Genomic DNA, 144,179 nt, shown 5'->3' on the forward strand with positions numbered 1-144,179 from the left:
AATTAATACTAATATGCGACTAGAGAGTTGCATAAAGTTATTAAATATTTTTACCTAAACGGTAAATGTGTCAAAAGGTTGGATAAAGGGTTGCATGCAACTCTTAAATATTTAAGAGATAAAACTGTAGATCAGCTAATAAAACATACAAATGGGAAAAGCACTTGCAAGAGCCATGAAATTTTTAAATCCCATAGAATGGCAGTTTCTTCTAGTTTTGATCTAGTTGTACAGACTCCTGGTATTTGGGCTGTGAGTAACAACTTCAATGAATATATTGTAAAACAAACACCCTTATTAAAAAAATGTTGCAGTGTAATTTGTCAATTTTGTGATATATGTATTCACCAATATAGTTGTACAGGGTGGTCAAATAAGAATGCGAGGTACTGTATCTGGGAAACTATTCATCGTAGAAGCTTGCGATAAAAAAATTTATTACTAAAATGGCCAAGAGAATGACCTGGAAAATATTTTCAAGTTTCTGAAATGGCCGCTTGGGGGCGCAACTGCAATCTTGAATCTAGAAAACTGATGTTTCTGTAAATTTTGCTGAATTAACCTAACAAAAAAATAGCTGATTATTAAAGTAGAGACTAATCCGAACCTTTTTTATTTGAATAGTTTTGCTGTATCTCTAAAAATAAAGTGGTGGGGGGTGTTCAAAAGTTGGCTGAAAACACAACCTGTATACTAAAAACGCCTTAGCCGATTTTATCAAACTTGGGCTAGTTGAAAAGAGCTATTATTAAGCTACGAATATTATTATATTTCATATTTTTTTAGTTTTACATCTCGCCGCTAGAGAGCTTTTTTCGGCATTCTGACACAAATGACAAATTTTCTCAAAAAACTTAAATGCGTTGATATGATTTTTTTTATAGAAAAATAGCTAAATGATGTCTAAATAATCTTGCGAAAACCGCAACTCGATATCTTGTTCCTAACCTAAAATATAGGCCAAAGAATATTGTATACCCTTAAATTTTAATTTTTTTATACTAATTATTTTGGAATTTTTTAAAATTCACTACTTTTGAAAACAAAATTTACCATTTTTGAAAATATTACCTAATATCACTAAAAGGTAAGTATTAATAATACTTATATCAAAAATCAGACCTATTTTATGTTATATATTCACTATGGATATAATACGAAAAAAATAATTATTAGAAAGCAGGCCATGGAATGCAACAAAACAAATGTCTACTCAAATTATAAACATTCCTCAAATTGTCAATAGTAAGTTGTCAAAAGTTTTACGTTACTTGAGCATTTTTTGTTTTTGCAAAATGCGTTTTACGAACGATGAAGCTGTTGATATGCTTGCGGTTTATTTTGAACGTCTTCAAAATGCTGCAGTAGCAAAAAGAGTTTATGCTGCTCGATATCCAAATCGAAGTCCTTGCGATATTAGATTTTTTCCCCGATTAGTGGCGAACCTTCGAGCCAATGGTAGTTTTTGGCCTAGGTTTCAACGTGGAATGTGGACAATATTAACAGCGTACTGGGATATATTGAAGGAAATCCTCATGTTAGCACAAGAGCATTATCCCTTGAATTAGGCATATCAAGAACAACGATTCAAAATATTTTGAAGGACAATAGGTAAATTCTAATAGCCATCGCCATATATGGATTTATTTAAGTTCAGCTTTTTTTTTAATATATTTATAGAATGCACCCATATCATGTTAATTTACATCAGGCATTGGAAGAAGCAAACTTTGACCGTAGGTTGGACTATTTCCATTGGATATTAGGCATGATACGCGAGGACAGAGATTTTTTATTTAAAATTCTTTGGACCGATGAAGCTACATTTAATTGTGACGGTAGAGTCAACCTACATAACATGCATTATTGGTCTGCAGAAAATCCGTATTGGTTGCGTGAAGTTCAGCACCAAGGGCGCTGGAGTTTAAATGTGTGGTGTGGTATACTTGGAGGCAACATTATTGGACCATATTTTTTTGAGCAATCTCTAAATGGCAATGTTTTTTTCGACTTTTTGGTAAATCAATTACTGTTGTTGCTGGAAGATGTGCCACTGGAAGTCCGGCAAAATTTGTTTTTGCAGTTGGATGGTTATCCAGCACATTTTGCTAGGAATGTGCGAGAGCATATTAATAACATTTTTCAACAGCGGTGGATTGGAAGAGGAAGCCTGTTTCCATAGCCTCCGCGATCCCCAGACTTAACCTGTCTTGATTTCTATTTATGGGGGCGGTTAAAGGACATTGTATTTCAGACTCAGCCTACGACTAGAGAAGATATGAAAAACCGCATTCGTAATGCAATACATACCATACCAAGAGCCGAAATTGAAGCTGCAGTTCTATCTACCCATGAGAAGCTTCAGCAATGCATAGAGCGTGATGGTCAGCATTTCGAGCCTTTACGGGGGCATTAAAACCCTTTCTTTTTAAAATCGGTCCTTTATAGGGCCACAACTTACATTATAAAAGAAACTCGAAATAAATTATTTTGTAGTTTTTATAAATATTAAGGGATTTCCATATAAAATTTTCTTTGGCCTAAATTTTAGGTTAGGATGAAGATATTAAGATGCGGTTTTCGCAAGCATATTTAGGCGTCATTAAGCTATTTTTTTGTATAAAAAAATGTATACCATTGCATTTAAGTTTTTTGAGAAAATTAGCCATTTGTGTCAGAAAGCCGAAAAAAGCCCTCTAGCGGCGAGATGTAAAACTAAAAAAACATGAAATATAATAATATTCGTAGCTTAATAATAGCTCTTTTCAACTAGCCCAAGTTTGATAAAATCGGCTAAGGCGTTTTTAGTATACAGGGTGTGTTTTAAGCCAACTTTTGAACACCTCCCACCACTTTATTTTTAGAGATACAGCAAAACTATTCAAATAAAAAAGGTTCGGATTAGTCTCTACTTTAATAATCAGCTATTTTTTTGTTAGGTTAATTCAGCAAAATTTACAGAAACATCAGTTTTCTAGATTCAAGATTGCAGTTGCGCCCCCTAGCGGCCATTTTAGAAACTTGAAAATATTTTCCAGGTCATTCTCTTGGCCATTTTAGTAATAAATTTTTTTATCGCAAGCTTCTACGATGAATAGTTTCCCAGATACAGTACCTCGCATTCTTATTTGGCCACCCTGTACATGTCCAAATTATTTTATCAATACTGTGATTTGTAAACATATTCATTTTGTAGTTTTAAAAACCCCTGTTAATAATAATGTAAATACTAATTCATTACATTCCTATTCATTACTGGATGAGGGTGTAGATGTGATAAATGAGGTGGAGGAAGTTAGTGCAATGGACCAGTGTTTAAGCTCTCTTAAAGCAACTAATGGTGAAACAATTGATAGATGTAATTAAAAAGATAGAGTTTTAAAAGAAATATCGCATTTACAAACATTAGTTCACAGTTATCATTTTGATTCTGACCATGATAATATTTTTCAACAAGTTATCAGTAACATACAGACTGCTAAAAATTTACTTCAATTGCCCACTTTAAAACAAAGTACTTTTTGTTATGGTTAGTGATAACTCGTTATATATTTTTTAATTTTGATATTTTTTAAGAATAGGCAAGTTGTGACTGTTTTTGTTATTTATTTTTCAGCGATTACTGGTGCAATTACTATGTTCTATGTGTTATACAAATTATATGATATTATAGATATTGGTCAAATAAAAATTAAAGTACAAACTACGAATTTATATGTTTTATTTGAATTTTTTAGTACATTGTATGTACGAGCTTCATTTGAAATTCGTAAATTACAAAATTAGAATTAAAATTATTATTTTGAATTTACGCACGAACTTTTAGCGCATGCCCTGATCCCAATTTTCGTTGACAGTCCGTTGGAATACATCTCGGAATATAACGCCTCGTAAACAAAACATCAACCAAAACATAAAATTAACGCAATGACAATGAATGAAAACAGCTGACGAATATCGATCGATACCCGGACCGCCGATACGATACGATTTAAAAATAAAGTAAAATCCGCATGCGCGCAGCCTTTTATTCGATGTGGGTGGACTGCATGTAGACGCTTGTAACTTTATTGTTTTGTTTTGATGTTAATGAGGTTATGGTATGTTGTAGCGTTATACGCGTTTAATTTATCATCAGCTAATCTCGCAAATTATTATATATTTTTTCTTTGCTGTAAAAAAAAAATAGTTTATTTATTTGCCGTGATATCATGTCAAAGAGAAGTGCGATATGGTTACATTTTTCAATATCCAGATATTAAGATGGATTTTGGTTCCCAGAATTCTTCAATACATATCGAACAGCATGGTAATTTTGGTTTGGAGGATGGAGATTTAAATGCAAAGGGCGGTTCTAGCGGGATTGAAGTAAATAGTCAGGCATTAGCTACCGTTGCAACAACAAGTCAGGACAAAAATCAGATTAATGTTGAGGTAAGTGGCAGCAGCACTTCTACATCTACTAGCCTTGTATCTGCCACCAATACTACAGCCACCAGTAAAATGATCTCTGTGCCTACAAACAAAATTACTTCTAGTTTAAAATTAAAACTAGATAAGGAGATTTTAAAACTAGGCTTGAAATGGTTTGGGTGCTTTGCACATACATTAAATTTAATAGTTCAAGATGCGTTAATACTTTAGCAACCTTTAATACAGAAGGTAAAAGACATAGTTTCTTACTTTCGGCGAAGCACGTTGGCAAATTCGAAATTAGAAAATTTTCAACGCCAATTTGGAATAGATCATTCGAAAAAACTTGCACAAGAGGTAGCTTACAAGGTGGAATTCAACATTCCATATGATGGAAAGATTTAGCGAACTGGAAAATCCAATAAAGTCTACATTGGGGTTATTAAATGAGCGACTTCCTCAGTTATCTCCGGATGAATGGTTAGTTGTTAAAGAACTGTGTGATGTACTAAAACATTTTGATGAGGCTACACGATCTGTCAGTGGTGAAAATTATATATCGGCTTCATTAGTAATAGTTTTACAACGTGGACTTCTCAATGTCTGCGAAAAATTAAAACTTCCGGGACTTACAGTCGAAACAATTACGGTTGTCGAATGTTTGGCAGATGGTTTGAGACAACGCGTAGGAAAAATTGAATACAGTAATACCATGGCTTTGTGTACTCTGTTAGATTCAATGTAACAAGGCCACTCTGTATAATGTAACCACAGACCACTGTATATAAATATGAGAGAAACCCGAGAATGGAATGCTGAGTCATCTACGGGGAACAGGCAGAAATGCTTTTGCGGATTAAGGTTTTTTTTCTTTTCTTGAGAGTGACGAGGATTGTAAAGTGGCATTCAAAAAATATATCTGGTGCATAGAAACTGGTGTCTGATTAGAATCCGTTTTCGACCATTGTTTTATAGTTCAGATGTGCGGTGTCATCCAAGACATTTTTGCGTTTATGTTTATTTAAAGTTTAATCGATTTACGAGTAGTTTATTACGGTTGTTGTGTGTAGTTTATTTTGTTGTTTATAACTATTACGGTTGTTGTTTTTATGGTTATTCGTGTATAGTATTTTAAAGTATTTAAGTTAGTAGTTAATAAGTTATTTCGTCTAAATAATTTGTGTTGTGTTAATTTTTTATTTTTTTTTGAAAAAGACTAAAATATGGGTTTCATAGGCGTAGACGTGCTTCTAGTAGTTCAAGCTCTGCTAGCAGTGACTCGTCGCGATCGCGTTCTCGCGTAAGGAAAAATAGAAAAACTACTAACGAAAGCGTCACTCTCGTGGGCGTAGTGAGGCTCATACGCCTCCTATTAGTGAGGATTGTCGCAGTAATGTGTCAAGGGCAAGGTCAAGGAGACAGTTACGTAAGTCACCTCAAAATCGTTCTAGTCCTCCACGAAGTGTTTTGGCTGTTTCAGACGATTTAAACGATTCAATAAACACCGAAACTGTCAGTACTTCTAATCCTAGGTTGTCTGAGAAACAGACACATGAAGATAGGATTAAAGCTCTGATAAACACAATTAAAACGATGCAAAGCCAGTATAAGACCCAAGAAGTACGTAGATTCGTCATTAATAATGACTGCGTTTCTGAATTCTTTCCGGAAAATGAAAACCTATCTGCTAATAAATGGTTGGAGAAAATTGACCAACTCAGGAATATGACTATTTATAACAGGCAGTCTCGCTTAGCAGGTATGGCTAAAACATGGTTTCATAGCCTACCTATAGTTGATTATACATGGTCGGAGTGGAAACACCTTGTAGCCAGAACTTTTCCAGACCATGTTGATTTTGCAAAAGCAATACGGAAAATGTTGGAACGAACAAAACTACCTAATGAGTCAATGACCTGCTACTATTTTAAGAAAATGGAGCTTATCAGGGTTTGTCAGCTGACTGGAAAAAATGCAGTATCCTGCATTATTGATGGGATACTCAATCCTTCTATCCAGAATGCTGCAAGGGCTGGTCGTTACGCGACACCTGAAGCATTGTTTGAGGAGTACTTAACAATGTTGCGTGAAGAAAGCAGCAGCACCTCAAACGACTTTTCCAACCGAGACAAAGTTAAGGTGGAGTTACGAAATTCACGAATGGAAAGGCGTTTTAAACCATATGTGCGCTTGGAGAAAAATCCTGTTGGAAAATGTTAAGTGCTTTAATTGTAAGGCCAAGGGGCACTACCAGTCAAAATGCCCTAAGCCAAAAGTTGAATGTTCAAAGTGCCATTTGTTGGGACATGATGCACAACACTGTCGAGTAAAACCAAGCAGCTTCTTGAATAAGGGTAAGTCAGAACCTATTTTAACCCTTTGTTCCAATGATAATTTAAATAGTTGCTATTTTATTGATTGCATTATAAATAATGTGCCATTACGGGGTTATGTTGACTCGGGTTGTTCAGCCGTTACAATTCGTGACTCAAATGCCAATGATCTGGGTTTGTTACGCAAACCTACTCTAGCACGTTTACGTGGTTACGCGGGAGGATCGGTAACTGTTTATTTTAAAACTGAAGTTAAGTTAACAGTAGATCTTGCAACTTCTACTGTAGAGGCACTTATAGTACCCGTTCAAGTTCGATTCATTCCCGTTATAGTAGGGCAACCATTTTTAAATAACCCCAATATTACTGTTGTGTTAAGAGGCAACCAAATTAGACTTTATAATTAGGATGCACATAATTCTCTTGACCAAATTAATAATCTTTTATCTCGTAAAATACAGTTATATGCAAAAGAAACTCCGGTTATCCCACCTAATTTTATGGGTCATATTTTGGTGGAAAATAATAAATGTAATGATGACATTTTTATTGATTATCAGCAACGTAATTGGTGCAATAATATGCATATTTTATTGCCATGTGTTATTACTCTAACTGATAGCTGTTTTATTCCAATTTTAAATTCGTCCAATACTCCTTTACGTTACGAGAAAGGAAGAGTTATTGTAAGAGGTTTTACATGTTATGAAAATTATTCCCAAAGATCCGGAAGTTAAAGAATGTCTTAAATCTTAAAACTTGATCCTATAACTGTAAAGCAAATAAAAAATCAAATTGATTCATGTTTAAATGAAAATCAGTGTTCAAAACTAGTTAAGCTTCTCAATAAGTACCGCACCTGTTTTGCAAATTCTTTACGAGAACTTGGTAAAACAGATGTAGTGAAAATGTTAATAACCTTGACAGTTAATGAGCCGGTTACGTATCGTCCTTATCGTTTGCCTTACGCAAAACGCGAAATAGTTAGAGAAACTGTAAAAGAGCTAACTGATAATAATATTGTTCGAGAGTCGGAGTCCGCATATGCTAGTCCTATTCTACTTGTCAAGAAAAAGTCTGGAGAAGAACGCCTGTGCGTTGACTGTAGGGCTATAAATCGTAAATGCTTGAAAATGAATCAACCGTTGCCAAGAACTGATGACCTGTTGGACAATTTGGAAACCAATCAATTTTATAGTACTCTGGATGTGGCTTCAGGTTATCACCAGATTCCTCTAGACGATGATGCCATACCCAAAACAGCATTCGTTACGCCTGATGGCCATTATGAATACCTCAGAATGCCATTTGGGTTAGTAAATGCTCCTGCTGTCTTCCAAAGGACAATTAATAAAATATTAGGTCCCCTTCGATTTGACAAGGCTATGGCATATATTGACGATATTTTGATACCATCTGTGTCAATCTGTGTTTTCTGAATACCATGTATTTTTTTTGTCAGTGACAACGATAAATTTTTGACGGAACAACCGGACTGACAGGAAAAAAAATCTGTTTCTTGCACGTTTGTATGAGAAAAAGTAGACGATGAACCGGCTAACATTCCGCGAGCTTGCTGATGTGCATCTAGTTTATGGAGCTACAGGCAGCAATGCATTAGCAGCTCAGCGCTTGTACGCTCAGCGACTTCCACAGCGTGACCAGGTACACCGCAGCGTGTTTGTAAATGTCGACCGCACACTACGGGAAACGGGATCATTTCAAGTAAGTCTTGTTCTTTAAAAGTATTTTTTTATTGCCAAAGTATAAATTTATTGTAAGTCGTTTATATGGGACTGTTAACTAGGTACAGCAGGAGCGAGGACGACTGCGTCTAGCACGTGATGGAATTGAAGATGCTGTAATGGCACGTATTGCCGACAATCCCCAAAAGAGCATTCGTCAGGTCGCCTCCGAAGTGGGTTGCAGCCACGGGACGGTATGAAATACCTATAATAATCACATTAATAGAATAAATCACGACAACAATTTACACCCATTTAAATTGAAGAAAGTTCAACATCTCTTTCCTGACGATCCCCCTCGGCGCCTTCACTACTGCCAGTGGTTAAACTAACGCATTCGGGAAAATCCTGAATTCCTGCGGTATGTTTCCAAGGTATGTTCAATGCCAACAACAACCACTTCTGGTCGGAAGAGAACCCGCATGCCATGCATGTCCGAGGATATCAAAAGAAGTTTTTTGTTAATGTTTGGGCTGGCATTGTCGGCGACCACTTGCTTGGTCCATACGTCCATACGTTGAATGCAGAAAATTATTTGATATTTCTCCAAGGCCAGTTACAGGAATATTTTGAAGATTTGCCCCTACAGATTATTACAATATGTGGTGGCAGCACGATGGTTGTCCTGCGCACTGGCCAAGGCCGATCCGGGACTATTTAGATGTTATTAATCGTTGGATAGGACGTGTAGGTCCCGTAGCGTGGCCACCGAGGTCTCCTGATCTTACGCCCCCAGATTTCTTTCTGTGGGGCACCATGGAACAAATGGTGTATCAAACACCACTGGTTTCGGAGGAAGAATTAATTGCGCGAATCGTAATGGCCGCAGAGTTCATTCGAGAGCAGCAGGGTGTTTTCGCTCAAATGCGAACTTCATGGCACCAACGTATTGATAATTGCATCCAGGAGAACGGGCAGCACTTCGAGCATCTGTTGTAGTGCCCCTGTCCATCACTTTGTTTTTGTTTTATTTTCTTCGTTTTATTTTAATCCTGTTAATTGAAGACTACTTTTACTTTAATAATTTTAGTTTTATCTCCGGTATTTTTTGTGGAAAGCTTTATTGCAATTATTACATCTTTTTGTTTTTAAACTAAAGCATTTAATTTGTGGCTCGTGTACGATAGGTTGCCAGGATTGCCTTATTGCTTTCCCATCTGGCGCAAAAATTTCAATTTTAAAACAACCGCCCAATTCACAATATTTGATCCGACTAGTGCGGTTTGTGCGGATATAAATCGTGATTACTTTCTTAACCGCCAAATAGGCGATTTCAAAGTCAACCTGACATTTGACAAGCTATACATGGTATTCAGAAAAAGTTAAAAAAAACTTTTCGTGTATGTTGGGTTGCCTACCCACCTGCCGCAAAGGGTCCAATTTTAAAACAGCCCCATCTCCGAATGGTGGCTTTTCCGGACATGGGTTCCTATGCTCAAAATAATTGCCTATGGCGTCCCTACCTACCCTACAATTTTTGCCAAAGCTACCGTGGTCACCCTGTATAAAATAATGTTTTATAATTTGTACAACCAAAGAAATTAGTTTTAATTAACTAATTTTGTTTCGATACACCTTTTAGAGCGGGTGACTTTCATTTTAAACGACTTTAAATCCCACTTTTCAAGACACCCGTATTGCGGGTGACTTGATGTTAGAGAGTTATTAGGACGAGATGTTATTAGGGCCATGTGATACTGAGAAAAAAATTGATATTTTTGTGTTTTTATTTTGGCTTGGCCGTAGATATGCTTCTAGAAAGAAAGCCTTTACAAGCTAAAGAAGTATGAAAAATGGCGGCATTTTATATGAAATGCCGGTGATGGCTTACATATAAAAGGTTGAAAAAAAACCGGAGATGGTTGACAGTCCGGTAGTCTCAAGGAGATGTTAGTAAAATTTTTTAACAGCTACCAGAGATAATCCAGTCTCCTAGATGAGCATGCGAGTCACTATCACTACTGCCTACCATGGATTTAGAGCAACTGGGATATGGCCACCAGATCCCAATGTTTTCACGGAAGCGAACTTTTTAGCAGCAAATACAACCAACATCAACCAATTATCTGACGGTCCAATAAATTTACAACCGCAGAGTGTCAACTCTGAATGGCTCTAAGTCTCTCCCTAAACAATTACTATCATATTTAGTTGGAAATGAGAGCGACGATTCTGGTGAACTTATTCCACTGGCACAAATGGCTAAACGTAAATCATCAACAATTCAAAATATGATTTAAGATTCTAATAAAGGTGATTTAGAGGCATCAGCGGGTAGTGTTAATGATCTTCCTTTTACTGGCCGCCATTATCGATCCCCAGCCATGTTCTTTTAAGTCTATCTGGTCAACAATAACAAAACCGTTTATTTACAAATAATGAGAACGACGATTCTGATGAAGAGGTCTCACGGGTCCAAATTACTACCCATGATTCAACAGGGTTCTTAAATAAAAGTAGGTTATTGGTGTCACCCGAAATAATTTTGTCCATACTAAAAGCAAAACAAATTAATAGAATAAGGATACTAATAATTATATACAGAAAACAACAATTATTACTTCTTCTCAATACAAAAACACCTTCTCTTTAATCCAAACAAAGAGCTCGAAGCCGTTTAAGTTAAAAATGAAGCTAAATGAAAAATCGCTTTTGGTGATCCGGTTGATATATCATCTGATAAGCAGAAAGATGAGCTGTGATTATACTGCCAATATTCTTATTCTAAATCCACAGAAGGCAGAATTTAGTGCTTAATTTGTAAGTTGGAATACTGTTCGTGCTCTGGTATAGATGATACTGGTAGTGGGGTTGTTTTTGTGTGTTAACTTAGCGTAATGTGTATTATAATTGAGATTACGGTTGGTCCATTTTGTCTACTACCCCGTTTTCCTCTAAAATTCTAATTCAAAATCATGTTAAATCACTTTTTAACATTATTAAAATTTCTAAAGAATCCTCCTGCGCTCTACGAAAACTAATTGACAGTGTTGCCAAGCATCTTAGAGCTCTTAAGACTTTAAATGAGCCTACTGAATCGTGGGATACCTTAGTTATTCACTTAGTTACAACAAAATTAGACGACACTACTCTTCGAAAATGGGAGCAATTAACATCTACATTTAAAACGCCCACTTTAGAAAATTTATCTTCTTTTAGGAAAGAGCGGACCTCTTAGAATCTTTGGAACAAAGTAAAGGAAATGTTGGCAACACTGTGCAACATATTTACAAACGTGACAAAAGGGTAAAAACCTTTGTTGCTAATAATAATAGCAACACCTTTCAAAAAACTATACGGTGTTCTTTTTGTAACAACAGTCACTTAATTTCTACATGCCCTGAATTTTTACGGTTAAATATAAATGATAAAATCGAACAATTAAAAAAGAAACACATTTGCTTGAATTGTTTAAGATCGGGTCATTTGTATCGACAATGTTTTTCTAGTCCCTGTAAAAAATGCAAACACAAGCATCACACCCTTTTACATTTTGATGATAACGATAACGACGTTTCGCAAATTGTTCGGGAGCCTCAAAAAGAAAGCATTAATTTGGCGTCGTGTCATAAAATCATGAGTCACCTTTACTTTTAGTACACCAAGTACTTTTGTCGACAGTATTAATAACTGTATTAGATTTCAATAACAAACCGCGTTCCGCTCGAACTTTGTTGGATGCCGGTTCACAAAGCAGTTTTATTACAGACCATTTTGTTTCTAAACTGAATCTTAATGCATTTTCTGCCGACATAAGGGTGAGTGGTATTAATGAAACACACTTAGAATGTAGGAGTAAATGTTTTGCTTCAATAAAATCTAAGGTCAATCAGTTTAGCCTTCAGGTGTCATGCTTAATAGTCCCTCAAATAACTGGTACTTTACAAAACTTCACCATTAATAAGGAATTACTTAAAATACCTGAAAATATAGAATTAGCAGATCCTCACTTTGACATACCGGGGGAAATCGACCTGCTTATTGGTGCAGACTAGTTTTGGGACATTCTTTGTGTGGGGCAAATTAAGCTAGGTAAAAAAGGGCCTTATTTACAGAAAACAAAATTTGGTTGAGTCATTTCAGGGGTTGTACAGGACGACTCAAGCAACACTGTTCATTGTAATCTTGTTAAACACATTGACATCGTTAAACAACTTTGTCGGTTCTGGGAAATTGAAGATTTTTCCGGGGAAAAACCGATGTCTTCAGAAGAAAAAGCTTGCGAAGAGCACTTTTTACAAACTTTTACGCGCGACTCTAATAATCATTTTTTAGTTACTATTCCAATGCTCAATAGTCCAGACAGCTTGGGCGATTCTTTTAGCAGCGCTCAAAAACGTTTTTTGTCTTTAGAGCGCAAATTCGAACGCAATAATGATTTTAAGCTTCGGTATACTAAGTTTATCGACGAATACCAAGCGCTAGGACACATGTCCAAGGTTGAGCCAAAAAAGGATATAAATTGGAATTTATTTATACTACATGCCGCATCATGGCATCATAAAGGAGGATAGTTTGACCACGAAGCTCCGCGTAACGACATTTCGGGTATTCTCCAAAAATCGGGTTTTCATCTACGGAAATGGATATCGAACAAAATAGAGATTCTGAGCCACATCGAAACCTCCGATAAAAACGATGTTATCGATTTAGGCGCGAACGAAGACACGAAAACGTTGGGATTGCTTTGGAATGGCAAAATTGACTGCCTTTCTTACAAAATCGGTACAAACTTTATTGCTCAAATTATAAAACGTACGGTCCTATCCGATATATCGCAGATTTTCGATCCTTTGGGCTTGCTTAGTGGTACTGTCATATTAGCCAGAATTATCTTACGCGATATGTGGCTTTAGTTGGCCAAGTTAGGTTGGGACAGCTTTTTACCACAAACTTTGCACACGAGGTGGCTCCAATTTCGCAACCAATTAACTTACTTAAATGACCTCAAGATTACGAGACAAATAACTTGTGAATGTCCAGTCCAGACTGAGCTTCACGGATTTTCCGATGCATCCAAGCATGCGTGCGGCGCATGCGTTTACATGAAGTCATTGGATAGTAATGGTAACACGTTTATACGACTTGTTTCAGCGAAATCGAAGGTTGCGCCTTTAAAAACTCAAATCATTCCGCGTTTGGAACTTACAGCGGCATTATTACTTGCTCGTTTAATGGACAAGGTTCAACTTTCATTAAAAATGCCCATCGACAGGGTTGTTTACTGGTGTGATTCCACTATTGTTTTGGGATGGTTAAACATGTCTCCATTCAGCTCATTTTTGTTGGTTATCGAGTAATGAACATTCAAGAAATTACCAGTGTTTCTGAGTGGCGCCATGTACCAGCTCTTGATAATCCAGCAGATTACATATCGCATGGAGTAAAACCAAATGACCTTATTTCACTGGAAAACTTTTGGTCGGGTCCAGAGTGGTTAAAACTGACGAATCCGCGTGGCCAAAGCTTCAGACACCGGACCATCATTTACCCGAATTGCGAAAGATCGTTGTTGAAACTCATGCTGCTAAAACCACAGCTCCATGCATAGACATGAATAATTTTTCTAGATTAAATAAATTACAGCGTGTGGTGGCATATTGCATTCGGTTTGGGGACAACTGTTTAAAGTCTCCACCCTCGAGAATTCTCACTCCTTTAACCTATAATGAAATCAAGCGCGCATATCTGTGTCTTGTCAAAATCGCTCAATATAATACCTTTCAAATTGAAATGCAGTCAAATTGAAAACCTTAACAAGAGTAGCAAGCTATCCAAGCTTAATTCATTTATAGACAGCGAGGGAATTCTTAGAGTGGATGGCAGGCTTGCGAATTCAAACTTACTCTTAGCTAGTGTTCGCAATCGGTTTTGGCCTATAGGAGGTCGTAATTTAGCCCGTAAAGTTTTTCATGATTGCGTTCGCTGCTTTAGGGCTAATCCACAAATCGTTAGTCCAGTAATGGGAAACTTGCCTGTTGAGCGGATAACGCCAGCTCCGCCATTTTTCACAACGGGAATTGACTACGCCGGGCCATTCCTAATTCGAGATAGACAGGGTCGCGGTTTTAAAGAAACTAAAGCATACATTTGCTTATTTGTGTGCTTCACCACTAAAGCGATTCACCTCGAGTTAGTGTCGGTTCTGACAACAGAAACTTTTGTAGCATCTTTAAGACGATTTGTGTCGCGCCATGGAAGGCCTGCACAGGTGTTTTCCGATAATTGGAGTAATTTCGTGGGAGCCAATCATGAGCTATATGAATTAGGGACATTTTTACAAGGTGACGTTAATGACTTGACTGAGTCTTTTGAAAACGAAGGTATCGCCTGGTCTTTCATTCCTCCCCACTCACCGCATTTCGGCGGTTTGTGGGAGGCTGGCGTCAATGCCACTAAGTTTCATTTAAAACGCATTGCAAGTAATGCGTCTTTGACCTTTGAAAGGTTTTATACTTTATTGGTTCAGATCGAAGCTGTTTTGAATTCACGTCCCTTGTCTCCCCTCTCAAGTGAACCTTCCGACTTTACACCCTTGACACCCTCCCACTTTTTGATTGGTCGTCCAATTATGTCAGTTGCTGATCCAGAGGTTACGGAGATCCTTGACAATAGGCTGTCACAATTCCAGCACATCCAGAAACTTCAGCAACACTTTTGGTCCAGTGAATACATTTTGGAGCTACAACAAAGGTTGAAGTGGCGCAGCAACCACACAATTTTGAAGGTGAACGACCTTGTGGTGATCAAGGATGATGATGCATGGAGTCTTCCTTCATGCAAATGGTCACTTGGTAGGATCGAAAGCTTGCATCCTGGGACTGACGGTGTACCGAGAGTAGCCACTATAAGGACGAAGAAGGCAATTATGAAGCGCTCATTTGCGAAGATTTGTCCGCTTCCGACAAACTAAGGTTGTTGTGATGTGTGTTGAAAGTGTATACTTTCACTTTCAAGGTGGGCGCTATGTTCAGTTTGTTTCCTTTAAAAACTCGAAAGCTACATCGAAATTTGCTACTGTGAAGGTGCGGTGCGCGGGGTGAAAGTGCGCCGAAATCTGTTCACGCGATCCGGCCGGACTAGGGATTCTACGAATCGACGTGTGTATTTATAGATTTAAGAATTAGATTTATTTCTAACAGTATGTGAGAGAACTTAAAAGCGCAAGGGTGTTTGTCTGTTGGTCGCTCTGCCAATTTTACGATTTTCGGTTATTTAATTATAAATTTATTTCTTTCTTCTCTTGCTAAGTTTACGACATCAATGTAATACTCTTATTTTGATTTTTGTTCATTATTAAACGTAAGGTTTAATGATTTTACTTGGTGTTTAAATTAAACGTAAGAATTGCCGAATCAGGCCTATTATACAGTCCACAAACAACAAATCGGCCATGCATTGACAATTAATTCTTTCTTCTTGTCCGGGAACCAAAAAATCGGTTAAGATTTTACATTAAATTTAAGTATCCAATCGACTATAAAGGCGCTTTTGCTCGTCTTTGTATTTATTTCCAGACAGATCTGGTTCTCTGAAAAATTGTTTCCAGACTAACACACTGGTCGGCACTTGCTTTGTAAGGCTTATTTAATTCGGAAAAAACTTTTGTATATCCTTAAAATGGCAACCAACTTCAAATTTTTTTATATGTACAAGAATTTATTTGACCCATGAAGGAAAATTATGTGGTTACCATATTTTTGAGTTTTCCTTGGGAAGTAATTTTTTAAATAGGAATTGATCAGGTCAGTCGTGAAGTTAAATTCTTTATCGTGAATATTATATTCTACCACATATCTTGACGTAAGAATTAATTTATGTGGGCTCATTTTCTTAAGTCACTTAAAATACACTCAAATCTAGATGCGTCTCAATATTTGGGAGAAGCAGTTATATGAATTGAATATATCGTATTGGACCTTAGGTTTAGTAGTGAGCATACTGAGTAAAAAAGTTATGAACTCACTTTATGAACTTTATATAGAATAATCTTGCAAATGAAATCTTAAATTTCTATATTTAACTCTCGTTAAGGAGGTTCTCTTTAAGTATAAAACATTTTCTTTCTTTTAATATCACAAATTGTCGATTACATCAAAATATATATGTATAAAATCCCATTATGCTCAGATTCAATTAGAACATCAAATTATGATTAACACGTCCTACAAAGTGTCATTTCACAGATGCCCTACTCAATTCAGGCCCTACACTTAAAAGGCTGGTGTTCTTGGTTATTTTATAACATCTGCAAAAGTACAGACTTATTTAAATATACTACTGAATAATGTAAGCTTTTTGATTATTGGCATTCAATTTCAAGCGTTTTAAATGTAGTTTTTGACATCGACAATGACCAAAAAAACACATCTTACAAAGTGTTTCTGAACAGATGCCTTACTCAATTCAGACTCTGCCACGTTGGAAGCTGGTGTTTTGGCATTGTATAAACATAATATTATCTCTTAAACAGCAGAACCTTATTGATAAAATCAGGCTCACTATATCCAATTTTTTTTTTTAATTACACAAGCATAACGTTAATTATTTTTTAACGTTTCTATAGTAAAAATATATTTTTTTCGAAATGACTAGGTAATGTGGAGTCTTTGATTTGCTTATTATATTCAATTTGATAGAAGAAGACCTTAGTAATACTAAGTTTGTGGGTATCGGAGTAGAAAACTATTAGCCATACCATTTATATGCATATCTTCCCATGGATTTTCTTCTCACTTCCATTTCCTCAATCCAGTAGCCAACAATCATAGATACAAATATATTAGCTGATCCACATTATTTGGTAGGGTAATAAACCTATATGCTAAGGGTTGGGTTGGGAAATTAAAACACAAAATACAGGAGTAACGAACCTTTTATTGGTTTATCCTATCAATAACTAATAAGCGGTAAAGTGTTGAAAATTCCGATGATACCTGCATCTGCGGGTCATAATATACAGACATGGGGGACAAAAATGGCCTCTCATTAGCGTGCGGATTTTTTTTCTATTTTTTAGAAAGTAATAGAAAAAATCGATAAAAAAAAATTCATGTCATTTTAAATTCTAAATATCGCATAAAAATAAACATTTAAATTCATAAAAAAAATCCGAAAGTTAATTTGGCTATTTATTAAAGTGAAAACAATTGACGATTCTGTTTTCAATTCAGGCTTTTAAACAAAAAAAAATATTATAAATAAAAATGCACCCTGTTGTAATAAAAATAACCCATCTGATTTTTTCTTACGAATTGAACGATATATCATAGAGCACATTATTTTTGTTACTTAAAATAAAAAATGCGCTTTTTTGTATTTTAACATGTTAATGTTACGTTAGAATAATTTTATATATAACAATCTCAATATTCTCTTTTACTCATAAAATGACGAAACTTAAAAATCTATAGTACTATTCCCTTGTTCAGAGTGTGCATAGATGGCATTGGGTACTGGCTATTTAACAATGCTTTTAGGCAGCAATCTAAGCATGGCGTTTAAGGTTAGAAGAGGAGGAAGAGAATGAAACAAGAATGAGAAAGCCAAGTAACAGAAATATATGGGTTCACAGTGCATGGAAGACAAGATCTCTACAAGGGGAGTTTCGAACGCTATTCCCTCTTCTCATCGATGATGAAACAAAATTTTACGAGTATTTCAGGATGACACAGTTTACATTCCATCAACTACTAAACAAACTTGAAGCAGAATTGAAAAAAAATGATACTTTTTGGAGACCATCAATTTCTCCCACACAACGCCTGGCTGTATTTTTAAGGTAAGTAAAATTAATTTAAGGGTATGTATTTGTTTTTCATATTGCTAGTTAATTAAAAGACGGGCATATTTAATAAACAAATTATATTATTATAGCAAAAAACTTTTAAAAAAGGCTCGTTAGTAGTGGTGACATATTTTTCCGCATTTTGCCTAAAATTCAAAGTATGTAGGACTAGACAATGATTGTACAGGTGAAGGTTCTGGCGTTGGAACAGTTAGCGACGAAGATGCTGGCGAAATCGGAGGAATATACTGATTCTGAGGGTAACTATTATTTGTGAGTTGCTTTAATTCAAACTCTTGTACAATTGAAAAAATGCTTCTATATTGTAATGTGGCCATTGTTAAGATAACTATGTATTTTGTTTTTTTGATAGGAATTGATTTATTATAATCACCTGAATTGTATGACCGTATTATAATGTAATTTTGTAGATATTTTATACTTTTGGTTAATGATATTATTTGTAATTCTATAAGTAACTAAATTCAGCTTTTCTCTCTTTAATTTGACAGAGTGCAGGTTGCTCATGCCTCGCAACGTAGTTGAATATTTACAATTTCAACTCTGCAAAAGACAGTCATTTGATTGTCTGGAAGCGCCACGCTTAGGTGGAAGGATTCCGGGCAATCCTTCATTTTTTTAAAAATTAAATTCGTTTTTACTTATTTAAACCGTCATTTTTTGAGTTCTGGTGAATCTACATGTGGGTTCCTTTCTTGAAGAGACCACATTTGACTTTCTTTTTGATCTGAACAGCCGAACGATCAAGTTGGCTTAAGCCATATTTTATGTCGGCCCATAATGTTTGAGCTTCTTTTTAAATAAGAACGGGTCAACCACAAGCGAGGTGAGTACCACAGATATTACATTGAATTTATTCCTTTCGTTGTTTTTCTTAATTTGAGTAACTTTTCTAAAATTTCATATGTGTAATATCACACATTATATTGTTCTGAAGCATGAGGAAATTTACATTTTGTTTCAGCTCATCGACTGCTTTATTTAATCTGCTTTTTGTCTTGATATCAGCTAATTTTTCTAACTATTGAAATACACTGAACTCACTTTGCACACTGAGGCTGACCTCGAGTTATCTAGACGGAGTACAAAAGGGGCAAATCGAGGGGTACCAAGTAAGTTTCAGAACTATTGAGAAAAGAAGCATCAGGTACCAATAAACTGTGTTAGCTGTTTATCGACCAAACTTTATTTATTCCCCACACACAGGGGTATGTTGGTAGGTTAGTGGTTTCACCTTCGTATCGTGTGTGGCGCCAGTTGAACCACCTTTTTAGACCAAACCCTACCAACACAACCTTGGCACATGGGGACAAACCGTAAACCCCCCAAGCCAAACATAGATGTCATCATTGTAACAGAACACTGGATATGTGATGAAGAAATCCACTCACTACAAATTAATGGGTACAGTGCAATAGTTTTTTTTGCACCAAAGGGGTATAACTGTGAAGGGGCTATATGTGTTAATTACAACTTAAAAGCAATTGTAAAAATTCTTAAATTTCATTTAAATATAGAAAAATTTATTGTTGAGTATATTTAACTGATTTTAATATTTATCTTTTGGGGAATTTATAGGTCATTATCAGGATAATTTGTCACATTTTTGTCAAACATGAAATTTTTACTAGACATCCTTAAAGAACACAAAAAAAGGCAGGCTCTTTGGTCATTTTAAAAAATATTTTATAAGTGTACTAGCCAAAGATATTTAAATTTTTTTATAGGGTAAGTAGTCGTACTATAGTGTAAGTAGTAGTAGTAGTTATAGGGTAAGTGGCCAGTCTTTCATTTCGGAGCGTTCAAACGCGGATATGCTCTCAAGTGATAGTCAGTCGATGTTCTCTGTAGGTCCGATGTGTATTACTGCAGTTTTTACACTAAAATATTTACCTGAGTGTTTGCACGTCGTGGAAGATTTTCTTATACGATTTTAAAATTGTGGTTCTGACCAAACGTAATTAAAAAATGCCGATTCTTAGTAAAATGTTGTTATGCCAGTGTCCATATTTTGATCTATAAACATTGCAAATGTATATTTTTAATTGTATTATGAATTACGTAGTGGTCCATTTAACCCTTAATATTGGGACAGATGGAAACTATTTTAAGTGAAAATGGGCTTTTCATCAACCAGATAATATTTTCAATGTTGAAGAGACACAACTGCAACTGAATATTAAGCCAGGGCAAAGAGTTCTCCGCGGGCATGCCATCAGGCTTTGTAGTTCGTATGTCTCCAAAGCCTGCATACGTTAACACCGATATTTTTTTCCACTGATTAAAAGAATATTTTATACCTTGAGTAGGAAAAGTTCTTCTAATCCTTGATGGCCATACATCTCAGTGCAACCTTTGCGAACTGCTTAAATTTGCTGACGAAAAATGGATTAATAATGCTGTGTCTTCCAGCGCACACCACTCACGACCTTCAGCGCCTTGATAGAGCAGTACTCAAATCGCTGAAGCACATTATTATTCAGCGTATAATAATTTCATGAAAACTAATCCATCAAGAAAAATGGAAAGACTTCAGTTTGATGATTTTAAAAACCTTCAAACACAGCAATCTATAAATACCATCAAAATTTGGTGAGAATATTTTCCTTAATTTATAGAATGAGGTTAAAACATTTACTTTTTTGGTTTCAGAGGGGACAACTACAGGTCCTGGCCAACCCCATCCAGGATGTTCCCATTGGGAACCGAAATCAAAAGTTTTACTTCAGTTGTTCCTTTTGTAATAATAGAAAAAAAAAAGAATTGCCAACCCAAGCGAACAAAAATTCTAATGAGCCTGGTAAAATGCTAGATTTTGTAAGTCCAGTCCTAACCAAGTCTCAAATTGTTAAAAAACGAAACTGGACAATTGCTAAAAGGAAAATGCAAAGCAAAAGTGTCGATAAAAAGAAACAGAAACAGTCCATTAGATGCATCCCAAAGAAAAATAAAAGCACCAACAAAAAACAAATTAAAGAAAAAAAAATAACGAGTAGCATGAGACTGAGGGAAATTTGTTGCTAAAAGATAATAATGACACTCGAGAAGAATGGTAAGAGAACGAAGACTGGCGGATTTGACACAATACATTGCATGCACTCACTGCCTCCATGAATCCTGTTTAAAATACGAAAATATGTGTGACAGATGTGGCAAGGGAGGTCCTTGTTAGTTTAAGATGCCATATTTTTTTGTTACATTAATAATACTTTAGTTTTTATAGGATTACTTAGAACTGTTTATACTTTCGTATGTAGTTCACCTACCCCAAGTATGCGGTTTATCTAACCCGCACATTAAGGGAGAATTGGACCATTTTAGGGATTTACAATTGATCTTTTAAGTAAAAAACCAGTTGATATTTTAGAGTTTTTCAATGAAGATAACATTTATTTAAACTACAATTTTTCAGTGATAAAGATTTTTCTCAAATAAACTTGATTTCTTGACTTTTTAGAGATTTCCATCTTTGTAACGTAATTACGTCTACACTTTACCTATTTTTAAATCTGGAGACCGTGAAAATATTGAGAAAAACAGAAGTGTTTGCCTGCAATCTGCCATTCTGGATAGTCTTATTTATGACCAATTGTATTTTTATAGTAAGGAGCAATTGATCACTGATCAGCATGGCTTTAGGACCGGTATGTCTACTCTGTTGAGTGTCTTGGAGAGGAGGGTTCAAGTTGATGCCATATACACCGACTTCTCCAAGGCATTCGACAAGATCGATCATATTATACAATTTGTTTACAATACTGAAATGAAATATTTTAATTGATGTGAGTTTATTTAATATTGTACATGACACAATTCAATCTGATAGAGATAAGGATTCAGTTATTGATCTAGTGTTAACAAACCATCAGAATATGTTTTAATCAAGAGTATTAGAAAGTCCCAGAAATTACTATCTACTAAATAAATGAAATTTTGCACAACAATGTATATTCAGAAGAGCCATCTTGCCAGCTGAATCTTGCAAAGTGGAGGAAGATATATTGATTATACCAATTTAGACAATCTACTGGAACAGCGCAATTTTAATTATGATCATGCTAATATAAATTAAAAGTATAATGAATTTATTAGTATCATAATAAATGTATTAGATGTTATAGCTCTATTGAGAACAGTTGCATGAAAAGAAAAAGTACTATGAAGATAAAATATATGGAAATAGGAAAAATCTGAAAGAAAAGTGGAAAACTCTACAGGAATTTATACGAAAAAATAAGCAAGTGATGAATTTATAGAAAGTGGACATTAACGGCCAATTTATTGATATGGAAAATAACAAATTGAATCACTATCTTATAGACAGTATAAATAAAATTATATTAGATGTAGACAGAACAAATACTGCAAAGGACTTAATATACGAGGATTATAATGTAATTTGGACCGTAAATTTTCTCATTTAAATTTTATTAATTATACAGAACTTTAAAAGATTTTGTTCAACATAGCAAATAAAATAGTCCTGATGAAATTAATATCAACCTACTTAAAAATACTTTTGAGGATATTTAACAGAAAACAAACAGAGAAAAAAAAACAGAAAACAAACCTAAAAAAAATAAAAGTTGGAATCTCAAAAATTATCCAAAAAATTAGAACAAATAGCTATTAATATGATATAAAAGCCCAATTATAAAAGTTTAACAAGATAATCACATATTCAACAAAATTAAATTAAATTAACTGCAATATACCTACTAACTATAACCAAAGTTTACTGAATAAAATACAAGTTGCTTCACTCGGCGAAAAACCTTTTATCTTTCGATCTCAAAGGCAGGCCGCCGAGCTCCTCGCCGACGGGGAACTAGCAAAAAATGTAAAGGGGAATTCTGGTAAAAGATACCTATTATTTTACGAGTTTCGTCTAATTCGAACTGTAGGGGAAGACGGAGCACGATTTTAAAATAACTTTATTATCTGGAATAAAATTATTATGTAATGTAACTACTTGGGAAAAATAAGTAAATTGATAATACTATAAATTATTTGTTTTTATAACCACCAAACTAAATAAATTTTACATTATCAAAGTTTACCTAATTCAAGAACTAAATGGTTAATTTTTTTTTGTTAATAATTAGGTACTTAGGTATCTTATTAAAGGTTGTTTTGGTACGACTGGTTTCATTAGGATTTATTTTTAAATCAAAGTCAAAAGTTTGTGTGAAAAAATGCATATATTACTGTTACTAAGCTTAACAACTAAAGATAGACATAACTATTAAGTAATGACATGTTTGAATTTTAAATGACTGATTACTACACTTTTTGACGTTTTTGTTATTTTTTCAGACTAATAATAGCATTACCAAAGACATTATAAGTAATAAACGTAATGTTTCATTCATAACCAGCCCAATAATGTGGAATTTTATTGTTTTAAAATTAGTAGTGAGAGAGAAAATGATGGAGAAAGGATTGTGTAGTGTACAAATAATTTTCTATCTCTATACGTGTGTTTTCGTCGCTCTTGTGCAATTTTAAATAGAGGCGAAAAATGTCATTACATAATTAATTAACCGTAATATTTTTCATGTGACGACGCTGGTGGTAAAAATACAAAAGTCTTTTGCTGTTTAAACGTAAACAAATAAACTTACCGATGAAATTTGGATTTTAATGCTCTACTCTCTTTACTACACAAGAATGCACCATGATCGTTTATTTTGGCATTAATTTTCTCCAAAAATGTACGAAAATAACAAAAAACTGATAAAACACACTCTAAACACAAAATACACCCTTAGACTCAATAATTTAAAGCGTTTTTGTTTTAATTCCTTGGCAACATCGCTCGAGATTCATTCATTCATAATTTTTGACAGAACTCGAAAAATAGTAAAACGTGCATAAGACTGTAGCGCAACGTTGCCGAAGTGACTAAATTTATTAATGCTCCAAGATATTTTTGTTTGGACTGCTGCTTTTATTAATATTTTTGCTTTTAAATTAAGTCGATTTTTCTCTGAATTTTATTAATTTTCGATTAGTTTTTTTTTCATTATAAGCTCAGTAATGTTTCCGACTCAAATAACCTTTAAAAGGTATTACATTTTTTAATACTTAAAAAGCGGATAAATAGCTCTGGCAAAAGTGCAATATTCTAAAAGAAGGACAAAAGATTGAGAGGAAAATATATTTTGCCATTTTAAAATGTAAACAATGCAGTCTCTTAAGCTGGATTTATACAGACAAATAAAGTAAAATAAGAAATAAAATAAAAATAAAATAAGAGTTAAATGTACAAAAGTTCCATAACACATTTACATAGCAAAATAATATAATAAAATAAGAAGTTGACCAAAATCCAACTTTCATATTTTATTTTATGTGAAACCGAAACTGCGCACGTTATTTTGGTCACAACACACCCTCTCAAGACAGAGAGGTATTATAACCTGGCATATAATTGGTTACCCTTATTTCTTATTTGTTATTTTATTTGCCTGTTTTTGTTGAAGAGTGGACTTTGACGGCAAACGACAAACGAATGACATTTTTTTATAGGCTTTTGGTCCAACAAGGTATAAACTCATAGCAAATTGTTTATATTCATTTGTGTACCTGCTTCCCCGAGGAGACTTGTTCAGAAGAGATAGCTGACTCTTAAGGAATGCACAAGAATCTGCTGGGTAGTTGTCATCTAGGAATTTTTGAACATCGTCCAAAGTAACTCCTACTTCCAGGGATCTTTTCGCGTGAGAGCCTTCCTTTTCCAGAGTTTTAATTTCTTTTCTTAATTGAATTTTTCTTGGAGTTATTGCCGAAATCTTCATTGACGTTTGACAGAACTTATCTTGAAAGTAAAATTTATTTTAGATATACGATACCTGTTTTAATACAACATTAAAATTTAACTCAAAACAAAATCAAAATAATTTTAAAAAATTTAAGGTAATGTTTTTTGGAATTTATTGAACTTGACTTATATCCGAACCAACCTCTTTATATTTTAATTTCACGACAAAAATATTAAAAAACTTTTCTTTCAACCGTTTAACGATCAGTTATACACCATCGCGTCTTTAATGAACTATAAAAATTAACTTACAGAAGAAATCGTGAACCATCATTCATATTAAACAAAACCTTAACGGTACTTTCAGTGTCGATCTTATCTTAGCAACAGCATAAATTAAGTGATTCAAGTGGGAGAGAAAAAAGCTACTTATAAGAAAATAATTAATTATATCTATCCTTGATTTAATGTGTATATACAAAGGATTAAGGTTAAGTTAAGAACTTTACCCAAACTGAAAAAATCTAACAAAAAATATAGATTTTTTTACTCAGGAGCTAAAAAACTATTATAGGGGTAGCGTCGTATTCATTATTAAATTACTAGGTTTTTCTTAATTTTTATTGTACTTTAAGTAAAACATTTGAGTATAGTGCAAGTGTATTTGTTTTGCATATTATAAAAAAGTTCAAAGTGCCGATTCTTTCACTTACCTGTATTATTGCATACATCCGTCTGGACAGAAACATTAACCTGCATCGGAGTGTCAGTTTTCACGGAAGCGTCACTGAATTCCTTCCTTAATGTGTGACTTGCAATGATGTTAGAATTATCTGTGCCTGGAAAAATAGTACGTAAATTTGTAAATAATTCTGATTTCCCTATATACCTAAAAATTGCAAATATTAGAAGGTACCTTCTATAATACCTATTGCCATTATAAGTGCACAAATTAGAAGAAAACATAAAACATACTTGTCGATGCTCTGGTCAGGAACAATGTAGGAATTGCGTCGGGTCTAAGACGTCGATTTGAAGGGGACATAAAACTGCTCTCCGCAAAATGCAAGCTACAGATATTAACTCTTTTATAACATTGTTCCGGAGAAAGATCGGCATATCTATGTTCGCCAGTAAATCCAAAAATACCTTTCCAGAGTTGGCACCTATAATCCATTTTTTATATTAATTTAAAAAAAGAAACAGGAACTAGATCATAAAGTAACTAGGAATGCAATCATGAATTTAATAAACAAATAATTCCAATCTACTTACCTATTTTCATTTTTCGGACATCTAAAAAACATTAGACCACTTCCACGCTGTTGTAAAACAACTGTCTACCGAACAATAAGTCGACATTTTAATATAATAGATTATAATAATTTGCCATTCCACTGAGTCCACCCGGTACAACTAGTAATAAAACGCTCGCACATCAAAACGATTTCAACTCTACTCACTGTGTAACCCAACAGATTCGATTGTAGGAGCGTCGCCCGGCAAATGAAGTGAGGGGCGGTGAATAGGTAATTCGGCGCGTGGAGCCGAGTGAAGCAACTTGTATTTTATTCAGTAAACTTTGCTATAACTTAATTTCACATGGGTCTTAATCCCGAGAGTAATAATCCACCAAGATATCGACAATGACATGAACCGGAGAGAAATTTATATCACACATGTGACATATCCGATTAAATGTAGCGCATATTGTATATAGCGGCGCTTCCAACAGGATGTTAGTATAAGTCCTTGGCAGAAAGAGTGTTTTATATCAGAAAAAAGTACATCACTATCAATGAATCCATTCAGTAACCCATGCAGAAATTTTATAAAGATCATTGTTCTGAGATGTAATCGATGTAGATTGAAGCGTTCTAATAGTTGCTGATGATCAAGCCCCCTGATGATGATCTGACCATGATTCTGATAGAGCCGGTTCCATAAAATGCAGCCAAACTCCAATTTTGATCACACAAAGCAACAGAAAAGCAGTCTTAATGTAGATTCCAAAGTAAAACTCTGAGAACTTCTAGTTATGAACCCAAGCCTTCTCAACATAGCTGACTTGACTATGTTGTTGAAGTGTGGAACGAATGTAAATTCAGAAAAAACCAAGATCAGTAATTTGCTCTAATCTACTCAAAATAGTAACATTAATAAAGTAATTAAATTTTAAGGGTGTTTTTGATCTAGAGTAACTAAGGTAACAGGAAAAAAAAACCCCGGAAAAAAACCCCCAGGAAAAAATCCCCCGGAAAAAAAAACAAGTTGGGTCTATTTTTAGTTATATGTTTATGTTTATACCATTATAAGTTTCGAATTGAATTGTTGATGTTAGTGTGATAAATTTTGTGAAGTCGATATGGAATTTTTTAAAACATCCAGCGGTAATCCAAAATTATGTTGGGACGGTTATATTTACACGGTACATAAAACCTGTGCTAACAACGTACGATGGAGGTGCAGCAAATATAACTCATTCAAAGTAAGTAATTTTTTATATTTTAAAGGTGTTGGTGCACTTGAAGGCTCACAGAATCTCTAAACTTTTGAAGTGGGAAATGATTTATTGCCCTTAATAAAATTCAAAGAATCAATATATTTCAGCTATAATACAATCAAAAATATGAATAAAATGTTAATATTATAACTTGATATAAAAAAGGTGATCGGTAATCGGGGTTGGCACTAGGTTGGGTTGGTATGGTTAAGTCCTAAGACAGCTGATATAAAAAAGGAGGTATATAAGTACCTATATAAGGTTGACATTAGGTTGGGTTGGGTTGTTTATTTCTGTATGTTTTAAATATGTTGTGAATAAATTGTTAAAATGTCAACTTTTATTTTTTTATATATATTTTTAGAGGGTATAGCCGCGTTACCATCAGAAACCAGAGGTCGAGTAACCAAAGAAGATCACTTGAAAAGAACTCTAAGGAACATCAAGCCTGGTCACAATCCTAAGGAGCCGTCTACTTTAACGAATCTCATCATAGAAGGTAAATATTATTTATTTCTAACTTAACCACCTTGTATGAGTTGTTATGCCATTTGAAGAAAAATCTTTCTGGTTATATTCTGAGCATTTATTCAAAAACATTTCTAAAAAATTTTTGTTTAAATCGTATGAGTAAATATTAGACTTTTTAAATTGATTGTTTTCAATGTTTCAGACAATTGGAAAACCACAGGGGATCCAGGAAACAAAAGGTTTCTTTTGTGTGACAATGGTACCTCTGCCGAGGAAAGAGTGATAATATTCTGCTATGAGGACAGTCTTAAGAATTTAGCAGCAGCCAAAACATGGTATCTGGATGGGAATTTTTCACTGGTGCCACTTTTATTTAAACAGCTCTATGTAATAAGGGTTTCAGTGGCGCCAGGAAACATTATCGTTACAGCGGTTTACTGTTTATTGGAAAAGAAGACCCAGCAGACATATGAAATCCTGCTGCAATCATTAATTGATGAATGTGCTTTCCGCAATTTGTTTCTTGATCCAGCAGTCTTATATATGGACTTTGAGAAAGCAGCTATGCAAGCAGCGACTAGAATCTTTGACGATCACATTCGCATAAGGGGCTGTTTTTACCATCTATGCCAGAGCCCATTCCGAAAAGTGCAAGAATTAGGTCTGCAGAAAACATACATGGACAACGAGAGCCTTAGCAGTTTCTGCGGGAAATTGGATGGTCTGGCTTTTTCTTCCCGAAGAAGACGTAAAGGCGGAAATGGAATTATTAAAATCAAGTCCAGAGGCGCATGAGTTTCCAGATATACTTAGATATTTCAACGCTACCTATGTCTCTGGAATATTTCGAAATATTGGAAATTATCCAAATTCTGTGCAAATCAGAAATATTGCACCTTTATTTCCTATTAACCTGTGGAATGTTCATGAGACCACATTGGCAGATGAAGATCGAACAAATAATCAAACAGAGGGCTGGAATAATCGATTCTCTAATCTTGTTGGTCAAAAACATCCCTCTATTTGGTTATTGATAAAAAAAATGAGAATGGAGCTAGCGGTCGACTCAGCGAAACTGCTGAAAGTTGGACTCGAACCCGAGGTAAAAAAGAAACGAGCATCCTACCAAATACTGCAGGATAGGTTAAAATTATTATGTCAGCAGTATAATGACGGGGAAAGGGTATAAGAAAGAGATATAGATAATTTTTTAAATGCCATTTCTCATAACATAAGGTTTAAACCAATGATAACATGAGTCTGTATTGGTATGTAAATATAAAACTATTATTTGTGCTATGATTTTTTCTTTCATGTTTCCATTTATTTCGGAAAGTTCTTTGTTCCTGGGTTTTTTTTTTCCTAGATTCAGTAACTAACCACACTACATTTAGCCGCATTGAAGCCTAACCTGTTAACAGCGCACCATACCTCCAATGTATTTAGGCAGTTCTGAAGAAAAACACAATCCTCCAAACCATACACATTTAAATATAGCTCCAAATCATCGGCAAAAGCTATTTGTAGAATAAGTACTAAGATTTAACTTACTTACCCACACAAAAAATCTATAAATCAAATCTATAAATTGCGACGAACCGATAAATCAATACCTGAAGAAACCGAGCCAAAAAGAAAAAAGGGGCTACCTGAAATTCTGAGTCTCTCCGACTGGTAGCAGGGCCCACCTGATCTGAATGGGGCTCCTTTGTTGGCAGCTATACGTTTGGGCCAAAAGAGGCAGCAGCAGATCGACCAGTTAGGATGCTTCCAGAATGTCTAGCAGGTAGTGGAAGGCAATCGGTATTAGGTGTAGCCGATTGGGAGGAATGCAGGTTCCGGAGGTGATGATCCAAGCGACTTGATGTGGTAACACGTGGAATAGCAAGTGAGGTGGAAGCAGTAACAATAAAAATGCAGCAAAAGCAGAAGCAGAGAATAAGCAGAAGGTACAGGAAGGCCTAAAAATGGGGACCACACATGAGGTTCGACATGGCTGTCAATTTTATGACATTTTTTGTGTGGGTAAGTAAGTTAAATCTTATAAAATTGCTCTCTGAAAAGTTGGATGCATTAATGTTCTTTTGAGTTAAACCGAAAAGCATGCAAATAAAAAATTAATTAAATGAAAAAAATAGGAAAATGACTTAGGCATGTAATGTGCTAACTTACCGAAGATGGAATGTGGCCTTTTCTGGGTTTTATTTAACACAACAAAAACAAGGAGCCCTATAAACTCTTAGGCCTACTTAGAAAATCAGCAATTAAGCTATCCTAGCACATACTAGTAACTACAAAAAAAATTAGGCTAAGATAGGGTCTACCTTTTCACATCCGTATTAAGCGAAACTATCTGTCATACTCTAGAACCAGATAAAGAATGAATCTATTAAAAATAGGATTGTCAGTTTCCCCCAGATTTTAAGGAATGCATTTATCTGTCAAGTACCTAGGTGTTGACATGCTGGGTTTAATTACTGCTTCAGTAGCATCGGAGAACGGTCGTACCGCAGCTTGTGCGTTCTTATATCATAAATACGTGTATAATCACGATATCAGAAGGTCAGGAAAATTTTAATTTTTGGTCGGTATGTTACGTGAAGTGCGCTCTAAATCGTGATGTAAAAACAAATTGACTTACTGTAAATTAAAGTGACAAATTGGTGTGATTTCATTTCCATAAAAGAACTTGGAATGCAATCATATAAATAAAGATTTTGTGTACAAATACCATTGGGTGATTCTCTGAGACTAGAATGTTTCTTGCTTCCATGAAATGAATTGGTGTCATGGGGTCATTCTCTGAGAAGTATTTACAATCACACAAAATGTATGGTATGGAGCCAAAAAGTAAATTTAAATGCTGTGCTAATAAAACATTTAATAATTATTTATGCATTGAATGTTTGGGAGTTTTTCACCCAAGCTGTCTGGAAAGGGATTTTCGGTCACATGAAAAAATAGGACAAACAAAAATTTTTTGTTCTGATGTGTGCAAATCAACTGCTTCCTCACCTAATTCTGTAAAATCCGTTGAGCATGATAATGCACTTAAATTGGTTGCCGAGCTTCAATCCACGCTCAATGAAAAGAACAGCTTTATTGAACAGTTAGAATTATCTAAAAATGATGAAATTAGTTTTCTACAGGATAGGGTGACTGATTTGCATAATGAACTAGAATCTAGGGATAATGCTCTTCAAAAAGAACGCAAACTAACTCAGGACTTTGAGGAGGATATACTGGAAGCAGAGCGCAAAATGGTTGAGAAATTAAATAACAAAAGAGAAGAGGTTATTAAGTTGCGATCTGAGATTGATAAGTTAATGCTGAATGAAGAGCTTTTGAAAATTTCTATTTCTGATCAGAAGGAAAAAAAATATCTTTACTCCAGAAAGATCTAGAAGAAGCTAATTCGATATGCAAAAAAATGATTACTTCAATTAGACTTCTTGAAGCTGAAAATCAATCATACTCTTGTGAAATAGCTTCTCTCAAAAATGACATGGAGGTATTTAAAGCCTCTAACTCACGCGAGGAAGTTATCGAGGATTCTTCGGATATCGAATTTGACACTCATTGTACACTTAGTACAGAACTTGACAATCCTTCTAGTACCAAGAATTTAACAGTACCTGATGTTAAAGAGTTTTTTGTGACAAGTAATCCTGATGTCAATGTATGCAGAAAGCAGGTCCTGGTGTTTGGTGATCAGACTGCAAGAGGTGTAGCCTCTGGGATGACACATTCTTTGGACTCTAAGATCTATTCTATTCACGGTGAAGTTCACTCCAACTATACTTTATCCCAGATGGCAAACCGTATATTTGAATTAACCACTGACTATGTTAGTACGGATAATATTATTGTTTGCTTAGATTTAGGATCAACTTATTTTGACTGTCACTCCTTTTATGGTTTACTTTGTTTGGGTAAATTCACTAATTTAACTTTAAGCTTAACTTACGATGATACAAATAAGTTTAATTATTTTCATGTGGTATCTATTTGTAAGAGATTTCTTAAGTCCCAAAGGGCTTCAGTAAGAATTTTCAGCAATAACTCTCAAAATAATAAATTTAGAATTAGTAAGAGTGCTCTTTGTGTTCGTCTGGTTTTGTTTGTTACTGTTAGTTATGCGTTAAAAAGAAATTTTGTACTCTCCCCCGTTCCATTATCTAATATTAATTTTGATAAGCATTCCAGTGGCTCTAACTCTGATAGTTCTCCTCTTACTCTTAACTCTACTTCAGCTGATACCTTGGTTAATTCTTCTTTTTTAGGGTAGGCAACTTTGACGCATGCATTTCTATTATGCTTTTGAATATTCAATCACTGCGCGGTAAATCTGATGATTTGTATATAATTTTAGACAGTTTAAATTGTCCAAACATTGCCTTACTTACTGAGCACTGGTTGAGAAAATGAGGAACCAATTTCCCTTCCTGGCTACTCTGTAGCTTCCAAATTCTGTAGGGCTGGCCTTGGATATGGTGGCACTGTGGCTCTTGTGCATCAATGTTTTTGCGACGGCTTTGTTGGTTTTGGTGATTTTGATGATCTTAGTGTCGAAAAGGAGTTTGAATTCTCAATTGTTTATTCTGGTAAAGCCAATTATTATATTGTGTGTATGTATCGTTCCCCAAATAGTAGTATAAGTACTTTTTTTAGATAGGCTTGAACAATTCCTTTTAAAATTTTCTCCTAAAAATACTATAATTCTTGCTGGCGATCTTAATATAGATTTTGAAGATGGGGAGAATAGGGCTACATTGGATTTAATTAATTTGCTTTCCTCTTTTAATATTTCTATGCATGTTAACAGCTCTACGCGTGTAACAGGTACCACATCAACAACCATTGACTATGTTGCCTCCAATATACAGGAGAATGTAATTTGTAATGTATTTGATCCAGCTTTGTCTGATCATAATGCCATCCTGACTCAGGTGCCATTCAGAAAAAGATAAAAATCCAGAGGTTTGGGTAGAATTTACAGCAGAAGGAACTTCCGGTCTTTTGATGCAGGATGTCGGTCTTTTAATTGGGACTCAATATTTTGTGAGCAGGATGCTCTTGCTTCATTTCACGCATCTCTTTCAAAGTAAGTTGATAGATACTTTCCCGTTCACCCATTAAAAAAATCGATTTAGGGACCGGAAAAGATGGTTAACTCCTGGTATTCGCATTTCCGGTCGTAATCTTAGATTTTTTGGTATTTTAAAAAAGTTCTACCCGATAAATAATTTTGTATTGTCGCTATTCTCGAGATATCGAAAAGTTTACCGGAAAGTTGTGTGTGAAGCGAAAAGACTCTATTATTCCAAACGTTTGAAATATTCCTCCAATGAGCAACGCGAAGCGTGGTCAATTGTTAATGAGGTTGTGTCCAAGAGTAATGGCTCTCAAGAGGTGCGGATTGATTCTGACATATTAAATAAGTACTTTTGTTCGGTTGCTGATATCCTCACAAAGGGTCTCTCTTCCACTTATGACCCTCTCAAATTTTTACCTACCACTAGTGGAAACTCATTTTACCTCAGCCCCACTACTCCCAGGGAGATTTTTTGCACTATAGGATCGATGAAAAAGAAAAGGGCATCTAGTAACGATGGTATTTCAGTGAATTTATTGGGAAAACTTCCTTTGAGTGCTATTCAGGCTCTTTCTGATGCTATTAATATTTCATTTCAGTTGGGCACATTTCCTCTTTGCCTAAAATTAGCAAAAATTTTGCCTCTTTATAAGGGTGGTGATCGTTCTAGTCCACCCAACTATAGGCCGATTTCAATTTTGTCTACTTTATCTAAGTTAATTGAAAGACTTATGAAGGATCGTCTTTTAAAGTTTCTTCTGGGGGAAGGGGTTCTTCGAGATGAACAATTTGGTTTTCTATCAGGGAAAAGCACCTCTGACGCTATGTTTGATTTCTTGTCCAAACTTCTCCAGGGTGTTAATGGAAGAGAGGCGACTGCGGCGGTGTTCTGTGACTTGTCCAAAGCTTTTGATTGTGTGAGTCATAGGATACTGCTTCAGAAGCTTTCTGCTTATGGAGTTAGGGGTGTTGCACTGAAGTGGTTTGAGTGCTATTTGTCTGGTCGCGAGCAGTCTGTGTACCTTAATGGTAACTTTTCTGGTAGGGAGTCTGTGGATTGTGGTGTTCCACAGGGGTCAGTTCTTGGTCCCCTTCTATTTCTTGTATACATTAATGATCTTATTACTCTTAGCATATGTGGACATTTTACATTGTTTGCTGACGACACAACGGTTTTATGGTCGAATAAAGATCCCAAGCAGCTTGTCAGAGATGTTGCAGCCGATCTCCTGAAATTAAAGCAATGGTGTGATTCCAATCAACTTTGCTTAAATATGTCAAAGTCCCACATTATTGGTTTCAATTTTCAAGCTGAGAGTCTTGATTTTGGTGAGAACGCATTGGACATGGTAGACAATTCTGCATTTCTTGGTTTAGTCATTGATAAAGATTTAAAGTTTTCTGACCATATAATAAAGTTAAATAAAAAACTTGCTTCTGGCTGCTTCTCTGTTAGGGCAACCGTTCATGAACTGGGGAGAGATGTTGCTCGTGATGTGTACTTTGCTTTGTTCGAGTCGCATTTAAGGTATGCTCTTCCATTTTGGGGTGCATGTTCAAATTATCTGTTTCAGTCTGTTTTTGTGCTGCAAAAGAGGGCTGTCAGAAGTTTATTTAGGGCCCATTCTAAAATGCATTGTGGTAATCTTTTCAAAGAGAGCCGTATTTTGACCCTACCATCATTATTTATTTTGGAAACTGCATGTTTAATATTCAAAAATAAGAACAGTTTTCCAATCCGACATCACAGTTATCCTACCAGACAGATTAATAATATTCCCCCTCCTATTCCTCATTTTACATCTATCAAAGATTCATTTATATATCGCGGTTTAATGATTTATAATCACATTAGCGTGGAATTAAGAAGTGTTCAGTCTTTGCGCCAGTTTCGTTGTAAACTGAAGTCATATTTGCTTCTAAAAGCCTTTTATTCGATTGAAGACTTTTTTAAGGCTGAGGATGTTGTGTAGTAGATGCTAAGCTTTTAATCTGTTAATTTTAATTTTGAACATACCTTTATGTGTCCCTTTATCTCTGCTACCTTTGTCTACATGCATGTATTTTATTTTATAAAGATTTTGTTTGTAACATTTTCTCTTGCATTTTTTTTTTTTAGGCATTTTATATGTTGTATAAATTTTTTATATATTTGTTTTGTAAAATCTGATTTGATTGTATTTATTTTCTGAAGCTTTTTCAATAAAATTCGTGTACATGTACCAAATTTTCGACAATAAAGTACTTGAAAAAAAAAAAAAAAAAAAAACTTTATAATCTTGGTCACTCGAAACAGCCCTTGGTGACAGAAGACCAGTACCACTCTGCATTGTCATTTGAAATACCCATAAAAGAAGATAGTAAGTAATAAGCCTTCTATATCTAGACAGTTTCTATACGACTTTTCCAAAGGTATTTTTTCTTTACTTTTTAATCTAGTCAAGGAGTATGATTGGTCTAGCATGCAGAAAAAGAATGTAAATGAAAGTCTGGAGTTATTTTATAATATAATGTATGACTGTTTGGACAAAAATGTTCCTAAACAGCTTAAAAAAAGTGCTATTTCCAAACTTCGATTTCCTGTGTGGTACTCCATGGATTTGGTGCGCAAAATTAGAAATAAAAATAAATTACACAAATTATTTACAACAAATCATCTTAATTCTCATGTAAAAGGTCAGTATTGTGATTTGAGAAAAAGTATTAAGACACAAATAAATCGAGAATATTATGAATACAAAAAAACTCTAGAAAATAACATAAATATCGATCCTAGTTCCTTTTGGCAATATTTGCGCACCAAAACAAGACAGGGAGGTATGCCGGGAAGGATGAGTCTGGATGGCCAAATATGTAGTAGTCCTGATGACATCGCGACTGCCTTTGCCAATATTTTAATTCAGTCTTTAAATCACGAGGGAATGACAGTAAAAGGGTTTCATACTTGGGGGGGCAGATGTTTGAATTTTTGGAGATAACGGAAAAAGACGTACTGAATAGTATTAAAAAACTAAAGCCAAAAGTCTACAGGGGTTGATAATATCCCCGCATATATTTTTAAAGGGTTGGCGGAGTTCCTGGTAAAACCTCTGGCATATATTTTTAATTTATCTATAAAAACCAGCGAGTTTCCTAATGCTTTGAAGTATTCTGTACTAACCCCTATATACAAGAGTGGTGACAGAGGAGATATCAGGAACTATCGGCCTATTAGCTTGATTAATGTCATTGCAAAAGTCTTTGAGAAAATATTGTTCCACAGATAAGTCCACAGTAACCAATCTTACAGTACTTTCAGAACATATAGCTGAAGCCATATTAAATAAGAACCAATTAGATGTTATTTATATAGCTTATGAATAATTTTTTTATGATTTCCGAAACGGTAACTACAATGAGCTTAATATCTTTCTATCCTCAATTAATTGGAACGAGTGTTTATCTCATAGTGATCTTAACTTATCAATCAACGTTTTTTATGAATATCTCTCTATGGGGATTGCATATTTTATTCCTTTAAAGAAATATAGAACTTCCTCATTTCCTAAGTGGTTCTCCCCTGAACTTAGAAAGTTAACTAGGAACAAAAGGAGTGCTCATTCATTATATATGAGAGATAATACAGACGAAAACTATATAAAATTTTCTCGCCTTAGGTCTGAATGCAAACGTATGTCTGATTTGTGCTTCCGACAATATATTGAAGGGATAGATTCCGGCTTACAGAATGACCCTAAATCATTTTGGAAATATATCAATGTTAGGAGGTCCAATTATACCCTTCCCAATACCCTCTTTTATGGTGACAAGCAAGCGTCCAGTGGTTTGGATATTGCAAACATGTTTAAAGAATTTTTCCAAACTGTTTATTCTCCTGGTATTGATAATAATCAGCTGCAAAATGGTCCCGCTAATGGTTTAAATTTAAACATTACTAAGATCTTAACATATGATATATTTGAAGGTATTAGTTCACTCCCTAACAAGATTACTGCAGGCCCAGATGGGATTCCGAATTTTCTCTTGAGGAAATGTGTATGTACTCTTGCCATTCCTTTATCTTTGTTATTTAATGCTTCCTTACAAACATCCACATATCCAATTGCCTGGAGGGAAAGTTTTATTGTGCCATTGTTTAAAGCTGGCCGTCGGGATGTCATAGATAATTATAGAAGTATTTGCATTCAATCTTCAATACCTAAACTTTTTGATAGCCTTATAGCTAATCAACTTTCTTGGTTATGCAAAGGCTTAATATCTGATTCACAGCATGGGTTTTGCAAGAATAAGTCTACTGCCACTAACTTGATCCAATCTGATCTTATGAGTAAATTAGAGGATCATAAACAAATTGATTCTATATACACCGATTTTAGTAAGGCGTTTGATCGTATTGATCATCAAATTCTTCTGTCAAAACTGATCCCCGTAGGGTTTCATGTTGATTTTGTGAGTTGAATTAAAAATTCTTTAACTGGCCGTATTCAAAGGGTCAGGGTAGGTGGACATCTTTCTGATCCTATCAGCGTAACATCAGGTCTCCCTCAGGGAGGGCATACATCACCGTTATTATTTAATTTATTTATTAATGATATAGTGAACTGTTTCCTGTATAGTCAGTGTTTGATGTTTGCAGACGAATAAAATTTTGGAGGTTGGTTGGTAGTATTGTGGATCAAGAATTACTACAAGCAGATATGGATCGCTTAAATAATTGGTGTGAACAAAACAATCTTCATTTAAATGTTAAAAAATGTTGTGTTATTAATTTCACTCGCAGGATCAACCGGTTTCAATCCAATTACTTCATTAATAATGAGCCACTGAATTATGTTGCATCTATTAGGGATTTGGGAGTTATTTTTGATGAGAAACTCACATTTATTGGTCATATTAATTCAATTTCTGTAAAAGCATCAAAATTGCTAGGGTTTGTTATGAGAAACTGTTCATATTTCTCAGTCTCTTCAACAAGAAGGGTTTATTGCTCCCTAGTAAGAACTATATTGGAGTACTGCTCTGTAGTTTGGTCTCCATACCACCAGATTCATATAGATGCTTTAGAAAGAGTTCAACATAAATTCCTGAGATATTGTGCTCATAGAACTTTAACTGTTATCGAGAACCATGACTATTCTTATATTGAATGTCAATTATCTATTCCGACACTGTCGCAACGCCGTAATATTTGTGGTGCTAGTTTTATATATAAGATCGTTAATAGGCTTATTGATTGCCCTGATTTTGTTGGGTCGCATACGATTTAATGTTCCTCATCACGGGTTGCGCCATAATATAACCTTTAACATTCCATTCCACAGAATATCCTATGGAATTAATAATCCTATGGATAGGTATATGAATTTGTTAAACAATTCGAATATTGCTGTGTTTAACATAAGTTCCTTAATGCATCTAAAGAGGTCACTTACTTTATAATTGTGCATAAAATTTTGTATTTACATTCTTGCATATAAATTATTAAGGTTGTTTCTAGTATATGTAGTATAGGTGTTTTTTACTTTAGTAATAATTTTTTAAGTAGGCTTAGATTATGACAGTTGTTTATGTAAATATTATTGCTTTGTAAAATTTACAGTTAATGGGGTTTTCCCGTATTATAAATAAATAAATAAATATTGTGGCTCTATTTTGCAACTTTTGAAGTCAACTGATGTGGGACAACTGATTTTGTTTTAATAAAAAATAATACACTAGGTCAGGCAGGATAAGTACATTGTAAATAGTTTTTTTTGTACATAACAGTAAGTAAGGTGAACATCTAGTTAAATAATAAACCTTATATGAAATCTTAATGACTTCAAGTGCATGACCTTTAAAATTTATGTCCCAATCTATCCATATGCTTATATATTTGATTTTTGTTACACATTCTGTCGAATGTTTTTTAAAATATTTAACTCTGCTTGTAAGTGTCTGTAAAAACATTTCTTTGCTATTATCATATATTTGGTTTTATTTATTTATTTATTTATGCCAAAAAGTACAAACTTACGAAAGTCAAAATACAGAAAAAAAAGTATTACAATTAAAATTGCAATAATAAAATAAAACCCATCCAGTAACTATATAATAAGATAAGATAATTTATTTATTTATTAATGAATCTCTTTACAAACACTGAGCAGACAGTAATTACATGTAAAGGCAGCAACAAAAATTAAATTAAAACCTTAAAATACTACAAAATACAACAAAAAACAAAATTAAAATAAATAAAAATATAACATGGTTTGTAATTAAAAAAATATATAGGATACCACTCTATCTATAAATCTATATTATACCTATATTTATTTTTAAGGGTCAGCCTTAGATCTGCAGAAGACATATTAAATAAATCCACATGAACTTGATTAAGGAACTGGTTTGTAATTGCCATCACATTATTCATTGGAGACACACTATCAGAAATAACACAAAATAAATTGTGCGAATTCCAAATCCTTAAATTGACTTTTGGTACCTTAAATGGACTTGAATTTGGTACATTTATTTTGATGAAGTTTATAAGATCACAGTTACAATATTTAATGTTATTTATAATAAAGAACAAATATACACCGCTTGTTGTTCTCTCCTTTCCAAAAGAGATTCCATCATAAAAGTCTTAAGCATACTCATATATGAGATCATATAAGGATATTTTTTGTGCTTTCTAACATAGGGATACCTGGCCAATCTTTTTTGAACTTTTTCAATTTGATCAATATGAGTTATTGTCATAGGCATCCAGATATGTGACGCATATTCCAGGTGCGGTCTCACCAAGGCATTATATAATCTTATTATAGTTGGTATTTCAAAATTCTGGCTGTTTCTAATTATAAAACCCAAAGATTTAAGAGCCTTTTGTATAATGTACATGAAATGATTATTAAACTTATAATTCAAATTAAACACGACACCTAAGTCTCTGGTTTCAATGGAACGGTTTAATTTAATGCCGCTAATATGATAGTTATATTCTACTGGATTGATTTTTCTTGTATATGATACTACAGAACATTTATTAACATTCAATAATATTCCATAGGTTTTGAACCAGTTACTAATACTTTCAATATCCAACTGGAGGCTGCCGCAGTCTTCACGTGATGTAACAGTCTTAAAGAATTTGAAATAATCTGCGAACAATTAGCCAGCCGAGCAGGAGAGGCAGTCGGGTAATGAGTTAATAAAGCTTATAAAAAATAAAGGCCCTAGATTGCTACTCTGGGGCACTCCCGAGGTGGGAACAAAGTTCTCAGACACACATCCTCCCACTCTCACCAGCTGTACCCTGTCTGACAGATAAGATCGCAAAAAAACAATAGGCATCATCAGATATGCCTAATTTAATAAATTCATTCAGCAGCAGATCATGTTTAACCTTATCGAATACCTTCTCACAGTCTGTTTATTTATTTATTTATTTATTTATAATACGGGAAAACCCCATTAACTGTAAATTTTACAAAGCAATAATATTTACATAAACAACTGTCATAATCTAAGCCTAAGGAACTTATGTTAAACACATCAATATTCGAATTGTTTAACAAATTTATATACCTATCCATAGGATTATTATTCCATAGGATGTTTTGTGGAATGGAATGTTAAAGGTTACATTATGGCGCAACCCGTGATGAGGAACATTAAATCGTATGCGACCCAACAAATCAGGACAATCAATAAGCCTATTAACGATCTTATATATAAAACTAGCACCAGAAATATTACGGCGTTGCGACAGTGTCGGAATAGATAATTGACATTCAATATAAGAATAGTCATGATTCTCTATAACAGTTAAAGTTCTATGAGCACAATATCTCAGGAATTTATGTTGAACTCTTTTTCTAAAGCATCCATATGAATCTGGTGGTATGGAGACCAAACTACAGAGCAGTACTCCAATATAGTTCTTACTAGGGAGCAATAAACCCTTCTTGATGAAGAGACTGAGAAATATGAACAGTTTCTCATAACAAACCCTAGCAATTTTGATGCTTTTACAGAAATTGAATTAATATGATCAATAAATGTGAGTTTCTCATCAAAAATAACTCCCAAATCCCTAATAGATGCAACATAATTCAGTGGCTCATTATTAATGAAGTAATTGGATTGAAACCGGTTGATCCTGCAAGCGAAACTAATAACACAACATTTCTTAACATTTAAATGAAGATTGTTTTGTTCACACCAATTATTTAAGAGATCCATATCTGCTTGTAGTAATTCTTGATCCACAATACTACCAACCAACCTCCAAAATTTTAAGTCGTCTGCAAACATCAAACACTGACTATACAGGAAACAGTTAACTATATCATTAATAAATAAATTAAATAATAAGGGTGATGTATGCCCTCCCTGAGGGAAACTTGATGTTACGCTGATAGGATCAGAAAGATGTCCACCTACCCTGACCCTTTGAATACGGCCAGTTAAAGAATTTTAATCCAACTCACAAAATCAACATGAAACCCTACGGAGATCAGTTTTGACAGAAGAATTTGATGATCATACGATCAAACGCCTTACTAAAATATATATAATCAATTTGTTTATGATTCTCTAATTTACTCATAAGATCAGATTGGTAACAGATCAAGTTAGTGGCAGTACTTATTCTTGCAAAACCCATGCTGTGAATCAGATATTAAGCCTTTGCATAACCAAGAAAGTTGATTAGCTATAAGGCTATCAAAAAGTTTAGGTATTGAAGATTGAATGCAAATACTTCTATAATTATGATGAATTAAATACTTCTATGACAACCCGACGGCCAGCTTTAAACAATGGCACAATAAAACTTTCCCTCCAGGCAATTGGAAATGTGGATGTTTGTAAGGAAGCATTAAATAACAAAGATAAAGGAATGGCAAGAGTACATACACATTTCCTCCAGAGAAAATTCGGAATCCCATCTGGGCCTGCAGTAATCTTGTTAGGGAGTGAGCTAATACCTTCAAATATATCATATGTTAAGATCTTAGTAATGTTTAAATTTAAACCATTAGCGGGACCATTTTGCAGCTGATTATTATCATTACCAGGAGAATAAACAGTTTGGAAAAATTCTTTAAACATGTTTGCAATATCCAGATCACTGGACGCTTGCTTGTCACCATAAAAGAGGGTATTGGGAAGGGTATAATTGGACCTCTTATCATTGATATATTTCCAAAATGATTTAGGGTCATTCTGTAAGCCGGAATCTATCCCTTCAATATATTGTCGGAAGCACAAATCAGACATACATTTGCATTCAGACCTAAGGCGAGAAAATTTTATATAGTTTTCGTCTGTATTATCTCTCATATATAATGAATGAGCACTCCTTTTGTTCCTAGTTCAGGGGAGAACCACTTAGGAAATGAGGAAGTTCTAGATTTCTTTAAAGGAATAAAATACACAAACCCCATTGAGAGATATTCATAAAAAACTCTGATTGATAAGTTAAGATCACTATGAGATAAACACTCGTTCCAATTAATTGAGGATAGAAAGATATTAAGCTCATTGTAGTTACCGTTTAGGAAATCATAAAAAAATTCTTCATAAGCTAGATTTGAAAAAATTGAGTTATTTGCTGTTGAAATATCCAAATGACACTCATATCCAATATGATGAAAATTAGCTTGAAAAAGAGGGTCAGAAGCTTTAAGAACATTTAAATCCTTAACATTAGAAAAAACCAAATCTAAAAATACATTTCTATCATTAGGAATCAAGTTACATTGATAAAATTTTAAATAACCAAATCTTTGTGCAATATCTAAAGCTGGGTCACCTCTTGGGCATTGAACCAGGAGACCATGCTCGTCATTCCCCATGCAGACCTTGGTAGGTTGTAATCTCCAAACAGATATACATTTAGGTTGGCATATTGAGTAGTAACACACTCCATGGTTTGACAATGCCAGATATAAGTATCCCGAGGTGATTGTGGAGGTATATAAACACCACCAATAATGAACTTAGTCCCATTACACTGGCATAGAATCAGAATTTGCTCAATACAGTCATCTTGAATAAAAATATACTGTGATTGCATACTATCACTGACAAATATCAGAATACCACCTCCACTCAACTTACTGCTAGTTCGATAGCTTCTGTCACATCTGAAGACCCTGAAACCCTTGCACGAACATTTCAGCATCTACAATACTGTCATTCAAATTGCTCTCCACCAATATAATTATATCATAAGAACAGGACATAATACTACTGAGTAACGGTTGAATCTTTGTACCAAGACCTCCAACATTTTGGTAAAACACAGTTAATGGGGTTGAAGCAAGTTTTTTTGTTTGGACTCTACAACCACTGGAACACCTCTACGATACTGAATAATCAGGTTTTCCTCACCAGCAGATTTTCTATCTAATAAAGACTTCTTAGATTCCTTATATGCATCTTGTTCCATCTTAGTCTGGTCATTAGACAGTTTGTATGACATCCCACGAAGCTTGCCCTTACATTTAAGGGCTGTCTTAACAGTAGTAGCACTGCATAGCAGTTTAACCAGTCTAGTGCAATTAGAAACTGTACCTACCCTAAGTACACAACTTATGGTTGCAACTTCTTGCTGCAGACCTAGCTTCTGGAATACCTCTTGAACCAGATTTTTGTCATGTAATATATGTCATGTATATTCTGCAACACAACAGCTCGAATTTCAGAAGAAGACAAACCAGAGCATTTTTCTACTAGCTGGATTCTAGTTCTACAGCTGTTGCATGAAATAAATAGTTTTTCATCATCACCCAAAGCCAAAGAGCAGGCTGCACACTTTTTATTTCCAGACATCTCTTTCAAGTTCCTTTCCCAGCAGTTGGAAATTCGATATTACTTTCAATTTGACTGGACTATAGTCTGCTGCCTCCTGATTTCGCGTCTGATCGCCGAGGTCCATGCCACAAATTCCAATGTATTGTTACTTTTTATCTATTGTTGTATATACAATAGAGACTATTGTTCAAAGTAAATCACTGTTTATTCAATAATTAAAGGTTCTACAAGGGGTCCTGAGGAACTAATAGGTTGCTAACATCACTCATATATACTATAACAAAAATAGATTTTATTGGTTAATTTAAACTTGGCAAAAAGTGGCATTAAATGTGGACACAAAAAGATGCTGTTAATACTTTCACGAAAATTTTTTACGTTTACAATACTAGGTAAACCATAATAACAGACATGTTACAGGCTTTAGAGTGGTTACCAGTCAAAGAGCATCTTCTACTCAATACGCTGAAATTTGTCCATAAGATTAAAATTGGTCCTGCTTCACAGTATCTGTTGAGAAAAGTCACATTCTCTGCCGAAATAGATGATATAACATGTTATCACATTATTTAAAAAATTAATTAATATTAAACAAAAATAAAGGTTACCAGGTTGATAAGTAACTAACCCCAGTGGTGACAAATGTATGCTTAAGCCCAGAAGGAGGATAATGTGGGTAAAGAGCGCCACTGGCTCAACACGGAATGAGCCAGAGTTCCCTGAGTGATTCTCACTCACCAACAATAACACAATTTAATAATAATAAAAAAAGAGGGTTAACGTTAGTTCACTCAGGTTGGTAAAGTCAAACACACTTATTGTTACATTTAATTTTAAAAAAAAATTCTACTACTTAAACTAATTCTAGTTACCACACTTGGCTGCAGGGTCTTACAGCAGCTTGTAGGTGGATGTTGCATAAAATATGAAGGAAAACATTGGCAAAAAAAGAAGAAGGAGAAAAAGTAAACAGATGCTATGAAAAAAAAAACTGTGAGAGTTTCTATCACAGTACATTACAAAAAAAATTAAAATCAATAAGGAAAAAAATACAATCAATCACCCCTTATTGATAGTTTCAATACTTATAATCTTATTTTAGATAATTTACATTAAAATGATTGGTGCACCCCAGTATGAAATATGAAAAGAGGTGCTTGAGTAAATTAAAACCCAACAATTTTGCAAAAAAAAATTTGCTTAGTAGAAAGGGAAAAATTTTTGGATTACCCATATTCTGCCCTAAAAAAACAAAAAAACTTCTTACTAAATGACGTTATTTTCTAAACAGCAGTGTCTTTAGTGGAACATTCTCAAGGGTCTGAAAAAAAAGGCTGATAATAGGAAACTTACCTCTGGCATAGTTGCCTAATAAATCCCGCAAGGCGGTTATCCACAGGGCTATAAAGGTACACAAGAAGCAACAAAATAAGAGACCTGTGGAAATGTGGTGAGCCCCCATAATCTGGTTAGGAAAATGACCAGTCCAGGTACTTAATTACCGGCAACTAGAAGAAAGAAATTAGAAAAGTCCTACCACCCAGTCGAAGAAATGTCAAACACTGTCAAAGATGCGTCATGTCAAAATAAAGCCGCATTCACAATGACTTAGACTAAGAAATATAAACCAATGAAATAATAAAGTTAAATGAGCCAATACTTAATATCTATTATCAAGAATTAAAATAATTAACAACCAAAATAATTAAATCAAAAATCAAACGAGAAACTAACGAATAACTAATAACTTTTATATACAGGGTGTCCCAAATTCGTGGGTGACCATTGGCATCTCGGAAACCGTAAGAGTTACGGGGTCGGTTAAATGAAGGTCAATTTGAACATATTTTGTGAATATTTTTAATTATTAATTAGTTATTACATTTTTGTGATAATTTTAAATATTTTTTTGTAAGATTAGATATTTACTTTTTATGTTTGTAAACGATTATTTAATACCTATATCAGAGAAATTTCGCGTTCTTTTTGTCTTAAAAATATAAAGTCTTAGTAATAATAAAGTTTAACCTGCTAATCTCATTTTGTCATGGCCTATCTAAATTAAAAAAAAAAACAAAATATTAGGTTAGAAAAGCATACATTTTCATTGAATTGGTTTAAAAAAAAACTATATCATATACAGAGTATTATATAACTTCAGTTTATATAAAATCAATTTATTTGGAAATCCCATTGATATATCTTTCTTTCTTGCCCTTAAGGAGTTCTTATGGGAAGTTCTAGAAGGAGTAATCGTACATGCAAGTGCGATACCTCATTTTAAAGGCAAATAAAAATACTTTTTAAAAATGAGAAAATCCAAAATGGCGCCCATAAGAAAAAATAAGGTGATGATGATCGAAAAAAAAATGAAACATCTGATTCATTTTTTTCGCGTCATGTTGTAAGACATAAAAAGTGGCAATGAAAAACTGTTTTTAGTTTGCCGATGTCTCTTTAAATAAAGTCGGTAGAAAGTAAAAACAATTTTTTAATTGTAAATTTAGCATAATAAACCACTTAGGTATTTCTAAAAAAAAATTATGTTGGTTTGTCTAATTTGTGCCTTTTGAAGTTTTTGTTTGTATATTATACATGTTTGTGGTAATTGTATAGTGTTTATTATTTATTCAATTTTATAAAATGTAATATGGTATTTATTAAGGAACCTCATTGTATAACTTGTATTAGCTTTTTTTGACTAAATAAATGATATATACAGCAGTGGGCAAAAAAATAAAAAGTATTAGAATAATCGCTAAAATAGTTCTATTTTTTGTACAATATGTATAATAAGATTAATAAGTAATAAAGTCCAGTTCAGAGATCTATTAGAATCTTTGATGTGTCGCAGATACCGCAGTAACTAGTCCGTGCGCCTATATCATATTTATTGTCGCATGATCTACACGTTTAAATGGCAAAATTTTATATTGTTTATCTATGAAATCATTTTAAATATACGTAAAACCCCATGTTTTATACTATTTTTTATTTTTTTTTCGAAAATGTCAATTTTTAGAAAGAAAATAATATCACAAGAAAATAATATCCAAAAATTGACCGCGGACTAAAATCCAAGCATCTTATAAAATATTTTAAACACTTCCAGTACTCACAGACTTGTCACCTCTTTTTAGCCAGTCTATTAAACAAAGATAAAACATCTGCGTTCTGGTGATTCCTACTTTAGGCTGTGCAAGTCATTGTGTATCTCTTTCTATCCCATTGATTTTGACAATTACGGGGCCGTACCCAAATAAATTTTTGGGCTGTTTTTGTATTACTTTTGACGTGTTTTTAAAGAGATCTTTAAGGATGGGTCTATCGCCTTTAAAACAGTTGTTGGATTAGGTCTATCTCCTTTAATAGTTGGGAGGGGACTCATGTGAGGTTATTATTATTTGATAGGTTTTGCCGGTTATGCTGTTTACAGGTTTATGAAAGTAAGGAATTTAGAATTTGGCCTGTATTCTTCTAAATTTTTTTCAGTTTTTACTGTGAGGAAGTGTGATTTTCATTTGTATATGTGGATTTGTTTTGGTATTATACCTAAGGACCTTAAAATGTTTCGATCCTGGGAAAATAGTCAGGAAAATTTGGCAAATGAAGAGGAAAGTGTTTGTGCGGGCTTATGGAGGTCGTGGGTGTACAAAAAAGACAATAACATTTGTGATGAAAATAATAAGAGTGATCTGGACAGTGATTTAGACTTACATAGTTCTGATAGTTCATTTTCTAGTGTTGAGGAAGCAAAAAGAAGCAAGGGAAGTAGAAGCTACACAGGAAAATCAAGCAGTTTTAAAACGTAATTGTTTAAGTACAGACGCCAAACAAAAGTATCTAAATATCTATAACAATCTAAGGAATGATTCTCAGTCCACAAATGATTGTAGTGCTTTGCAAAAAACAGCATTTTTAACAGGGGTTGCAGGGCCTTTTTTCCCGCTAGGCCCATTAGGCCTAGGCCTAGAGCCCGTAATTTGGAAGGGCCCGAAAACCGCTGTGATAATAAGGAAATTTCCATTATTTTATTTCCTACCTGTACCCTGTACTATAAAATAATATTTTAATTAAAAAAAAAAAATTTGATAAAAAAATGTTTGGGTATAAAAAAGTGATATTTCATCGGCATTAATATAGAAGAATAGAATAAAGACTATTTCTTCGTACTCTAAACATAAACAAATGGCCCAAATGTGCCCAGACCAAACAAGGATTTTTTTGCATGTTAGGCGGCTTAAGCTAAGAACACATTATTAACACGTGTCGTGTTAACACGCATTAATGAGTTACTTATTATATTGGGTATTACGTCACTTATAGCAAAAATCAATTCAGAAATTTTTATCTCACACGCTCAACAATTGAAAAGAAGAAGAAAATAGACTTATTCACGTATTTAAAATAAATATGAACTTAAATCTGTAACGATACCGTTAATTTACTTGAGGTATAATAGATTTTTTTATATACCTAGGAGCTGAGGTTCAATCTAATCTCTGAGCTCGTTTCTTCTTTTCAATATCCTACCTAACTTTGTTACGAATATTATAATTAAAAAACGAAAAAAAAAAAAAAAAAAACAACAAGAAGACCTACTTTTTTTAAAAATACCTAATTTGAACCAACGTTTCGGTAGTTATATCTACTACCGTTATCAAGGTAATTAAAGTAAAATTAAATTAAATTAAAAATAAAATATACTTATCTTCCAAATTTTCAGTAATCCAGTCTCATCAAAATTTCTTCCTAATTCGAAAATACTTTATATACTTGTTTATATGATTTGACGGTTTATTAATAGTTTGACAAACTATTTTGAAGGATATAAGTTTATATGATCGTGCACACATTATTTGTAATAATCAATATTTAACAACTGAAAAATATTTTAATAAAAATATCTTAATTCAAAATAATTATCCCAAAGAATTTTTAGACAATTGCTTTAAAGAGTTTGATAATCCACGTATAAAATTGAATCAACCACTTTTTACGACAAATCTTATTTTACCATTTATTCCAGGTTTTTCTGATAAGATAAAAAGAATTGCTAAAAAATTTAATATAAGAACTATTTTTAAATCACAAAACACATTACGATACTTATTAACAAAAACTAAACCTTTCAATGAAAATGAATTTAATAAAAATGTAATCTATAAAATTCCTTGTATTTGTGGTAAATTATACATAGGTGAAACCTGTAGACCATTACCAAAAAGAATTAATGAACATAAATCTTACATAAAAAACAATGATTTTTTAAAAATCAAAAATTACACAACATGCATTCGACAATAACCACAGAATAGACTGGAATGCTTCCTCAATTTTAGCAAAGGAACCAATTTCAAAATTACGTAAGCTAAAGGAAAGTGCATTTATAATGTTAAATGAAGATAAATGCTTAGCTACATGTTCGGTTGATTTTCATAATACATGGATTCCTTTGCTAAAGAGAGAAGTAGATCAGGGTATTCTCAAAATTAATTAATGATTTAAAATATTTGATATTCATGTATTTTCTATGATTAATTTACATTAAGATCACACCCCTTTAATTTTTAAAAAAGTAACCTTTGAAAATTTTGTTATCTTTCAAAATAGTTTGTCAAACTATTAATAAACCGTCAAATCATATAAAAAAGTATATAAAGTATTTTCGAATTAGGAAGAAATTTTGATGAGACTGGATTACTGAAAATTTGAAAGATAAGTATATTTTATTTTTAATTTAATTTAATTTTACTTTAATTACCTTGATAACGGTAGTAAATATAACTACCGAAACGTTGGTTCAAATTACGTATTTTTTAAAAAAGTAGGTCTTCTTGTTGTTTTTTATCGTTTTTTAATTATAATATTCGTAACAAAGTTAGGTAGGATATTGAAAAGAAGAAACGAGCTCAGAGATTAATAGATTGAACCTCAGCTCCTAGGTATATAAAAAAAATCTATTATACCTCAAGTAAATTATTGTATTTAAAACTTATTGAACTTAAATTAAATTAAGTATATCGAACGGTATCGTTACAGATTTAAGTTCATATTTCTTTTAAATACGTGAATAAGTCTATTTTCTTCTTCTTTTCAATTGTTGAGCGTGTGAGATAAAAATTTCTGAATTGATTTTTGCTATAAGTGACGTAATACCCAATATAATAAGTAACTCATTATGAATTCGTCACAACAATACAGATTTTACTTAACACGCATTAACACGTGTTACAGAAATATCTATTACATTATTTTAAACAGACCAGTACATCTTATTGTGATGTATCGTTAGAGCCCGACAACACGCTTAAACACACCATGACGCGTGTTTTCGATATCTAAAGTGGTTAGATTTTCATCAGAGTGTTATATAGTTATCACTACTCACCAGGCCCCGGTCGCCGCGACTTTATTTAATTGTGGTATTAAATATGGACGAAGAATTTATTGAAGAAGTACGGAAGTACGAATTTCTGTACAACGTTCAAAATAAGGATTACCGAGACCAAACAAAACGACAAGAGGCTTGGGAGGAAATTGGTGGGAAAATAAACAAAAACTGTAAGTATTCATTGATATATATTTTTTACTTTATTAATATATTATGCTCCAATTTCTAATAAATTTGTATAACTTTTTTATTTAAATAGGTGTATTAACGAAGAGAGGGGAAAATGAAGTTTTTTTTAAAGTGGGCTCTTTTAAGGCCCACATTTTTAATATTATTAATTAAGTCATTTACTTTTAAGTTTGAAAAACCAATAAAATTAAAATAATTTATAATATTATTAGGTAGTTAACTAGCCAAATCAAGTACTTTTTCTCTGCCATTGACACATTGCATTCCCTGTATTAGAAATAAAAAAGTTGACTGCTTAATCAAAAAATTGGACTGCTCCCAGGCCTGTTTCCCTGCCAATGGAAATGAGCAGTTTTTGACTGACGATTGGGCGGGGTCTGCTCGCTCACCCGCGTCACAGACCGGAACTGGGGATCCGTGCCCCTGCTCCGTAAACTTTTCTCGTGTAGTTTTACTCTCCTATTATTTATTTATAGTTCTTGTCCATAGCCGAGTCATTATCATGTTATTTATCAATTTATTTTATTTTAATTTTTTTACGTTTTATTTTTTTAATTTTTTTTTTTTTTTTGAGGTGTTGAAGGATCCCTAGCCCTCGAAAACCTAATAGCGTCGAGATCGAACTAGAAATACAAAAAGAGTCTCGCCTCAAGTTTAGAGGAAAGAAGGCGAGGGTGAAGGAAGGAAAGTGAGTATGAAGGTAAGTACCTGAGCCGCCCTTTGCAGACAGTGATCCAATCTCGCCGTAGAAGCATTCGAGATTGGATAACTGGGAAACAACTCGTTTATTACTTCCGACACTCTATCATCTGTCAATTTTATTGGTTCTGTACCGCCTTTTATGTTTTTTCTGACAATGTGATAGGCTTGTCTCCACAGGTCGTTCTCCAGTTCATTGCAGAGTTCTTTCCACATTTTTACTTTTTCCTTTCTAATTTCGTCCTTGAGCGCTTTTCTTGCGTTTATGTAATCTTCATGGGCAGCACTTTGCTGTTCGACTGTTGCCAAGTCAAATTTTGTTTGTATGAGACCTTTGTTTTGCCCTGCGACTTCTTTGGCAACTCTTTCTTAGTGTCTCTATTTTTTCACTCCACTAGTATGGGGTTCCTTGTCTGTTCACGAGAATTTCAAAAGCTATATGTAGATGTAGTGATAAGGGCTCGTGATCCAAAACCCTCCACTCTCTAATTTTTTTAGCTATTCCTTGCGTAGATAGAGTTAAGTCTATGTGAGATCTCGTGTTTCTCCTTACAAATGGGGGGGTTCCGTCATTATGAACTGCTAGTCCAAGTCTTGCCCCGGCCTTCAAGACATATTGTCCTTTTCTATCTGTTTCCGGCGAACCTCATTCTTCTGCTTTCGTATTGAAATCGCCAGCTATTACTGCCTCTCCTCCTGTAGTCTCTACCATATCTAGCAGTGTATCAATGTAAGTTTTATACTGTTGCAGCAAAATATTTGGAGATGCCTAAAATCCATAGATTTTCTAGCTGAAGTCCCAGCACTCCATTCTCTTTTATAACCCTCTTAACATTAATGTTTTTGTTTAAGAGTTTAAGGGCCACCTTGCCCTGTCTGTAATCCAGGGTGACTTTTTTGTTAAATTTATATTTGGCTCACTCACTACTAAAATATCTGTAGATTCTTCTGCTGCAACTTTCGCTGCCATATTGTGGGCACCAGCGGAGCGGTCGGCGTTTATTTGGAGAATCTTTGACATATTTGATTGAATTTAGTAAATAAGTAAAATATATAAAATCGATTAAGAACTAGTACTTGAAGGAATATATCACAGTCTTTTTACAGTCGAAGTTCATATCAAAGTTTTATCACAGATACTAGGTATCTCTTTATCACAGTCGTATTTTCTCTTCTTCTTGGCTTGCGAAATGGCTCTCTTCAAAGCAGTACATCGGCCTGTTCCCATTTTGTGTCCCTTATTGCACATGAGGCAGTTTGCCTGCTCAACACAATCTTTAGAGAGGTGACCGTCCTTACCACAATTTATGCATAGACTACGTCTATTAGGTCCCGTACACACTCTGGTGACATGGTCGCATGCCCAACATCTGAAACATCTTTTTATCTCGATCTTTTCGCCGTTGCTTCTTTATTAATTACTAAGGTAGCAGCCAGTGTATTTCAGGCATTAGAGCGAAGTGAACTGAGTCTAAGTTTTTCTGTTGGCTTTATTTGTTTTATAATAGCCTCTCTAATATCTTCTTCCGTCGTTGTTATATCCAGACCTGTGATGTGTAGTACTTGTTTTGCTGGTTCCTACACCCTAGTTAGGATAGCTACTTTTATGTTTTCCATAGTTTCTTCTATTTTTTGCTTAAGGAATTTCACTGCTTGATCGTTTTTATCCGTAACCAAGAGAACAGTCACTTTTTGCTTCTTGCATTTTCTGAATTATATTTTTACTGTGCCTCTTAATTTGGCTTTCAGTTCATTTGCAATCTTTTCAAAGGGGTTGTTGTTGCCCTTCTCGAGGATTACGGCGGTTGTGTCTCTCTGCCATCTCCTTCTGTGATTTTCTTTTATTCTTTCTTCTTTCTGCAGGTCTTTCTCATTGTTTGTATAGATGGTTACGTATGTATTTTGGTCATAAAAAATGGCTTCAACCATTTTTGTAAGCCTGTGAATTCATTCCTTTCCTTCTATTTTATGGATTGCCACTTTATCATCATCTATAGTCTTCTCTCGCAGTTCTATTGAACGATCCCAAAGTTCCTTTTTACTAGTTCCCTGGTTTATTATAATCATCTTTTGATTTGTGATTTCTTGTTTGGTTTTTGTGGTCTTTACTGTTGTGCGGTTGTACACCTCAAAATTGGCTTCCGTGTCGATGATTTCTCGATATCGCTCTTTAAACACCGCCTGGATGCTCGTACACATTTCTAATTCGTTTGGACATACTAAAACGACTTTAACCGTTGCCTCTTTTGTTTTGAGGGGGTTACCTACTTTTATTTCCGTGTTCAGATAAACATTGCCTTTCCAGTCTTTTTGAGGTTCCGTGTTCCATACATTGTAAGATGTTAGTTTTTCTATGTCAAGTAAATCTCTTTCACCCTGCTGAGTTCACACTGAAGTTTGTGTAACTTCATCTCCCTTCTCACTTTTTTTTGTTAGGAAACTATCAAAGTTCTTGTAGAGTTCCCTTTCCACTTTACTGGCCGCTTGATTGATAGGCTGTGCTAGCCCTTTTACTTGTTTGTAGACATTTTGATTTGCTCGTCCGAACTCTACTAATAACGTTTTTCAGAGAATCGACTACACGTCGAAATTATGCTCCAAACCTATCACGCATGTGTGAGACGAGATGGTCCGAAAAATACAAATCAATCAGAAAGTTTTCTCAAAATTTCCTAGAGCTTAAGAAATCTCTAGAAACGTTATCCGTAGAGGAAATATATGTCATCAGAAAATCTGCATATCAGTTGCATTCAGCCGTTACAAAACCAGTGATTATTATTGCTTTACAAACAATAGCCAAATATTCAGCAGTTTTAACATCAGTAGTTAGCGCACTGCAAGCTAAATCGATCGACATGATCTCGGTGGGAGAACACATCAAAGATATTCTCAGAAATGACCACGAGTTTCCTGATAGAGTAATGAGTAATGAAATGCTTCAAAAAGCGTGAGCTGTCAATGGATATGAACATAGAAATGTCGGTTCCACGTGTTGCTCACAAGCAAACACATAGAAGCAATCCGCCATCAGACAATGATAACAAATATTGGCGGCGTGAGTGCTTAATCAATAATATTGTTGATTATTTTAAGTGGGTTACAAACCTTAATAAAAAAAACAATGCTAAGAATCTCATTTATTTTATTTAAATTTAATGAAAATCGATAATAGTTTTAAGCATGTTTCAAGGCAGAACATGATCTTTCAGTAGTACACTTTGAAATAGAAAGTTGAAACAAACAATTTAATGCAATGCAAAAAATACTTTTTTTTACACTTAATTTGCCTTAAATTTTACCACCCTAGGCCATAGACTATATCTTCTTTATGGTAAGTCCGCCACTGTTTACAGATCTAACAATATTTTTTAAACTTACCATTTTCAATAAAAGTTTCTATAATGTGAGATGGACAAGTTCCATGCATTTTTATGCTCCCTCCAGTTTTTGTAATATTTTTTAAAATACTTTCCAGTAAAACCTACAATAAACAAATCTTCTTAATACAAATACAAATAGGTTTTTAAAACTATCATTGTAATAATTTTGTCCATGATGTCAATTTTCTAATAATTAATAATATTAATAATTATACCACTTATATAATGATAATTAATATAATTTGGACGATTTAGTTCGCCATATATATTTTTAAATCTTACCTTTCGAGTCACTTCTGTTGCAATTATAATATCAAATCTTAGAATTTGTCAGAGTTGTTTTACAAAATACATATGCACAGGGGCAAGGAAGGTATTTTGTTTCCAAACATATTCATCTATTCTCTGTTGTCAAGTTTTCACGCATTTTCAAAAGAGGAAATTTTGAGCTTTAATTAACCTAACATATGAAAACCACAACACTGTCAAAGTCCCAATTTAATATTTGCACCAAATACGCTATTTACTAATAAGTACGAATCGTACTTAATGATTACGTAAGCAGCTCCAGACGCGAAGGAAGTCTCACCAACACCACCGAAATAAAGATCTTTATTTCGGTGGTGTTGGTCTCACACATAATTTTCTCCACACATAATTCCTCCACATATAATAATATTAATTTAGCTTATTGATGTTAGATTTTGGATTAAAAATAAAAAGTAGACATAGGTGTATGTTATTATAAGCTCAAAAATAAGGTCTTCAAAGCAAAAAAAGTTATTAACATTCTTATCCCTAAAACCGCTTCAAAAAAATTTGAAATGGCAACACGGCATTTGTGAAGCTCTGTTTTTTCTTTAGTGTGTGCCTGAAAAAGACGTATTTGAGTGTTTTTGTGGACCATTACGATAGTAAAAACTTGTGCTGTTTGTCCCACACCATGGGAAAAAGGCGATTTAAGCCGATGTTCTCACAAGTTCACTCATATAATATATAGTTTACTCATATACTATGTCATAACATCAAATCAGGAGCAACCGTGGCCATAAACGTACAATAATAAAAACTTATTAAGAAATCTATAATAATTATAAATATTTAATTTCCATAAAAATACGTTTAATTGGATAAGTAACCTTTACTCTAATGAAGTACCTTAAAAAAACCCATAAAGAGTTTATAAAAGGTAATATTGTTTATAATTTAAAGCATAATTTATCAATAACAAATATTTGTCATGTAAATATCTTTTGACGACGTCATTGGTAAAGATTAGTTGTGTCCATGGAATCAACAATGCGTTCGATCGGCGTTGCGATGTTGTTGCCATTTTCTCTAATATACGTTATCTACATTCATTTAACTTTGAATGTTGCCTACTTTATAGAGTATCTTATATTTTATGGAAAAAAATTATTCATATTTTATTAAAGGGGAATAGTACTGTTTTGCGCCTGTCGAAATAAGTGACAAATTTTTTTGATATTATGAAGTGTATATTTTGCCATTTCTACAGGGTGGCCAAATAAGCGAGGTAAGCGGCTGTATTTCAGGACCTATACATCTGGCAACTATGGAATTTTTTTTATTATTATAAAAGGGGCCATGAGAAAATTTTGGAAATTATCTTTAAGTTCCGTATTTCACTGCAAGAGGGCGCAACTAAAAATTAAATAAAAGAAACGTTTTTTTCTCCGAAAACTTAAATATTAACTTATACTTTTGATATTATTTTTAGTAAGCCTAGATAATTTGCTATAATTTTGGTTTATAAATTATTGACTTACGAACGATAGTAGGGGTGGGGGAAGCTATTGAAAGTGGAATCATTAAAATCGGTGTAAATTCTAAACCACTTATTCGATTTCAGCAATTCAAAATTTATTTGCAAGATAAATGTAGCTGCTTTAAAAGTCTGATCTCATCATTACCCTATAGTTCCTAATAAAACCGCCAGAGGGCACAATTTGTAATAATTCCAGTTTTTTTCATTTTGCTCCAAAAATTCCAATTGAATTGTATATTTTTGACATCATATTTAAAAAGTAGATACCATTTGCAAAAATACTGTGAAAACCGCACGATGATATCTTTGCTTGTTTTAAAGTTATAGCGAATTAAAGTCTTTTACGCACCGAATCCAAGCTTATGTACCGCCATCTAGCGCTCGGCCTTAGAATGTCTAGTTAACGTATAGTAGGCGGCAAAAACAAAAGAAACTTTTAAAAAGGATTGTATGGAAACGTCAAATATTTATTAGACGGCCAGCTTAATTCTGTTTTCAATTTTCTTTGCTCGATTTTTTGTAAAATGCCTTTGACAAATAATGAAGCTGTGGATTTGATTGCAATTTTCTTTGAGAGCTTTCAAAATGCAGCAATAGCTGAAAGACAGTATACCCTTCGGTATCTAGATCGCCGCCATTATGGCAGAAGAATTTTTCCACGCTTGGTACAGCGACTACGCGATACTGGGAGTTTTAGTCGGCCCAAATTTAGAAGGCGTCCCTCTACTGGAAGAACTGAAGAAAACATTATTAATGTGTTGGCCTACGTAGAGCTTAATAGGCATATTGGAACTCGTGAGTTATCTTTAGATTTGGGAATAGCTCGAACTAGTGTTCAAAATTTACTTAAAGACCACAGGTAATACATCTTTTTATTATAATTTTCTTCTCGAATATAGGCATTTCTTTTTATTTTAAGGCTACACCCTTTCCATATAATCCTACACCAAGCTCTAAACGAACATGATTTTGAGCGCCGAATTGATTTTTGCCAATGTATACTAGCAATGATTCGCGAAAACAGGGATTTTTTGTCACAGATTCTGTGGACCGGTGAAGCCACTTTTGGTAGCGATGGAAAAGTCAACAGGCATAATATGCATTATTGGTCGGTTGAAAATCCTCGTTGGATGCAAGAAGTCCAGCACCAAGGCCGCTGGAGTGTAAACGTGTGGTGTGGCATTATCGGAATGAAAATTATTGGTCCTTATTTTTTTGATGGCACATTAACCGGTAATGTTTTTTTGCATTTTTTAACAAATTCCTTGCCTATTTTAATGGAAGATTTGACATTGGAAGTAAGACGGACCATGTATTCCCAATTGGACGGGTGCCCAGCACATTTTTCCCGTCTGGTGCGGCATCATATAAATAATTACTTTCAAGGGCGCTGGATCGGAAGGGGGACTCTATATCCTTGGCCGGCCAGGTCACCCGATTTAACATGCCTAGACTTTTACTTATGGGGTCGTTTAAAAGATATTGTGTACCAAACTCCACCTACAACAAGACAGGATATGGAAAACAGAATCCGTGGTGCAATAAATGAAATATCAGCTGCTGAAATCGAAACAGCAGTTTTATCCACCCAAAAAAGATTGGAAGCTTGTTTGGAATGTAATCGAAAGCAGTTTGAACACCTATCGAGGCATTAAATACCAAATATGTTTGGGTTTAAAATCGGTTCTTTTCAGGACCATAATTTAAATATAAAAAGAAATTTGTTAATAAAATTATTCGCCTTAAGAAAGTCACATAAAAATTCTGTGATACATAGGTATTATTAATTTATAATTTATCAATCAATTATTACTTTAATAATTTATTAATTATGACAACATCATAGTATCCTAGTTGTGGTAATACTAATTAGAGATTTTTAGGCGGGACACTAGATGGCGGTACGTAAATTTAGGCTCGGTGTTCTCAATTACAAATTGCGCCCTCTGGCGCTTTTATTAGAAGCTATAGAGTAGTGATGATATCAGACTTTTAAAGCAGCTACATTTATCTAGCAAATACATTTTGAATTGCTAAAATGAAATGAGTAGTTTAGAATTTACAGCGATCTTAATGATTCCACTTTCAATAGCTTCCCCCACCCCTACTTTCGTTCGTACGTCAACAATTTATAAATCAAAATGATAGCAAATTATCTAGGCTTACTAAAAATAATATCAAAAGTGTAAGTTAATATTTAAGTTTTCGGAGAAAAAGAGGTTTCTCTTCTTTAATTTTTAGTTGCGCCCTTTTGCGGTAAAATACGGAACTTAAAGATAATTTCCAGAATTTTCTCATGGCCACTTTTATAATAATAAAAAAAATTCCATTGTTGCCAGATGTACACTGTGTCCCATTTTGGATGAGACTGCAGGGTATCTCTGTCATTTTTTAAGATAGAGCTTTGCGGTTTTCGCGACCCTGTATCACTTTTTTGTAAAACTTTTAAAGCCATAAACAGAAATATTCTAACTACTTTTGTTCCTGAAATACAGGGTGAAAACGAAAATGTTCACTTTTGGAGATGTTATTATTTCTCAGGCCCTGTATAAGATAGAATAAAAATGAAAACTGCTTATAATAGATATTTTTACATAAAAGTCAGTGGCGTATTTAATTTTTTTTCTAATGCACTGTTTTTAAGATTGGGCACAAACTTGGTATTTTTTAAATAGAACACCCTGTATATTTTAACGTTAAATTTTTGCATTTTTTTTTCTGAATACATTGATGTATCACAACCTATTCTTTAGTAAATTTTAGCTTCAAAAATCAGAAAAATCCATATTTATTTTTGTTTTTAATAGTAGGCCATGAATTCTTACACACATGCATTTAATTATTACTTTTTTAAAACGCCATGTGATTTAAACCTGTTTATTTAACTATATTTTAAACATTAACTTAAAATATTAATATAAACATAAAAATGTTAAAAACAAAAAAAATATATCGGACCAGGTTTAACATTAAAAACTAATTAGTAATTACAAGAATCAAATTAGAAAATTAATTACAAAAACCAAAAAAAAAACAACAAACATAAATTTAATCAAACTGTTCAAACTGCTGTCCATTTTGTCTTATACAAAAACCACATACAGTCTGTATTCGTCTTAAGGCATTTAAAATTATAAAGGGTTGCCTTTGTAAGTTTATGAATGCTTTTTCAGTTGTCGCTCGGAGTTCATTTATATTATTATGCCGATTTGCATAAATTTTATTTTTTAAGTACGACCATACAAAAAAGTCCAAAACACTTAAGTCCGGTGACCTCCGGGGCCATCTGATTGGCCCGAGTGTGCCAATCCAACGTCTATCAAAATGGGCACTTAAATATTCTCTAACTACCCTTGAATTATGAGCGGGCGCTCCATCTTGCTGGAAATATATTTGATGTCGCTGGGCTAAAGGTATGTCCTCCAGCAACTCTGGCAAATTATTTTGCAATATATTTAGATATCGTTGGGTAGTTAAGCTACCCTCAAAAATCGTATATACAATTTTAGTGCCCAATACAAAACAGGAAACACTAAAACCAAATCGGCCTTGTTGCTGTCGTTCAAAAGTAATATGTTGGTTTTCTTGATACCAATGTCTGGTATTTTGCCTATTAAATATGCCACTACTGCTTATATGGGATTCGTCAGACATATTACCTTTTTTACAAAATCCGGATCTTCATTAGTTTTGGTTAAAAACCAATTAGAAAATTCCAGTCGTTTAAACGGATCGTCAGGATGCAATTCTTGAATAATATTTATCTTATACGGTTTAAATTTATGCTTTTTTAAAATTTTTTGCACTTTTGTTTTGGAAACTCCTATCTCTTCCTCTATCTTTCTACAGGAAATTTGGGGTCTTGCTTCCACACACGCTAAAACATTAATTTCGCCAGCTTCATTTCTATCAACATGGGGTTGCCTAGGTTTTGAATAGCAGTCATAATTTAAAAGATTAGATTTTAACCGGAATACCGTAGCCCGAGATGGCTGACGTCTTTCTGGAAACCTAATAAGATCTTTTTTATTTTTTGAATTTTGTAACAAAATAAAATAAGCTAGAGCTTTACCTATTTAAATATAATTGCTGCGCCGCTTTGACATTTTCGTTAGAAAGGTTTAAACATTTTATAATATCATACTTTTCAAAATTTTGGAATTCCATATTTTCGCCATCAGCCATCAATATTGATATGTATTAAGTCTGTTTGTGACTTAGTTTCCATGAATGCAATAAACAAAACATTTTTTTATGCATGTGTCAAAGAATTCATGGCCTACTATTAAAAAAATAAACATAAATATGGATTTTTCTAATTCTTTGAGCTAAAATTTATCAAAGATTAGGTTGTGATACATCAATGTATTCAGAAAAAAAAATGCAAACATTTGACGTTAAAATATACAGGGTGTTCCATTTAAAAAATACCAAGTTTGTGCCCAATCTTAAAAACAGTGCATTGGGAAAAAAAATTAAATACGCCACTGACTTTTATGTAAAAATATCTATTATAAGCAGTTTTCATTTTTATTCTATCTTATACAGGGCCTGAGAAATAATAACATCTCCAAAAGTGAACATTTTCGTTTTCGCCCTGTATTTCAGGAACAAAAGTAGTTAGAATATTTCTGTTTGTGGCTTTAAAAGTTTTACAAAAAAGTGATACAGGGTCGCGAAAACCGCAAAGCTCTATCATAAAAAATGACAGAGATACCCTGCAGTCTCATCCAAAATGGGACACAGTGTACAGGTCCTGAGATACAGCCGCTTACCTCGCTTATTTGGCCACCCTGTACACAAGCATTTGACATAATTGTATTAGAGATGTTGCAACCAAACAAAGTGCCCATAGCTCCACGGTAATGCTTATTCTAGCCTTTCAATATTCTAAGTGATTTTGGTAGTTATCGATAATTTCTGATACGCGCCGTTATTTTGCATAACCACCGACGGTTTTAGTATTTACGCATAATTCCCAATATGTGTAGCTACTAGGCATATTAGCGGATTTTGGATATTAGCGGTAACATATATATACAAAAGTATACGATACTTCGAGGGAATGAATCCCAAATGAATATCGACCGGTAGCGTCGATATCTTTAACATCTGGATAAAGCATTAGTTTGTTTTCTTTTCGTTTGACACTTTCGCTATTGACAGACAACATTGGAAGCAAACAGTCAGTAACAACAGTGTTAAATGTGATAAGGCGGCAACATCTTGAATACTAACCATTACTTCTATTGTTTTTCTTTTACGTTGTAGGCAATGGTCAGAAAATAAGTGTGAAATTCTAAAAGGACCCTTTTACAATTCCAGCATATCGTGTGGAAGCACGATGGCTGCACCCATGGAAGACGGCAAGATAGAAAGTGGCGTGCATAGGGCTGGGAGATAAGATTTTAACTCTCTTCCTGAATAAGGAGGCAGCAATGGCAAAGGGGGTCCATGCAAGAAGGACTCATGTATTTGATTTAAAACAGCGTAAGTTAAACTATTTCTGATTTAATGTTTGACACTTGCTGAATAAATGGGGTAAGGGAGCAGTCACTTACCCATCTAAGAAATGTATATCCCTGTTTCTCTTAATTAGAAATTTAATTTTATAGTTTATAACACTTTTGAGAGTATACATATTTGCTTTTTTCTTGCCCTATTCTAAGTCATATTTATTATATCAAATAAACAACTTCTAGCATTTATTACAAAAAAGAGGCATTTATTTCCAACAGATTTGTTACCCAATTACAGGAAAGAATATAAGGAAAAAAAATATTAAAAAAAAAAAGAAAAATTTACCAAAATGAGTATAAAAATGAAAAATTAAAATTCAAAATGCTTAACATTCTATGCACTTAAATAGACTATCTATATACATACTAGAAAGACTCTGCATCACCTATTTACTTAATACCTTCTATAATGTACATTAAACTGTCAACAAAAATATCGAACCGTTCATGTAAATTATTATTAATATAATTCTGACACATTATATTAATAGGAGATTTAAACAAAATATTAGTCCTAGCGGGATTTACATTAAATAATCTAAAATGCCTAGAGTTTATTCTTGGTACCCGAAAATTTAATCCAGCCAAAAGGGTGGGACAGTCAATCTTGTTATGAATAAGGTTATATAAGAATTTTATGGAAAGAATTTCTCTTCTTTTTGCTAAGGATATAATATTAAATTTATTTACGTATAATTGATTATCCAAACCTCTGGCTGGAAAGACACCTTCCTCTCTAAACCAGAGATACTTCATAAACTTGCACTGAATGCGCTCAATATCATCTATCAGGTAGCTATAAATTGGGTACCAAATTAGAGATCCGTATTCTATTTTTGAGCGTATGTAGGTGAAAAAAAGTAATTTTAAAGTATTAATATTTTTAAAGTGCCGACAGTTTCGATAAATACAGGCTCAATTCAGTAGTGAGTGTATTCTCCAAAATAGTGAAAAAATATTTAAAAAAAGAATGCTAATATTTATTAATACTCATCAATTGATTGATAATTTTCAATATGGTTTTGTAAAAAACATTAGCACACTTGGTGCCACTGTGGATTTCATAGATTATGTTTAATGAGCTTTGGATAAAAAACGAGTGGTTGTGGCAGTGTTCATTGATCTGAAGAAGGCTTTTGATGTGGTTAGCATCAATATTTTGTTGGAAAAGTTGCTTAAGGGATTTGGGGGTGTTTAATAGTCTTCTTATGAGCGTTTTTGAAAGAGTATTTCCTATAATAACTTTAGGATTTTCTTTTTAGAAAGAAAAATTACATTCGCTTTTTCTCACAAGATTTACTTCCAGTTTTTCAACAAGTTTTAAGTAACCATTTTAATGAATTGACATTAATTGAATTTTACCAAGTAATAAATAATGTTAAACCTGAAGAAACAAATAGAATAATTCAATTTTCTCATGAAGGAAAAACTATTCATTGCAGAATTCAAGAAACTTTCACTCTAATAAAATTAAGCTATTATTGGAAATCAATGAAAAATTTTATTATAAAATATATTGATAATTGTGAAATCTGTCGAAAGTCTAAATATAATAGAAGACATTTGAAACCATTTGAAGTTATTCATATAGATACACTTATAATAGGAAATAATAATAATAATATTTTGCTTTATTTCATACTATGAAGTAACATTATACATGAAAACTTATATAAAATTAAATGACCACCAAAAAAGGCTTATTTAGAAATACAAACATCTCCCTGACATAAATAAATATAAGTTTACACGCTTAAGTAATCACCTTTTAGTTTCAAGTGAAAGCTGAAGAGTGAAAGCCTGTGTATAGGGTAGTTAATATTACATGTGCAAGTATTAAACCCGTGATCAACAGAAGTAGGAAACTTATCTCTATTCTTAAATAAAAACATCTCTGTTTCAAATATAAACAAGTTACACAGTTAGTATTCCCTTAGATGTAAAAATACCTTTACAAGATTCTAACTACTGCATCTTAAACATTATTCTAATTACCTTTTTTTGAATGACAAATATATTTTTTATCTTAGAAAATAATGCCATACCTAGCTGCAGACTCAAAGTTTTCAAAATACAAGGCTCTTCTAATCCATTCATTTAGGTATTTTGGCACTGTACAGAATCAAAAATAAGCTTTATTTAGTTTAACTTGTAAATGTTCAATGTGATCTGAAAAGTCTAAAAATTCATCAATATGTACACACACTTTAACCTCGTAATTGTTGAGGTGTATTTCTTTTGGGGTCGCTTCCTTGTTTTATTTTGCTTTAAAAATCAAAACGGTCGTTTTTTGTTCATTCAGTATAAACTTGTTTTTACTAAACCAATCTTTGCTTTTTTGAAACAGTAGATCTTCATTCTAGCATAGCTTAGATATGTTAGCTTATGTTCGGAAACACCACTAATAAATTTGTCATCATCTGCAAATATTCTTAGGGTATTACATACTGTTTGAATATTGTCAATAATTTCAAAAGGCAAGTCATTTATGAACACCATTAATTAAATAATCTGAATTTATGACCTTTTGCTATTTACCATTACTTGTTGGACTCTATTGTTGAGATAAAAAGTGAACCATTTTAAGGAATTATTTCTCACCCCATATTACTGTAATTTCTTTATTAATAAATTTCTATCTAAATCATATGCCTCAGAAAGATCTAAAAATATTCCCAATGAAAGCTTTCGCCTCTCCAAATTCCTCAAGGCTGCTCAAGTGAACTGAAATATGGTAGTTTATTTATGGTAGGTGTTTACTCTTTTACTCTCAAAATATCCATCTTGATTATCAGACAAAATATTGCACTCTTTTAAAAAACTGAGAAGCTCATTGCAAACAATTAACTTAAAACTTAAACAGCTTTGAAAAACTTGGAAGTAGGCTGATCAGTCTACAGGATAAGCGAATTTATACGTAAAAATGACAAAAAATTTTAGGGTTGAAATTTGACCGTTTGGCATCCAGCCCTGCTTATAGTGCACTGAAAAAGGTGCAAAAATGTTTCAAAAAAATTTTTGGAGGTACAACCACATGTGGTCTTTACAAAATGATAGATTAAGTCCCTGGCTACCTGGAATCGGCAATTACATTTTTTAGCAGGGATAACATTTTTTATGGCGAAATTTGTCAAAAAGATTTTTAATACTTTTTTAAACATACTTCGCGATATCTCGGGAACTAATTAAGATATCAACTTACTTTTTTTTTCCTCAATAAAAGAAATGTTAGCGAAAATAACTGCAGTATTTTTGTTAGTGTAAAAAACTTAGTTTTTTTGTAAAACTAGAAAAATATTTAATATCAACATTTTTGGCATAGCTATTTTCAGTAAGCGAGAAACTTTTTTATTTTAAGATAGTTAGCTATACTATCTGCGTATGAAATAAAGCCATAACATCAACAAAGTTTAAAAAAAAAAATCATTAATCTAAGTCTTTTAGCAAAGTATATAGATTTCAACTTTAGACTGTGCTTTTAGTTTCCGAGTTATAGCGAGTTAAAATCGAAGCTTTTCGTAGCCGTTTAAAATATTTCCACTGCTTATGCCGGGCCGGGCGGCCGCGCCGCGCGACAGCAGTATTATTGGTATATCCTACATAAACAAATATTAAGCCAGTGAAAACCTGTCGGTAATAGACTTTTTAGTAAGGGTGTATTCTCACTTTTCTAAAAGTTTAAACAATAACCAAATAAATATTGTATTTAAAATAGTGAAAATTAATTAAAAAATTATTGCCCTTGAACTATTTCCTTTACGATCGGTAGGAATTTTTTCGGCTCGTGGAATGCTCCTTATTATATTGGGTTCGTTTTTGCTGCATTTACGAGTTTTTCTTGAACTTTTTAAAATGTAAACAGTCTCGATTAAATGTAGCAGCTACTATAAAACATTGTCACTGTCAAAGTTATGTACAAAAAACTTATATCATTATTTTATTGTAAAGTTAGTAATTTAAAAATGTATAAAGTTATTAATAATATCGGAATTTACAGAAAAATATTAAATTTGGAGCAGAAAATTTTCAGTATGCAATCGTATGGTAGTGGAACTAGTATGTCGTTAAACTACGTTTTGAATCCTTTTTTTCGTGAAAAATGTCCGCAAATAAGTCGAAGTAGGTAACAATATCTTCTGCGAGACGACTAATTTAACTTTTTGAGGCCACTGGTAGTGTTGAGATGAAAAAAAAGCAGAAAAAGAGATACGATGACAACGATGCTGCTACAATCCTTGCTTTGGAGTCAATTGCTGAGAACCCTCAGATGTCATTGAGAGCTAGGTCGGCGGTGCTAAACATAAGCAAATCTGAATTACAAAGAATTTATCATGCCAACAATATTAAAGTATTCAATCCAAGGTACTTGCATACTTTAGAAGAGAGGGATGCCGCACCTTTAATTATTTTCTGCTTGGTTAGGCAATAATATTCTCGGACGAATCTACTTTCACTACAAATGGTGTAATTTCATCCCAAAATTGTTGGTTTTGGTCCAATTAAACGCCAAACTTGGGGTAATCCATGGCAAGAGGCAATATTTTAAAAAAGTCAACGGATGGTGCGCCGTATCTTCCATTTAGGTATTATTGGACCATAGTTTATTAAAGGATCTCTTAATCAAGAAAAATATCTGCAAATTTTGGAAAGATTTTTTTGAAGCATACTTAGAACCTTTACCAGTTGATCAAAGAATAAATCTTTATTTTCAACAGGACGACTGTCCAGCGCACTCCACTAATCGAGTAGCAGAATGGTTGAATAGAACTTTTCCGAATCAATAGATTGGAAGACGCGGCCCAATTGGGTGGCCAAGGTCACCTGATTTAACCATTTCTGATTCCTATTTACGGAGTCAAGCAAATTGGTTATTCTGATCCATTAGCAAATGACAAGGAATTACTAAAACAAAGAATTAGAGATGCTTGTAATTCAATTTCCTTTGAACAAGTTAGAAATTCTTTTAAAAAAGTTTAGGGAAGGTACTGGAAAATGTTTCTATAATTTAATTGAAAAATGTTTCGAGGTAGCTACATTGAAAAAATTTAAAATAAGTAAATAAAATAAATTTTCTTGTTAAATTAGATGTACTATGTACATTTTATTACAAACATATTTTTGGGGATGGTTTGCAACTCTTAGATCAGTGATTTAACTATTAGGTAAATAAATTAGTTAGTTTTTCTCTAATAATTAAATATGAATAAAAAAATTTATTGGTACACAAAACGTAAAACTCAAAGTAGGCCTATGGTCGTAAAATTTGGTATTTGGGCATAATTTTGCGTTCTTAACAACTTTTTTATATCTTGCTCGCATCAAGACATGCTTGATTTAAAAAAAAATAAAAAATGCTAAATTTTATTTTTTATTCAAGCAGGGCTGGATGGACAAATTTTTTTGTAATTTTTACGGATAAATTTGCTTATTTTGAGACACTGTATAGTTGTCAAATGCATTAGGATGCGGGCCATGCTTTAATAAAATGTGCAACATGTGGCAGAAAACTTCAGATGTTGTTGGAATGCATATTTTGATATAGGTAGAAAAGTTTATAAAGAACCGGCTGCTCAATATGCGCACAAACCCATTTTTCAACACAAAATCGATAGAAAATCCGGTGGCAGAGAGAAAAGACGACCGCAATATATTTTCTCTCGCTTCTTATTAAAGAAACCGCAAGAACAAAGCAGCCGCCGTACTTCGTTTCTTTGTACCTGCCGGGGATTTAAAGCCTATGACGTAGCCTGAAGGCCTACTCAGTGTCGTCTCGTACGGGAAGTGAGTTAATCGTGTTATAAGGCATTTAAAATCTGTTGTGTGTTTTTTTTTTAAGTATAATAGTGAAATAGACTATAGTTTTTTTAGTTAGACTATCCGATTTTTATTGTAAAAGGTAAGTAAAATTGGTTTAAATTATTCAATTGTCTAATAATTTAAAAAAATAAATGAAAATTAATGACTGTTAAAAATTATATTATTTAAAATATACTTTGATTTTAAGTGACAAAATAATAGGTATTTAACTTGTAGGTATATATGTACAGCCTAGAGTGTGCATGTGTATATTAATTTTTTTACTTTCTAATTTTTTTTTAGATGTCACCTAAGAAAGTAGGCAAACAGGGACAAATAATTCACAGCCAAGGGAGAGAGATTATTTCAGTTAATTCGAAATTTACTACCTAATTCCGTCCTAGTATTAGACAATGCAGCTTATCACAATGTGCCTGTAGTCAAGAATGTTACATCTGGAAGTAAAAAGCAGGAAATAGTTGACTGGCTCAAGGAACGTAATTTTACATTTGATGCAAAACTCACCAAGACAGAGTTATATGAAATAGTGTCTGAAAATAAAAAAAGTATCTCGTAAAAACCAAGTTGGACGACCTAATGGAAAAGCATGGACATATTGTGTTACGTTTGCCTCCATATACCACCCAGAGCTTAATCCGATAGAAATAATTTGGGCAACTGTTAAGAATTGGGTAGCAAACAGAAATTCCACTTTTAAATTGGCGGATGTCGAAACTTTGACAAGGCAGAAATTTGCGGAAATTTCGAATGATGAGTGGATAAATATTTGCAACCATATAGACAACATAGAAAAACAATATTTCAAAAGTCATCACCTTTTTGATGAAGCATTGGATTCGTTAAAATTTACAGTAAATTCAGGCTCATCTGATGAAGAGATCGAATGGTCTTCATCGGATGAATCTGATTTAGGTTGTAATACACTATCTGATAGTGAATAAAAATATATAATATGTAAAATAATGAAATAAAACTTTAAGCTTATACCAATTTGTTTCTTTCCACAAGTCGTTTAAAATACCTAATCCTTAAAAAAAAATGCGAATAAAGAATCATTTTCAGCTACCTATTTGAAGTCCTGTTTTAAAAATAATTAGCGAACTGCATCCTCCTGTAAGTAAAACTATTTTTTATTAGATTTTTTATGGGCACATCACAATGCTAAAAAATATAATTTTAATTTATCTAAATTTTTTTAAACGAATCTCGGAGCAATTAAATTCAAATATGTGCATTCTTAGTTGGTATTTCAACTAAATCAAACGCACTTATAATATCGCTAGCTATACCTACTAAAAATCTAGGGCTATTTAAACTCTAGTACAAATAAATATTAATAATTTCAACAAGTGTGCCGCCTCCACTGTTTTCAGACCTCGACATAGTCATCTGACCCGATCGATAGAATAACGAGATGCGCGGATTTTGCCGCCTGTTGATGTCACCGGTTCTTTATAAACTTTTCTAACTATAATACTCGCTGATATATCTTTTCGGTAGCTCAATTTATCTTTTACATTTTTAGGAATACTTAAAAGTTCGTTTGGCCTTTATAGACCTTAACAAGAACCTTCTATGGTTAGCTGCTATATTTATGTGCATTTTATCAACAGGTCATCTCACTCTGTTTTTACAATTTTGTATCTATCTGCATACATCGAAAAAAATCATCAAATAAACATCTAATTGTAACTTTACTTCCCTAACTTCCTTATTATATTTATAGAGATCTTTTTTATTTTTCTTACATATTAGTTTCTTTGGAAAACTTTGATTAAAAATTGGTTCAAATATATTTGTAAAAGTACCCCATTAGCTCTGCCGTCGTAAAAGAGAGTGCCGTATCTGCAAAATGTCTGTTTTGAGAAAACGGTTAAAACGCGTATTCCTCTATAATGGCGTGAATTAAGTCCTAATGATTTCTAAAATATATTTTATTTGTTAATTTTGTGATAAAAAAATGAATAGAAATAATTTTAACATTCCTGAATTTTAACAGTAAGCTTAAAATGCACTTACGGCTTTTAAAGTTAATAAAGCAATATTTTTTAAGCCGCTCATTGTAACCAAAAAAGCTTAACTGCAAAACAAATTAATTACGGTATTTAAAGGTACTATATTCTACAAAAACTAGAAACTATTTTAGCTTTAAATCTTTCTTTGTAGTAAATATATATTTTTTTGCTTTTTTGCACCAATGAAATAAAATAATTTGTCTTTTTTAAAGAAATGCATTTATGTTATGCTATAACGCCTATAACATAGAAAAAACACAGAGTCATTGTGTAATCATTTAGGGAGGGTTCCCTTAAACCTTTTTTATTCCCTATTACCCTATAGCAGCCTCACTATAGGTTTACAGGCAAGGGTGGCTTGGCCGTAATAGGTTGAGTAAAGAACCACTTGATAGTAGAATTCAATACTGATTTATTCACCCAAAACTACAACTATTTATATCATTAAAAATGTCGATTAGACAAAGTATATAAGAAACAAAACAAAAGGCTTGGTAAACTTAAATCAAGATCCACTTTATGAACACAGATATTAGAAGATAATAAAATTTCAAAGATTCAAAATCAAAATGTCAATAAAAAAGAAATAATTCATGTAAATGAAGCTAAAATAATGCCAATTGTTGCAGATTGATGATCGGAATCATCTATACCAACGGGAATGGAGTAAAATTCCATGATCTAAATAATAATCCTGGAATACTACCGTACAAATTAGGTAAGATTTCACCCTTATTATAAAATAATTTTATACTTTCAAAAATTATGCGACTTAATTAACGCTTTAAATACTGATTTTATTTATATGAGAGAATGTGAAAACACCTTGTTAGCGTTATTTGCTTATGAAAAACGAATTGAACATAGTATTAGACAAATAAACCAAACAAAGACGAGATATTTTAAATCCTCTTGGCTCCTAATAAAAGTAATAACTGGAAATATTGATCAAAATGATGCGATCAAATGTTTCTGCAAATCAATATATTCTAAAAAGTCGCATATCACAATTAAAAACGACAATTAATCAAGTATCACTCAATCAAATAGTTTTCAATATCTTGAACTACATTTTATAAAAAACAGAAGTAGCTATATCTTTTGCTAAGTTAAACACATTATATAATTCAATAATTGATCCAACTGGATTAATAAAACAAATAAATAGGGTAAAAAATTAATTAACAATTGATAGTTTGTCAATACCAGTTAACATATTAAAATATCTAAATTAAATTTATTCATTATAAATAATTATTTATATATATAATTATATAATATAAATATCTAAAAATTTAAAACATTTTAAATTTTTAGATTATTGAAATTTAATTTAATTTGACTCAAATGGTGCTATTATTACCTTTAGATTAGATAGATTAGTATTACCATTGGTCGAATCAGATATATATATCACTAGTATCAATTATACCTATTCTTGATTGCCAAAATCAATTTTTCTTAAACCTACCCCAAAAACCATTAATATACAGGGTGTCCGGAAGCTAGATGCAATCCTTTAAGGAGGTGATAGCTGACTTAATTTCAAACATTTTAAGCTAAATATGTGTAGGTCGAAATTTGTTTATAAATTTTTTATGGCAATTTTTGCATTTTTCTCAAGAAATACCAACATTTCACACTTAAACGGTAATAGAGCGCAAGTTACAATTAGTATCGGAGTTTCAAAGTTTATTTTGTTTTGTCTAATGTGTATTAATAAAAATACGATCAATTTCAAGCTTCTGTGTAAACTTATTAGAAAAAATAGAGATATTGAAACGTAAAAAATAAATATGGAGTTAAAATAAAAATACTTTGTTTTATGTTTAAATAATTGAAAATGAAAATGCTTTCGTCGTTCAAACCTCTCTAAAAATATGCCTAGCTTCTGCCCTTTATTTTAAGATATCACTCATGCCGATGCCTGGCCAATTCTCAGAATTATGGCCTCTTGGGTGCGGCAGGTCATGTAAACAAAACTTACTTGATTGGTTTTCTATTATGGGACAGTTCAGGTAAATAAAAAGTAATAAAAACAAAATTAAGCAGAGGTACCTAATAGTAGATACTGTAGGGTAAGGGGTACCTAGTAGGTACTTTGGGGTGGGGGTTACAAGTTAGGTACCCGCTTAATAAATAAAAACGTGTGATTTTAGCCTCTTGTTGTTTAGTTTCACTCTCGCCTCTAATTTTGTAAAATTATCAACTTCCTACTGACTGCATCCAATGTTTTTTAATTTTTTTTGGGAATTTACCAACCAAGAGTACGCTGACATTGTCTTCACATATGGACGCGCTAACGATAATGGAGCTTTGGCACGACGCTTGTACCAGGAACGTTATCCAGATCGGAGGTTACCAAACTTCAGGGTGTTTCAAAACACCTTTCGCCGTCTTACTGAAGTTGGCATTGGGAATAATCCGGCACGTGGAGTCAACCGTGGCTTTAATAATGTAAAGATTGAGGAGCAAATACTGGAAGCTTTTACCGCAGACCCTACTGCAAGCGTCAGAAAAGTAGCTGAAGACCTTGGCCTTTCTAGATGGAAGGTGTGGACGACCATGAAGAAAGATGGACAGTATCCCTTTCATGGTACGGGGGTGCAGGGCTTACAAGAAGAAGACCCTGCAAGACGAATTCAGTTCTGCCGCTTTTTATTGAACATGGACATCGAGGACCCGTTATTCTTAAGAAGTCGGAGTAATAGGCAGGACTATTATTGGGCCACATTTTCTACCAGAGAATTTAAATGGTGCCAACTATTTAGATTTTCTACAAAATGATATCCCCGTTCTTCTAGACGAAGCTGGATTATTGGAACGAGAAAGACCAATAATCTTTCAGCAAGATGGTTGTCCAGCGCATTGGTCCTTGGCTGTCAGGAATTACTTAGACGACTGTTTTCCAGACGGTTGGGTCGATAGAGGCGGAACCTTTCCTTGACCTCCTCGATCGCCTGACCTAACTCCGTTGAATTTTTTCAACGGAAAGTTGAAATGAATTGAATATGGGGCCGGGCAAAGGAGCTTGTATACACCACCGAAATAAGAACAAGAGAAGAGTTGATTCGCGAAATAAATGAAGCATTTGACAGGATGAAAGAAGATATGACCATAAGAGTAACCACCACCGAAGTAACAAAAAGGGCTTGTGCCTGTATTAGAAATAATGGATTGCATTTTGAACATGAACAATAAATAGTTTAAACAAAATTGTGTTTTATTTAACATTAAAACCTAAAATAACCCCACAATCGGGGCTCTAATGCTTAATAGGCTTATGAGAAGTCTCAGTCTAATACATGACCTGCCACACAAAAGAGGCCATAATTCTGAGAATTGGCCAGGCATCGGCATGAGTGATATATAAAAATAAAGGGTATTTCAATGTCTCTATTTTTTCTATAAGTTTACACAGAAGCTTGGAATTGATCGTATTTTTATTAATACACATTAGACAAAACAAAATTAACTTTGAAACTCCGATGCTAATTGTAACTTGCGCTCTATTACCGTTTAAGTGTAAAATTTTGGTATTTCTTGAGAAAAATGCAAAAATTGCCATAAAAAATTTATAAACAAATTTCGACCTACACATATTTAGCTTAAAAAGTTTGAAATTAAGTCAGCTATCACCCCCTTAAAGGATTGCATCTAGCTTCCGGACACCCTGTATACTGAGTTTTTTTTTAATTCACTTATTGACCTTATGCTGAGCACATTTAGTCACGAAAAGCCTCTATATAACTTTTTAGTATTTAAACTAATCGAATCCCAAGTCTGAGACTCGAACCCAGGGCCACACGACTGCTAGGCAGCTATATACCCACCGCGCTGCCGGGGTCGGCTACTTTGAGAGAAATAAACAAATTTTTCAAAAAAAAAGATCTCTGACAAAAAAATTAAAGAAAAAAAGCAACTTGGCAACGTAGAATACCTTTATGTTTACAATGCACGCTAGATATTTTTTCATATTAGTGAAGCTAGCGCCCAATCGATATCCAACAACCAAAATCTAGAACGCAGCGTATGTCGTTTGCCAGCAACCTATTTATAGTCTGCGCCCGCTGTTCTTTAATCGATATAATGTCCATCTCCTGAAATGCCCAAGGAATTTTAATATTTTTTTGTCCAGATATTAATAATTAATAACTAAATCGATTTATAGTGGTTATAAACCTGTACAAACTAAAGTTTTTTTGTGAAAAATTACATTAATTACTTTATTGAAAAGTTAGTAGGGGGAAGTCTTTTCTCCACAAACAAAATGCTAATCCTCTAATTTCAGGAGTGATGCATTTCGGGAAGTGTTCTTGCCATCATCAGACTTGAGTTACTTAACACATACACAAATTTTAAACAATAACAAACAATACTAAATAGATAGATAAACTGAAGTATTTGTCGCGGTTTATACCCATTATAAACCGATTTAGTTATCCATTGTTAATATCTAGATAAAAAATTATTAAAACTCTTTTGGAATTCCAGGAGATACGGGCATTATATTGATTAAATTATGGGCGCCGACTATAAATATGTTGCTGGCAAACGACATTGCCGCGTTCTCGATTTTGGTTGCCGGATATCGACCAGACACTACCTCCATTTGCATACATTAATTTTGCGGCATTTCGGGTTCGAATAAGCAATAAATTTGCTAGATTTTAATAATATACTTACTTAATATTCTCACCAACCCAAAAAATGAACTTATTATGAACTTACAAGAAAGGGACGTCGGAGAAAAAGAATCCACAAGCAAGACACGGGAACCTACCCCTAAAACCCCCGAAGCCAGGATGGACCCTTTATCCATTCAGGAGGAGGACCTGCTAAGGTCACCAGCCGCCAGCAACTCAGAAGCTGAAGTAAGCGAAAACTCCTCGACTAGGGCAGAACCAGAAGGTTTTGACCAGGCGGAAGTTAAGGCTACCAAGGCCGAAAAATTGCTGCGACTCAAGGAAAAAAAGAAGCATGCAAGGAACCGCAACCGCACAAAGAGGAAAGATAGAGGAAGAAGGAGGAGCGAGAAGCCCACCAGGAGGGATCAACAGTTCCTCCAGGACCAGCTCTGCTTCTACATCCTCTTGTAGGAGGCAGCTCTAAGGGCACCACCAAAGCCTCGAACAGCGGGCAACACCCAAGGAGTCGCCAGCTAGTAAAAGGGCGTGGACCAAGGGCAAGAGATGTAAGGCGAGAGGCAGATAAGCTGAAGCCAATCATCCTACCCACGGCACCCGTCGCTGTCAGGGAAGAGGACACCCAGCATCGGCGCCTCTAGCAAAAAGGGGCAAATCAAAAAGGACACCCCACCCGACCGCCAGCATAAGAAGCCTAGCTAACAGGGCAGGTACATCCCTCTAAAAGATGTGCAGACAGGCGCGTCTCCCCTCCTAAGGAGAGATACCCAGTCAGGGCATCCACGAGGGACAAATGACCAACCCAGTTTCGGCTCCTATAGCGGGGCAGTCAACAGGGCAAATCAGGTCGTTTTTAGGTCAGACCAGAGAAGGTGGAAGGGTGACCAAAGAGGAGGCCGCCTAAGGCTCCATCTCATCTCTGAGATGAGGAGGACCAAGGCTGAGCTCCACTCTCGAAACTCCGGACTCACAGAGACGGGCTGGTTTCTGGTCACGATGGAGGACGAACCCTCAAGAGACTGGCTTTTGAGCTCCTGTCAACCACTGACCGTGGGGAGTCGCACCTTCACCGCGTGTGTTCATTCTGTGGACATCGGAGCGGCCAGACTTAGAGTATGTCAGGGAAATCCTTGAAATACAGAATAGGACCTTAAGCGTCCCCAGCTGGCAACACCTGAGGACGGAAGGCGAGTCTGGAAGGTCCGAGAGCTGAGTCCAAGCTTTTCGAGTGACCGTTCGGCGAACGCCCAGCACCGCAGCGGTAACCTCCAAGCCACCAGAAGGGAAGCCTTAGGCAGATAAGAGGGCTACCCCTACACCCATGGATGTCCCCCATGGCGCAATTAGGGTAAGTCAAATCAATCTCCAACATAGTCAAGATGCAACTGCCGAATTGGCGAGCATCATGACTGGTAAGGCTGGAGAAATTGTATTAATACAAGAACCTTACTTTTTTAGGAAACAAATAAGAGGACTAGGGGCCACCGGCTTCCGATCTAGCCGGTCTTGAAGGAGATCAGAGGCCTAGAACGTGTCTCTTAGCATCCAGGGAGCTTCAACTAACACCTTTACCACAAGTAAGCTCCAAGGATGCTACGGCAGCTCTGCTAGAGTACACGGTAAGTGGCACAAAATATAAGTTAGTAAAATGCAGTTTATATCTTCCGTATGATAATGGACAACGGAAGATCTAAAAAGGTTAATAAAATACAGTAGGGATAGTGCTTTTCCATTAATCGCGGGGTGTCACGCGAACGCGCACAACATTGTATGGGGAAGTACGGATACCAACGCGAGGGGTACGGCATTATTAGAATATGTAATATCGGAAAACCTTGGTAATAAACGTAAATGCGGAACCGACTTTTGTCAATAGAGTTAGACAAGAGTTTCCGCAAATGAGTAACACGGTCATTTGCGGAAAGGGTTGAAAACTGGAGGGTCTCACAGGACATAACAATGTCCGATCATAGAATGATCCGCTTCGAAATCCGTTCGGATAAGGAGGAACAGCCCCTCAAAAGAAACCGGAGGGCTACCGACTGGACCAAATTTAAAGAGGGTCTTGTTCAGTCCATGGGTACTCTAGGTGGAGCCAATATCCTCCAAAGAGGAACTAGATACAGAAGTAGTACGGTTAAACAGGTTACTCATCAGTTGTTACGAGGCCACATGCCCTCCCAAGAGAGTTGGCAACAAGAGATTGCCCTGGTGGAATGACATTTGGGACTGTCTCAAAAAAGACGTAAGAAGGTCGCACCACCTCAAGGGGGGAACTCAAGAGAACTGGGATTTATACTTAACAGCTAGAAGGAAATTGAAAAACGAAGTCCGACGATGCAAAAGAGACTGCTGGCGCAAGTTCAGTGGAGAGATGGAAGAAACGGCACTTCACTCTGTAGTGAGCAAAGCTGAAAAAGCTATAGAGAGCAAGGAAATAGCACTTGATAAGGCAAAAACAGACACTATCTGCCAAGCCCTCCTGACCAGGGGCACTTCGGCTCATCTTGTCAGGTGGGTGAAAACGGCGCTGGAAGACCGGAAGATCAGTGCTACACTGAGAGACTGTCGTGTCGAGGCCAGGGTGAAGGGCGGCTGCCCGTAAGGCAGTTGCCTTTCGCCACACCTTTGGTGCCTGGTGATGGACCGTCTCCTCAGGAATCTAGAACTTGAAGGATTCCATGCACAGGCATACGCGGACGACGGACTAGTGATGGTCACCGGTAAATTCGTGAACACAGTCTGTAAGGGAATGCAAGTCGCGTGCAGGATAGTGGAACTGGTGTTGGAAGACAGGGCTCTCGGTTAACCCTGAAAAGACCGAGCTCATTCTCTTTACTAAGAGGCGGAATTTGACAGGCTTTAAAGCTCCCATTATGTATCAGACTTGACTAACTTTGAGGCAGCAGGTCAAATACTTGGAAGTCATTTCAGACAGCAAGCTCACGTTTAAAACTCACGTAGAGCAGGCCGTAAATAAGATAACGGCCCTAATATGGCAATTACGACAAACAATATGAAGGTGGTCCCAGAAGTACCCGACCCAAGAAAGAAAACACGAAAATTTTGGACAAAAATGTATTTATTTTTCAACATAATCTCCTTTCAGTTCTATACACTTTTTCCAGCGATGTTTTATAAGTTCGATACTCTTTTTATAATAAGAACTGTCTTGGGCCTCGAAATAGTCATTAACTGCAGACATCACTTTTTCATCGTTGGAAAATCTTCGACCACTGAGCCAGTTTTTTAAGTTTGGGAACAGAAAATAATCTGAGGGGGCTAAATTTGGCGAATAGGGTGCATGAGGTAGCAATTCAAACTTTAATTCGTTAATTTTGGCCATTGCAATAACGGATTTGTGAGCTGGTGCATTGTCTTGATGAAACAACACTTTCTTCTTAACCAAATGCGGCCGTTTCTGCTTGATTTCTTCGCTCAAACGTTGCAATAAGTTCGCATAATACTCGCCGTTGATAGTTTTACCTTTTTCAAGATAGTCAATGAAAATTATCCCTCGCGCATCCCAAAAAACCGACGCCATGACCTTGCCTGCAGATGAAACGGTTTTCGCCTTCTTTGGAGCCGGTTCTCCCTTTTAAGTCCATTGTTTTGATTGTTCTTTTGTCTCAGGTGTGAAGTGATGGACCCATGTTTCATCCATGATTATGAAACGACCTAAAAATTCTGCTTTGTTGCTATTAAATTTCGCTAAACACTCAATTGAAACCTCTTCACGACACTGTTTTTGCTCGAGTGTGAGCAAACGCGACACCCATCTTGCACACAGCTTTCTCATGTCAGAATTTTCAGTTAATATGCGATGAACCGCACTTTTTGAAATGCCTACAATGTCCGCTAGCTCGCGAACTTTCAGTCGGCGATCATCCAGTACCACTTTGTGAATTTTCTTTAAAATTTCTGGAGTCGTCAGCTCATTTGGTCGACCACTGCGATGCTCGTCTTGGCAGCTCGTACGAATAATACGCTCTTTCAAATAAAAGTATTGTATCACATAACGATGACCAATTTTCTCCATTTTCACAAATCCAATGAAAACGTTCACTATTGATGGCTGCCAAACAAATACTAAATAACGTGGCGTCTTCAAACTTGAAACATATGCTTTATAGATTGCATACTTTCTAATACACTTATATTTTTCAAACTACTACCGACATCTCTAGGTCAGGCCGGGTACTTCTGGGACCACCCTCGTAGGTACAAGATGGGGGTATAAAACCCCATGTTGTCTAGTGGCTTTATACCGCAGTCATACGACCGAGGATCTCGTACGGACCCGTGGTATGGTGGCCAGCCGTATAGAAGGTCACCAACGCCCAAAAGCTGACCAGACTGCAAAGAGTGGTCTGCTTGGGAATTACTGGCTGGAGCTATGAGAACAACACCTGCGGCACCACTAAATATTATTCTTGGGCTACCGGACCTCCTAGTCTGGATTGAGAGGGCACAACAGTCATAATAGATATTTTACAAATATGGCGTCTTTTATAATATTGTAACGAAATTCGGGAACATACTTTTATTGTCAACGTCAAAAAAAAACACTAACATAACTCGCCTTGACTGTCGTTTAATTGTTTCCAAGGTAAAAACTGGCTAAACAATTAAAACTGAATGAATTGTCACGAAGCGCGTCCTTTTTAAAACCCGATGGAACAGTTTCGAAATATTTAGAATTATCTTCATTGATTTTGCCCAAAGAGACCAATAATTTTAGGAGAATACTGACAGTCAAAGCAAGCATTAGAACTACAGGGATTTACAATAATATAACCTAAATAACCTAAATTGGGGCCAAAATGGGGCTCTCGAACAAGATGAACTACGGGTCTTGTCGACTTGCAATATTTTAAAATTTGAGCATAAAGAGTACTTTGAAAAGAATAGATTAAGAGAAAAAAATTTGCGGATTATTCACATAGGACGCTAAAAAATAATATTAAATTATGTCAAAAAAGAGGTCTACTCTACTCTATTTGATGATCGAAACTTGTTGCTATTGATAATTACATTGTCAAACTTTTGACATATGATCTCGCAGTTGTGTTGTCTCCAAATTGTGTATATATGTAATAAGAAACAAGCACATCTAAAAAGCATTACTTATATAAGAGAAAACATGAAAGACATCTAAATCTATCTGCCAAAATGATAGCAGTGTTTTTACACTATAATAGTGAATGGGTTTCGCTTTTACACACATTTGTACACAAGCAAAAAATTCATTCCCTTATGCAAATATTTGTAGCCTCCATATTTTCTAACGTTTTGAGATTTTATTCATATGAAAAAATATAGAGAGGACTCGTAAATTTTGTTTTTGTTATTTATATGAAAAATAATTAATATTCTTTAGACTTAATTTTAAATAGAATATGCCTATATTTCATATTATTTTTAATTAGGATCGAAATCTAAAAAGTACCAAAACAATAAATAATACATTATGGGTGTCTTTGGTATGTTTTCTTACACGAAAATAAAGGGACTTGATTACAAGAAAAGGTAAAATCATTTTTTTTTATGTTATATAAACAATTTCGTCTTTTTGGCCATGTTTTATCTATAATTTCATTTAAATTAAATAATTTTTCCAAAACTACAAAATTCTTAGTCGCAAAAAAATAAAAAAAGGAACACTGGCACAGTTGAAATCCGAATCCAGGCCGACCGGCTCATAGTTCACTCTCATTACCACTAAACCATGAAGCGCTTGCGGCGAATGTTCGAAAACGAGTTTATATCGTACGTAGGTACACATTGTCATGACTTTTTTTTGTTTTTATTATTTTATTAAAGAAAATGTTATTAATCCTCCAATTTTTTGTGCTTAAAATAGTCCAAAGAAGATTAGCTTACTATTTCATATTCAAAAATGTTTAAATTCGGAGATACCTAAAGTCGACTAGAACCATGAACTACTTAAAAACTAAACACTATAGATGAAAATAATAAACCAAACGTAAGTAGAACCCTAAAGAAACCCTACGAATCAACTTTAACTACAGAATACTAATAAAAATAGTACAAAAACTAGGAAAATAGTAAACGTATTTACATTTTCATAATAATATTATGACACCTAACTCGCCTGTGAAAGGAACAATTTGAATTTCCTTTTTTTTCGAATATATGTGACCCACTTCAGACTTCTTTTTAATTTTTCAGCAAAAAAGGTGTTTTTAGTCTTAATATTCATTATTTAAAATACGCACTGAAACCACTCAAAACATCCTTTTAATACTAATACGGTACGAAAGGTGCACCATCCAAAAGTAAACAACGAGCGCAGTTGCCAAATACCTTTATCGCGAGAATATTTCTGGGCAAAATTGACGTTGCCGCTGTGTGTGGAAATTTGGTGATTTAAAGAATTCATATTAAAAATATAAATTATTATGGGTCCGTTAAAGTTAAAGGGACGTCTAAAAAACGATTTTTTTTTGAAAATGTTTACATAGAATGTTGAGTTTGAACATTTTATTGATAAAAAAGTGAGGATGAAGTAAAAAAATGCAAAATTTTAAAAATTTTAATGGATTTTCTATTTACGTATGATTCACAATTACACCCGACTACACTCTATTTGCGACTAGGCATCACGTTGACCATTACATATGCTATTAATTTAAATTTAAATCCTTAAGTAACAAAATTCTGCAACTTAGAAGGATTTACATCACTTCTTTAGGTGAAAAACACAAATTTCCACGCGCAAATCCGGAATATCAAATATGCAAATACGGACTTATTCATAAATAAAAAAAAATGTCAAAATGTCACATATTTATTGGGAGTGGCTACTGTACTAGTACGATTATCTTAATTTTCTGTCCTGTCTCATTATAGGTAAGTATTTGTTTATTTATATAACCATAAAATATGCATTGTTGGACTGTGTGGTTGGCGCACATGTGGAGTTGGCATTGCAAAAAGGGATTGTAACCTTGGGTTGGCGCTAAATAGTTGGTTGGGTAGTCGTTTGAGCCCTACTTAGGGAATGGGATAATAGTTAGAAAATGGGAATTATAGGCACAAACACGCGTGTCTGTGCCTATAATTCCTATGCCTTATTCCTAATGCCTATAATGAATTTAGAGATATTTATTGTTTTGACTATAAGTTAATGTACATTAAACCTCATCGTTATTATTTACTTATTAATAATTAAATATCTTAAATTATGTTTTTTTTTTTCAAAATGTTTATTTTTATATATAAAATTACATAAAATATCAAATAATTTAAATAAATAATACCTATTTTTTAACACCTGATAAATGTGTTTTGTTCATGTAATGTAAAATCTAACTAGGTATATTATGCCTTTATTATCTAAAATTGAGTCCACAGCCAACACATCCAACTAAAAAGTGTTCCAGGCAAAACCAAAAAATACTACTGGCCACACTCAACATTTTATTTTTAGACGTCCCTTTAACTTTACCGGACCCATTATTATTAGTGTTTAGTGTAAATATAGTACAAAATAGTTTTGGTAATTAAACGAGTTTCACATTTTCTTTTGCTTTACAATAAAGGATGCAACTCAGTTTCTGCTAATTATAATAATTTATTATATCACGTTATTTTCTTCTGTTAAAATTGAGTAATCACTGGCAACATGGAATACTAAGCATGTGTATCAACAAAATATCCCCTCTGCCCCATGTGTAGATGTTGCGCTCAATCCAAAGCAGCCAATGTTTATTCTAGTCATCTAGTGTATTCAATGTTCTAAGGTAAAGATGCTCATACTGTCTGCATAATGCTACAACGTGTCTACAACTTTTTGCATAGAACTCCAAGATATTCAAGTTAATAGAATTATGGATGGAAAATGGTTGATATCTATTCCGGGCCAATTGAATGCTCCAGTGTCATGCCCAATTTTCAAAGACTTCATGTCTTACTTCATAGTTCTTATTGGGTTGAAACTACCAATGAATGCATTATCCAAATCAAGCCATTCATCTCAAGGACTTATAAACCGAGCCAACTTAACTATGAATGACATATCACTCTCAAAATTAAATTTAAGTTTTCACTTTCATGATAAAAGTAAAATATTGAATCTCCCTACGTTGGACCTAAATATAATGAATTTTGAAGAAAGATAGAAGCTCTTCAGCCATTCAAGAACAAAAAAGACATTTCAAATTTAAAATTTTTAAAATTAGTGTTTTCTCATCGTTTTCAAGTTCAATATCTGTAATAAAATGAGGTAGTATATTGAAAAGAAGAAACGAGCTCAGAGATCAATAGATCAATCCTCAGCTTCAGTGTATATAAAAAAAATCTAATATACCTCATGTAAATTATTGTATTTAAGACTTATTGAACTTACATTAAATTAAATATAACGAAAGGTTTCGTTAAAAATTTAAGTTTATATATCTTTTAAATACAAAAATAAGTTGTTTTCTTCTTTTCAGTATTTGAGTGTATGACATAGTATTTTCTAAATTAATTTTTACTGTATTACTGACGTAATACCCAACAACATAGGTAACTCATCATGAATTCGTCACAACAGTACAGATTTTACTTATACATATTTTTATCTAACATGTCGAGCAGAATAAGCATTTTTAGATGTAGCACCTCAAGCTACAATTATTTTTTATTTATAAGAGAATATAAAGAAACATATTTCCAAATACTTAAATTAACAGTTTTATTGAATTTTTTTAGTGCAGTTTTTGTTCAATGCTTTTTCTGCTGCTACAGCTTCGGTAAATTGGAATGCACTTGAAACGGCTTCTGACCCACTTACTTTATTTTTTCAAGTTCTGTGTGATAAGATCAATCAGTGCTTTACTTTACAAGAGGCCTTAGAATTTCAGCTAAAAACCTCCGTTTTTTGACTAAATTGTGCAAATGAAAATATCCTTGTATATCATCAGAAATACCGTAGTCTGTACAGAAAGACAAATTAAAGCAGCAACATCTAATTATTTTAAGGATCGCTTAAATATGTCATCAAATAGGCAAAGAGAGTGTTGGTCGATTATTAATGATTTTAGACATTGCCATAGAAAAGTATCTGAACCGGAGTTAAGACCTGACATTTTAAACGACTATTGTTGTAATATGCCTAATATCTTGCTCAAGGGCATTCATAGTAACATTGATCCCTTACACTATCTTCAAGAAGTATCGGTTGAGCACTCATTTTTCTTTCATCCTGTCGATCTTACCGAAGTAAAAAATGAAATCAAACGCCTAAAAACCATAAATCATCTGGAGCTGATGGGATATCTTCGAGGTTGTTACTCTTTTTGCCTGATTCAGCCTTAAATGCTTTAGTGTCTGACATAAACAATTCTTTACATATTGGCATTTTTCCTTCATGTTTAAAAGAGGCAGTGGTTATCCCTCTTCATAAGAGTGGAGATTTGGATCAGCCTTGTAATTTCCGTCCCATTTCTATTTTGTCTACCCTCTTTAAGATAGTTGAAAAACTTGCAAAAAGCAGAATTTTGTCCTTTTTACATCATTATGGCATTTTGTCTGCAAATCAGTTTGGATTTCAAGCCGGTAAAGGGACTCATGATGCTGTTTTTAGCTTTTTGGAGAGCGTCTATGTGTGCTTGAATTCTGGAGAGTCATCGGCGGCAGTGTTTTGTGATCTATCCAAAGCATTTGACTGTGTGGATCATGGAATACTGTTATCTAAGCTCGATAGATATGGTTTTAGGGGCGTAGCGTTGCGATGGCCTGAGTCCTATCTATCAAATCGTACTCAGAAGGTTACAGTGTCTGGGCGTTTGTCTGCTTCTAGATCCCTGAAATGCGGCGTTCCCCAGGGTTCAGTGTTGGGACCACTGTTATTTTTACTGTATGTGGATGACTTGAGTTCATTGAAACTGCAGGGCAAGGTGGTTCAGTTTGCTGATAATACCACCATACTATGGAGCCATAAAAATTCTTATTATATTAGGACTTGTATCCTTGAAGACCTTCAGATTTTATCAGGGTGGTGTGCTTCCAACAGGCTCGTGTTTAATGTAAGTAAGACGTCTATTATGGGGTTTAAGTGCGATGTTCAGGGTCTTATGTTTGACGAAAATTCCCTCTTGCAGAATAAAGAGTGCTGCAAGTTCCTAGGAATTACCATTGATGGTCGCCTTCAGTTTGAAGATCATATTTTACATTTAGCTGGGAAATTATCTTCTGGATGTTTTGCAGTAAGAATGGCAAAACAAGAGCTGGGAGGGGTGGTTGCACGTTCAGTGTACTTTTCACTTATTGAATCTCATATTCGGTATGGCTTGCCTTTTTGGGGTTTAACCAATAAGGGGCTACTTAACATTGTCTTTGTTATTCAAAAAAAATTAGTTAGATACCTGTGTTCTGCTAAATTAAGAGATTCTTGCAAACCCCTCTTCATTTCTGAAAAAATCCTAACTCTTTTTGCACTCTTTATCTTAGAAACAGCTGCTCTTATTCACAAAGTTCCCAAACTACCCTCTGACACTGGCCATTTGACTCGTCGTGTAAATGATGTTCCCCTACCTATTCCTACTTTACTTCCCTTACCAAAAACTCATTAATTTACATAAGTAAAAAAATTTACAATCATGTTCCTCTATGTGTTAGACATATATCGGATGTTAAGAAATTTAAAAGAGAATTAAAGTCGCTTTTATTGGCTAAGGCATATTATAACCTGGATGATTTTTTTAATGATAGGTTTTAACCTTGGACATGTTGGAAAGTTTTTTTTCCTTTTTCTCTTGACTATTGAATTTTATATTACTTTGAAAAACAACTTCACGATCCTTTACTCCTGTTTTGTTAATTAATGGTTTATTATTTATGAAATAAGTAAATTTGATATCGATTTTGCTTAAAGCAGTTGTCTACAAAGTTTATATCTTCTTGCAACTTTCAGATCTTAAAGTCATCAACAAAAAGGACACTTTCCCAGCGTTTTACCACCCTTGGATGGCTATCAATAGGAATTCAAAAGAGCAACGGCCTGAAATTACTACCCTGTGGTATAGCAGAAACTGCAGAAAAACCCTCAGACATTGATTTTGCAACTTTAAAGATCTGTTGTAGTGAGGTCAGGTATGTTTTCAAAATGTAGCGTTTTTACCAATAAGATACACTAAACACTTTTTACCGTTTTTACACACTAAACACTATAACTTAAGACTACTAGAAATATTTAATTAAACGTCTATTTAATTTTAAAAGTCGCGCCAATACTCTTACTTAACCTGAATTCCTCCTAGAATCTATCAGTTTTTATTATACAGAAGGAATAAAAATGAAAATTTATGAAAGCAAACTCAATTTTTTTTTTAATAACGTACAGTGATGCTATGAATGCCAATTTTAACTATCAAATAATTAGTCTTAACAATACAAAATTTGTATTTGAAACTCACTACAGAACAAAACTAATATTTGAATTCGAAATATTACCTTTTTTAATATGTAACTTTCTATGACACGGGATAAAAAGGCATTGCATATTTACGTATTAGAGCATTGGCGTGAAATAATAGAAGAGCGCATATTTCGCTGGCCTAATTCTAATAGCCCGTATCTGAAAAAACGTAGTTTTATAAAAAATAGAAAACATTTATAATTCTTATATTTTGAAGTATATTTCATGTTTTATTGTATTATTCAATTTTTTAAATTTTATGTCACTTATCTAATATAGGGTAATCAATATTTTAAGCTTTTGTTAATATTTACCGCAGATACGGGGGTATTGATGCGGTTAAGTTTTAATTTTGGAAAATTTAGAACAATCTAAATAAAATAACTGGATTAAAGAAAGACTTTAATGGGAAAAAATATTACATATTGAACACATCGTAATTGACAGTCTTTAACAAATAAGTTACAGTTATACGCTGTAAAATTGTACACGGTTAGTTTTTTCCTTGTAATATATTGCGCTGGCGTTGATTAGTGGGCAGTTTTTCACAGCCTGTAAATCCATGGTAAATGTATAATTTTTTAAACAGCAGGCATCTTTCTTGTCTTTTGATTTTTCTTCGCGAGCAATATTTTTTTGCTCTATATGATTGGTATAATCTTGTTCGTTGCGTCTTTTACTGAATTTTGGTTACTAAATATAACTTACTACTGTCGTTGCGACAATAGTGAGTTGGCATTTTGGGAAGGCTTTAGAGCCATGAAATAAGAGTGGCCCCTTTTTTCTTGTTATCTTCATGCTTTGCTATTGCATGTGTATGCCCAATCCTCCAATGCTACTTAGCTGGTTCTTATTATGACTTTATTGATATTTCAACCAGGCTCCCATACCCAGCGAAGGACCAGAAGCGGTACTCTCTAACTCGATAAACATAGAAATAGACAAGAAAATATATAGAAAGAAAATATCTTTCTATGCGCGATTAGCACTCGCTAACCTTTTCTCTATGTCACTCGGCATCGTTCGGCTTTAGACATTCTAATACTACCCAATCTACAAACATTAGCCTATTTTTATAGCTAATGGGATTTTTCACAGCCCACAATGTCAATTACTAAAATGTCATTCGACATTATCGATCTTTTAAGTAATAAGTATGCTTTGTTATTGTTTCTGTTTTCATCCTATATCCATAAGGGATGCCGATAAGGGAAAAGTTTTCTTATAGATTTTTGAAGTAATATTAGGTATCAATAAGACGGCGAATTTTATGATGGATCCTCCTAATTTCATCTTATCTCTTTTTTCTACTGTGTATTTATAATAGCTTAATATTTTTTTATTTTTTCTTTTTTTATTTAAATATATTTACTATTAAATTTATATTTTAATATTTGTCTTAAAATATAGATTTAAGATAATATTGTGGGGAGGTTTTTTACTGCCCCAATCACTTGTAGCGCTCTCCTATGTAAGGAGAGACCTTACTTACAAATTTAGGGATTTAAGAAGAACTGCTCCACCATGGGGGCCGATTACTGCTTCACTCAACCGCCTTCAATTTCTGCAGCGGTTTTTTGTTGTAAAGTTAATTTAATTCAAGAGAAAACAACAAAGTTCAATTTTGATTTGCTGCGAGCGTGTCTTCCATCTTACAACTGAACGGAGACGATACCGCGAGACGGCTTAAAGGCGACTCGCTGAGAGGTGACGAGCGACTGGCTCAAAGACGCCGCGCGGGTGGCGGTTATTTATAGAACATCAAAAGGCTGGTAGCGGCATGGTAGAAAAGCGACGTTGCCGCGGATTCACTTATTTTAAATTGTGTTGAATTTATAGTTTTTATCTGTTGTAGAATTACAACATATTCCCCCCCCCCTTGAAGTAACTACTTCAAACAAAGAAAGTAACTGGTTAAGTTTGCAAGCACAAGAAAGATACATAAATCTAGTTAATATTTAAGATTACAGGGGTAGATTTTAAATTAAATCAATTCTAAACATTAGGTCAAAACTTGGTTACAAATTAAAGTCACTTAAAACACTTACTTCTACATCTTTAAACTAAAATTTTCAGGAACATAAAATTATGCTAACAACAATATAAATTAGGCTAACACATTATCTATTCTTTAGAACACTTAACAGTCTTGGTTAGCGCCATTAGGCAAAGGACATAATTTGGTAATTGGCCTGGTGAAGGTTCCATCTCTAGTTAACACCTTAACCACTCTGACTCTTTTGTCCTTGCCTGGTAAAAGTTCAATTATTCTAGCCATAGGCCAATGTAAAACAGGGGTATTATCCTCCTTTAGGAGTACTAAGTCATTAACCTTAAGGTTGGGACAAGGATATAACCACTTCGGGCGATTTTGAAGTCTGTTAAGGTAATCTACAGACCACCTTTTCCAAAAAATTTACCGAACGTTAGTAATTTTTTGCCATAAATCTAGTCGATTTTCGGGGACGTTTGTCACATCATGTTCAGCAAATGAGGTAAGAGATCTACCTATTAGGAAGTGTCCAGGAGTAAGGAATGTCAAGTCTGAGGGATCATTTGATATGGCACAGAGTGGCCGTGAATTTAACACTGCCTCAATTTGGGTCATAACGGTGCTAAGTTCTTAAAATGTGAATTTTGTGTTCCCTACTAGTCGAAAGAGATGGTGTTTTGCGCTTTTAACAGCGGCTTCCCAAATACCTCCATGGTGTGGAGATCGAGGGGGTATGAACTTCCATTTAATCTCAGAAGTTGCCAGAAAGGTTTTGATAGTCTGAGAAACACTATTTTTAGAGAGAAAATCATGAACCTCCTTGAGATGGTTACTGGAACCTAAAAAATTTGTTGCATTGTCACTAAAAATTATCTTTGGGTTTCCTCGTCGGCTAATAAAACGTTTCAGGGTGAGTAAAAAGGCTTCAGTTGAAAGGCTAGACACCAATTCGATATGGACTACACGAGTAACCATACATACAAAAACAGTCATATAACATTTAGTTATTGGTGCCCTTCGAAGATTAGAGCTCTTAATAAAAAATGGGCCTCCAAAATCAATACCTACATTTGAAAAGGGGTGAGAGATACACACACGTTCTCTTGGCAAGTCAGCCATAAGTTGGGCAGCTGCTTGGGCCTTAAAGCCAAGTTAAGCAAGAGTGAATTATTCTTTTAATTTCTCTAAGCCCATCAAGAGGCCAGTACCTAAGTCGAACATTGGATAGAGTATTTTGGGGTCCCGCATGACACAATCTTATGTGTTCCCTTCTCAAAAGAAGTTGCACAATATGAGACCTTGAAGGTAATAATAAAGGAAATTTCTGTTCAATAGGAACTTCTGAGTTGCTGAGTCTACCGCCAACATGCAGCATTCCATCCTTGCCAATGAATGGGTTTAACTTTAAAAATGGTTTATTTTTCAGGGGTTTCTCATTCAAGAGTTGTTTAATTTCGTAGAAAAAATATTGATTTTGGACCAAAGCAATTAATTTGTTCTCAGAGTTCTTAAGCTCCTCTACTGTAAGAGATGTGTCTTGTTCTTGAGCTAATTTCCTACATTTATTAATGAATCTTAAACAGTACGCGAAGCTACGTTGTAGCCTTTAAAATTTGAAAATCTACTAGATAAGTCATCACAAAAGTGTTCCGTTGAAACCTTACTCAGATGACTACATACCTTTTCTTTGGGTGGATTTGGAACATTGATTTGTACATTATAGGTTTCTAAGTCAAAATTAGTATCTTGCAAAAAAGGTGGGCCGTGCCACCAGAGATCTGAATTTATCAAATTTGAAGGTGTCATTCCTCGAGAGAGAATGTCCGCTGGATTATCCTTCGATTTTACGTATCTAAAGGTATAATTAGAGGCAACTTCTTGTATTTTTGCTACTTTATTAGACACAAACTGAGTCCATCGAGAGGGAGAAGCACGAATCCATGCTAATACAATCTCAGAATCTGTCCACAGGTTTACCGTAAATGAATAAGGAATTTGCTCCTGTAGAATAGTTACTACTCTTCTATCAATTTACTACACAAAAGAGCACCCAGAAGCTCCAATCTAGGCAGTGTAATATTTTTTATTGGAGACACTCTGCTTTTTGAGGAGATAAGTATGCAAGATGTACATTTATTTAAGTAAACAACACGCATGTAAACACAGGAGCCATATGCCTTTATGCTGGCATCTGAAAAGGAATGAAACTCTAGTTTTAAGATATTGGTTTCAGTCAGTAATGTTCGCGGTACATTTAGACCCTTGAGAGCGGCAAATTCTGTTATAAACTTTAACCATTCCTTGTGAATATCTGGACTTAAACAATCATCCCAGTCTAATTTAGCGATCCATACCTTTTGCATGATTATTTTTCCAATTACTGCGATTGGGTTGATGAGACCAATTGGATCAAAAATTTGAGCTATTATAGAGAGGACCTCTCTCTTTGTATAACTATTCTTTATTTGGAGATTGGGTAAGGACACTGAAAAATAGTCACCCTTTGGATCCCAATAGAGTCCTAGCACCTTGTTCGAACCATTTTCTGGAGCAATTATATAATTTTGCTCTTGTGATGAGTTGGAAATATCCTTGAGAAATAAAGTGGAGTTGGAGCACCATTTGTGTAAATGAATACCAGCCAGGTTAAGAAGTTAAGTCACTTCAGAATAAGTCTTTTTTAATGTATCAAGGTCATGGGTTGAATAGAGAATATCATCCACGTAACATGTTTTTAGGAGTGCCATACTTCCTAGAGGAAATTTATTTTTATTTAAATTTGCCAACTCAACTAAACAACGTGTACTTAAGAATGGTGCACAATTTGTGCCATATGTCACTGTCTGAAGTTCTAGACATTGCAATTGTTCACAAGGAGAATCACGCCACAGTATATTCAGCAAAAACGTATGCTTAGGGTTCATTCTGATCTGCCTGAACATTTTTTGAATGTCTGCAGTGAAGGCAAACTTAAAGAGTCTAAAATTTAAAAGAACATCATAGAGCTCTGGCTGAATTGAATAGCCTTTAAGCATAATGTCATTAAGGAAGACTCCGCTGGTGGTTTTCATGGAACCATCAAACACTACCCGGAGTTTAGTTGTGAGATTATCCTCTCGTAACACACAATGATGTGGCAAAAAGAACTTTTTGTGAGACAATTCATTCGTAAGGGTAAGAGGAATAACTTTAGCATGCTGCAAGGAAATGTATTCCTCGATAAAGGATTTATAGTCAGAGTAGAGCTTCTTATTTTTACTAAGTTTTGATTCAAGATTCAAAAATCTTTGTTTTGCTCTATAAAAAGAGTCACCTAATTTTTGAAATTCATTCGGAGTTTTTAAAGGTAAATCGACTTGAAATCTTCCATTTGGCAAGAAAGTAGTGGTAGCCTTAAAAATCTCTTCGGCCTTATTTTCTAAAGCGAGTGCAGGTCTTTCTATTTCTTCAACCTCCCAGAATTTTTGCATAAGAGATTCTATTGAGTTTTGTATAGGGTCACATATTGGGCTAGTCTGAACAAAAAATGAGAAGTTTGACATATCTGAAGAGTTTTCCTCAGGTTGAGTATTGTCATTCAGGTTCCTCTTATAATTCAAGGAACTTTCAGGAAGAGATCCAGATATAATATATCCAAAGTAAGTATTTTGTAGGGTAGGTAATCCCTTTCCTAACTTAATGAGTCCATCAATTAATATTTCATTGTAAACATCACAACTGAGAAGTATATTAATTGGACCAGGCACAGAATATGTCGGATCAGCAAGCTTAATATTTTGAGGTAAGCTTAGTGAGCTTCTATTTATATTTACTTGGGGCAATTTTGACGTTATTTTTGGCAATATTGCACAAGAGACATCAAAATTGATGGTAGTGCTGTTATGTGGAAATATCTTTATGTCCACCATCAAATCAGACATTGAACACTTCTCAGAAAGAGTGGAAATTTCAAGTTTTCTTGAATATGAGGTAAGCTTTAATTTATTACATAAATCTTGGGTTATAAAGGAAGTCTGACTTCCATTGTCTAGAAGTGCCCTTGCTGTTACCGGAGTTCCATTCTTGGTATACAGTGTAACAAGGGTTGTGGCTAAAAGTATATGACCTTTTTGGCCTGTCTGAGCAATAGCTGAGAGGCATGAGGTTTGATTTTCAGGCTGAAAACATTCTAAGGGATCTGATATATCTTGTGTCGAAGAACTGGACGAATTAGGAATAACCACGGGAGTATCTTCCTCCTGTTGTGTAGTTATGTGTAATGTTTGAGGTCTTGGACTCGAAAAACTTGCTGTTTTAGCAGGGTTTTGCGATGAATGATGACTAGAGACTTGGGCGCTATTGGAGGGGTTGTAAGAGAGAGATGAAATCTGATTTCTATTTGTCTGAGAAGCACTTGAGGGAGTACTTGTAATATTTCTTGTTGCTGGGTAACTTATGTGTAAAAGGGAATGGTGTCGACCATTGCAGATGCTGCACGAGACCTGGGAGCTGCAGGTCCCAACCATATGTTTTGTGCCTAGACAATTTCTGCACAACTGTTGAGTTTTAGTGAAATTAAATCTATCCTGTGGAGAAATTTGTTTAAATTTATCACAATGATATAACTTGTGATTTGTCGCTGAACAAAATAAGCATTTTAAATATGGGCCAGTCGAGGGGCCAGTTGACCTAAAGTTTTCAGCATTATGTAGGGTAACCCTTGCCTTAGATGGCTTAGATTCTTGTTTAAATTCATTAAAGCTGAGCTTTTCTAATATTTCACATCTTTTCCAGAAATTCATGAAACTGAGCAAGAGTGGGAATTGACTTAGGACCTATTTCATATTCGAAGGCTCTATGAGTAGAATGATCAACCTTTTCTAAAAATATTTCAATGAGAATTAAATCCCAGTGTTGCACTGGTACATTCATATTTCTGAGGGCTTGCAGTGTTTGTTTAGACAGAGTTAAAAAATCTCTTAAGGTCTGAGAGTTTGTCTTGACTAAAGAAGGAGCCTTCAGCAAGCGTTTAATTAAAATGCTAATAACACGAGACTTATTTTCATACCTGTCCTTTAATGTGTCTAATGCTATTTGAAAATTAGTATCAACAACCTCAATGTTTTGAATAAGATTTAACGGTTCACCCTTGAGGTAGGATTTTAAATATATAAATCTCTGTAAATCCGTCAAATCATTATTTTGGATAATGAGCGTAGAAAATAATTGAATAAATGAGTTCCATTCAGAAAAATTCCCAGTAAATGGGTTTATTGACAGTTGAGGTAGTTTGACACTTGATGAAGCTGGTGAATTACCAATTTCAGTGTTTCTACTAGAACTATTCACTATAGTAGTAGAAGAACCAGATCTTGAAGAGGTGTGCGCATAAATTTTATCTTTTATTAAAGTAAGGGTTGTGACATACTTTGCCTCCCACTCGTCTACTTCTGTGGAAATTAAAGTACTGTCAAATTGCTCAAGTTCTTGTTGAATTTGTTCATAATCATTAAAATAAGAGATTAATTGCTCCTTTTTTATTTCAAGAGTACTGATCGAGTCACAGTCTGGGTTTTGCAGCACCCAGTTATAAGCACGAGTGATTCTAGCCTTTAAACTAGCCAGTCTTTTATTTGCACCCACTGTCAAGTCTAGTGCTTCTGCACTTTCCCTAGGTTCTGTCATTGTGAATTTGATATACTATATATTAAATATAGAGAACTGAGATAAGATAAAACGGTAAATAAAACATATAATTAGGTTAAAACCTAGTTAAACTTTACAAATTATGAGAACCGAGTGGTTTTTGTTTACATGAGTAGTTATTGTAAACCAGTTTACAGTTTTAGATTGAGTCAGAGCTACCTTCAGCTATACTTAGCTAAGAGATTTATTTAGAGCACCTTATTAAACCGAGATTAAAACCTTATTTTTTGCACATGCACAAATTTAACACAATAGTTTATAGCAGAGTTATTATCCTTATGAATCCAAAAGAGTATTTACAAAGAGTTTGGAACGAACTTACCAATAAGTCCTTGAGAACGCGAGCACTAACCGAGCACTACGCATTAACTAGCGATTTGCGATTTTCCGTACAATTTTTTGTCCACTTGGTAAACTTAATTTAAATGAGAGAGTACTTGGTACTGGGAGATTTGGTTACCAATCCACTCTAGGAGAGACCCAGAACATTAGGAGGAACCAGGAACTTTAAACAGGAAACAGCAGCAATCTTTACAATATAAACTGAGTGAAGTCGATGAATATATCCGAGCTCGTAGGACCAACAAATTTGGGGAGGTTGTTTACTGCCCCAATCACTTGTAGCGCTCTCCTATGTAAGAAGAGACCTTACTTACAAATTTAAGGATTTAAGAAGAACTGCTCCACCATGGAGGCCGATTACTGCTTCACTCAACCGCCTTCAATTTCTGCAGCGGTTTTTTGTTGTAAAGTTAATTTAATTCAAGAGAAAACAACAAAGTTCAATTTTGATTTGCTGCGAGCGTGTCTTCCATCTTACAACTGAACGGAGACGATACCGCGAGACGGCTTAAAGGCGACTCGCTGAGAGGTGACGAGCGACTGGCTCAAAGACGCCGCGCGGGTGGCGGTTATTTATAGAACATCAAAAGGCTGGTAGCGGCATGGTAGAAAAGCGACGTTGCCGCGGATTCACTTATTTTAAATTGTGTTGAATTTATAGTTTTTATCTATTGTAGAATTACAACAAATATTATTATTAATTTTGCCTTAGAAATGGAAGAGAAAGAACAAACGATTGAATTAAGGATAAAAGGATTATATATATATAGTATTTTCAAAATTTGTGAAAAGTAATAAAACCCATTTTATTCCCTTCTGTGGAATCACTGGGAATTTCCCAATTTCGGGGCGTAAATAAGCGTGGATAAACTATATGACCTTATAAACTTAATGATCGTTTTAAACCTGAAAAAAGTAGTTAACAAATTATAGTTCACTTAAAGATATGCCGTTGATCTTTTGACCGCAATAAAAGCCTAATTATCTGTTGTAACCTAATGGTTTAACATTTTCTAATAAAATACTATTCTTTATTCTTTTAATTAGTAAGTTTCATTTACAATCACTTTCAAGCCGACCCTATTCCCTTTATCACTTCTTAAAAACGTTGGTCCTTGCACAATGGGGCTTAATGGTCTAATATGAGAATTCGTTGATTTTCAAATCTGCTACAAAAACATCCTCACAACAAAAATAAATACATCTTTTTTTAAATGTATTAAAAAGAGACGAAAGTAATAGCAAGACCATACAAGCCGAGATATAAGTAAAAATATGGGAAAAACAAAAGAAAACTGGTTTTTTCCCACCGTACCATTTTTTTTCCTAAAATGATTATTGGCAAATTTTAAAGTAAGCCCTAAACTAACAATTTCCAGTAAAAAAACTCAATTAAATATTTATTTTTTTTTGGTCGAAAATCGAAATACGAAAAATTTCGAGAAAATGATTTTTATTTTTTTATAAATTAACTGTAAGTCTGAGAACATTTTGTTTCAAAGAAAAGTTCTCAGGAATATTACGAGGTATCCGTATGTCAAAACGAATCGGTTCTAGCTATCATAGAATCGGAGAAAATTGAAAAAAACTATAAAACATAAATATCGAATTATCATGAGCCCTATGAAAAATTTTTTTTTTAAAATTTTTCTATCCTGTACTACTTCAGAGTACCTTTAAAAAAGATTATTACCGATTTGACTCTAAAACGAACGGAAAACCTATTTCTTTGCATTTTTCGATTTTCGTACAAAATTCGGGACAAAATGAGCATTTTTTCAAAATATGCTCCGAATTCAAAATATCTTTTTTCTGCTTAAAGATGACTTAAAAAGTAGTAAAAAAGCTTTATGACAAATTTTTCCACGATTCATACGAGTGCCACAATCTAAAGAGAAAGATCAGGTCCCATAAGAAGCAATGTATTAGGATAGGAAAAAGAGGTTTGTTTCTTGTTTTTTTTGTATTTTTATTTTAAAAGGCAATTATAATAAAATAAAAAAAAAATAAAGGGAAAAAACCAATAAAAAAGTTTATCAACTTATTGAATAAAAGCTATAAAAGCCGTGATATCAGTAATATAGTAAAAAAATACAAAAAATACACCTTTTTTTGACACCGCATCAATGTCTTTTTTTTCTAAATTATTGGTAAACTATTAATATAAATTTATTACCAATTTAGCAACCCCCACTAAAAGAACCCTAACTAAAATAAAACTATTATTACTGTTTTTTTTTCCAGATATTTATACCTTGTCCTAACCTTTATGCTGCTATTACTCTTCTAAATATTATCTTTCTTGTAAATGTCCTTAAACCTTAAAACTCCCCGTATAATTCTATTTTTATACTATTATTATCCGCATAAATATCCCGTAATATCAATACCCTCTGTATATTTCAACTATATATTTATTAATATTTATATTCATTTTATTTATCCTAGTAATTTATCAAAACTCCCTTCAAAATTGTCCCCATAATATTAATAATTCATTAATAAAGTAACTCATGACGTCACGAGACGAACACGACACGTTTATAATTGTTGCCAGACATCTCCCATCCTTCTCTAAAACCGCTTTCCTACTCTTTTGAAATTTGAAACGCAAATGGGCCCGTAAAAAATGTAAATAAGATGAGACGTCAGATGCGCAGCGAATTTTCCCGCCGCAATAAAAACTATTCGATAAAAGATATGCACATATTGGGAAAATTTAAAGTTTCCTGATATCGTCACTACCAATTCCTGATCATTTCCACCCATTTTAAGCCGCTAATTCTTGAATTGAAAAAGTCGGATCCGCCCGAACGTAGAATTTGCCGCCATGACACCGAAAACCCCGCGGTTGCGTCATCTGGCCATGTGCGACTCGATAGTGACGTCGTCCGTATGCTTTTACATTGCGTGCTGGACCGCTAACTTTATTGTACCATGAGCTGGCTCCCTGTGTCTCCAAGGTATGACTGGTTGATTGGAACGGCTTATTTTTTGGAGTTTTTCTTAAATAACAGCGCGTTGCGGAAAAAACGGTAACATTTACAGAAAAACGGTTTTTAGTGGATTATAGCCAGATAGTGTCCGGTGATTTCAGAAAAAATTTTTTTTTCTTAGGTATCATAGGTATGCCGGTATTAAGCGTCAAAGCTAAAAAAAGGTGTAGAGCAAAAGTACGCTACGTAGAAGGTTGTATCGAAAAATAGGATTTAAAAAGTTCTTAAAACGCTGAACGTTTGAAATCTCTAGGTGCCGCCTATAAAGAGTTATTAAGAAAAGTATAAAAAAACGGTAAAAAAAGGCTCAAAAAGGGGTTTATACTTGTTAAAATAGCTCACCCTATATAATACGTAGCGCCATGAATAATACGCCTATTTAATCCTAAAGGATTAAGCTTTCAAATGGTGTAAACAAAAAAATTTTTTTAGAAGTAGAAAAAAACATATTTCTCGAAAAATTCACTATTTTTTTTTTCGAAAAAAAAAATTTTTAATTTGAGCTTGTTTATCTCGGAAGGAGTTTCTTTTTGAAAAAAAATAGTTTTAACACAAAAGAAAGCTACATTTACGTAGAAAAGGGCTGTTTTGTCCGCATTATCGGAACGTTACCGTTTAGGCCCCACAACCGTTAAAGTCCGCGAGGTACCGCGCAAAAAATTCAAAATTCATTCACAGAAAAATCCGACTTCTAAAGGGTTTATCTTAAAAGGCGTCTTTCAGAGCTGCTTTATATAAAGGCCTTTAACGTCAATGAGTTTCAGAAAATTCGGCTCGGTCAGTTTTCCAGAACGGCTTAATCAAAACTTTTTCGTCAAAAAAAACCGTTTTTTGCCACGCCCAAGGGGTGAGCAAAAAACGAGGTGGATGTGGCGAAAAAATTTTTTTACCATTATATACGCTCATCCTTTGTACATAAAACGGTAAAAACCCGAAAAAAAAAATTCGCGATAGAACCAAAGTTTATGTGACGCAGGACCGGGAATCGCTCGATTTGTCACGAGCACATCTTATAATAATTATTCTCCGCAAACGCAGGTATCATTTTCGGTTTGTGAAAGTTCATTCAACATTCTGCCGCTTATTTATGGGATAAACTAATAAACGGTTACTACTGGATTTTGTGTTTTAATTTTTCAACCCTTATAGGTTCAATACTTGGCTACTGGATTGAGGAAATGTAAATGAGAAGATAATCAATGGGGAGGATATACATATAAATGGTATTGACGATAATTTTCTACACCGACACCTAGGAACCAATCGGATATAACAGAAAATCAAATGCTTCGGTTTCAGGATATTCCCATTTAAATTTTTTTAAATAAATTTTTATTGTGTTTTAATTTTGTACTTTGTCACTATCTTTGTGACGAATTTATGGAGCGTGACAAGTTTTAAAAAGTATCTATTCCGGAAGGTTAAAGAATGATATGCATTTCTATCTAAAATGCACGCTCTTGAAAATTTAAACCAACTTGAAATCGTGAGCCTGATTTCATCAATAAGGTCATCACTGCTGTATTATGTTTATTAGTTTATACAATGCCAAAACACCAGCTTTCAACGTGCAAGGTCCTGAATTGAGTAAGGCATCTTTGCAGAAGCACTTTGTAAGATGTGTTATTAGGTATTATAATAGGTGATGACTTTCTTTTTGGTTATTGTCGAAGTGAAAAACTACATTGAAACGTTCGGAAATTGAATAACAATTGTCAATAATTTGATATTATTTTGTACTTTTCCAAATAGTATGAAATAACCATGAACACCAGCCTTTAAAGTGTAGAGCCTGAATTGAGTAGGGCATCTGTCAAGTAACACTTTGTAGGACGTGTTGTAGTATATTTTTTGAGATTCATTTATCTCACAGTCCTATGATGTTTTCTGATAAAACAAATAAGGTAATTTGATGTTGGAACTGACCTTATCAGGATGGGATATTAATATAAATAGTCGATTCCGTTTTGATATAAACTGCAGTTTGTGATATTAAATAAAACGCATGTTACAAAAATTAACGTCCCTCCAATAGATGTAGAAGTGAAGTATAGCGGGTTAAGGACAGAAATCAAACCTCAAGATTTGAAATTTTTCGACGTTTATTTACGTCTTTTTCAAGGCTGAAAAAGATACAATTGGTACAAAATGGTGAAAACAATAGTTATTAATATAATAGTTAAGAAACCACCAAACAAAAACACAAATAAAATGGAGAACAAAGCATAAAAGTTAAAATTAAGATGACTTACCAAATTTACATTAGAGGTTTACGTAACAATTAAAACCTAATAACATCTCCATCTTACATACACCACAGATACGATTGTTATACATTGAAATATGCAGCACAACCATTAAGTAAAACCAAAAAAACACACAGTATACATAAAATAAAATTGGCTTAAATCACAGATTGATTCACAATGAATAAGTAGTACGTATAATAATTATAGTAAAAAATAGCACCTTCTAAGTCAGTGTTTAGTAGTAACTGTACGCAGAATTTATTGTTATAAAGCAGGAATGATGCACATTCTTTTTATGTCTGTAAAATAGGTTTAATATTACCTGGGCTCGTTGAAAAGTTAAGTACTTTACAGTTTGGATTTATACAGCTTTAAAATGCGATTATATTGTGTACTTAGGCCCTGAGTATCGGTTCGGTGATTAACAGAATTATGCAGTTGGATGTGTATCATTTCACTGATATTGCGTTTAAGATAGTGCCTCTCTCTATCAACTATGCTAACATCATCAAAATTGAAGTTATGCCATGTGGAAAAGTGATGCTGTGCTAAAGCGGTCTTATCTTTTTTGTTCATATTTATGACTCTACAATCATATTGATGCTGATATAGTCTGTTCTTTAAATGCTGCCTAGTGATACCTATATAACACTGTTCACAATTACGACAAGGTATACGGTATACCAAACCTGAGCTCAACTCAAGGGGAGTACGATCTTTTAATTGGGAAAACAATACACTGCTTGAGTTTATGTTGTAAAAAGCCAGTTTAAAATTGTAATTTTTTTCACGGATATGTCGTTGGATTTGTTCTGAAAATGATTTTACATATGGAAATCTGAAATATTTTGTTTCTTTATTCCTTACCAGTTGTGTATCTGTTAAAAGTTTAAAATTATTGATAACTCTATTTACTAATGTTGTGGGGTAATTGTTATTTCTTAAAAAACTTTTAATTTTCATTGTATTAGATTCATGATACTTCGGGCTACTCAATTTATAGGATCTAAACAATAGGTTTTTAATTATTCCTATTTTGTTTGACATTGGATGTGACGATAGGTAATTAATTACTCTGCCTGAAGATGAAGGTTTTGTGTACCAATTAGTTGTTAAAGTCCCATCGGTGTTCCGTTCTACTATAAGATCCAAAAATGGTATACAATTATTATTTTCTTTTCTAATTCCATGGTAAACTCAAGCTTGTCATGATAATCATTAAAATGATTTAAAAGTTCCTTTGTTTTGTTAGATGGGCACGCCAAAATTGTGTCATCAACATATATTTTAATAAAAGCTAATTTAAAAGGCAAATTAGGAACTATGTTAGTTAGGAGTTCGTTCATCACCAAATTTGCCAAAACTGGACTGGCAGGGTTGCCCATAGCTGAACCATCCAGTTGTTGGTAGAACTGACCCACGAAAGAAAAGTAACTGCTATCGAATAAATATGCAATAATTCTCAGCAAAAGACTTTTAGGTATATCTGTGTAAGCGGATATAGTGCCCCATTTATTTTTTATAATATTTAAAACTAACGATTTAGGAATATTTGTGAACAATGACGTAACATCCAAGGACACTAAAATATAATTTTCTGGTATTGGCACACGTTGTGAGAATTCTACAAAATCAAAAGAATTTTTTATGTTAAAACAAAAAGTTGATGTAACTTGGTTTAGAATGAACAAAGACAGCTAAATTATATGATTAGAATCAATACAACTGACCACTGGTCTTAAGCTCAGGTTTGGTTTGTGTGTTTTTCGCAAACAATAAAGTTTAGGAAACACACTATTATTTGTGCGTAACTTTCTGAAGAATGACTCATTAATGTAATTGTTATCTAATAATTCTTTAGCGATTTATATTTATTAGAGCCACCCTTGTCAGAGCGCATAACAACTATTTCAGGATGTTGTCTTAAAAAATTCTTACATAATGCAAAATCTTTTTTAATTTTATTCAAGTATGTTGTTGATTAAAACAAGAACCATTTGTAGATGTTATAAAAATAAATTAAAGAACAGACTATATCAGCATCAATATGATTGTAGAGTCATAAATATGAATAAAAAAGATAAGACCGCTTTAGCACAGCATCACTTTTCCACAGGACATAACTTCAATTTTGATGATGTTAGCATAGTTGATAGAGAGAGGCACTATCTTAAACGCAATATCAGTGAAATGATACACATCCAACTGCATAATTCTGTTAATCACCGAACCGATACTCAGGGCCTAAGTACACAATATAATCACATTTTAAAGCTGTATAAATCCAAACTGTAAAGTACTTAACTTTTTAAATTCTAAACCTATTTTACAGACATAAAAAGAATGTGCATCATTCCTGCTTTATAACAATAAATTCTGCGTCTGTTACTACTAAACACTGACTTAGAAGGTGCTATTTTTTACTATAATTATTATACGTACTACTTATTCATTGTGAATCAATCTGTGATATAAGCCAATTTTATTTTATGTATACTGTGTGTTTTTTTGGTTTTACTTAATGGTTGTGCTGCATATTTTAATGTATAACAATCGTATCTGTGGTGTATGTATGATGGAGATGTTATTAGGTTTTAATTGTTACGTAAACCTCTAATGTAAATTTAATAAGTCATCTTAATTTTAACTTTTATGCTTTGTTCTCCGTTTTATTTGTGTTTTTGTTTGGTGGTTTCTTAACTATTATATTAATAACTATTGCTTTCACCATTTTGTACCAATTGTATCTTTTTCAGCCTTGAAAAAGACGTAAATAAACGTCGAAACGTCGCTAATTTCAAATCTTGAGGTTTGATCTCTGTCCCTAACCCGCTATACTTCACTTCTACATTAAATAAAACAATATCTGGTGGAGTGAAAGAAAAACCACCCTAATGGGAATGAGATATAGAGATCAAAGATCTCATCTGCAGGTTAATTCTACAGAAATTTCACAAAACCATTTACTTACTATGACCTGCCAGTCCCATCACTAAACTAAACAGGTCCATTACAAAAAATCAAATTCGTACAGCCACTTCTCTTAAATGTTGAGCTGAATGTAGACTTGAAGTGTATTAAGTATATAAGTTACAGTACACAAGTTAATTCTTATTAAATTAACTTACCCTCCTCTAACAGGATTGACGTTAAGCTCGTTAAATGTTCACGATAAAGAATTTAACTTGGAATTCCGTAGATAGTTATAACCGGACCGAATTAAGTAAGGACTTTATGTGAGTTTACAACTAATACTATGGAAAAACAGTGATGATACTCTATAATTTGCTCATTTAGGGGAGAGTCGGTGAATTGTGCGCACCTATGAAAAAACCTTGGTATTTAAGTAAATATGTCATATAAAAATTTGCAATTTGGCTCAGATGTTCTTCATTTTGTGGACGAGCGAATCAATTAGTCCAAATAAATATATTGCAAAATTAAGAACAAGATTAAATGAAATCTTGCCGTGCGCACAATTACCCAGCCTATGCGGTTAAACTTAAGATTAAACGATCGAAGCACGTACGCTCGCAATGATCGAATCATTTATTAAGGAGAAACAGCCACGAAAGTTATTTTGTATTGGTAATATTGGTATAACCTCACAATAAGTTTACAATCGCATTCGATTGATCGATGGGCTACGATTGATACGGAATATTATTTTACGGTCACAATACGCCAATCTCTGGTAGTGGTCTAGGTTAGACGTTAGCTCACAGTTGTTTAAAATCTCCTCTAGATTAGAGCCAGTAGAGTACATAACCCCAAAATAAAAGTACCATGTGGCATGAAGAAATCAGGTCCGTACAAAAAAAATCCGCCCAAAATCCATGTTATGTAGCTTTGTTAATTAAATTATCCAATGCCAATCAGGACCGCCATTTTGCCGATGTTCGAGCGCATGTGAAAAAATATTAGATTTTAAATCGCCATAAAGGCCAGTAAATTCAACAAAAAAAAACAAAGTTGATTTACTATCACCACATTTATACTCTATTTCAGAAGTGTATAGAGCAATAAACTGGGGAATTCCGTTCTGTTTGGCTACATTTCGTGGTAGTTCATAGGCGCAGGTACTTATAATATTTATGAATTTAATTTTCACGGATTAAATGCCTTTATTTTGAAAGAGATTAAATACTAAATAAATACTTTTAATCCTTTTGTATAGGTACCTATCTTTTAACGCTTTGTAACATGCAAAAATGGGGTCAGGTAATATATACAGACTATAAATACTTTTAAATCATATTTTAAACGTTAGTAGTCACTGCTACGCTGTAGTGTAATCACAATATTATTATCCCAATATTTAAAAAATGGAGGTATTCAGTCCAACGAAAAGATGTACTAAAAATTCTCCACTATCGCTGAGTGAAAAAGTTATTATTTTAAATGTACATGATTGCATAAAACACGATTACCCTAGTTTTACTGTGCAAGAAATTGTTGAAAAATGTTCTCAAATGAGTGGAATTGGAAAGTCCACCATTTTCAAATTGTTGCGGGAAAGAAAAGTAGCAGGTCAAGTGGAATCTCCCAAGCAAAAGCTAGGACGACCTACAAAAGTCCTTGATGAAAATGCTAAATGTATAATTCGAAGAAAAGTTCACTCTTTTTATTTTAAAAAGGAAATACCCATCCTAAACAAAATTTTAATGGAGCTTGGCCGAGATGACAGTATTCCGTTGATAAGTAGAAAACTTTTATGGAAAACTTTAAAAAATATGGATTTTGCCTGGGAAAAGCATAACCGCAAAGCACTTTTACTGGAGAGCGACGAAATTGTTTGTTGGAGACGACAATACTTGAGAAGTATCAAGCAGTACCGCAGGGAGCAAAAGAAAGTTTTTTATCTTGATGAGACGTGGATTAACGAAGGTTATATAGTCCAAAAAATGTGGCAAGATAAAAATATAACCAGTGCTCGCCAAGCTTTCATAGAAGGCCTGTCTACGGGTATTAAAGTACCTTCGGGAAAAGGAAAAAGACTTATAATCACACATATTGGAAGCGAAGAGGGATTTTTAAAAGAAGGTCTGCTAACCTTTGAGTCGACTCGCACAGGAGATTACCATGAAGACATGAACTCAGACGTTTTCAAGGACTATTTTGGTGAAATGATAAAATTTCTTTCGGCTAATTCGGTGGTGGTTATGGATAACGCAAGCTATCATTCACGGCGAATAGAGAAGACGCCAACTTCAAGTTGGAGAAAGCAAGAAATTATCGATTGGCTGACTGCAAAAGGTATTGCGTTTGAAGCAAATTTGATAAAAAAAGAACTGCTGGCAATAGCAAACTTACACAAAACTCGTTTCATGAAATACGCCGTGGAAGATATAGCCGAAAAATATAATATAACTGTACTGCGCTTACCGCCATATCATTGCGAACTAAATCCTATAGAACTGATATGGGCGCAGGTAAAAGGATTTGTAGCAAGACAAAACACGACTTTTAAAATGAAAGATGTTAAGCTACTGTTTGATCAAGCCATTACGGAAGCGACACCAGAGAATTGGCGAAAAGCAGTCCAGCATGTAATTAAGCAAGAGGACAAAATGTGGGATCTTGACAACCTCATCGATCAGACAGTCGATCCTTTAATTATAATGTCAAGAGGTGATGACAGTTCGTCAGATGACGAAGAAGACTACAATCTATTATAATTTAAAATTGTTATACACTGTTCAAAAAGTGCCAGATCCAAAAGTGACATTTTCAACTGTTTTACTCTACATATTATGTTCAATAAATTTGTGAAAAAAATATATTATTCCATTTAAACAAAAGTAACTTTCTAAAATATAATAGCATTTAAGTACATTAATTATAAGGTAAAAAACAAGTCCCAGTTGCACGCCTTTGGCGAACCGTTTTCAATGTTTATCAGTGGGTAACAATGGGCAAAACTCATAAATTGACCCAAAACCGGGTGGCACTACCTGCAATCAACGAAAAGAAAGAATTTTACATTGAAACTAATACCCAACTAAGGTAGTGGCATAAAATATTGGTGGATCACCAGGTACCACTTTTGCATACCTAATGAGGTTTTATTGCTCTACACACTTCTGAAATAGAGTATAGTCAATTATATATGGTTATATATGGGCCCCATATGGGTAAAATTCACACGAATTTAAAAAAGAACTAAAGCACTCTTCACTTCATGATGGCGGTCTGGAAAAAGGAACGACCGCAGAGGTTAAACCCGTATTTAAGCAATCACGCACAAAATGTATTGCCAATAGAAAATAACTTAACTTTTTTTATAAGTACCATAAAACCTTTTATAAAAAAATAAATAACTAAATTTATGGCCCAAGGAAGTTGGCAATGAAAATATGTGTCACTATGACACTGAATTTCGATTTTCCCTAGACCAGTAACTTCTTGCTCTTCCAAGAAAACTAATATTTACATAAGATAAAAAGAGACAAAAATTAGATAGGTCAGTCCGAGTAAAATCAACCAGCATATCTGGTATGGTCAAGCCAAAATCAGTTATTGTACTATGGACAGTACAACATACACAATTGTACATGCCCAATTAACCATTATTCGTTATAAAAGAAATAAATAAAGTATGGAATAATCAATATTGGATATAATTTAAATTCTAAAATATTTCTTTAGTCCAGAACCGGGTTTTATAAGAGTATAAACAAAATTTCATTAACAACCAGTACAATATGAAGCTGAAATGTACAAGACTAAATGTGTCATTAAAAAAAGTATATTAAAAAAAATACTGTAATTTAAAATGGCTAGAGAACAGAACTATGGGTTACTTGGGAGGCTATTACAGAGAGGGCATTACTAGTACCAATCATTAATATTTGTAAAATATCTATTTTGAAAATATAACTGTAATCAGTGCTTTTAATAATGAGTATAAAATGCCAATTTTAACCTGTAACACACTTACAAAAATGGCAATGACAAATATTGAATTTTTTAACTTTGCCAGCAAGATTTTGTCTCAAGAATTTGATGGTTCAGTCGATAGGCTTCAGTCATTTTTAGATTCACTTAGCCTGTTGCAAGCTAATTGCGAAGGCAATGAGCAAAATGCTGTAGTTTATGTTAGAACAAAATTGACAGGAAGAGCTAGAGACTTAATCGGGGATGGAGACTCTTTAGCCGATATTAGTCATAAAATAAAAAGTGGCATAATAAGCGAAAGTTCAGAGCTAATATCAGCAAAATTGCTATCTCTTAGACAGCATAGCAAAGATCCGTCCAAATACGCTGCAGAAGTGGAGGACTTAGCCACAAAATTGAAGAGAGCATATATTAACGAAGGTGTACCAGTTTCTGTAGCCGAGAAATATGCTTCAAATATTGTTGTAAAAATATTGTTGAACTTTTGGAACTTGTTAAGAAGCTATAGCTAAATTTGTAAATGTGAGCAATGAATCCGGTTCATCTGCAGTGTTGTTCACATCAAGTCAGCACAAGCCAAGGCGAGGAAATTACTATCGGGGTAGAAACAATTATTGTTATGAAGGGCAATGCCAGCGTCAAACTGATAATACCAGGTACCTGACCCCTCCTCCTCAAAGTTTTAGAGGTTATAGTGGAAATAGAAGAGGTAGATTCAATAGAGGATTCGCACAAAGAGGCAGAGGTAATGCCTTTGTCAGGACGTATGAAAATCAGCAATCGGAAAACCCACGGCAACCCCATTTGGGTCCAGTGGGAAAATCTAAATATTTTTAATTTGGACCTGTCACTCTCTAATTTTGTAGTGGTTAATTTGGAAATGACGGAGAATGACAACATAACATTATTGATTGATACTGGAGCAGATATTTCACTAATTAAGAGAACAAAAATAAATCCACAGCAAATAGTCAATAAATCAAACGCTAGTCAAATCAAAGGTATAACAGACGGTATAACAAATTCATTAGGTACGACAACAACGCAAATTTACTTTAAAAATGCTTATTCAGTGGAACATTCATTTCATATAGTAAGCAAAGATTTTCCGATCCCATCTGATGGTATTTTAGGTCGTGATTTTATTTGTAAATACCAATACCAATGATTTTATTTGTATTATTTAGATTATGCTAATTGGACTATGAAATTGCTAAATTCTAATAGAAGCATCACTGTACCGATTTATAATAGTCCAGAAGATGACATCTTGATAATACCACCTAGATGCGAGATTTTACGAAAAATTTAAAAATTAGAAAATCTTACAGAGAATGCTATTGTACTAAATAAGGAAATTTCTCCAGGAATTTTTGTTGCTGGATCAATAGTGTCAAGGACGAGCCCTGTTATATGAATAGTAAATACTACATTAGAAAGTGTTGTAATAAAAAATGCCAATATCGAAACTGCAAAATTAGCCGACTATCATATTTATAATTACGTTTGTGACACAGAAAATAGAAACAAAGCTTTGGACGCGGAATTAAATCAGAATATGCCTATTTTTGTAAAAAGAGAAGTTGTTCAGCTATGTCATGAATTTTCAGATATTTTTGGGTTAGACACAGACAAATTAACAACCAATAATTTTTATAAACAAGAATTGAGACTTGCAGATCCAACACCAGTTTACATAAAAAATTATCGCACACCACATTCACAGATTCCAGAAATAAATTCACAAGTTTCAAAATTATTACAAAATGGTATAATTGAACCTTCTACATTAGAATACAACAGTCCAATTTTATTGGTTCCTAAAAAGTCAGCAAATGGAGAAAAATCGTGGAGATTAGTTACAGATTTTAGAGCATTAAATAAAAAATTATTATCAGACAAGTTTCCACTGCCAAGAATTGATGACATATTGGATCAGCTAGGGAGAGCTAAATATTTTACTACTTTAGATCTTAAAGCAGGGTTTAATCAAATACCCTTGCAAGAAAATTCAAGAGAGATATTACCAGCTTTAGTACAAGCTCATCTTATAGATATACAAGATTACCATTTGGTTTAAAAATAAGTCCAAACAGCTTCCAGAGAATGATGACAATGGCTTTTGCAGATTTGACACCTAAAAAATCATTTCTTTACATGGATGATCTTATAGCTATAAGATGTTCTAGAAATCATCATTTGCAAAATTTGAGAGATGTTTTTCAAACTTGTCGAAAATACAATCTTAAGCTAAATCCTTCAAAATGTGAATTTTTTCAGCAAGAAGTAACATTTCTTGGGCAAAAGATAACTGATTCAGGAGTATTACCAGATGAACCAAAATACGATGTGATTAAAAACTATCCTATCCCAACTAATGCCGACTCAGCTAAACGTTTTGTCGCATTTTGTAACTATTACAGGAGGTTTATTCGTAATTTTGCAGAAACTGCAAAACCGCCTAACAAGCTAAGCAGAAAAAATACAGAATTTAAATGGACTACTGATTGTCAAAATTCATTTAAAAAACTAAAAAATTCCTTAATTAATCCGCAAATTTTGCAATATTCCTTTTAGCAAGAATTTCATTGTAACAACAGGCGCATCTAAGAAAGCTTGTGGAGCTATTTTAGCACAAGAATTTAATGGTAAAGAGCTACCCATAGCATATGCATCAAAATCATTTACTAAAGGCGAAGCTAATAAAGCTACAATTGAGCAAGAGTTAACGGCTATTCATTTTGCAATAAATCATTTTAGACCTTATTTAACGGAAACGGTAAGAGATACAGGGTCGGTTAAATTGGGGCAAAGTTGCGTATTCTTATGCTTAACAAAATGCCGTTTTAAAATTTAAAAAATTCCGACTACGTACGAAGGTATTCGGAAAATACCGAAATTTTGGAAAATCGTTTTTATTTTTTTGTGAGGTTATTTGAAAACATATTTTAAAATAATTGACACTTTATTACTGTCACTTTTTCTCCTCTACCAGATGGCGTCGTCAAATTTAAAATCCGACGTTTCGTCTTTTGGCAACCATCATCAACTTTATTTTTTTAAATACGGCCCTGGAATTTTTTTTACTCATTTTAATTCCCCTTTTTATTCTTAGAGAAATTACATATCACATAGTTTAATTTTTCAATATTTTGATGTCAAAAATTTACTTTTATTAAAAAAAAGTTAATACTGTCCTGTTGTTTGAAATAAAAAGTAATAATTTATCTTAACACTATCATTTATTGAATAAATCAATGTTTTTGACGAAATTTTTTAATTATTAACATCGTAAAAATAGTATAAATTTGATATATTATACTAAATTTTAACAATAACAATAGTAACAACTATAATTTATTACTAATTTGTATGTTGAACAACACAAACTAAAAATAATGGAACTTAATGCGAAAAAATGCAATATTTTAAGTTTAAAGTAAATATTCAAATAGTTGACCCTGCACCTCAATACATTTCTGTATCCTTCTACGTAAATTTCCAGACACTGCCCGCTGGATAGTCCTGGCTCGTTTACCCCTTAATTCTGTCAATAAATTTGCACGTAAAATGTTTATATCATTTGGGGTGTTCTTAAATAGTCTGTTCTTTAAATAGCCCCAAAGAAAATAATCCAACGGGGAAAGATCGGGACTTCTAGCTGGCCAGCGCACCACCCCTTGATTTCCAATCCACTGATTAGGAAAATTATGATTTAAAAATCGTGTGACATTCCTTCCATTATGGGGTGGTGCACCATCCTGCTGCCACCACAAATCGCGGATAATATCAAGAGGTTAATTTTCAAGAACATCGAATATATTTGGCAGAATTAAATCTAAATAGCGCTCAGCAGTTAAATTACCGTCGTATATAATAGGTCCCAAAATTCGATTCCTGTAAAGACCCACCCAAACATTGAAAGAATTATGCCCCTGTCTTCTTACTTCGCGGTTTTGTCTCGGATTTTCGACTGAATAAAAATGTTCATTATTCCGATTAAATAGCCCGTTGGTCGAAAAGTTACATTCATCTGTCCAAATTATTTTGTTTAAAAAGTCTTCATCATCTTGCAGTTTTTCGTTCAACCAATTGCAAAACTGAAGCCTTCTATCGGTATCTCCATGCCTAAGTTCTTGACTGATATGGAGTTTATAGGGGCGATAGCGATTTTTTCTCAATACTCTGTGGATACGGGTACTTGGCATATTCAATTCACGGGAAAATTGTCTGGTTGAACCTTGCGGATTTTGGGTAACCTTTAACGAAAACTATCTGATAAAAAGTTATTGTGAAAGTATATCGTTGTAAAACTTACAGCATTAATAATCGCCTGCTCGGTTTCAGGATGCACTCGAGTCCCATACATATTTGGAGGTTTAGTGAAACTTCCATAGAGGCTAAGGTTCCTGTCCAAAGCTCCGAAATACGTATAATTAGGTTGGGGGCGCTCTGGATATTGCTCCAGATATTGTTGGCAGGAGCGTTGCGAATTTCTATTCAAAGAATAGTAAATTTGGACCATATCACGTTGTTCGCTACTGGAGAATACCATTTTTGATTTCACAAAATATCTAAAAAGCCAAATGTCAAACAGATATAAACAATTGAAGGGTGGAAAAGCTAGAGAGCCTAAGTGCCAAAAACATAATTTTACAGGAGAGCGTGTTTTAATTTGTGGTACTTAGGTCGCCTAGCTTTGACGTGCTGAGAAGGTTTTAAATTGGAGGGCCTAAGTACCGTGTTATTATTATTGGGTATTTTAAACAACGGATTGTGAACAAAACTAAAAAACTTTATTTCTCGAAAATTTTAGTTAAAAAATAACATTCTGTATTAATACAAAGAAAAGAACCAAAAGTTAAAATAAATGAACAAATTAAACTAGTTTGGAAGACATCTGTAGAATTCCTTATATTCTTCTTTACCAAGATACGGTACCATCTCCAATAAATTTTTCCTTTTATCTTGGTTTATTACTACTCCTTTAGGTTTTTCCAGGAATGTTGCTTCTTTTAAGTGTTGAAATGTCTTTCCTTTTTTAAATATTTTAATTTTATACCAGTTTTCGCATGTGCCATTTGACGTTTTCATTTCAATATATCCTTCCCGTAAAAGACTGTCAGAAATTCTAATTCCTGTGGCTTTAGAAATGTTCATATCTATGACTTCAAATGGGTTATGGTATCTCGCCGTTTTTACAATATCGTGTAATTCTGAGGGGATAAAAGCTTTTGAATTTCGTTTTCTTTTCTCTATTACAGAGAAATCTTGATCACAGCTGAGAAAGCTGTGTCCACTGATAAGAAATTTGTGAGTAATTTCTTTAAATTGGCCATGAGCTACAAGCCAAATTAGCAAAAACAGCATCATGCGATTTTTATTCTGGCCAGTACAGTTATCTGACCAGATGATTAACCGTTCCTTGTAGCAGAAAGTATTAGGTTCGTTGAGTACTGTAAGAAGACAGGAGGCAATTTCGTCACCACCTCTGGAAGCTGTGGCCTCATGCCACATACACATGTAGGCCTTATTAATATTGCTAATGTGTACTGCCAAGTTATAACACGAAAGCTGTCTTTTATAAAACATGTCACTATGGGTTAATGTTGGAACAAACATAACCTGTTGCAAGTCTATAGAAATGACAGCAAACTGACTAGATGGCAAGGTTGAATTAGAAACATCATTATGCATATCTGCAAGAGCAGCTTTGTATTTGCTATGATGCAAAGCTAATTTCGTTTTGGCCTCAGAACTTTCGGAGTTATTCAAATTAATAGAACATGCCAAAAAATCGCACGTCTTGCATGTGTCGGTCCTTGGTAGATGAAACGACAGATTGGGGAACTTTGTCTTAAATATTCGACTATAATATTTGTATGTAACCACGGAATTTGGATATTTATCTTTGAATGCATGAAAAAGCCGGTTGATGTTAAGATCCGGACTAAGGTACTTTTTAGAAGACTGACTTCTTCCATAATGACTCTCCTCTGCAGGAATTGAGTTTATATGATTTATAACAGATTTCGTTTTGGCCTCCCTTTCAGTAAACTTTAGGTTTTTTACTCCCCTTTTTTCTTTAAAGATGTATTCCCCATTTTGCTTTCTTAAAACAAGATTGTGTACTCTCTTGTCGGACAAAGCGAATGTGTTACAAAATGTTTTTTTACATACGTGAAGTAATTTTCCTGCTTTATCTGGAATTTGGTAATAAACTGAACATTGCCTTCGACTCGCAGCTGGCGTGTCATAGTGGCCATGACGCCTTCTTTGAATTTCGGCTATTTGTATGATTCCCATTAGGTAGGTTCCTTGGTTTTTTTCATCAAGTGAATAGAAATCTTGGTGAAGCTTTAACCTTTGTTCAAAGGAAAGCACGCGGCAACTGTACTTGCATTTACAAGTTACCTACAAAAAAACAACCTTAAGTATCGAATGAAATGTATTAATCAATTATTTTAAGATCATTTAAATCAACAAAAACAATACTGATGTCAAAACTAGGTAGGTACCTAATATAAAGAATTGGTAATTTGGTCAATAAAATTAAGCCATTTAAAGTTAACTTAAAAGTTTTTGTGCGAATTACTCTCTTATAAACAAAAATGCTCAATCATTTTATACCAAAAGCATCTACACCATGTTGTACCTACCTATAAAGTTAAGAGGCGTGGTTTTTAACCAAGCAACATGCTGGTCGTGAAACGTTATTGATATTTCCGCGTTAAATTATTATTGGAAGCAATTCGACATAACCATAAACTTACCATTTCCGCTGGCAATGATTTTGCAGGCCGCAATCTGCCACTTTTAGTTTGATATTCCTTTCCACTGACTCTTCTTTTATTCCTGTCATTTTTCTTATTTATTTTAACCTCCATTTGCACGTTTTCTTCCATGGCAATAAAAATTTAACGCAAACACGTTCGAAGCAGAAGGTAAACTGACAAATAAATAATAAGGAACAATGCGACAGGCGCCGCTGTTGGCACTTAGGCCCACAAGCGCGACCTGCCTTTCTGGAGATAGGTCCTACGTTTATGTCATGCGTGTTTACTGGCGCTTTCAATGGTTATATGGACTTAGGTCGCTTATAGGACATCCATCCCAGTAAATAGGTCTGTTTTTTGCAAAAATGTTAATACTAAAATTTTTGGCACTTAGGCTCTCTAGCTTTTCCACCCTTCAATTAATGACAGATGGTCGTCCATTTTTTTCTAATTCAAAGCCATCTTTGCTAATAAGAATTTTCAAGTTATTCAGCCGGAGACTTAGACATCAGGCCTGCAGAAAAATGTGCAATATTTTTACCATGTTATTTATAAATAAACTATGTCATTTCTCTAAGAATAAAAAGGGGAATTAAAATGAGTAAAAAAAATTCCAGGGCCGTATTTAAAAAAATAAAGTTGATGATGGTTGCCAAAAGACGAAACGTCGGATTTTAAATTTGACGACGCCATCTGGTAGAGGAGAAAAAGTGACAATAATAAAGTGTCAATTATTTTAAAATATGTTTTCAAATAACCTCACAAAAAAATAAAAACGATTTTCCAAAATTTCGGTATTTTCCGAATAACTTCGTACGTAGTCGGAATTTTTTAAATTTTAAAACGGCATTTTGTTAAGCATAAGAATACGCAACTTTGCCCCAATTTAACCTACCCTGTATCTCTTACCGTTTCCGAAATCCCAATGATGTGGCTCGAATTTGAAACACCCTGTATATAAATGATGCACAGACGGATTGGGATGATTGGATAAGATATTACAGTTTTTGCTACAATACAACACCCAGTATATATCATAATTATACACCGTTTGAGCTAGTCTTTGCACGCAAGGCGGTTACCGATGAGGCTCTTTTGAGTACCAGAATTGATCCAGTTTATAATATGAATGCGTACTATCAAGAAGTAAGATACAGGCTACAATGTGCGAGTAAGCGCGCTAATGAATTTATTTCAAGATCCAAAGAAATGCGTAAAATTCAATATGATAAAAATAAAACACAAAGTTGGCATTTAAAACCCTACCTAGATATGCTGAGACCTAGTTATGCTGATGAAAATAGAACAAAATTTGATCCTTGGTACAAGGGTCCCTTTTTAGTGATAAGGTCAGATGGGGTAAATTGCATTGTAAAAAACGAAAATGGTAAAGAAATTAGTGAACACAAAAATCGGTTGCAACCATTTATTCAATAAAATTTTGTTATTTTTGTAAAATTTTAAGTAAATGTATTTATAGGTACTAAAATAAGTAAAAACGCGAGTGTAGTGCATATTTTTAATATGGTGTAACTCGATCCAACAGTGACTATAGTGATACCGGTATGCACGAGTAAACATAATAATATAATTATAAGGTGTAAAAGACCTTTTATTTCTTATCCTAGGTTAGTGGCAAAGATTAATTAATCAGCAAAAAGATAACAAAATTGCATTCGTAAAAAAAAATTAACTATACAAGTAAGCAAACAAAAATAATTGAACAAACATTTTTTATCCATATTTTAAAATATAAATTTAAATAGTAATTTGTTTAACAAATTATACAATAACTTCGGTCAGACGCTTTTGGTAAAGAATGTCCTCTTGGTAAAGAAGTCCATTCTTTCAAAAAGGGGAAGATGTAGTGCAAGTTAGTTATCTAAATCTGAATCACTCTATATATTCTATAAATTACTATTAGGTAACTGATTAATGTGTGTCAATTATTAATACTGCATTGTAAGCAATATTCTTTTGTAACACCAATTGGGGGTATCTAGGCTGCCTAGTGATAGTCAGTCGAGGTACAATATACGTATGCAAAACATGAGGTTGTTTCTTTTGACACCTTTTGAACCTTACGTGATTGGACCATTACAATACAATAACTAGTGATGCTGACATGTAATTTTCTCCACTTACACATTTCGTTGCATCAGCAAATGGTTCCAGAATTTGACACAACTCTTTTAAGTATAGTCCACTCCTCTCCTGAAATACTAGGCAGTGTGGTGTTTAGGAGACCTATCGTGGAACGAAGCCTTTCTTCCAAATGAACAAATCTGTCAATCATATGATACGTTGAGTTCCATCTTGTGAGAACATCTTGGATAAGTTTTAGTGGTACATTAACACAATTTTTTTTCTGTGTGTCCATAAGCATTTTGGTGGCGTTGCTACTTCTTTTGAAATGCGCTACTATAGTCTTTACTTTTTCTAAAATGCCCTGGGGTAATTTCAAAGCATCTTGTACTATTAAATTGAGGGTGTGAGCAAAACATCCAAAATGTTTTCATCCGGTAATAGCAATTGCATTTTTAACATTCGAAGCATTATCGGACACTGCAAGAATAACTTTTTTCTCTAACCCCCAACTTTTGACAACATCCATTAAACCTTTTGATCAATTTAATCCTGTATGTTTTTGTTCAAATACGTTGCAATACAAAAGAATCGAGCGCATCTGAAAATTTTCATCAATATAATGGCCTGTTATTGCTACAAAGCTTTCATTGTTTGTGGACGTCCAGGCGTCTGTAGTGATGCATACATTTAATATTTTTTGTACCGCCTCTTTAATCTTATTTAAACAACTTTCATATAAGGCTGGAATGAGAGAATTGGAAATCGTCTGCCTATTCGGAAGCTTATATGAAGGATTTAGGGAATGTAGAAATGTTGTAAAGCCTACATCCTCTACTACTCTGAATGGTTGAAAATCCAAAGTGAATAACAATAGCAAGTCCGAATCAATGGATTTTTTTGTTTTCGAGGATATCTTTTTATTTGAAAAAGATGTTATTTTTTCTTGTTGCAGAATTCTAGTTTCTTTGTAAGGGGCTGCTCAGGCTCGTTCTTGTCTGTAGCTGCATAAGAAGAAATGACTATATAGAGAAAAAAAAAATGTCAATATCTATATGTATACGAATATTCCACGATCACATTAGGTGATTTGTCACAAAAAAATATCCGGTGATAACCCAACGACCGACGCCCTTACATAATATACTTAATCAAAGCTGACTCAAAGTTTTTAAACAAATATTTGTGGTATTAAAATATAAACAAAAAAATATTTTACTTGACCTTACTTTTCCCCAAAAAAATCAATTTAACTTAAACCAACCCAATGTTTTCTTTTACTTATTATATTAAGATATTACAAAAAAAAAAACAATAAAAATATTAGAATTCTTATAGGCAACCCAAAAAACGGTTCGTGGGTAAAATAAAATTATACGATAGTCATACCTAATACAAAATACATGTACGCATGTACCCACTACCCAATACATACCTGCTGAAGAAGTGCTTTGTTGTTGTGAGGTCTGTGAATTAGCACCAATGCTGGCAACAGTGTCATTATCTCTAACGTATTCCCTATTTTCAATTTCGTTTATTGATGCCGCCGCCGCCGCCGTTCGGCTGTTGACGCTGATCTTTGTGGAATATTCACAAGTGGGTGTCTTCTTTCAATATGTTTTTTTAAGTTCGTTATGGAAGATTTACACGACATTTGTAACTGACTCATATTACACCTTGCATTAGTTTCATCAATTATTTTAAAAAAGTCCCAGACTGGGCTACTTTTGTTTCGCATTGATAAACTTTTCATTAAAGAACTCATAATAAAAGAAAAACAAATAACACAATATTATCTACAATTTTAAATTCTACTCTTTACTCTCGAATAGTCTCGACTCGATGGTTTCGACACGAAGATAATATATAAACAAAAACAAAGCCAAAGTTTTTTTCTTAAAAAAGGAAACGATATTTTTAAAAAACTTTTATTCAGATTGACAGCAAGTACTACCAACAAATGAGCTACTTATAATTGGTTTCACCCATATTTATAAGATATTAATATACTGACTATGCAATTACGGGAATTAACAGTAAGCAATATTATACAAGGAATATACGTTATACAGGGTATATAACTCCTCCCATGCTACACGAAAGCATATCTTAAAGGGTATGTTTTCGTAAAATAGGGTACAGTAAAAATACTTAAAGGTCTAAACATAAAACGTAAAATAAAACATTAATCTTAAAATCTAAAAATAGGGTAAAACAAACCAATATAAAAATATAAAAGGATATAAAATATAAACTAAGTATAACTAGACCATAACACTTTCAAAAATAGTGTCTTTTGGGGTACTAGTTTTCTCGATAGGTCTTAATTTACGCACTGAACGAAACTTTTTCACTGTTAGATATAAAATAACTAGTACAATGAGAATGTAAATGAAAATAGTCCATACACTAGTCCTAGTTAAGGAAATGGGTGACGTAATGTCTTCAAGGCTTCTAGCTTGGCTTCTTAGTTCTTGTTGGATTTCATCGGTGGCTTTAAGATTTACTAGTTTCAAATCAATAGAAGGTGGATTGAATACAGACGGCTTCTCTTGTTCATCTTTAGTCCAGTTGAAGGTAGGAAGACTAACTTTCTCGTAGACTAATTCTGTTGGGTCGTATGATTCAAAAACCATTGACTTTATTTGAACCATGCAGTTTTGCGGGATTTCCATCAAGTAGGAACCTTGGAGGAGTTGGCTTGACTCGGAGTTGCCACATTTGACTTGGGCGACTGTGCTCGTAGGGGTGGTAATTGCCCAACTACCGTTAACGATTTGTACGGCATGTACATCGTGCAGGTGAATCGCAAATGGATGGCAGGTGGTAGTGGTTGACCTTAGGGTAAGGAGCTCAACGGCACATGGCGGGTGGTCCTCAATAACTCTGCTATGGGTGTTCTGGCATAGAAATTGGTTATCTTGGACTTCTGGACATTTCTCGTCTTGGTAGAAATAACTTGTGCTGCTCAGCGCAAGATATTGTTTAAATGGTAAATTGACAAGAAAAGACTCATTACTTGGCACTGGTAACGCTAATAGTATTGAAATGTAATTTCACTAACCAGTGGAAGCTCAAGAATGAAAGTTATTTGAAAGTCTTTAGCGAGGCTTTTGACTTGGATTAGTTTTTCTAAGGTCAATATATTTTCTACGTTATCACTAGGTGTAGTTTATCATTTTCATTAAGGTGTTTATTTAATTCCTTAATTTTAAGTAGCAATTCATCTGGATTAATAATCGAATTAAACAAGATGTTTGTTTTCGAAAATGTCAAGGCAACTTCGATTTTATTTAGGGTGTTGTAAATTGATTGGTAGATTGATGTGATTTGACTAGTTATGACGAATATTCTTAAATATTCATGCAGTTGAACATTATGAATATCGTGTTGATTAATTGATTCCTCTATTTGAAGGATCCTAGATTTTAGTATATATTCGTTATGAGTAATGTTAGCGATGATATGCTTAAAATTCTCAATAGTTTTGTCTAGGAGCGAAATACGGTTAATTGCATCAACTTTTAGTTTATTTTGATTTGATTGTAATAATCTTATACTTTAATATATGTTCTCAGCATCAGTTTGGTCTAAGTTTCCAGTGATACTTTTAATAAAAGAACCCAAGGGGTTAAACAAACCTCTTTTCCGTCTATTATTAGGAGAAACATAAGGAAATATTTGATTTATTAAAATATCAATATTTCTTTCCATAGCATGAAGGGGTGTTAATGAATTAAAGTACTCGGCGTGATAAGTAGTACTGTTTTTTAAGTTAAATGATAGGGTTTTAGTGTGGTTTTTAAGAGATAGGAATTCATTGATTATTGGTTGTAAATCTATAGTTTGTACAAATGACCAATGATTTGTAACTAACTGTGCCGTTCCTAATTTGAAAGGCAACATTCCTGGATTTCCGTTTAAGTCGTGGAACTTGACGTTGATGGTTCCGTAGACGGTCCAGGTCCATCTGGAAGAAGAGAGACTGATTTAGTCTCATTGACATGGATTATTTCCTTCTTGTTATTTTTAGGGTTTTCTATCTCTAATTTGCTATTTTCTAAAATTTGAGTAACTGTAAAGGGGCCTAAGTACCTATCTTTGATTTTACCAGATCTTTTATCTGATTTCTTATCGATTATAGAACCTATTTTGGGGACTTTTGTAGTTTTCGATTGATTAACTCTATCGATAATTCGTTGTTTGAGCTCTTTTGCGATTTCGTCGTATAAAATCTGCGTTTTATTTTTATGATTATGTATATACATGCGATGCTATTAAATTCGTAGGGTCTCTGTTATCGGTATGACCGTGAACTAACTCAAAAGGGGTGAAGTTAGTACTCGAATGGATTGTACTATTATAAGCTATAATCGCGTAAGGCATTAGTTTTACAACATCGGCGTTAGGATCAGCTTGACGTAACGTAAACGAATATGTTCGATTAGCGTGGAGTGTAAGCGCTCAATAGGTGAATTAGATTCGTGATGACTAGGGGTTGTAAAGTGAATTCCGATGTTATGGGCTTTAAGAAGTTCTTTAACAACTTCGTTCTTAAATTCAGATCCATTGTCTGATACTATAAGTTTCAGTACACCTAGAAAAGAGAAAATTTTAACAAGTTGTTCGCAGCAGGATATTGCGTTTCCATTGTATGGAAGAGCTTGTGCGAATTTAGAAAATTTATCTATAAAGGTGAGAAACTTAGTATTCCCTATGATAAATGTATCTACGAGGGTTGTCTTTTAAGTTTTGCATATGCAGCTGGAATAAAACAAAAAATAACTTTTAACGACTTTATTGTTTTTCAAAGTATTCTCCACGAAATTTAATGCACTTTTGCATGCGCTCAAACCAGTTGTCAAAGCTGTTAGTCCACTCGTTTGTGGGTACTGTCAAAATTGCATTTTTAAAGGCGTTAACTGCTTCCTCTGGCGTCTGAAACCTCTGACCACGCAGTTCATTCTTGATTTTTGGAAAAGTATAGAAATCGTTGGGACTTAGGTCGGGACTGTACGGAGGATGATCCAATAATTCGACGTTTTGATAAGTTAAAAATTCAATAGTTTTCCGGGCTGTGTGTGAACTTGCATTGTCTTGGTGGAGGATGTTTCGTCGTTGTGGGTTCGCTTTTCGAAGCTCAGCGATGACTTTCGGCAAACAAATGGTAATGTACCAATCGGCAGTAACAGTTCGTTGATTCTCCAGAGGAATTGTTGCAACATGACCTGCTTTTGAGACAAATGTTGCAACCATCTTTTTGGATACACTTCGAGAACGAATGACTTTTGTTGGCTTTTCTTCATCTTGAAATACCCATACAGACGACTGACGTTTATTTTCAGGTTCATATAAGTAAATCCATGATTCATCACCACTGACAATGCTGTACACATTTTTAGAGTTTCCTGCCTCAAAGCGGTCTAGAGTTGTTTGACACCACATCACCCTAGCTTCTTTCTGTTCTTCAGTTAACAGATGCGGTATCCAGCGGGAAACTAATTTTCTTACCCGTAATTCTTCATGCAAAATTTTTTGAATTGAGGTCTTTGAAATCGCCAATGAAGCCTCAATCTCACGATATGTCACATGTCGATCTTCCGTGATAAGCATACGCACAGCATCGATGTTTTCTTGGGTGACAGCCGTTTTTGGTGCACCTGACCTTGGATCGTCGCTAAGACTAACCCGTCCACGCTTGAATTCTGCATACCAACGAGAAACTGTCGACTGATGTGGTGCTTCATTACCGAAAACAGAAATCAACTCAGCACAGCATTCTTGTTGAGATAATTGCCTTCGAAAATTGTAAAAAATGATGGCCCGAAAATGTTCTCTGTTTAATTCCATGATATGCGCAATTTGCTACCTTTAAAAATTCACTGTAGCTGTAAAACTGTATGTATCGCACTGACGTTTTGAATTTAAGAAAAGTAAAGTTTGAGGTTAAGTTTGACTAATGACATTTGATTAGTGACGCCCTCTATGTTTCTATATGCAAAACTTAAAAGACATCCCTCGACATGGGCAATTTCAAAGGGTTTACTTGGTGTTTCAGTTAAGACTAATGGTTGATCTGGGGGTTTTCGATTATATTTTGCTCTTTGGCAATATACACGTCGATTGATATAGTTGATGACGTCTTTCTTTTGTGATTTCCAATAGTAATTTGCTTTTAAAAATTTAAGTGTTTCGTCGATTCCTCTGTGATTGGTCTTTCCTTCGTGCCTATATTTAATCATGAGGGTTCTTTCGTCCTCTTTTACATTGTTAACCAACTTAGTGCATTCTATTAACCTAAAGTTTCGGAAATGGTTAACTAAGGCGGAAATGTTTTCTTAACTCTTTAGAGTAGAAATATATATAGGAAGGAGAGTGATTTAAATGTTCTTTTAAGAAATTAACAATCTGTGTCATATTTGTTGGAAGAGTTGCATGCACAATTTTATTCCCATCAAATATTTCATTGTCAATTTTAATGTAAGTTGGATAGGGCGATTGTTTAACAATAAATTGATTTAATTTATTATTAATAATCTCATCCAATAAGGTCATTGTCGTGTAATTCTGGTCCGAATTTGTCGTGTGTACGGTGTGTATCGTTTCGTCATTCGCAATTAAATTATCTTGGGTATCAGGTTGCAATAGTGGGTCAGTGTTTTGTTGTTGTGTTAGGTCAGTATGGGATTTGGTGGACGAATTTGAATGTTAGACAAAATCTTGATTTTGGGTGATTTTGGCTTTTCTAAATTAGTTATAGTATTCTGTACTAATTCAGGGTCCAGTGAGTTTGGGTCAAATTGATTTACGTTGTCGAAGAATTGTGCAATGTCAAAGTCTATGTCGCCTGGGCTATTTATTATAGACTCAATTTCAATTGCGTTTACCTGTATGCGAGAGAGTGCATCCGCGTTTGTGTTTAAGAGTCCTTTTTTATAAATTATGTCGAAATTGTATTCGTCTAGTTTACATTTCCAACGCATTAATTTACTGTTAGGCTCTCTGAGATTTGCTAACCAAACTAAAGGTCTATGGTCTGTATATATGGTAAACTTTTGACCGTATAAATAAGGTCGAAAATATTTACAAGCCCATACTATACCTAGGAGTTCTTTCTCGATGGTACTGTAACGTTGTTCGGTTTCGTTTAAAGTTCTCGACGCGTATCCGACTGGAAGGGGTTTACAGATTTTCGCGAAGTCTTTAATAAAGCGTCTATATATAGTATCCGGCTAGACCTAAAAATGACTTAATGTCTTTTGATGTTTTGGGCAAGGGGAAATTTTTGACTGCGTTTATTTTGTCGGGGTTAGGTTTAATTCCGTCACTAGTAATTTGATGTCCAAGGTATGCAACTTCTTTGCGCAAAAATTCGCTTTTGTCTAATTGAATTTTGAAGTTGGCAAGGTCTAAAGTCGTGAAGTATTGTGATTTTCCGAGTTTGTCTAAAATGTCGGATATGTTAGGTAACGGGAATTTTTCGTCGATAGTCTTTTCGTTAAGTCGTCTATAGTCGATGACTATACGCCATTTACGTTTGCCGGACGCATCCATTTTTTTTGGGACTATCCAAATTGGACTACTCCATGGGGAGAAGGATTCTTGAATAATTCCGTTTTTTAACATTTTAGAAATTTGGGAGTTGACTTCAGCTTTATGTACATGGGGGTATCTGTAAGTTTTGGTGAAAATAGGAGAATCTTCTTTTAAGTTAATTGTGTGTTTGATTTGGTTGGTGAATGTCAAGGGAGTATTTTCACAGTAGAAAATATCTCTGTACTCGTGACATAAGGTTCTAATGGCTTTGTACTCTTCAGAGTTACAATGGCTAAGCCTTAAGTTTTTTAAGTTTTGTTTTTGTAAATTATCCATATGCTCGGTTAATTCACAATCAGTTTCCATTTTTTCAATAAAATGAAAATCTGGTTCATCTAAGATTTCAACTTCTACGCGTTTTAACAATGTTAATTTAATGTCATTCTCAGAAGAATTTGTAACAGTAGTAAATGCATAAGAATCAGTTATGCTTACTAAGGCTTGAGGCATTTCGGCCGGGCCAAAATTCTTGTAATTAATAATGCCTACTCCAGTAGTGTGAATTTTTACACGTTGAGATGTTCTCGCGGGAATTATTAATTTGCACGGTGGACAGTCTGTTAACTCGAGTTCTGGTGAACTGGGTTTTGGGAAATATAAAGGTAAAGTTACATTCTGAGATTGTAATGTAGAGTCTTTTAAGTTTATGTTAGCTTTTATTTGTGTGAGAAAATCTATACCTAATAATCCGTCAAATCTCGAGGAAAAGTCAAAAAGATAAAATTTATGCTTTTCGTTTGAGTTAAATGAGGCGAATATAGGTATGCTTATAATTTCATTATGGTTGGATGTTACGTGGGCTGTTTTTACAGAAAATGGTTCATAAGCTATATAGTCAGGGTAAATTTTATAAGCTAATGCGGGGTTAATGAAGCTTTTACCGCTACCAGTATCTATAAGAAATTTTGCAATAATTTCCGGTAGATATATAATGGGTAAGTCGGTATTAGGGTGTGTATTTAGGGGAATTACGTCATGTCGTTGGGATTTTGAACCTCTTGAAAATTTCCGTCTGAGGGGAAATTATTTATGGGGTTGTAACTATCATCGTACAACAGAGATTCTTCGGGTCCGTTCAAAGATTGATCATAATAATAATTATCATAATTACTATTTCCTTGCGGGTAATAGTCGACTTCATCATAACCTTGATCGGGGTCGTAGTTATTAGATTGACTAGAACTTGAAGGGTAGTTGAACTGATTATTATTAGGATTTTCTAGCATAATTTGAGGTTGCTTAAATTGTGGTTCGTGTGATTGGTTACGAACATTGGGATGAACATCTTCAATTTGATATTCAGATTTCTGTTGGGTTTGAATAGGGTGAGCATGAATAACGGTGTTGCCGGACGATGTCCATCGGCTCAACTCTTTGGGTGTAAGGCCTGACAACTGAGGATGTTGCAGGGCGTTTATTGTTTTGGTTAAAGTTATTATTATAACTGCGGTTAAAATTAGGATTATAATTTGTGTAGTATTGGGGTTGAGGCGGCCTTACTGGATAACCAGGATGAAATGGCTTGGGTTGTTGATTTCCAAAAATATTTTGGTTTTGTGTAAATCTATTATGTCTAAATGGATTTGGTGTAGCAAAATAGCGATGATGGTTATTAAATTGGTGTTGTCTAAATGTGTTTTGTCGTTGTTGTGGAAATGTTTGATGTTGTTGAGAGGGTTTATACTCAGAATTTCTTTTTGAATAACTCATGAAGTTTTCTTCTTCTTGAGCTAAGCACATAGCTTCTTCGAGTCTTTTGGGGTCTTTTAGGCGTACTACTAGTTGCATATGGTAGTTAAGACCATTAATGAAAGTTTTTAAAACTAAGTTAGAATACTCTTTAATTTTAAGAACTTTAAGGTTGTTTTCGTCATTACTAACGTTAATTTTCGAGAATAGTAAGCTACGTATATCCTGGAGCCTTATACCAAACTGTTGGGGTGACTCTTCTTTTCGTGGTTTACAAGAAATAATATCTTGGACTATACAATCTATCGATCGTTGGTCTGCAAACGTATTAATTATGGATTGTTTAACATGTTCCCATGTAGTTAATTCTACTCAGGATGCTACAAAATCAGCAGCTCTACCAGTCAATTTTGTCAGAATGGTATCGAATAAGCAAGAATGAATAGTTGCATTAACATTTGTTGCGTCTTGATGGTTTTTGATAAAATTTTCACAGGCGGAAATAAAGCGGTTAATTTGCCTGGGGTTACCATCGAATGGGGGGATGTTATCGGCTTGGAACCTAATTAACGCATAATTTGGTTCTGGCATTTTGCTATTTTAATGGTAACACAAAAATAAAATAAGTAACGTAAAGACGTTCAAATACGACAAAGAAATAAAATTGAATTCTACTTGAATTCTACAAATAAATCAAATCAATAAATCGATCAAATAAAATAAATCAAGTAAATCTTTCAATACTATAAAATATCAAATCTTCCTTGTCAAAATAACAAATAAACAAAAATCAATGTACTTACGACAGCAATAGAATTATCTTCATTCCAATAGGACGAGCGATGCTTGTCTCTTCCCTGGAGGTTAGTTATGAGGGTCGGACGATGTCTGTTCTTCACCTCGCACCAATAGGACAGTTTCTTCCCTGGTCGTGAGCCCTTTGCCAATGATCTACCGAATCTCGAATTTTGTTTTTGGGTATACACCATTAATCGTTGAAACGAAAGCGAATTGTAAATTTTCGCGATGAAACTTTTTAATCAACCCGCTTGGTGTATCCTACCGACTGCGCCAGTTCTCTTCTCAAAAAAGGAAACGATATTTTTAAAAAACTTTTATTCAGATTGACAGCAAGTACTACCAACAAATGAGCTACATATAATTGGTTTCACCAATATTTATAAGATATTAATATACTGACTATGCAATTACGGGAATTAACAGTAAGCAATATTATACAAGGAATATACGTTATACAGGGTATATAACTCCAATGCGTGTACGGGAAGGTAACCAGACCCGGAACAACGAGCCGTAATCGCAGGCCCGAGCAATGCAACGAGATGAAATGAACGAAAGTGCGAAACAAAAAGTTTTGGAACAGATTGGAACTGAAGCAGTTTTCTTGGAACAGATAATTTTTGAAACTGGAACAGGTTGTACCTGTTACTAAAAAAATCCTGTTTCAACCATCCCTACTTTGTATATATTTGTTATTTTCCCTAATATTTGACAGATGGAAGCGTCAATTGTCTTTTCTATTGATAAACATAAGAGTTTGTTTTTTTTATTTTGTTAATTTTTTTCGCCTTCGTGTTTTTTATTTAAATATATTATTTCTTTAAAATAAAAAATTGTCGTTTAAAACCATCACTATCCATTGGAAAATCATAATTAAATTCATGGAAAATCACAAAAACTTGTTGTGTTCATCTACTTTTGGTATGTTTAAACGTTTTAATTTGGCAACATGTAATATGTGCAATCAATAGGACCTAGAACACCAGGGAAATTGGATCTCTCTATAAATGTTAATTTAATAATTTCTCTAATCTCTTATATTTGAAAAATTAATGAATCGGTCAGCAAGGTGATTGTCAATAATTTCAGTAATTTTACGGATACAATGACTTGTAGTAGTTTCGCTAATTTCAAATTTAAAATCTTGTCCAATGCTTCTTTGGTAATATGTGGCATAAAATCTTGATATATGTATTAAAACTGCCTATTCAATGGTAACTCTATTTCCTCTGCCTCTATTATTAACAAAAGGTTGTAGAAAATAGGGTCGAATTAAATCTATTAGTTGTTGTGTTTAAGAAAGCTTCTTGATATACTAATGAAAACCTGGTATCATAGATAATATATATAATAACTAAAAATGCCTGGTATGACTATTGGTAAACAATAAATGAAACAAATACGTTTAAAAAAGGATGCTGTTACATTATGCACGTATTAAAAAAGGAAGAAGCTATATCGTCTGGTGTATACGATATACCCAAGCGTGTCGTCGACAAATCGTTAAAAACTAGGCAATTCGCAAGACACTCACGACTGAAAATTTTATTTAGAATCAGTCATATCGTGTCGAGTCGTGATTTTAGAATCCCAGTCCTTGTTTGAAATTGATCAGAGAAACGTTGATTTTACGGACATGCGCATTGAGGACGATTTGTAAATTGTTTGAAATCGGTTTGAGATTCTTGGTTGGAACAAACTTATTTAAATCGAGCTTCAACCTTATTAGATTATATTCATTTCAGGCTTCAACAGCGATTTATTTACTGCTAAGCATTTTGTTATTTATTATTAATTTTAGGCCATTATATCTTTAATATGGAAATGGAAAACTAAATTTATTGTTTTAATTTTACGATATGTTTACCTTTACCAATCTTGTGTTATTTATAGGCTAAAGTAGTATTTTATAAGTATATATATTGAAAGGTTCATATACGTACAATTTCATTATTTTGCTAGTGGAATGTAACCTTTATGTTATTAATTTGATTGAATATTAAGAAATGATACAGAGTGTAACAGCCTCTAATTTTTTTTTTGAAATTTCTAATTTGATTATCGGCCATAGAGCTCAATTTGAGCGAAAACATTTTTTTTCAGCTTCCGGTTTTACCGGAAGTAACTTTAGTAGTAGTCAACTTTTGTTATTTTTTATGGAACCCAGTATATTTTTTTACATCATTCGTTGCGCAATACAAATACCTTGTCAACAATACGTTTGGATTTTACAAGGCTTAATATACAATAAAAAATCCAGATTTTTAATTTTTTTAGGACTAAGTAAGATTTTTTTAAAGTTAGGATTTATAATTAATCAATTTAAATTTTTATTAAAATAGTAGAATATAGGCCTATTGTATCTAATTTATTAAATATTTGGAAAGGAATTTGAAATAAAAATGCAAATAATAATGTTATATTAAATCATTTTATTATATACCTATACCACATATTCTGCTACAATAGTACACAGTATTATATTATATTAAGCCTCTATATTAAAGCTGATCTTAGGAGTCAACAATATATTTTATCACAGAAGATGTAAAAATATTCCGATGTAATCGAGTTAAAAAAAATCAGATAAAGAGAAAAGGTAGATTTTTAGTTAGAAATAAGAAAATTGCACATGATTTATACAGAAGTTTGATATCTTTATTAGGATAATAGTTTTATGGAAACTAGTGTAATGATTTTTTATAGAGTAATATATACATATATTCATACGACTTCCATCATCTAATTGCTAAAGTCTTTATTAATCATTTGTAAAGCCAAATTGTCACATGAGTTTTGACATTGTTTCTTTAATCTTTTTTTTGTGTTTTTTGTTGCGAACAAACGCCTTTGGGGCTCTATATTTTTATTAATTGATATATTCTTTGCTAAGGGCACTAAAGGCATTTCTATAAGTTTTTGATTCTTGATAGCTTCAAGGGTTGGTTTTATTGGTGCTATTATTATATAGGAGCGTCTGCGAATATATTATGCACGCGACCTCGGGTCCGAAAAATCATGTTTTTTGGGAAATAAAAATTCATATCTTTGGCTGTATGGCTAGCGAAACGATGAAATTTGGCATAGGGCCTCTCAATACATTGAGAATGATGGATCCGTAAACATTTTTTTTTCGGTACATACAAAGGGAGTGGTACCAAGTCAAAGTCAAAAATTCGTAAAAAAACGGGTCAAAATTCATTTTTGCACGAGATCTCAATTTTAACGCTGTCAAAAAAATTGAAATTTTTAGGCATAAAAGACTTAGTAATTCATGTCTGTATACTTTTTTGGCCAGATCGGTATACAGGGTGAGTTGTTATAATCGAACAAAAGTGACTAAAAAAAATTCAAACTTCTCCAGAGGCTAAAAAAAATGTTTATAAAAAAAGTGTTTCGGCGAAAAGACTTCGTTTTATAAGAGATTTGACATACTTGGAGTTTTTATTTTGTAAAAAATTTATTTTACGAGTTCTGGCATTTTCAGTTTTTTGAGATTTCCCGCCAAAAGATACTTATTTTGGAAAATTTTTTTTTCAAAAAATAACTTAATCCTTTACCTTTCATATGCCATATAACCAAAATTTTTGGAAACCATACAGGGCGAGCAATAATGAACTTTACCCATGAAGGTCCGACCCGAAAATCACATTTTATTTAATAACTTTTCAGTGGTGGCACCTGGACCATTTATATTCTCAGGCATTAAATACTTTAATAACCCCATTATTTGTGTAAAATTACAATCTTCCAACTTTAATAGGTTCTGAGCAATTCGAATTTTCGCGTTTAATTCATTTGCGGCGTCCCTGTACATGGTGAAAAGATCAAACAACATCTAAAGGATCCGAAATTTTGTTTTACAACACATACAACACACACAAAATTTCAGGATTCCAGCAATAGTACAAGTACCTGAAAAATGCGATTTTATAAAAATAGTCAATTTTTTTGCGTTTTTTCAGGTAATTGGATGTGTCAACCTAAACTCTAAAGAAATGGCTGGTGGGAACAATACTTTGACGCATGGTGTGCGAAAATTTTTTGCTCGTGACAGGTGGCCGGGACGCATATTTATATCTATCACACGCTATCGCTCATCCCGAGAGCCGAACTTAGTTTCTTATCTATCACATGTTATGCCAAACGCGCCTTCATAACTATCACCTGTAATCGCTAAATAAACTGTATTTTAATTTGGGTCCATTACAGTAGCCCCCCCCAGTTGTTTAAGAGCATTAATTTTTTAGTACCCTATAGCTCTCACCTAGCACTACCTAGCACCCAACTTACAGAGCTAGCACCACACCCCCCAGGGAATTATAGAATATTTTTACCGGGGGGGGGCTAATGTAACGCGAACCCCCCCCCCCCCCCCCGTTTGTGTTATTTCCCCAAAATTTTAGCACCCGATAGCCCTTACCTAGCACTACCTAGCACCCAACTTACAACGCTAGCACCACCTTCCCTAGCAAATTATAGAACATTTTTACCGGGAGGGGCTAATGTAACGCGAGCCCCCCCCCCGTTTGTGTTATTTCCCCAAAATGTTAGCACCCGATAGCCCTCAGCTAGCACCACCTTCCTTAGAAAATTATAGAATATTTGAACATTTTTAGCGGGAGGGGGGAGGGGGTTCGGGTAGGGTTAATTGGCTATATCGATCGACGCTGTTCATCTTGAGATATGATTGAGACGTGTAAGTTTTATTTTGTGTATTTATTGTAGAAGATAAATTCAACTGAGAAGAAGGCACGCGCGTCATATAAAAAAGGACAGAAAAGTGTATATTTCTTGAGATGGAAAAAGCTTGGGTGGTGTAAAAGCGAGATGGGGAATCAACGAGCTCGTTGCCGCTGATGACGCGGTGGCTTATACTCAGTTGAATTTAAATCAACAGAGGTTTCATTATTTGATTTATAACCTAAACACTTTTTTGACAATATTGTTTTTCTTACTCGATGACCTTGGTTAATTTATTATTTTACTAATTATGTACAGGATGGGCCAATTTAGACGTTTTCTTATGGGAAGTCATGTCCCCTGTTAAAGATAAAAAAATGTTGACCTACATTCTCCGGGCTCAAATTTTAAAAGAAGTTTATTGAAGCAAATGAAATTTTGCTATGGCAAACAGTTTGGCCGCTAGAGGGCGTTTCTGAAATTTGGTCATTTTCGTTTTTCCGCTATGACTGTTGTGTTTTTAAAGATAAATGATTTCTGTAAAGACTTTCTTATAGCACTTTTAAGCGCTTAACATGCTCATGATATTTAAATTTATACAGGGTGCTTCATTATTAAAATTTTTTTTTTTTTTTAATGGAATGCATATTATTTTTTTGCATTTTCTTGTAGCCCTTAAAATTCTCTTTTCAAATATATATAACACTAATAATCTAAATTTAATAATTTACGATATATAAATAAATTTCTTAAATATTAAAAACACGTAGGTAATGACCCGCCATTTTAATCGCGTAAACGGAAATTTAAGGGCCTGCGATATCAACGTCCTTATTAAAAATAAGTGCAGTTATTTAAGACACTCAAAGATTAAAAAAGGACGTTACAAATACAGAACCTATTTTTTATTTGTGATACTTCTGTAAGCGCTTTTAAAAATCAAAAGTAAATTAAACAATAGCTCCTGTTTTATTAAATATTAATTATATTAATGGACAAATACAGTTATAAAAACAAAATAATACTGTAAAAAAAAAAAAAGTATTTATTTATTTATTTATTTTAAACTTAGAATATGAACTAACAAACAAAAAGTAAAAACTAGATTTTATTTTTTTATTGATATTTTAACTAAAACTGCAACTCTATATATTACGTACTTATAACAAGTGTTCAAAACTGAGCTCCTTGCTGATCAATGCACCAGCGGCTACGTTTTTCAACATTATCAACAGCGTTTCTTAATTCAATATTTGTTATTGTTGCAAATGCATTATGTAAAGCTTCTTCCAACATTACTCTTGAAGTAATTGGCTGTTGGTATACCAAGTCTTTTATTCTTCCCCAAAGATAAAAATCTAAGGATGTTAAGTCAGGGGATCTAGGCGGCCAACGTATTGGACCTTGATTTCCTATCCACTGCTCACCAAACTGCTCATTTAAATAATTACTGACCACTTTAGAAATGTGCGGTGGCGCACCATCCTGCTGGAAAAATATAGGATGCCTCTGCTGGGCTAGAGGCAATTCCTCTAGGAAGCGCTTAACTTGCGTTTGCAGAATTTGTAAATATCGCTCTGAATTTAACTGTTCATCATAAATATAGGGACCAATAAATCTACCACGAAATATGCCTACCCGTACACTAAAACTGTAACGGCCTTGATTTCTTACAGCCACCGTTGCGTGAGGATTTGCTCGAGCCTAGGTAAACCTATTATACCTATTAAAAATGCCTGCACTACTAATCGATGCTTCATCCGTCCAAATACAATTGTAGCCAAATGTTGTATCTTGACCACACTTTTGCAAATACCACCGACAGAATTCCAATCTTCTATCACGATCCGCAGGAAAGAGATGATGAACTTTTCGGGTTCGATAAGCTTTATACCTATATTTTTTTTTAAATCCGTCTTGCAGAGGTCCTTGGCACACCAGTTTCTACTTCCAATTTCCGGGTGGATAGATTAGAGTTATTTTCAATTGCGCCCAAAACTGTTATATCCAATAGTTCTTGATCGTCATTTATATTATTATTAGCATTTCTTCGCGGTTTAGCAAAAGAACCAAAATTAATAAGGTTTCTTTTTAATTTCTCAAACAGCGTACTATGTGGCTGCCCCCCGTTCTGGATATCGTCGTTGATATAAATTACAGGCCTCTCTTGCATTTTCATTACATTCAATAAAACATTTAATCATATCGAATTTTTCATAGTTTTGATACATTGTGATTATCACATAAAAGAAATACAAAGTAAAACAGATTATGAAAATAAGTCTTTGAGTAATACGTCAAAATGACGTATTACTCAAAGCAGTTTGACAACCGCCTACTCAACCCTTTACGCAATTGTTTCACCCGCAATTGTGTCACCCGCCTACTCTGTTTTTTAGGCGTTTTAAATGGCACGGCATTATAATTTATTGATACTTAAGAAATCTATTTATATCTCCTAAACTAATGAATTTAGATTATAAGTGTTATATATATTTGAAAAGGGAATTTTAAGGGCTACAAGAAAATGCAAAAAAATAATATGCATTCCATTTAAAAAAAAAAAAAAATTTTTAATAATGAAGCACCCTGTATAAATGACCAAAGTTCAGAAACGCCCTCTAGCGTCCAAACTGTTTGCCATAGCAAAATTTCATTTGCTTCAATAAACTTCTTTTAAAATTTGAGCCCGGAGAATGGAGGTCAAAATTTTTTTATCTCTAACAGGGACATGACTTCCCATAAGAAAACGTCTAAATTGGCCCACCCTGTACAGGATGGCCCAAATTCTAATTAATAATAATTTGATGCTTAAGAAAATGACGCTAAGAAATTAAAAAAAAACATATATTAGCATTTTAATTCGCAGATATAGGCAGGTCTACCAAAAACGAATCTGTTAAAAATATAACCTTGCAAACAAAACTATCTATATTATTGTTCAGAATTTTCACTTTAAAGAAAATTTAATTAAAGTAGTTTCCTCTGAAAAAATCAAGGAAAAAATTAATCCAGAATCAAAAATATAATTAACAGTATAATTTGTTGATTATTAAGTATATACGTTGGTATTTAAGCCGCCAATTTGCTAATTTTTATTAATTCTTCTAAATTATTGCTTAATTTTATTATATTTATCTTTTTCAATCTTATCATTCTCATCACATCTCAATCCTCAATTTGAACTAACCAATAGTCAGTTAAAGCGATATGTATAACAACTTACTTTATAGGGATAGAGAAATACGATATACGGAATACACGCAACCCGCAACACGCCGAAGCCCTGTGACCGGTCTCCCTAAATGTCAGTCAAGACGCTGGGATTCTCAGTGCTCCTCTGATTTGTTTTAGGCTTGCTTTATTAAACTTTATTTACATTTACACGCATTAACTGAAAAAGTGAAGTTGTACTTACATACCTACGTAATTTTTGTTGTGTTTAATTGAGTCATTGGTTAAGTCGGTCATTTTTCTTTTGATTCTGTTTATCTAAGAGGTAAGCGTATTAATACCAAACTAGCTGGTATCCGCTGATAGGACAAACATGTGAAGTAGTCAAAGGCAGTAAGACTGAGCCAGTAGGTATTGATTTGTTGGGGTAATTAAAAAATTCGAAAATAAAATAGTCAAATCAAAAAACATATAGTGTTAAAAACACTTTTGTATATGGTGCTTGTGCTTACTTGGTTATTTTATAAACTAACCAATAATATTACACATCTCGTGAGAGTTATTAACTCAATTATTATTTTATCGGTGTAATTTAAAGAGACCAGAAGAAATTCAGGCTAAGCAATCGAAAGGTCCGCGGCGAGACACTCAGTTTATTTTTCTTTCTTTATTAATGATCGTTATGTATTATCTAAGAACTGTTGTGTAGGCAAAATGATACCGCGGTCGATTTTGTCATGTAGAACCATTTTGTGTGTTTGTTTTAATATTTAATATTTCTTAAATAAAATTTCGTAGAGTTACTAAGCTTTTTATGCTCTATTTAACGAACTAAAACTTAGTATTTGGTTGTCTTCATAATTTGTAATGAAATTTTCAAACTTACTTAGAGATCATCGTCGGTAATAAGTTTGTTACATTTGTCCTACACATGATCAAAAAAAGTGCATGCAGAAGTACGTATAACAAAAGAGCAGAGTGCTTTTTAACATAACCTAGGACAGAGCTTGCTCAAGGTCTGACTAAAATAAATGGCGACAATCTCTGAGGTCCTAGATCATTTTTTTGGTGGAAGTATGTTTTCGGCAGAATATATAAAAAACTGCAAAAATTGTAGATTTATGTCAATAACGAAAAAATCTTATATACCTTGTAGTCTAAACTTTAATGATTTAGAGCAGAAAATTAGCAATACTATTCCTAAAGAAAAAATTTGTATACAGTGCAAAAGTGATACCATGTGTAATAAAATATCCATAAATCCACACCTTCTAATGTCTTGAATAAAACAGCAGAATGTTCATTAAATAGTATTAATCAAACATTATATATTTTTAACAAAACTTATCAACTTGGTGGAATAGTATCACATATTGGTTCAAACGTAGGGCATTTTAGAGCTTACAAGCGTTTTGAACTTTATGATGACCTACAAAAAAAGAAAATTGATATATCGCCCACCACTATCATTAATATTCAAGTTTTAATTTATACTTCGTAGCTTCAGTTGCAGTGAACTAGATTAAATTCAAATTAATGCATTCTTCATTAAAATTTTATACAATACAAAAAATGTCAATATGGTTCTTATTTCTATTTTTTTTTGTTAAATAAGGATATTTAAATTTATATTAAATTTCTCAAATAACCTGTATAACTGCATCATTTGTACCATTTATTTTAGTTACCAAGAATGTTAAATTTTTGTTGTACCTACATTTGTTATTTGTTAGAATATTTCAATTCTTTTATTTTTAGCCAATTAGAAGGCTACTTTTTTTGATGTTTTACTAGTAAAGTAACTTAAATAAACGAAATTAAAAAGTGATAATTTTTCTGTCAAACATAATGTGCATTAAATAACTACTGAAACCAACTTGTTATTTTAACACATTTTTGTAATATTAAAACTTTGTCTTTAGTTGAATGTGAAAATAAGAATATTTATGTTTCACTCTGAAAAATAAAATATTTTTACGCATTAACGTGTTATTTTTTTCCATTTTTAGCACGAAAATTCATCCCTTCTTTTTTTCGCAAGCATTACATTACCTACATTGTCTACCCCCCACCCTCCATGCAGTAAATTTGTTCGCTAAAATTCGGTAGGGGATGAGGTGCTAGCTTTGTAAGTTGGGTGCTAATTAGTGCTAGTAGTATGTTAAACCGTGTTAAAGTTTTGGAGAAATATAGAAACGGAGGGCTCGCGTTACATTAGCTCTCCCCGGTAAAAATATTCTGTAATTCCCTAGGGAAGGTGGTGCTAGCTTTCTAAGTTGGGTGCTAGGTAGTGCTAGCTAAGGGCTATCGGGTGCTAAAATTGTGGGGAAATAACACAAACGGGGGGGCTCGCGTTACATTAGCCCTCCCCCCCCCCCCCCGGTAAAGATGTTCTGTAATTCGCTAGGGGAGGTGGTGCTAGCGTTCTAAGTTGGGTGCTAGGTAGTGCTAGGTAAGGGATATCGAGTGCTAAAATTTTGGGGAAATAACACAAACGGGGGGGGTTCACGTTACATTAGCCCCCCCGGTGAAAATATTTTATAATTCGCTGGGGGGTGTGGTGCTAGCTCTGTAAGTTGGGTGCTAGGTAGTGCTAGGTGAGAGCTATAGGGTGCTAAAAAATTAATGCTCTTAAGCAACTGGGGGGGGGCTACTGTAACGGATCCTTTTAATTTCCTAGCGAAAACAAGACAAGCGCTCTCCACTACAACTCGACATTCAGTCCAATCACAGGTATATGCATATATCGTCGCTTTGGTAGTGAAGAGTCGTAACCCACAAAAAATTGAAAATTGAGTTAAGACTGTCAACAAATAGTAAAAAGTATAAATTTTGATTATTAAAAGTATCCTAAGCCACAACCTATATAAAGTCCCTGAAACATAAAATTTGCTAAGAGATCTAACCCACATTTTAATATAGTGAATAGGCATAAGCAGCTTAGCACTTTTAGCAACTGCGTTTTTAAGCGTTATGGATCAAAATATTATAGATGTGAATAAAACTAATCCACATTTTTATGGTTTCTGTGTTGGCTCTTGCGTCCCTGTTTCGGCCCGCTCGTGAATGCTGAGTATCTTTTTATCTCTTTTTGGTGTCGTTAGTTAAAAAAGAATCAATATACACACAAAGTCTACTAAATTACCTTTCGAAATCGCTATTTGTTTATGTTTTGGAATAATAATTGCACGCATTTAGTGCGCTTTGTATTCTTGAGTTAGAGCGTTGACTGTTTAGTTTTTTTGTTTATTTAGTTAGTGTTTTTGTATTGTTAAGAGTGCTTTTTAAAAAATGTCTTCAAGGAGTAAACTTATAGTCCAAAGAGCACTAGAAATGCAGTTAAATGATGACGAAAGGTCCGACGAATCCTCTGATAATGAAGAAAAAGAATATACCATACTATCGCCGGTTTATTTTGGTAAGTACATAATTATTTTTCGAGTGAATAGTGCGGAATTAGGCGTACGTAATTCGTAATTAACGTACTTTCTGTATCTAACATGATTATAAATATGTTCAAATTAAATACCTAACTTATTGTAACTTATAAAAAGATAATTATTAAAATGTATGCACATTTTAGATAAAATGCCGGTTACTGCAGGAGATTGTGGGCAAGACATTCCCGATACCGATGGGTTATTATTATCGCCACCAGTAACAGTTGAAGGTATAAAAAATTTAACGCAAGTACGCAGTCGCATGTGATTTATTAAAAATAATGTTTTTTTTTTTCAATTATTATTTTAAGTTAAGTTTAATTAAATTAAATTAAAAAATTAAATAAATATATTTATCGTTTGTAATTCTAAGCATGCATCTGCGTTACATTTAAAGTAGTCGTTTTTTTTTAAATTACGTTTAAAATGTTATTACTTTTAGGCAGAGAACAAAGCGTTGAATTTCCGGGGCTGAGTGCAGTCACGACTTACCATCAAGAATTTTTGAACAATCGAGTATCACCACCAGTTGAAGGTAGTTTGTTAATTATTGTAATCAAGTACACCATATTTTTAATTTTCAGTGCAAAATCAAGAAAATCGAAACGACGATAACGACGAAGCATCTTCAAGTTCAGAACCGTTAGTAAATGTAAGAAAAAGGCTTTTGATGGAAAGAAACAATGCCACATCAACATTCGATGTCACCGAAAATGCAGAGAAGGAAAAGCTAACAAGAAAACGAAAACGCGACCCATCAAAATGGACCAGAAATGTCCAAAAAACTTTAAGAATGGAGGGAAAAGAATATCGGACAGAGAAGGGAAGACCTAAAAAAGCAAAAACAGTAGCAGAGGTAAAATGTAGATGTCATTACAAATGTAATGAACTTTTTTCCAATGAAACGCGACATGATATTTTTAACGAATTTTATAATATAAAAAGCGAAGAGTCAAGGTGGAACTTTATTGCTAAACATGTTCAGCGTATCCCAAAGAAGCGTTCATACGTTGTACAAAAAGAGGGTAGTCGAAGAAAGTTTACCTTAGTATATAAACTTACTGCAAGACATACACAACATCAAGTTTGTCAAAACTTTTTCCTTAAAACTCTACAAATTTCGAGTAAAAAGGTACTTACAGCACTGGATAAAAGTTCTGCACATGGAGTCGTTAAGCCAGATCAAAGGGGCAAGAAATCACCACCGCAAAAAAAATCTGAAGCAACCAAAGACATATTAAGATCTCACATTAAAAAATTACCCTTAATTTCTTCACATTACTGTAGAAGCACAACAAAGAGGGAATATCTCCCTACAGGATTATCTGAAAATAGAATATATTTAGATTATAAAGATTATTGTGCAGAGCTTGGAGTAGTACCAGAAAAAGCTAGCTTTTATAAGCATATTTTTACCTCGGAGTTCAATATTGGTTTCCATCGGCCTAAAAAAGATCAATGTGATTATTGTGCCGAGTTTAAAAACAAAAATGATGAGGAAAAGATAAAAATGCAAGACAGTATGGATGCACACTTGGCCCGAAAAACAGAGGCTAGAGAAGCAAAACAAATCGACAAAAATCGTGCAAAACTTGACAAGAGTTTTTTGTGTTTTGCCGTAGATATGGAGAAAATTCTTTTAACGCCTTCATTACAAGTAGGAAAGTTATACTATACCCAAAAACTAAAGACATTTAACTTTACCGTATATAATTTGGGGACTGCACAAGCTGAAAATTTTATGTGGCATGAGGGGGTTGGCACCAAAGGTTCGTCAGAGATCGCAACCTGTTTGTGGAAACTTTTAAATGGCTTTAGCCCTGAAGTAAAAGAAGTTACATTCTATGCTGACACAGCATCGGGACAAAACCGTAACTGCATTAATGCTGCCATGTTCTTACGAGCTGTACATTTGCTTCCGATTGAAATTATTAACCAAAAATTTATGGAGTCAGGACACTCTGAAATGGAATGTGACAGCGTTCATTCTGCCATTGAAAACCGTGGTAATAAAATCGATATTTACACCCCAGAGGGTTGGTACACAGTAGCTCGAACTGCAAAAACTAAGCAACCATTTTACAATGTTACTGAAATGAACTATTCAGATTTCTTAAATTTTAAATCTTTTTCCAAATCCGCAATATTAAACAAAAAAAAATGTACAGATGGAAGTAATTTGAATTGGTTAAAAATAAAATGGATTCAATATAGGAAAGAAGAACCTAACAAAATTTTCTTTAAAAAACGTCTTGATGATTCTGAATTTCGTTTCATAGAAGTTAAAAAGGCATCTTTAAGAAATGGCGTATCTTCCCTAAATGCAGTTATACCTAATTTGTATACAACTAGTATACCAATTGAAAAACGAAAATTAACGGGCTTGCGTAAGTTATGCGAATCTGACTCCATAAAGTCTGCTTATCACGGATTTTATGAGGGACTAAGAACCACTGATGAGGATCAAGTTGAATCCGAGAACGACGAAAACTGACAGTTTAAATAAAATTTATTTTTAAACATTTTGTATTAGTAATATTAATAATAAAAAGTTAAAAAAAACTGCTGAGTTTTATCATTATTTTATAACATTATTATTGTTAGATCTTTTCACATCTTAAAATATTCCGGCAAAACAACTAGCTCTGTGGTAGTGAAAGGGGCTAAGCCACATAAAACCTAAAATATTGTTTATAATTTCAAAATAAAAATATCCACACAACAAGTATGACACCTAATTACAAATATCAAAAAATTGTTATGATTTGACCTTTTTTTAATATTCTAGAAAAGAATATATAAGTTTTTTGGAAACAAACTTTTTTGAAAGCGCGCTAGCTCCAGTTTTACTTTATGTGGGTTAGGACAGTTCACAACCAAAGCGACGATATGTATAAATATGGTAATTTATACATATATGGGTATATGTGTCTCTCTCGATGGCATCGTATGTGCACAATATTTATTAATGATTCTATCGTTAGCTTTGTGTTCTTGCCGATAGGGGTCAGTATAAGACAACAGTTTTAAAAAAATGTGTTTATGCAGGATTTCTTTGAGGAAAATAATAAACAAGGAAAATTAAAAAAAAGAAAATAAAAACTGTTGTGGTCTTACTGCCAGTACTGCCAATTTATGAAGAGCATAACAGCACGTTTTATTTTTATTTTTGTGTCTGGTTTTTAAGTTAAAATCAAAAACAAAAAAAACAAAAAAATGGCGATGTTATGCCATAGATATAGAAAAATGCTTTAAGATTTATTAATATCATATTTTTGAATTTTGCACTTAGAACGAGTAATCTTGCATAAAAGATTCTAATAAAGGTAGAAAGCCGCCTTGCCAGCAGCCAGGTGTTCTGACCTCCAGATTAGAGAGGCACCTTTTTTATGAATATTATGAATGATGATATATTATTGGAAATTTGTTATTCCAAACTCAATTTTTGTATCCTATTATACAGGGTGTAAATAAATAAGTGCGAAAAAAATCAGGGGGTGATTCTTGGGTAAATTTAAAGAAAACAATTTTAGATGAACGTATATGTATGTCCTAGAAGTCCTAACTTTTGAGATACAGGGTGGTAAATATTTAAGAACAACATATGTTTTATAATAATATTTGTGGAACTCCTGTATAATTTGGTATGCATTTTCTGTGCTTCCACCCTGTATCTCAAAAGTTAGGACTTCTTGGACATACGTTCATATAAAGTTTTTTTCTTCAAAATTAACCCAAGAGTCACACCCTGAATTTTTTCGTACTTATTTATTTACACCCTGTATAGTACCACAGTATAAAAGTACACCTATATTACTATATAGATCAAAATAATAACGACAATAATCTCCCAAGTTTTACTTGACATGAATAGTACATGAAACTATCAAATGAAATAATAAAAAACAACAAAACTTTTTAAACATTTAGAAACATCTGAATACAAACAGCAAAATAACGGTAAAACTTATACAGGTTGTCTCAAAATAAGTACAAAAAACTTAAGGGGGTTATTGCTTGTTCAAATAAAGGGTAATTTGTTGTATAAACATTAGCGAGATATCGGATTAAAAAAGGTTAGTTACTTTTAATTACGTTGACTTTTGACACAACATTTATACAACCAACTACCCTTTATTTTGAACAAAAAATTACCTCTTAATTTTTTCGCATTTTTTTTTAATAACCTACATACTACTCGTATATTATACAAATATAAGAACCTGACATTATTTAGCTATTTTTCTAGCTCCTAGAGCTTGATTTTGCGTGACCAAACTTTTAAGGCTATGAGGAGCTAGATTTTCGTTATTGGTTGATTTGTTCGGTTTTCTTCCAGACTAAAATCGTCTTCTTCCTGTAAATTTGGTCTTTCTCCGTGCTACACTAGTGGGTTGGACAGAAATTTTAGTACCTTTTCTAGTTGAGTGTACCACTTTCCTATTTAAAGATGAACAGCAGGGTTTAAAGGCTGTGTGCAATCTACTCAGAAGAGACGACGAACTGTTGACCTCAGTTTTTTCAATATCTTGTTCCCCTGGGTGCCCAATATTAACAACAAAATCTTTACTGGGCTCTACATTCCGGCTTTCTTTTATGGGTGAAGGTACACTCTGTTCTACATCAGTTACATATTTTTTTAGTAGAAGGGGTTTAAGCAAATTAGAAGGGGGTTGGTTCCCAGTCGCTATTTTATAGATAATGTGTTTCTGTTGTTCTGAAAGAACATTGAAGGCATTCGTAATATTATATTTTTTAATGACCGCCGATTGATGCATTTAATCGGAAAGACAACATTTTTGGCGATCGCATGTGCTAGTTAAAGAGGCGCTTTTGCAAAACATGTGATAGATAAGAACTGCGTTCGGGCATCGCTCGCTTTGCAATAGCGTGTGATAGATATAAATATGCGGCCGGGACTTGGTTGGATTTTTTGTAAAATTATGAATGAAAATGAACCGGAAACCATCAGGGAAAGGAAGCACCAAATCAGAAAATGAATGGACTTTCCGAGTCTGCGCATATCAATTGGGGAAATTGTGTATTGCGGCCAGGAAAATTCGGCAAACATTTTCTTCGAAATGCTTCGAAAAATGCCGTTTTTTTGAAATGTCAGTGGTTTTATACCGGGGTGAGACGAAATGAAATTTGCCCTATTATTTTATTAAAATTATTCGAATATTTACGCGGGTCAGTCGTAATGATCTACTTAATTTAAAATAAGAATTTAGATATTAGGTGAGTCTTTACTATTTAGTTTATTATTAAATATTATAAATGTTAATAATTCTTAAACATTGGTTTTGGGATATAAATAAAAATTTTATTTTATTTTATTTTTATAAAAAGGTTAGTCGAGTATCATAACTTTCTTGGTATTGGTGCGATTTGGTTGAAATTTGGTACCTAGTACCTATTTCGGATAAGATTAATAAATTTTGACAGATATTTGACACGACTATGTTTTAAGGTCACGTGCCGATCAAAACTTTCTTCCTATTTGTCCGATTTGATTGAAATTTTGTATTAGGGGGTTTATTTAGGATGCTATTATAAATTTTTAATAGATATTTGACATTTGAGCTTTGGGTCACGTGACTATTGTAACTTTTTTGCTATTGGTCTGATTGGGTTCAAATTTAGTATTTGGGCTTTATTTAGGATGAAATTACTATTTTTGACAGATATTTGACATTTGAGTTTTGGGTCACGTGACTATTGTAACTTTTTTGCTATGGGTCAGATTGGGTTGAAATTTGCTATTTGGGCTTTATTTAGGATACAATTAATAAATTTTGATAGATAATTGACATATTATATTTTAAAGTCACGTGACTTCCATAACTCTTTTGCTATTGATCCAATTGGGTTGAAATTTGGTATTTGGTATTTATTTAGGATACAATTAATAAATTCTGACAGATATTTAACATATTATATTTTAAAGTCACGTGACTTTCATAATTTTTTTGCTATTGATCCGATTGGGTTGAAATTTGGTATTTGGGGTTGATTTAGGATGCAATTGCTGATTTTTACAAAATTTTAAAATATTAAGTTCTAGGGTCACGTGACTATCAAAACTTTCTATTCGATTGAAATTTGCTATTAGATGATATGTATATATTTATAGATAATATTTTGTATTACCCTATTCCTTTTATCTTAATTAGTTAAATTATTTCTTAAATTTGCCTTTCAAAAAAAAATTTTAAAATCATCGGTTCGAATACATAGGCTTTAAAGGAAACTTATCTTCTTTCATAATATTGTAGCATTATTATAGATTTTGAAAATTTTTGTCATTAAGCTTTTTCAGTACTTTTTGAATGGTCTTTAGCCAGAAAAAAGAAATTTTGAATTTGGAGCATGTTTTGAAAAAATTTTAATTTTGAGCCGGATTTTGATTGAAAATCGATAAATGCAAATAAATAAGTTTTCTGTTTCTCTTAGAGTCAAATCGATAATAACCTTTTTGAAAGGTATCCTGAAGTAGTATAAGATAGAAAAATAAAAAATTGAAATTTTTTCATAGGGCTCTTGAGTTTTTTACAATTTTCTCCAAATCTCTGATAGCTATAATCAATTCGTTTTAACATTCGAATACCTCATAATATTCCCGAGAACTTTTATTCAAGAGAAAAAGTTGTCAGAGTTATAGTTTATTTAGAAAAAAATAAAAACCATTTTTTCGCAATTTTTCATGGCTCAATGTCGACGTCAATTTTGGAGCAAAAAAAAAATTTTTTTTTCTTGGGTTTTTTTTACTGGAAATTGCCAACTTAGGGCTTGCATTATAATTTGTCAATTATCATTTTAAGAAAAAAAATGGTACCGTGGAAAAAAAAACGAGTTTTCTTTTATTTTTTTTTCACATGTTTACTAATATCTCGACTTCTATATCTTCGATTCAATTCGTTGATGGTTTTTATTATTTCTTATTCTCCTCCTGTTAATTCTTTTTATATTTTATTACAATTGCCTTTCGAAATAAAACTGAAAAATTAAAAAAATCGACGTAAAAGCCCGGTGTATATAGTATATATACAGTGAGGTCTCGATAATCCGGATCAATAAAAACAACGCTGATCCGGATTAACAAAAAATCCGGACTACCGAAACACTATGTTAAAATTGAGGATATTGCCCTAATCTATTATAATTATTAAATTAAAAACATGGAAATGGTGTTTTATCAAATTTTCTTTATTTAAAACAAAACAAACACATTCTTTATAACGAATAGAAAATTATTGGGTAATATACATATAAATACATATGTATGTATGTACATAATGTACTTAAATGCAGCCATAACACATACAGTAGGTCAATTTTTTTATGACAATAACATTAGTTTGGGTTAGTAAAAAAAGTTTAGTGTAATTTGGGTCTGCCTACAGGTTTTTAAATTTTTTATCACTGCTGTTTCTCTCAGCCTCCTTAAGGTGAAAGTTCTGGCAGTTCCACGTCATTTTCTTCCGCCCATTGCAGACACACATTGAAACTCTTAACTGCATCCTGATGCTTCACAGTATTTTTAAGTTCAGGAACAATTTCCACCTCTTCTTCTGAATTCTCACCACTTGCTAAGTCTGGAACTAGCTCCTCATCTGCATCAATCCACTGATTTACATCGAAATGTGTAAATGAAGTTTCTTTTCCTCCTAGTTGATTAAGCATGCCAGATATATTATCTTGAATGTTATCGGTTAAGTTTTGTTAGCCAATTTTTTCCTTCAATACACTTAGTGGCATCAAATCGTCGGAATCATACTCTGTATCAGATGAAACAGCTTGGGTGGTTTTTGATAAAATATTGCGCCAGCATTTTTCTATGGTCTTTGAAGGAATTTTGCTCCACGCATCATTTAAAATAAACATAGCATCTTTAAGAGTCACTGACTTTAAGCTTTTGGTAATATCTTGTTCGTCTGAAGAAATAATGGTAGCCAAAATA

At 33.7% G+C, this 144,179-nt stretch overlaps 2 long non-coding RNA genes across 6 annotated transcripts; one reads left to right on the forward strand and one right to left on the reverse strand.

The window, feature by feature from the left end:
* Positions 1-8,478: 8,478 nt before the first annotated feature.
* LOC126746430 (uncharacterized) lies at positions 8,479-45,588 on the reverse strand. Its single transcript, XR_007663889.1, has 2 exons — positions 45,294-45,588; positions 8,479-8,696 (listed from the first exon to the last, which is right to left on the reverse strand). It is a non-coding gene; the product is annotated as an uncharacterized LOC126746430 (long non-coding RNA).
* Positions 45,589-49,606: 4,018 nt separating this feature from the next.
* LOC126746425 (uncharacterized) lies at positions 49,607-94,876 on the forward strand. Of its 5 annotated transcripts, none has more exons than XR_007663881.1 (7): positions 49,607-50,504; positions 51,098-51,223; positions 61,663-61,881; positions 70,372-70,460; positions 74,477-75,736; positions 75,847-76,007; positions 85,310-94,876. It is a non-coding gene; the product is annotated as an uncharacterized LOC126746425 (long non-coding RNA). The 5 variants fall into 5 exon arrangements; XR_007663883.1 differs by having other exon boundaries at positions 49,608-50,504; positions 61,717-61,881; XR_007663882.1 differs by lacking the exons at positions 49,607-50,504; positions 51,098-51,223 and having other exon boundaries at positions 60,801-61,881; positions 74,477-75,098; positions 75,246-75,736.
* Positions 94,877-144,179: the final 49,303 nt, after the last annotated feature.

Source organism: Anthonomus grandis, chromosome 17 (assembly GCF_022605725.1).
Source record: "Anthonomus grandis grandis chromosome 17, icAntGran1.3, whole genome shotgun sequence".
Classification (NCBI taxonomy): Eukaryota; Metazoa; Arthropoda; class Insecta; order Coleoptera; family Curculionidae; genus Anthonomus; species Anthonomus grandis.